The 144,179-nt window shown below is 35.0% G+C and overlaps 4 protein-coding genes across 6 annotated transcripts; 1 reads left to right on the forward strand and 3 right to left on the reverse strand.

The window, feature by feature from the left end:
• Positions 1 to 21,013: 21,013 nt before the first annotated feature.
• LOC123559977 (serine/arginine repetitive matrix protein 2-like) lies at positions 21,014 to 52,799 on the forward strand. The gene is made up of 6 exons (XM_053552222.1): positions 21,014 to 21,031; positions 21,474 to 21,567; positions 22,341 to 22,594; positions 28,678 to 28,830; positions 44,647 to 44,717; positions 48,535 to 52,799. Exons 1-6 carry the CDS (start codon positions 21,029 to 21,031, stop codon positions 52,352 to 52,354), a joined length of 4,395 nt encoding a protein of 1,464 aa, XP_053408197.1. The 5' UTR covers positions 21,014 to 21,028; the 3' UTR covers positions 52,355 to 52,799.
• A 15,006-nt stretch (positions 52,800 to 67,805) lies between these two features.
• On the reverse strand, positions 67,806 to 90,443 carry LOC123559978 (glycerol-3-phosphate dehydrogenase [NAD(+)], cytoplasmic-like). Of its 3 annotated transcripts, none has more exons than XM_045352161.2 (10): positions 90,324 to 90,443; positions 82,115 to 82,295; positions 80,758 to 80,898; positions 79,981 to 80,128; positions 79,106 to 79,218; positions 78,356 to 78,476; positions 77,059 to 77,168; positions 74,759 to 74,773; positions 69,699 to 69,805; positions 67,806 to 68,533 (listed from the first exon to the last, which is right to left on the reverse strand). In XM_045352161.2, the coding sequence occupies exons 1-10, from the start codon at positions 90,365 to 90,367 to the stop codon at positions 68,434 to 68,436; spliced, it is 1,080 nt and encodes a 359-aa protein (XP_045208096.2). In that variant the 5' UTR covers positions 90,368 to 90,443; the 3' UTR covers positions 67,806 to 68,433. The 3 variants fall into 3 exon arrangements, with proteins under 3 accessions (XP_045208096.2, XP_045208099.2, XP_045208098.2); XM_045352164.2 differs by lacking the exon at positions 90,324 to 90,443 and adding an exon at positions 90,041 to 90,181; XM_045352163.2 differs by lacking the exon at positions 74,759 to 74,773.
• Positions 90,444 to 96,241: 5,798 nt separating this feature from the next.
• Positions 96,242 to 108,841, reverse strand: LOC123559979 (glycerol-3-phosphate dehydrogenase [NAD(+)], cytoplasmic-like). Its single transcript, XM_045352165.2, has 9 exons — positions 108,684 to 108,841; positions 105,703 to 105,883; positions 104,123 to 104,263; positions 103,569 to 103,716; positions 102,677 to 102,789; positions 102,025 to 102,145; positions 101,339 to 101,448; positions 98,923 to 99,029; positions 96,242 to 98,123 (listed from the first exon to the last, which is right to left on the reverse strand). Exons 1-9 carry the CDS (start codon positions 108,728 to 108,730, stop codon positions 97,991 to 97,993), a joined length of 1,101 nt encoding a protein of 366 aa, XP_045208100.2. The 5' UTR covers positions 108,731 to 108,841; the 3' UTR covers positions 96,242 to 97,990.
• Positions 108,842 to 122,626: 13,785 nt separating this feature from the next.
• On the reverse strand, positions 122,627 to 140,309 carry LOC128559762 (fas apoptotic inhibitory molecule 1-like). Its single transcript, XM_053552227.1, has 5 exons — positions 140,261 to 140,309; positions 136,132 to 136,251; positions 133,933 to 134,164; positions 132,865 to 132,914; positions 122,627 to 123,395 (listed from the first exon to the last, which is right to left on the reverse strand). The coding sequence occupies exons 2-5, from the start codon at positions 136,243 to 136,245 to the stop codon at positions 123,219 to 123,221; spliced, it is 573 nt and encodes a 190-aa protein (XP_053408202.1). The 5' UTR covers positions 136,246 to 136,251; positions 140,261 to 140,309; the 3' UTR covers positions 122,627 to 123,218.
• Positions 140,310 to 144,179: the final 3,870 nt, after the last annotated feature.

A 144,179-nucleotide genomic window follows, 5' to 3' on the forward strand; every position in this document is an offset into this window, starting at 1 on the left:
AATCGAAGTGTCAAGCTGGTAATTTTCCGTTGCAGAAGCACGTGTGACCTAACTTACGTAATGGAAAAATAACATTTACACTTTGTTACTCTCTACGATCCGATTACTTCCATTTCCGTTTCATTAATTGAGTCATTGAAACAATTAGTGACGGGTTCTAATTGGAATATGTTGTCTTTTTGATAATTGTGTCGTAACTCGTGATTCGCAAGAGAGTGTATCTAACATGTCGTCTGCAAAATTTATGAAGTCATCGGAATTCATTACTAATGGAAAAATACAATGTTATTTTTAAAAGCTTATGAAAAAGTGCCATGAAAATTGTTTTATCATAATTTTCTATGTATATTTTATTTTGGGTTTAACTGAAATGCAGGTTAGAATGACATTTGAAACCTGTGAGATTCTTTAACAGTATGATGAATTTTATATAAATATACAATAACCCTTGTGCTTGACAGTTTTGTTAGTGACTTTAGATAAAGTCTGTGGAAGTTGCATTTAAAGCGGTATAGCTTCAACCGCTTGACCCCTGAAAAGCTGATCTTGACTCGTGAGAATCTGATTTTGACCCCTGAAAATTTAGGCTAAAGAGTCAATGAATCCTTTAAGAACCTACCGAACGTCTTGTTGTGTCTTGCAAGGGCCTAGACTAATAATTAATTTTATTATTAGTCTTGTCCCTTGCAAGACACACACAGTTGCCTGATCATGTCCAGTGTCTGCAGGCTCCAAGCCTGAGGAAAGACTTGTCCATAGGTCATATTTATACAGGATAACCGACCAGGCAGTTTGTTTAACTGTACTTGAATGTTTTGTCAGTGTTTGCCAGTTGCAGAATTTTCTTCTTCAAGATGGGACCCATAGTTTCCCTCTTGGGACCCATAGATTTGAAAGTTATGAGTACCTAAGGACTCACAATTTTTTTAGCTCGACTATTCGAAGAATAAGTAGAGCTATCCTACTCACCACGGCGTCGGCGTCACACCTTGGGTTAAGTTTTTCGTACAAGTCCACATTTTGACAAAGTCTTTTGAGATAAAGCTTTGAAACTTTCAACACTTGTTTACCATCATCATGGCCAGTTATAGGCAAGAGCACATAACTCCATCAAGGATTTTGGCTGAATTATGGCCCCTTTTGACTTAGAAATCATGGTTAAGTTTTTCGTACCAGTTCATATTTTGACAAAGTCTTTTGAGATAAAGCTTTGAAACTTTCAACACTTGTTTACCATCACCATGTCCAGTTATAGGCAAGAGCACATAACTCCATCAAGGATTTTGGCTGAATTATGGCCCTTTTTGACTTAGAAATCTGGGTTAATATTTCGTACCAGTCGACATCTTGACAAAGTCTTTTGAGATAAAGCTTTGAAACTTTCAACACTTGTTTACCATCACCATGTCCAGTTATAGGCAAGAGCACATAACTCCATCAAGGATTTTGACTGAATTATGGCCCCTTTTGACTTAGAAATCATGGTTAAGTTTTTCGTACCAGTTCATATTTTGACAAAGTCTTTTGAGATAAAGCTTTGAAACTTTCAACACTTGGTTACCATCACCATGTCCAGTTATAGGCAAGAGTACATAACTCCATCAAGGATTTTGGCTGAATTATGGCCCTTTTTGACTTAGAAATCTGGGTTAATATTTCGTACCAGTTCATATTTTGACAAAGTCTTTTGAGATAAAGCTTTGAAACTTTCAACATCTGTTTACCATCACCATGTCCAGTTATAGGCAAGAGTACATAACTCCATCAAGGATTTTGGCTGAATTATGGCCCTTTTTGACTGAGAAATCTTGGTTAAGTTTTTCGTACCAGTTCATATTTTTTGTAAAGTGTTTGACATATGGCTTTGAAACTTTTATCACTTGTTTAGTATAATAGTCTCTATCTGTAGGAAAGAGAACATAACTCTGTCATCTATTTTGGCTGAATTATGGCCCATTTTGGACTTTGAAATTGGTTCTGTTTCCATACAAGTCCATGTTTTGTCAAAACTATTTGACATATGGCTTTTAAACTTTGAACACTTGTTTATCATTATGTTTTCCATCTGTAGGCAAGAGTACATAACTATTTTGACTGAATTATGGCCCTTTTTGGACTTTGAAATTGGCTCATATATTGCCATTTAGTGCAAGACTTATCGAAATCAAAGTAATACAGGAACATTGTTTGTCTAATCTATTTATTTCTTTTGTCTGAATATCCGTGGAAATATTTTGACACCATTCTTCAATCAATTCTTCGAATAGTCGAGCGCGCTGTCATCAGACAGCTCTTGTTTTCTAAGATTATCACTGATACCGCGATATTTATATTCATGGTATTACTTAAAGGAAGCTTTTTTTGATACATACATAGGTACAAAAGACACAATGTAATGTGTAAAACATCTCTTAAGCACTGATAATAAAAAAAATTACATGCAATGCAGCAGCTAATGATAATATCAACTTATTTGCACTTATAATACATGTATCACTAGTCATTACCCTTCACATGTTCATTTTAAGTTTATTATGCATTTTTGAGTCCTGAAATGTTAATATTTAACTTTTCACTACTATTCAACTCTTTGTTGTATGTTATGCAAGCCTTCTTTGCTACATACAACTTTAATAGTTGTGGCACTTTAAGCACTATGTCTAAATTCGAAACTCCACTGAGAATTAAACCTGCACTCATATTTCCTTTGTGGGGAACAAGACTCCCCAGGTGAATTTTTTACATTTTGGCATGACAAACAATGAATGCAATTGTTAGAACTGTGGAAACAAAATATACAGAGTTACAAAGATCAAAAGCCGGATATCCAAAATTGAATAACTGGATACTGATACACTTCCATCATCGTTGTCAACCAGACTGTTAACACTCTAGAGGTCATAATTTTGGCCCAATTTTAATGAAACTTGGTCAGAATGTAACTCTCAATAAATCTTGGACGAGTGCAATATTGGGTCATCTGGGGTCAAAAAATAGGTCACCAGGTCAGATCAAAGGAAAAGCTTGTTAACACTCTAGAGGCCACATTTATGACTGTATCTTCATCAAACTTTGTCAAAATGTTAATTTTGAGGTCAAGTTCGAATCTGGGTCAGGTAGGATCAAAAACTAGGTCATCAGTTCAATTCAAAGGAAACGTTTGTTGACACTCTAGAGGCCACATTTATGATGTATCTTCATGGAACTTGGTCAGAATGTTAACTTTGAGGATCTTGAGGTTAAGTTCGAATCTGGGTCATGTGGAATGTGACCTGCTGACTTACTTTTTTGATTTTTAAGATACAGCCTTGAAATTTTGATGACATGTACAGTTTTGCACACCGATCTTAAAACTCACTTCAGTGACCAAAAACTGACCATGAATGTGACCTACTGACCTACTTTCTTCAGGTGAGGGATACAGTGCCTTCAGGGCCCTCTTGTTTGATTGTAGATGTCACTTTCAAATTTTAGGTTTATTTTAAGGTATCTCTACCTTGTAAGGAGTTTTATTATGGATAAAATATAGATGTCTTGTAGACTTATTTCCGATTGTTTCTACTATAAATAACTTATTTTTGAAACTTTTTAACCCAGTTGTTAGAATTGCATATGTCATTGTTACTGTCTACCAAACTTGTACAGAATATGTTTTACTGTAACATCTACATGACGGGCATATATTTTGACATTCTGGCACTTTTGTTTAAACAGTTTCAAGAATACATTTCATTGAAGATTGTGTATCTTTTCAGGTATTAAAGATGAACAGCAGGTGTACAGCCAAACTAATACATTAGAAATGTTTGGATCTACGTAAATAAGGTAATTCTTACTAATGTTTTTACCTAAGCATGCCACACAAAGGGAATATATGAGCCACGCCATGAGAAAACCAACATAGTGGCATTGCGACCAGCATGGATCAAGAGCAGCCTTCGCATTCGCGCAGTCTGGTCACCGTCAGGATCCATGCTGTTCGCTTTCAAAGCCTATTACAATTAGAGAAATTGTTAGCGAATTATGCACATTCACCACGGACCCCTTTTCCAGCCTTGCGGATGTGACCAGTCTTGTATCCGTCGGGATCATTGATTTCAACTCATTTAGATTTGAAGATTGAATACTGCTTAAGCCGGTGCTAGGGGGCGTTGGCAGTGTTGCATTTTCCATTACTGCTCATGAACAGACTCAATCAAACAGAGTCTGCAATTTTCACTGTTTGCCTTGTTTTCGGTGCTTCCGAGGGATCTACTTTTCAGATTTTGTAAACAGGCAATTGTTGATCGTTTTTTTGTCACAGTTACAGTAATACACTGTATTATGTTTGCTTTTGTTTCTACATGTAGATCATAAAAACACTTGCCTGAAATAAAGAATTATTGGCAGTTTAATGCATGTTTTAATGTTGAAAATCCAGACAAGTGAATTTTGACTGGGGGCAAGTGGATTTTGATTGTGGGCAAGTGGATTTTTATGCCTCCTTTGTCCGTGGACAGGTGAAAAATACTGGGATTTCCACACCCCTGCAGACTACATTGGTTTCATCCACTTTCTTGCAGTATTCATTACACTGTACATGTATATAAGTGTCGTCTGCAAAAAAATGTCAGACACCCAAAATTGCAGGACTAGTGAACTTTGTTGCAGGAGGAGTATCAATTGTTAAGTTGTCTCTGCAAAAAATTTTGTCCCCTGATGACTCTTACTTATAAATGTGACATCAGCACTGTTGTTGCTAATGTTGTTATATTCATGCATTGAACTTTTTTTCGTGACAAAGCTTTTGAATGATCAACTCTTGCTCTTTAACTCACTGTAAGGGTTCAACGCAATAAGGGCGTATCTACATATAATAATCATATGTAGATACGCCCTTATTGCGTTGAACCTTCGTGTTGCTTTTACTCTGGCATTTCTGACCAGATTGTAAACCATAGTAGTAAATATACTGAACAGGTCTTACGTCGTCTGAACAATGCCAGGTCTTAGTCTCCAAGCTGTTAGAAAGACAGAAAATATTATTTTTTTCCTTCTCCACCTCTTAATAAAGAGAGAAAGCATTTGTTATAAACATTAACAGTGTAGATCAGACAGTAAATAATAGTGGTCTTACCAGATGTTCAGTAAAACAAGGAGAAAAAAAGAGGGGGGTATTGGAGAATGATTTATTTTGCCTACAGTACATTCATGGCTCATGAATATTTTATTGCTTTTACACAATAAAGCACCATCTAATTGTGCAAGATAATTGATTAAAGGTTTTGAAAGCCTTGGTATTCTTTCCGTGGCTTGTAGATTTCTATCATTTTAATATTGACATTGTTAAGATATTATCATGAATAGTGTAATTATGATAAATAATTATGATATATAAATGTTCATTTAATATGCGAGAATGGAAATAAATTTGGTTCACATAAAGGGCTTTATATAGAGCAGCCAAACTTTGTTTTTCATGCCAGGCAATTTCAGTTCTCAGTAAACAAGTTCCCTCTCACTTGTTTTAGTGTCATGATTTCAGCCTGTATAGCTTCTGTGCATGGAACGTTAATTTGAGCCGCACCATGAGAAAACCAACATAGTGCATTTGCGACCAGCATGGATCCAGACCAGCCTGGGCATCTGCGCAGTCTGGTCAGGATCCATACTGTTCGCTTTCAAAGCTTATTGCAATTAGAGAAAATGTTAGCGAACAGCATGGATCCTGACAGATGCGCAGGCTGGTTCTGGATCCATGCTGGTCACAACTGAACTATGTTGGTTTTCTCATGGTGCAGCTCAATTTTGTTGAATATATTTTTCAAAGATGAAATGGGTAGTGATTTTATACTTTTAGTGGGGATTTCATTTTGCAGATTGACACACAGAGATCCACAATATATTATCTCCCATGAATGATAATGATTTTTCAGAATTTTAATTGTTGGATTGAAATACATTTAAAACATGCTCAGTATAATTGTATATGCATTGTGTATGGTAATTATGAACTAGATTAGATGCCAAGAAGGAAGCAATTTTGTCTTTCCTTTGTAGCCTATATTTCACTGGTATGTACAGTTCCTTAAGTTGTGTAAAATATTAACTGCTTGCATGCTTGTTGGTTGTAAAATATAAGATACAGACATAAACTTGTCGGTGTTGCCTCATTTCCCATTAGACGAAATGTTGAGAAATATTTTGCATTAGTGTATACTTCACATAGAATAATGATGCATTGTTATGCAGAAATGGCCAACATCTATCATTGCTGATTGTCTTTGGCGATCTTACAGGCTGTTTTTAGTGGGTATTATGAAAAGTAGACCAGTAAGTTAACATGCTATAACATCATCAAGGGAAGTGTAGAAAATGGAAATTATTTTTAACTGTTGTAAAGTACACAGTGTATGAAGTTCATGAAAATAATATGGTCTGTGGCAACACTTTTTGACTGGATATAATGCTACACTGACATGCATGTGTAAGAAAGGTATGATGACTTCAAAATAACCATTGTTGGAATAAGTAATCACTGTGAAAAAGGAAATTCTGAATATCACTGTACTGTTTATAGCTTCTTATGCTACTGTAAACGCACATATTTTCGTGGGGTCAAATTTCGCGAGTTTGAAATTTTGAGTATGTTCGCGAGGTTTAATATTCGCGAAATTGTAAAAATGGTATCCTGCTTGAATAAGTATTATACTTAGTCTAATGGTGAATATTTACGCGAGGATTAATTTTAGGGAGATGAAGGGCCTCTCGAATATAGCAAAAATTAAACCCTTGCGAAAATTTCTGCCTTTACAGTATTCATAGGAACCATTCTAGATTGGCAGGGAACTAGGATCTTTTTGTAAACAGAACCATGACATTTCAAGGTGAAGGTCATGAGATTAGATCAAAGGTCAAATGATCAGTATTCTTTGTCAGCATCATATGTTTTTAACCCTTTGATCAATATCAGTTATTGTTTAACTAGGGAAAATAGTTCAAACAATCCAGTTATTTGCTGAATGTAATTTTTGGGCCATATTAGTTCAAGGTCAAGGTCACTCGGTGAGAGCGAATGTTACATAGTAAGATTTTCTTGTCTGCTTTATCATATCTTTTTACTGTCTAGAATTTTTGTTTTAGTAAGTTGGCACAGGTGTTTGCTTCAAAGGATCTGCGGCACAAATGTTTTTCACAAGACAATGGACAGTTTGCATCTCCTAGCCATTGTCTGTTAAAAGTTCAAGGTCAGACATTGAGGTATATAATTGTATCCACATGGTATCTGCAGGGTAAATATTGAATCAGCACGATATTGAAATTTTCGTATAAATAACTAGATAATTATGCTTTGACAGAATAAAGACAATGGTTTAAAAGAGAAGTGATTCTGGAATTATTCCTTCCATTGTTCAGATATTTAAGACGAAAAGTGGCAAATGTTCTGATAGAAGTCTATAGGGAAACATTTTGTCTGCTGTAGATATGTTACATTGCATGCGGTGTAAGATGTTGCCCTAATATGGCTCTTAATTGGATGAGAAGCCAGCAAAGCTTCTGAATCTGTACAGAAATCAATTGAAATACAATAATAAGGACTTTTCATAATGAAATTTATTAATGTAGTATTCAAATTTGTGCAGATTTTTGGAGAAATGATCATAATTGCGATATGATTCTATAGATATTGTTACAAATCAGATTGTTCCAGAGGAATTTATAGCTTTGTAATTTGGAATATGTTTGAATAATTTCTTGTCCAGGAGAGAACATTAATAATGATGTAACATGGAATATATGGATAGTTGGAATAGTGACTGTGACTTTGCTGTTAAATTTTTTGTTTGTTATTCCAGTTATAAAAGAAAGACGTTTTTGAAACTCTGTTGTTTTTGCTTTACTTGTTTAATTTGCTGGAATGAGTGTGTTGACATTTTGCAGACATACATACAAGATTCATTGATATATGAATTTAGATAAATGCATTTTATTGAATTTGAGAGACACTTATCTTAATTCAAACTGAAAGTTATATGTACTTTTTCATAGAGAAGCATTTTTAACTGAAGATGGGTTCCTGGAATATTTGTGTAAACTATTTCTTCTTTTTAGTGTGCGGATTAATATAATGATCCAAGGAGTCGCAGCAAATACAATGGTCACTCAAGTTACGAGTCGTCCTCAAGTAAGTTATGATTGTGTGTTATACCAACATAGTAGAATGTGTAAATATTTCAACCAAAATGGTTGAAATTTAACGAGAACTTCATGTATGTATACAACTGAACTGTAAATGTGATTGAGGAATTAAAGTTGTAAAGAATTGTATTCAGATATATTCAGAAGGATAAATTCACATTTCGTTGCCTTTGGGTTTTTTATTTAAGATGAATTTTGAAAAAAATTACACCTATAGGCTGTTTGATTTGACAAATATTTTCCAACTTTTATATAATAAGAAATGCAAAAATACATAGTATTTGTGGGAGCAAAGATGTTCCACGTTGATTACTTTTCTGTATTTGGAAGAAGTAATTTCAGCATATAATATATTGGGAATAAAATAATTCCAGTCATTACCATAGTCTACTATTTCAAGGAAGATATAATCAGCACACAGCAGAAAACACCTGGCCATATTTATTTCTGTTGTAGCATTCACTTTTATAAATGCTTTGCCCCAGTATTGAAAGAATAAAGAATGCTGCAGTATTTGGAAGTTGCTTTACAAATACAATTGCTTTGAGGTTGAAGTTTTATGGCTCCACACTCATTTTCACTATAATTAAATTCTAACTGCTACACCTTTCATCATCAAAACTCACATGAGAATTTGCTTTGTTTTGGGTGCTCTGTGCTTCCAGGAAATCTACCCTTACTTTTTATTTTTTGGTAACAGAGTTGGTTGAGTGAGGTACAGTCAAATCTGCATTTGCGGTCACCTGTATACAGCATGGCCATGCTTAGAACAGTCTAGGTCTGACTGTTTGAATTCCTTATAAACTGAATCTTTATGTATTATGGCTCTATGTAATGCAGTCACCTGCTCAGTAAGAATTCATCTAAATATGAGCCATGCCATGGGAAAACCAACATAGTGGCTTTGCGACCAGCATGGATCTAGACCAGTCTGCACATCCGCGCAGTCTGGTCAGGATCCATGTTGTTCGCTAACGGTTTCTGTGATTGCTATAGGCTTTGAAAGCGAACAGCATGGATCCTGACCAGACTGCGTGGATGCGCAGGCTGGTCTGGATCCATGCTGGTCGCAAAGCCATTATGTGTGTTTTCTCATGGCGCGGCTTATATGCTTTAACGGTCACTAAATGTCTAACATAGTAAAATCACAGGATGTATTTTCCCTACATTACCCATGTAAAAACATTCTTGGATGATAATGCAGTCTAAAATACGGAAATGTGCAAAATAAAGATTTAATTTATTTGTAAATCTATACCTAGCCACTGACTGATTTGCTCAAAGCAGCACAAAATTTTAATATTTTGTTCACTGCAAACGACATATATGTTGTAAGAACCATCATTAAAACATTTCGGAAGTAACATTATAAGATAAGTGTTAGCCGTTATTAAAGGATTTAGAAGTTATTATTAGAATTTACAAGACAGTGAGTATTCGTGAAGAGATAGAAAAAACCATCGTTTGTTTTCGAAAGAGAAAAATTGCAACCATCTACAGTTGAGTTTGTGTTTCATCGTAATACTTTGTATAAGTTTCAAGAGGGTTTAGTTATGTGTTGAAATGTTACACGATTAGAAACTGTAAGCCTTGTGTACAAAAATTTATCTGCATAATGAAGTTTTGAAAAGATTTGATGCCCTACATCGACAACCTGAATAATGAGGTCACCAGTCTAAGAGACTGTTTTCAGTCTTTCCTGTAGTTGGCTGCAATAAACAAGATAGGTTGTTACTTGAAAGGTCAATGTCTTAAGGATTTAATGTTACAAGTAGTGTTTGGCAACATTGTCTGATAGATAGCAACTTTGCAACTACATTATAAGACTTCACATTGGAGCTGGCATTAGTGAGTGGGAAGATATTGTTTGATTTTTGGGCCCCAAAGAGCAAGATCACTTCAGATTACTCATCTGTTTAATTAATAAATGTTTTTGTCATTTTTCCACCTATCACTTTCCTTAAATTTCACTATTATTATAGGCCAGAAGGGACGTAATAAATAAAATAATAAAACTATGTTATGACGCCAGTGTACGTCCGTCTGTCTATTAACAATTTCATGTCCGCTCTGTAACTCTTAAATCCCTTGAAGGATTTTGAAGAAACTTGTCACAAATGTTCACCACATGTAGAGGATGTGCAGAGCACATGTTCTGGATGGCTCGCTTCAAGATCAGGGTTACACTTAGGGGTCAAAGGTCACATGACTGTTTCGTGTCCACTCAGTAACTCTTGAACTGTTTGAAGGATTTTAAAGAAACTTGGCACAAATGTTCACCACATGGAGACGATGTGCAGAGCGCATGTTTCAGATGGCTCACGTCAAGGTCACACTTAGGGGTCAAACGTCATCAAACTATGTTTCGTGTTTGCTCTGTTACTCTTGAACTGCTTGAAGGATTCTAAAGAAACTTGGCACAAATGTTCATCACGTTGAGATGACGTGCAGAGCGCATGTTTCGGATGGCTTGCTTCAAAGTTAAGGTCATACTTAGGGTCAAAGGTCATACCTTCGGGCGTATATTGTTTTTAGGTTTTCCCATACACCCCTTATTAATCCCCATTTCTTCCCTTTCCGATGCTATCCTAAAAACAAATTACTTGTATATTTGTTGGTCATTATATAGTTTTCTGTGTTTCCACTTAATATTTCTTAATTAGTACCATATCCGTTTCCCATTCCCCATTAGTCTTATCCCTCCACCATTCTTCCCTATCCCTCGGCCATGCCACCACTTCCTCCCATTTTGCCTCGATATACAAGCTGCTGTACTCTCTGTTTCCAAAAGCTTATGACTGAAAAATTGTTTGGAAAGACGCTGAACCAGTACACACACAAGCAGCAACTCTTGTTTCTTTTTGAATCAATGTATAGGTTGATTAACTAGACTAATAAACCTTTTTACAAAAATGGATAGTAGACTATGTTTGGAAATGCCTTGTCATTGATGAATGTCCAGTTTCGATGCTGGCAGGATGTCAGAGGAATTGAAAATCGAAAGACGAAAAATAATTACAGCATTTCTCGTCAGATTAGACAAGGGAATTCATCACCACCAGAAAGAGCCATAGATTCATTATCATATGAGCCTTGCCATGAGAAAACCAACATAGTGGGTATGCGACCAGCATGGATCCAGACCAGCCTGCGCATCTGCGCAGTCTGGTCAGGATCCATGCTGTTCGCTTTTAAAGCCTATTGGAATTGGAGAAACTATTAGCGAACAGCATGGATCCTGACCAGACTGCGCGGATGCGCAGGCTGGTCTGGATCCATGCTGGTCGCATACCCACTATGTTGGTTTTCCCATGGCACGGCTCATATGTAGACATTTCTGTTTTTATGAAGGAAGACTTTTTTGTCATTTAAGTTGATACATAACCTGAATAGTTAAATGTCAAATAACAAGACAGGATAATAAAACTTGTGCCAGTAGTTGTTAGTATTTGAAAAATGTAAAGAGTAAAATATAAAATATACAAGGTTAGCTCTGTATAAAGGTTAGTCAGCCGCCATTTATTATGCTTGTTACTGTTCAGCATATCTGAGACTGAAATGTCGGCAAAGTACAGATACTGGTATACCATCTGCCACTTACGCAAAAAGGAAACATCTTTCATTTAGATAGAGTCTCTTTGAGTTTATATTGCTACAGCTTGTTCCCAGCTTGCCAGTGCATTTGCAATTGCTCGCACAGAAAGGCGAGTAAAAACAGCCTCCATTGCATTCAAAGGCTTTGGTCTTTTTCGTTGTTTTTAATGAAAAATTATTATCGTAATACCGACCCGACGACTAGACGGGCAGGAACCAAATGGACAGTTTATCTTGATTGCTACTTGCAATTTTGAAATGGTCTCGTTTAGTTGGGAAGAAGTTGTTCTGACTTTCGGTAGACTGAATCTGACATAATGTCTTTTGTTTAGGTGATGACACTTTCCACCCAGAAATTACAATGCTATAGGAAATTGTCAGAAATGTTTTGGATTGATATGGCTCCAGATCCAAAGAGGCAACAGTAATTTCAAGCTCGGAGTGATCGTGTCATCAAGGGAGAGGGTGTCCTCAGGGGAGAGGGTGTCCTCAGACAAGTCTGATAAATTTCTGTCCTTACTAATTATTGAATAAAGTATTGCCATCTTCTAGATTCAGATATTTGAGCAATATGTAGGAAAGAAATGTTTTTTGTGCCTCAGACCATGTTTGTTTATATATAGAATGTGGAAATACTTTAATAATTCAGGATACAGAGACTGTCTGCGGGCTAATTAATCTTTTGTTATAACTGTATATTTTTGTTGTTTTAAATAGTATTTAGCGACTTTATTTTAAATAGTATTTACAGAGATTCATTTAACTCGTCTGTGCTATTTTGTATTTGGAGTTCCAAGACAAGAGTAATATTTTTAATGCAAGATGTTTGAGAAGTTTTCTCATTTGTTACATTCTAAGCATTGTTCATTTGTACAAGTGATTGTCTGGAGAAAGACTGAGAGAAAACCATTAATGTCTTCTACACATAATTATATGTAAATACATTAACCTGTAAAACTGCCTTTGATGAAAAAATCCATATTGAAATATTTTACCAATTGATTAATAGAAAGCCTGATTTTTATGCCCCCGAAGGGAGGCATATAGTTTTTGAACCGTCTGTCTGTTGGTCTGTCAGTCTGTCCGCAATTTTTGTGTCCGGTCCATATCTTTGTCATCGATGGATGGATTTTCAAATAACTTGGCTTGAATGTGTACCACAGTAAGACAACGTGTTGCGCGCAAGACCCAGGTCCGTAGCTCAAAGGTCAAGGTCACACTTAGACATTAAAGGATAGTGCATTGATGGGCGTGTCCGGTCCATATCTTTGTCATCGATGGATGGATTTTCAAATAACTTGGCATGAATTTGTACCACAGTAAGACGACGTGTCGCGCGCAAGACCCAGGTCCGTAGCTCAAAGGTCAAGGTCACACTTATACATTAAAGGATAGTGCATTGATGGGCGTGTCCGGTCCATATCTTTGTCATCAATGGATGGATTTTCAAATAACTTGGCATGAATTTGTACCACAGTTAAAGACGACTTGTCGCGCGAAAGACCCAGGTCCGTAGCTCAAAGGTCAAGGTCACACTTAGACGTTAAAGGATAGTGCATTGATGGGCGTGTCCGGTCCATATCTTTGTCATCGATGGATGGATTTTCAAATAACTTGGCATGAATGTGTACCGCAGTAAGACAACGTGTCGCGCGCAAGACCCAGGTCCGTAGCTCCAAGGTCAAGGTCAAACTTAGAAGTTAAAGGTCATTTTTCATGATAGTGCATTGATAGGCGTGTCGGGTCCATATCTTTGTCATTCATGCATGGATTTTAAAATATCTACGCATGAATGTGTGACACAGTAAGACGACGTGTCGTGCGCAAGACCCAGTTCCGTAGGTCAAAGGTCCTAAACTCTAACATCGGCCATAACTATATATTCATTCAAAGTGCCATCGGGGGCATGTGTCATCCTATGGAGACAGCTCTTGTTGTTTCTTTTTAATTTGCTTTCATGAAAGAGTACATCCATGATTTATTCAGCAGTTGAAGTAATTTTATTCCAGTCCGAATGGTTGTTTGATGGCTGATAATTGTATCAAACAAAACTATTTCGGAAGAGATTGGCAATCAATCATCTTTATGTAGGTTTCTCTCTGGATTTTACAGCAACATGGTTGCATGTCTAAGATGCTTGGAGCTTTGAAAAAGCTGCCTGTTGTGTCTTAATTTTTGAAGCAATCAATGCCAATGTGTCTTTAAGAAAAAAAAGACATGCCAGGAGACGATAAGAGCGATTGCAATTGGTAACTGTCATTTTGTTTTCCTCGCATTTTAATTATTATTGATCCATTGTGTTTGAAAATAATGTGTTTGAAGTGTTCGTACTTCATTAATTCATCATGGGGGAGTCTTGTCTCAACTTAAAAAGGTTTATCCTTTTTTGTCGAAGTTTCAAGAAAATGTAAGGCTGTTAGCTCAATGAACTATTCATGTAGGTTTAAGTCTTGTCTATTCTTCAAAGGAGATAATTAGGATCAGTGTGAAAAACAGATAAATATGGATGAAATTTTAGTTTTTAAGGATGAGGAGTTAGCGGTAAGGATAATTTATATTGTACAAGACAGAGTGCTAGATTAACAGTGTAAGTTTGAACCATCACTGTGTTTCAAGCAAATTTAGTTGATGGTGTTATAGTTAAGTGACATTCTAAAAATTGAAGTTTTTTTTTCTTAATTTCCACATTCAGGTTGCAAAGAATTACAAGTTCACAAGTTGACCCTGATGAAGGCTCTGTAAAAGCCGAAACGTTGGTCTAATAATAAAATTGTTAAACTTAACCTGCTCTGATTGTGTGGTTACATTACACTTTGGTGTCTTTTTAAAGTTCACAAGTTATATAATCATATTTTTTTCCAGCAGAACCACACAAGAATATATTTGAAGTCGATTGGAAGTGTTGAATGTCGGAAGATATTTTCTATTGTTTGAAATGATCAGTTGTGTAAGGACAGCTCGGTTAAGGCAATAATTTTCCCAAATTAAGTGCTGAAGTTGATATATTGAGTGGACTCAGAATAGTATATTACTTTCTCTTACAAATGATACAGTATGTTTAGTTGGTCATCTGCCAGCTTTCAATTTTGATACTATTAGAAATATGTTTCAGACATGTAGTATTATAGTTAATACTAGATATTTTGGGAATTTGGTACTTTAGAAATACATAGTTCTTTTGTGTTTTACTTATTGAACGAAGTTGCCAAAAAGTCTGCATTTGCTGTAGTCTTACTAGATGTCACACACACTAAGACATGACAGATATGTCTGACTTGTAATTAGGGCTGTCATTAATTCAGAAAGAATTTTCTCAAAATATTGATTGACAGACGTCTGTAATACATTGATACAGAAAATATTATATTAAATAGCAGTTTCAAAATTCTGCATTGCATGTACATCTTACTTAAGATAGACCTGTCGGACAGAAGGATCATTAAAACAGTGTTTGCTTTTCTTTTTGAAAGACCTTATGTTTGTTTATGTCGAAAATGGTCCTGCAAATAACTGCAAGATTAGGATAGTGTTCCTGGCATATTCGATTTTTGCAAAATTATCATTTAAATAGATAAGAAAGTAGGAACTCGAAAGAAATATGATGTGCAACAATTTTGTGTTTACACAAAGAAATTAGAAATGTTAATGTGACCTTTCATAATTTTGTTGATGCATTGAAAAATATGAAATACTATAAACTAGTCACGTAATAATATTTACTGCAGTAATTAAAATTTTTTAGGGAAATTGGTTGATTAATTGAAAAATAACAGAAAAATACATGGGTATATAACTAATTGGACTTGGTTCATATGCAAATTACTGTAAAAGCACATATTTTCGCTAGGTCAAAATTTCGAGAATTTGAAATTTTGAGAATGTTTGCGAGGTTTAATATTCACGAAATTGTAAAAATGGTTTCCTGCTTGAAATGAATTATACCAATAGTGAATATTTATGCGAGGGTTAATTTTTCGCGAGATGTAGATCCTTGCGAATATAGCGAAAATTAAACCCTCGCAAAAATTTCTGCTTTTACAGTAGCTTTGGTTTGAAAATCCAGCTGTATTACAAAAATGCAACTAAACCTAATATTGAAATTTGTAAAGATATCTTTATTAGTCTTACGTAACATATTAATATACCTGATATTCCTAGAGCACGTCAACGCTGTGGTTTCGATTGTGCTAAAAATAGTACATTCAGCCTCATTTCAATTGTAGTCGATATTAACACATTTTCAATATAATAATATGCTTCAAGTTATTTCCAGCAAGCGCTTGTATCTATAAGACGAATTGATACTTTCTAATAATTTATTCAAACTTTGACGTGTTGCTTTAAAATAATATGCATCATTACATATAGTATTGATAGCTGCAGAGCAAAAACTTTGAAAAATAAATGAGCCGCGCCATGGGAAAACCAACATAGTGGCTTTGCGACCAGCATAGATCCAGACCAGCCTGCGCATCCGCGCAGTCTGGTCAGGATCCATGCTGTTCGCTTTCAAAGTCTATAACAATTAGAGAAACAGTTAGCGAACAGCATGGATCCTGACCAGACTGCGCGGATGCGCAGGCTGGTCTGGATCCATGCTGGTCGTAAAGCCACTATGTTGGTTTTCCCATGACATGGCTCAAATGAGTTTTCTCCCCAAGTTTATCAAGCTGTAACTGTTACACATGGCATGTTTTGTGATGTAATTAAAAGTGGGATTCTGTGAAATAAAATGATATTAAGCTCCTGTGCGAGAGATGACTGCATGTAAATTTGGCGTTTTTAAGATCTTGTATTAGACAGGCTGTCACCACTGGCACCATTTTTGGTATTTTTATTGTCCTGTTTTGCAAATGGTTCTTCATAATCCATTGTCCTTGTATAAAATGGGTAGGCAAAAGATCTTTAGTAATAATGGCAGAAATGTTGGGTTTTTTCCCTCAAGCAAATGTATATATAGCTCTTCAGACAGAAAAAAAAGACAGTTGAGGGTGCCAAGTGTTGCATCAATGAATCTAAGTATCATCGGAAAGACTATAATTTATAACACATTGAGTAGTTCCCAATATTAGTACCAGTCAGCACATGGTCATTTAGTATTATCATGTTGAGGAGGTTGCCAACTCCTGTTGTAATAGTGCTGATAGTGGGGAATCTATCTTGACTTAATGTTGAAACTTCTTAATTACAGTGCCAAATATTGTGAAACTTTTGGAGTAAAATACACTCAAGGTTGATGCTTTTAAGGATGTAGTGACACAGTACATGGAATTCTTACGTAATAATGCTGTCTCGCTTCTTTCTTTTAAAATGGCTCAAAACAAAAGAGTAAGTAAGTATCTTGTTTTTGTGTAGAAGACAGTTCAGCTTGTATTTCCTCAGATCAGACGTTTTCCGTCAGTTTGATAATAATTGCTATAGACTGTTGCTAGAATTATGTGTCCGATATTTTACTTTGATGATTTAGACTGACATACTGCCAGTACAGAGCCAGTGCTCATTAGTTATACAAAATGTGAATAAAAGCCTTATAAACTGACTGTCACCACAGGAGTCTGAAATTCTATCAATAAGACCATAAAAGTCTATCTTTACAAAAAATACCCCCTATATACATAAAATAAACACCAGGAATGAAACGTCAAAAACCCAGGGTCCCCTGAAAATACGCACGGAACACAGGGTGATCGCAATTTAGCGAGCGTAGTTAAGAAATAACACTAAAATACACCTACCACTCGACAGCATTCAAATCTGATACACTTTACAAGAGTAATCAGATATTTTCTGAGGTTTTCTGAGATTTTCAGCTGTCGCCGAAGCCATTCGCTGACGTCACAACAACAACAACAATTACAGCGCCGAGATAAAGATAAAATACTTATTTTATCCTTTAAAATTTGTACATCGAGTAAATAAGTATTAGATATTTATATGTTTCCATCAGTCTATAATATCCCCTAGATTCCTTTTGCAATAAAAAGATATGTTACAAAATTTGATTGGGAAAACCCGTAAAGGGAGGTTACTCTTGGGATAATCCATTTTACGATGCAGCGGAATATCTAAATTTCAGTAGTAAAATTTGATACTTTGTGTACAATGACTTTTTTTATATGAATAGAGCAATATGAAAATGTCTGTTATGTAATTTGAAGGTAAGACAGTACGGGAATTGCTACTTTCTAATTTTATCCCGGCGCTGTAATTGTTGTTATTGTTGTGACGTCAGCGAATGGCTTCGGCGACAGCTGAAAATCTCAGAAAACCTCAGAAAATGTCTGATTACTCTTGTAAAGTGTATCAGATTTGAATGCTGTCGAGTGTGGTAGGTGTATTTTAGTGTTATTTCTTAACTACGCTCGCTAAATTGCGATCACCCTGTGTTCCGTGCGTATTTTCAGGGGACCCTGGGTTTTTGACGTTTCATTCCTGGTGTTTATTTTATGTATATAGGGGGTATTTTTTGTAAAGATAGACTTTTATGGTCTTATTGATAGAATTTCAGACTCCTGTGCTGTCACTGAAGAAACCTATATAGTAGTATTTATAAGAATATCATGGCCATATTTTGAAGTATACTGTAGAGCCTCTACCAAGATTGATTGCCACCAGGGGGCATCAACAATTTTCCAGGAAATTGAAAAAAATCTTGACAGTGGAAAATGATGGTCAGTTAAAACATAATTTCTGAATGTTTCCTCGGGACCGTCTGTCCCTACTTGCAATGTAACTTCTAACCTTTAACCTGCTGGCGGCAATCGGGTATGCCTTTGTGACCAGTGCAGACCATGATCAGCCAGAACATCCTTGCAGGCTGATCGTGGTCTGCACTATTCGCTGTTCAGTCTGTAAAATTTCAGCGAACACCTCTTTGAATAATTAGCGGTACTGCCAAAATTGAATGATGGACCAGTCCATTTTAGAAATTTAGCAGGGTAAGGGCTAAACCATCTTGAAATTGTCTGTCTCTATGACTGCCTCTGCTACCTGTTGGAGCTGTGCAACTCTGGTCTGAGTGGTGTTACCTGACGGTGTTATCTACAAGGTATAATGGCCCGTTTGTTATCGGTGGGGACCAAAATTTTGAAATATATAGAAATCTTTGAACCAGTGCAGGTGGTGACTTCCCATTGTAAAAAGTTACTGTCTAGAATTCTAGATGTATGAATAATTAAGCAGGTTAAGCTATGAAATTCTGTTTTGTTTTGTTTAATACATACAGTGTTAGTGTATTGATCAGAATTCAAAGATTATTTCAAAAATACCAGCTGATCGGTATAATCTTTAAAATACCATATATATTTGAAAATCTAAATGTGAAAAAAGAAACAGACCATGAAATTGTATACACAGTTAAATTGCCTATCTTAAAATGTAAAATACATTCATAATACCGTTTTATTACCTCTTGTTCAAATAATGTGGAGTCAGTTAATTTCATGAAGATAAGATCTGCGCTAACTTATAGGAAAAATACAATAAATGGGAATTATTAAACTCTTATCATGCTGGACACAATTTATTCTGCCTTTGCGACCAGTGCAGATCATGATCAGCCAGCACATCTGTGCAGTCTGATCATGACCTGCACTGTTTGCTATTCAGTCAGTATCTTTTTGGTATGCACCCCTTTAACAGTTAATGGTACTGTACTGTCCAAACTGAAAGATGGACAAGTTCATTATAGACCTATAAATTTAGCAGGGTATGGTTTAAAAATAAGCAACACAGCCTCAGTATAAATGCAAACAAGACCCAATTACTTTACAGTGTAGAATAAGACAGTTTGCTGTGTTTAGGTAACAATTACTGTTGTTACATAGTCATTTTCAACAAAAATTCTGTGGAAGTGAAAAGTAAGTAGGCACTTTTTAGCGACTGACCCACAAGTTTGTTAGAAACGTAGTAAAACAGATGTGCTTCAACCTGAAATGGAATAAAGGAGTCTAAATTTTTTAGTGCAGATTATTTTGAAACGTAATCAAATTTTGCTTTGACATTTATGAAGATTTGTTAGTAAGATAGATGTACTTGATCATCCTGGACTTCAATGTTTCAGATAATCTCTGACAGAAAATTTAGACTCAATCATAATCAAATATTTCATTTATGAAGAACTTGCTTCTATACAGGCTAGACTAAACTTTAGAATCCCTGTACAACTTTAATAATGCTGAATGAATTTTGATGATAGATGATTTTGATAATAGATATTACCTTGCCTATCTGTTGGACAGTATCCAAAGCATTTCTGGATTTGAGAATAGTTGATAACCACCATTTGCCAGAGTTAGACTCCGATCTGTGTGGCATACAATTCTAGAATGTTTGCCCGAGACCAACTGTTTTGTCTGGCATACAAGACTTACTTATTTTTTCTGAGTCAGACTGTTCTAACTGGCTTACAATACCTGTTGCAGTACAATAAAAACTTGGATCTTTTTTCTCCACCTCGGAGTTATCTGTTGCATGCTTAATTTTTCATAAAGCACAAAGCAATCAATATAAATGTACATAACTGACACTATCGGTTTTCACCGACATGATAGAGTGTACCCACTTTCTATATGATTGTCTGTTTAAATATTTATTTTTTCCTGGTATTGAACTGTATACAGCTTATGCAAGATGAGAGAGTTTTATTTGAAGAGGAATCTTTCATGTTTTGTAAAACTTCATTGACTCAGTGGTTGATGATTTGGTTTTCACTTGGGAATTTTCTTTGTGAGATAATTTAAGCAGGTAGTGTGTCCTTTTCATTGTTGAGAAAGGAATTTTGTAACTAATTTAAGACAATTATGTTAATATATTTAACAAAGGTGGTCATTTAGGATTTATCAGCTTTTACATCAGTATTTTGTCACACATGGATGATTCAGAAATGTTTCCATACAGTTTACAAATCCTACAATTTCAATAATGAGATGTACAGATGTACCTATTGTGTTGCGAAACTTAATTATCTCATGATTTGATCCATTTTAGTTCGAGGAAATCCACTTGGGGACAGACAAATAAAAATCAATTTAAGGAAATTAAAAATAGATATGGTTGAGTAAGTTCATATTAGATTGAATTGAAAATGCAGAAAATCTTCCCTACTGCTGTAACAGGAAGGAACATAAATAAAACTACAGGCTTTAATGAAATATATTTGTGAATTTATCCTTCTGACTCATCTCGAATGTTAAAGAAATGTGGAGAATAGCAAAACACTGCAAAATATAGGATACATTCAAAGAGACTGTGTTTTATGGTATGATAAAACATGTTTAACATTGTGACATGATTTTGTTTTAACATGTTCAAAGAGACTATGTTTTATAGTATGATAAAACATGTTTAACATTGTGAGATAATTTTGTTTTAACATGTTCAGAGAGGCTGTGTTTTATGGTATGATAAAACATGTTTAGCACAGTGAGATGATTCTGTTTTAACATGTTCAAAGAGACTGTGTTTTATGGTATGATAAAACATGTTTAACATTGTGAGATGATTTGGTTTTAAAATGTTCAAAGAGACTGCGTTTTATGGTATGATTTTGTTTTAACATCTTCAAAGAGACCGTATTTTATGGTATGATAAAACATGTTTAGGACCGTGACATGATTTTGTTTTAACATGTTCAAAGAGACCGTGTTTTATGGTATGATAAAACATGTTTAGGACCGTGACATGATTTTGTTTTATTTCAGAGTAATAATATTGTGTTGACTGCTGATAAGCCTGTGAGCGGGGGAGGTGGATGTTTAGAGGGTGGTCCACGCCCACGACCAGCTGCAAAAGAAGGTATAAAAAAAATTTTATATCAGTATTTTTTAACTTGCTGTAGAATACGTAACATTGTATAGAAAGATTCAGAACTGATGACTGTGTAACTCTGGTCCCTGATGCAGCAACGATTAAAGTCTGAAAACTAGATTTTAAAATACTGAAATTTCGTTTTGATTTGGCATTGTCAAATACGCACAGATTGCAAAAGATGTCTGCAGAAATCTTCTATTTTAAGCTAATGATGGTTAGGCAAAATTTCACAAACTTGTATGACTAGATACAGATTTGAATATTCACAGGTCTTGTCTATGTCTGAATTCAGACTTTAAACGTTTATGAATACGGGCCCTGCTCACGTCTAATGAACTGCTACAAGCTGTTGAGGAATAAATTATTCATATTCTACTACCTTCATAGAACAATCATTAGTCCAGTCCAGTTGGAAAAAAATCTGCTTTTGTAAGGAAGTACTTGCCCTTCATGCAGAGGTTATACTGCATAATAGATACATATTTTACTGAACAACCTTGTGTGTTACATGTCTAAAATTGCTAACAAGGAAGTTTACACTGTTAACATGCATTTAGATAACATATTGGAAAGTGATTAGGTTATCTGTAGTAGCAAATAATGCATGTGAAGGGAGTTTAGATATTTGCAAAAGGCAGACAAATATTCTAGGCCTAACTAAACATTAGAAACTGTTGTTCAAGGAAGATGTTTTTGCGCAAAATTAATCAGAATGTTTCCCATCATGATGTACCAAGATTTTTTTTTTTTTTTTTCAGAGCAACCTGGTCACACAACTTCACGTACACCGATAATCATTCCAATTAAAGGCAACAACAACAAAATGACCCTCTCCACTGCTGAGATACCTCTACCCTCGAACTCCGACATTCCCTTGCCAGAGGCTGGGGATATACCCCTCCCATCAACAGATATGGTAAATATACCCCTGCCCAGTGGTACTGTGCCATCAAGTAAACATGAAGATATACCTTTGCCATCGAATGAGAGCATTCCATTGCCTGCGGAGAGGGTATGTGCTTGTGTTAGTACTGAATTGTGCTCGTTCACATGTCCTTACAGTCCAGTTTGTTTGTATGGTTCAGTTGGATTTAAATTTATGAACAGAATTTGAGATAATTATATAAAGACAGTAACTTGTGATCAGTGTTCAAGGTCATGGACCAATAATGACAATCGGCAATTGCCGATACATTATGTATCTTCTGTGTGTGATTTCGGCATCTTTCGGCCATAACAGAAAATTGTTTTTCATAACAACCATAGAATATGGAAATCGCTTATGGAGAATATGTAAACGAGTGGAAATTACCGATTGTCATTACAGGCCTACTACCTTAACCTTTAGCCTGCTAAACTTCTAAAATGGACTGGTCCATCATTCATTTCAGGCAATACCATTTATCATTCGAAGGGGTTTTCACAGAAAATTTACTGACTGAATAGCGAACAGTGCACATCTGTGCAGGCTGATCTTGGTCTGCACTGGTCGCAAAGGCAAAGTCAGTTGCTGCAGCAGGCTAAAGGTTAACTTAGTAGGCAACTTGCTGTCAGGACATAGAGCTGGAGATGAATGACTTGAAACGCAAGTGTTTTGGTCAAAATTTCTCAAGTAGATATGAGATAATTGGGGTTCAGGCTTGATTGATCATGTAAATAACAAGCTGTGGGGACATCTGTTGCACAACTGGGGATGGGAGTTTGGTTATTAGACAGCTGTTTCTGTTAAAAAAATAATACCAACTCTAATTACTATAAAAAAAAATTTGTTTGGTCAAAACTTTCTAGAAAAAAAAAACAAACCAATATAATGGATATTTCTTGAAAGTTGTGTTGCAGAAAGTTGAAAGAATTTTTTGTGCATTACAAAGTAAGCAACACTGTCCAGGAATATGCCCAAACTGTGGTTTTATTTTAACAAGGTTGCATGTAAAGATGACACTGGAATTTTGATTGTATCTTGAAAGATGTAGAATCTTGTAGAGATGTTATCAGTGAGCTGCCAGGCACAGCCAGGGTATCTGGTGTATCAGTAGATGATCAGGGTACATCTGTATCAGCCAGGAGATACACACACCTTGCATACAGTGCTGCCAAGTTCTAAGTTATTAATTCATTTGACTCTTTTTATAATGAGATCTGTATTTGCCAGAATCTCTGAGGGGGCTTAGTTAAGAGAAGGTAAAAAGAGTTAAATATCCTTGATAAGCTTTCATCAGTTGAAAGGTGGATATATTTAATGGATGCAGTTACATTTTGTTCTATGCATATCCATAAAAACATTTGTGTCTTGTAACCCTTGTGGCCGAGTGGTTAAGGTCGCTGACTGAACCAACTTGCCCCTCACCGATGTGGGTTCGAGCCTCACTCTGGGCGTTGAATTCTTCATGTGAGGAAGCCATTCAGCTGGCTTACAGAAGGTGCCCGCTCGTGATGAAATAATGCACGGAGGGGCACCTGGGGTCTTCCTCCACCTTCAAACTGGAAAGTCGCCATATGGCCTAAAAATTGTGTCAGTGCGACATTTAACCCAACAAAACAAACAAAAACTTGTAACCCTTGCATTATAAATCCACTGAAAATCTTTGCACCACAACTTAATAGTGCTTTTATACTTGTCAGATCTTCTTCATTTGTTACATTGTCCGATATATAAAATGAACAATAGAACAGGAATATATTTTATAATGAAGTCATGGCAATAGAAATATTTATGATTTATAATAATTGTCAAGAGTTTATGAAGATGTTACATGACCTCTTGTCATTGTATTATCAGATTCAAGGAATGTAATTTATGTTTCCCGTTTGCTTTAATGTACCGTAGATACCCATGTATAATGCGCAGTTTTTTGACCCCCGGGACCACCCCCGAATCGTGGGTGCGCATAATACACAGGTATAGACAATTTTCCAACTTCAAAACAAGTTTGTTACCGATGTTTGCCATTTTGGTAAAGGGAAACTACTCCCCGCGCTTACTGTCTCCGCTAAAATCTAAGATTGCCGTTACGTTCCGTAAATGATCGAATTGTTTATTTTTCTTTCAAACAAAATTAATTTCATATAAATTTAAAAGTATTTTGACGAAAGAAATGTTTATAAATCACAAAAATTATGTTACTAATTAAAGATCGAGAATTATCTTTAACCGAGATCAAACTGTGAACAACATAATTGACACGAGGTGACACGTTGATTGCCGGTAATTACTGGCTTTATGATTGTGACAAAAAGACTATCACACCTTTTGTTATCAGTTTAAATTGAGAAGCTCATGTCATTTTGAAAGATACCATTCCGAAATATTGAATCAGCTGCTATTTATTTATTCAAAATAGTTAATTAAAAAAGGTAAAACAACAAATATAACAATAATTTACTGGTTTTATTTTCGAGAAAACAAAAATCGATAGTACCGTGAGACCGATGCTGCTCTCCGCCGTGGAGATAAAATTTATTACCGGTGTCGATGTAAACTCTACTTTCGTTTTCCATCCACCTCAAAATTGACCAAAAATTTTTTTTTTTTTTTTTTCCCAGGATTTTGGACTAAGATCGGGGGTGCGCATTATACACGGGTGCGCATTATACACGGGTATCTACGGTAGTCTCTGTGTATAGTACTGGCTGCTGATGAAGAAAAGTTTATAATACCAACATATTCATGTTACAAACGAATCGCTCAGTTTTTGTGACTTTCCAAATTGATACATTATGTATATGTTTTCGTGATTTTCATATGTCCGTGATTAATACAGTTGTATATGCAATGCATATGTTTCCGTGGCTTTTCTGCCTTCTTAATACAATTGTATATGTTTTAGTGACTTTCCAGATTGATAAAAATATATATGTTTTTATGATTTTCATATGTCCCTGATTGATTCAGTTGTGTATCTATCATAGCACGTTGTAAGGGCTTAAAGTTTTATAGAGGAATTGAAAAGGAAACAGAGAGAAGTTGTAAGGAAAGATGATATCTTTGTTATTATAGGAAAATAGACACTACACTGTGGCTTAATATCTGATTAATACACTGTGTTTTGCAGACAATTTGTCTAAACAATAGGCATTCATATTAAGTATTCAGGAACAGAGTTCCTATGAGTGTTTGGCAGGAAAGAGAATTGGCAGAAATGTATCCTGCAGGCACGGGGAGAGTGTTTGAAACTGCTAAATTGTTCTAACTTGCCAGACTATTAATTTCTGATGTATTTATAGAAGATTACAGTTTGAGCCACACTATGAGAAAACCAACATAGTGCATTTGCGACCAGCATGGATCCAGACCAGCCTGCGCATCCACACAGTCTGGTCAGGATCCATGCTGTTCGCTAACAGTTTCTCTAATTGCAGTAGGCTTTGAAAGCGAACAGCATGGATCCAGACCAGACTGCGCGGATGCGCAAGCTGGTCTGGATCCATGCTGGTCGCAATGCACTATGTTGGTTTTCTCATGATGCGGTTCAAATTGTTCTAACTTGCCAGACTACTAATTTCAAATGTAGTTATAGAAGATTACAGTTTACTGTCCTATTGTATAGACAGTTGTAGCATTGATAAAGATGGATTTAGGTAAGCTGTCTCAAAGCGGCTAGAGTGTAATATTGGGGATATAGAATATATAGTTATAGATTTCCACATTTACACTATTTTGGAAAGTAGTCACTTGTTAAATATTGGCCACTCCAGCTGAATGAATGACTGACCTGTTACTTAACTGATATACTGTTTGCAAGATAATGTACAAAATTCAATGAAGTCTGCAAAATTAATCAGAACTTTCATTGTCTGAAAGCTTAGGTATAAACATATTAACAAATTTAATTTGGAAAAAAAAAGTACATCTACAGGTAAAAAAAAAAGATTCGACTGAAATAAAGTATCTGGTTAAGATATGTACATTACTGTGAAATCATCTAATTTCGTGGGGCATGCAATTTCATGATTTTGGTCAGAACATCTGTTTCTTGGGGATATGAATTCACTGAGTTAAAGTTTTCAGTATAAAAGGAATGAGAGCTTTACTTGTTAGCTCACCTGTCACATAGTGACAAGATGAGCTTTTGTGATCACCCTTCGTCCGTCGTCCGTCCATGCGTGCGTCCGTCAACAATTTCTTGTCTGCACGATAGTGGTTTCATTCATAATTTTATTTTAACCAAACTTGCACACAACTTGTATCACCATAAGATCTCGGTTCCTTTCTTGAACAGGCCAGATCCCATTATGGGTTCCAGAGTTATGGCCCCTGAAAGGGCCAAAATCAGCTATTTTGACCTTGTCTGCACAATAGCAGCTTTATTTATGATTTGATTTTTACCAAACTGGCACACAATTTGTATCACCATAAGATCTTGGCTCCTTTCTTGAAATGGCCAGATTCCATTATGGGTTGCAGAGTTATGGCCCCTGAAAGGGCCAGAATTAGCTATTTTGACCTTGTCTGCACAATAGCAGCTTCATTTATGATTTTATTTTAATCAAACTTGCACACAACTTGTATCTCTATAAGACCTTTGTTCCTTTCTTGAACTGGCTAGATTCCATTATAGGTTCTAGAGTTATGGCCCCTGAAAGGGCCAGAATTAGCTATTTTGACCTTGTCTGCACAATAGCAGCTTCATTTATGATTTGAATTTAATCAGACCTGCACAAAACTTGTGTTGCCATAAGATCTCAGTTCCTTTGTTGAACCGGCCAGATCCCATAATGGGTTCTAGAGTTATGGCCCCTGAAAGGGCCAAAATTAGCTATTTTGGCTTTTGCAGCCATATAGAGACTTCATTTATGGTTTTATTTGATACAAACTTCCAAAATATCTTCAACAACAATAAATCTTGGAATCCATGACAAATCAGATCCAATTGTAGGTTCCAGAGTTATTTTATATCTGATTACCTCCCCTGATTGTAGTCAAAATGGATTTATATCAGTAAGTACTGATAGGACTTGTTTGAAATTTCATTATTGTCATTAGTTTGACTGAGCCAATTAGGGTAGATAACTATGGACTGATTTTATGTCAAATTACCACCCTTTATTTCAAATTAAAATGGGTATATCTCCGTAACTAATGAAGATACTGATCTGAAATTTCATTTATGTCAACAGATTTATTTGGCAGATCCTTCTTTTGTACATTTCTTTTTAATTACTTCCCTTTTATGTTACTATAAATAGCTTATTTTTAGTAACTTTTTTATTATTAGCCGTAGGGAAAAACCGAGACCACTTTTCTGTGGTACAACATGGACGATACCTCCAATTTTTAGGTGTATTTTGACATATCTGTACCTTGTAAGAATTTTTTTTTCTTTTTGGTTAAATTTTTTTCCTTTGTTGTTCCTGTCCTTTGGACTTAGATATTTTTTCTGAGGACCTTCCTGTCCTCAAGTGCAATGATAACAGGTGAGCGATATAGGGCCATCATAGCCCTCTTGTTTTATTAGAATGTTTTTTTATTGTGATTTTGAAGTCCATAAAAATTAGTCCCCAAGGAGTTTTAATGATCAGGCAATATCATCATTCTGCATGTGTTTTCACTGATAATTGATACAAGCTTTCACCTAAACAGCGGTGAGATTAATTAAGATAAGTGTCTTCACTTTATGTATGAACAAGGTGTTTTAAACCCATCAGCAATGAAAGTTTTAATGATAATAGAAAATTAGTTTCATAACAACCGTAGAATGTGGAAATTGCTTACTTACGAAGAAAATGAAAATGAAATAGGAAACAGTTATTTTATTGTCGTAATGTATTGAATTTGCATGTGCAGTGTAGCCTGCTTTGTATTTGTTACAGGGCACCAGAATTTGTTCATAAAGATATTATGATACCATTAATATTGATCTTGCTGAATTGTACTATCAGATATAGAAAAAAGTGCATTGCAGAAAAAAAATGTTTAACAGTAATTGATGAGACATTTTAGAAATGACAGGCAATGTTTTGTCAGGAAATTGAAAAAATTGATGTTTCGCTGATAACATCAATTTTTCATGTTTTTGAAAGGGGCCTGTGATTCTGTTCCCATGCCGTTCATGCTGTTTTATCAAGATATTAAAAAATGTCTTTGATTGGTTTTAGCATGCAGCCCCACAGACTGAAAGAAGACGTATTAAGGTTTCCCTGTCGCATCTTGAACCGAAGGGTGATGAATTGTTGTGTCGTTCGTGTGTGATGAAGTTTACGAAACAGATCGACTACGACACGCATTTGCAGTCAGAGGCCCATCAGCAGGTACGGTATAAGACCAGAGATCTGTTCCGCATTCAGGATAAGATTTTCTTAATACATTCTTTATTTTGCAAACTGCAGACGTTTGTTCCCTTCAGCGGATAGATTAATTGACAGTTTGGAATTGTAAAAAAAATAGAATGAGTAATTTTATATCTCCCGAACAGAAACTTAAATTTCTCCAGTTATTGTGACCATACTTTGTCCGTAGTTTAAATTTTCTCATGATTAATGGACATTGTTATTCATTTTACGAATAAAGAATTCTGCTAGGAAATACGTAATAGATTTGATATGAAGCTTTCAAAATTGATTTAGTACTTCGATTAAAGATGCGAACAGATTCTAGGTTGCTAATGTCTCTATTCGATTAGTAATTTATTCGTTTAAACAAGATTTTAGATGAATGAAAAAAAATGGAGTATCAGAAGTTTTTAAGTTAATTGTTTGAAAATTATATTTCTTATCTTATTCTATAGAAACTCAACATCTCTAAAATTTTACAGTGATAAAACTTAGAATAAATTTTGATTTATTGCTGGACACTGCAGTTAAATAGATTACAGTTTTAGGAATAATTTCATAGTAGCGTCAGGTGAGCTGTTCAGTCCATTTTGATTACAAAAGAATTTTTTTACAATCAGCGAACTTTTTTAGCTTTCTTTCCTTGGAGATTTAATTTTAAAATTCTTTTCAAATGTTCTCTACAGTTCTGAAAGTGGAAATACAGGTTTTAAAAGTTTTTCTGTAAGATTTGAGTTAAATTTCATATGTCAGATCATTGTTTCATTTTCGTCGTTCCAAACAAATAGAACTATAAAATCTTACTGTACTGTACCTACTTACCTACCTACAAAAAAAAGAAAAGGAAAAGATATGAAGATTGGATAAGTTATATTCTAATACGCTTTTCTCTGTTAAAACACTCTTATGCTACAATGACGTCACGTTAACGTGCGGTGACGTCAATGTTTTTGTTGCGATCAAGAAAGAGCGCTACTATATTTTATCTATTGTTTAAGATTAAGGGCATATTAGAATCGAAATAATTTATAGCAGAACTGTGTTTTAACACTATTTGTACACTTAGGTGGAAATACTTCGTACAAATAATTATAACGCTCGACATATAACCGCCCATCGTGCATAAATAGTGTTAAAACACTCTTTTGGTATAAATTATTTCTTAAATAAAGTTTTGAATTTTAACATTTTGGAGTTATATCTGAAATTCAGAAACTGACCGAAAGGCCAGTGAACAGAAGTGGCTTCTATTTCGATATTGTGGTCGGTTTTATTTGTTTGGAGCTCCATCAACTCATGTCATTATTTTATCTTATGAATTTAAGGAAGATGTCTGTTATGATTTTGATTTGAGTAGAATGTCCTCATTTTGCTTCGGCTTCTTCAAAATGATAATACCTAGAAATGTTTCTACTCAGAGAAAGGTTACTACTCTGAGAAAATATAAAAAAATAGTTTTTAATTTGTTGGATATGTGAGGTTTGTTACTTAGGCTGGAAAAGACAGTACTTAAAAGAGGTCAACAGTGTGAGTAGAAAAAAAAACAAAAAACTACGTTTTAAATGATGTACGCTGAACTGTACGCTATATTTGGTTATACAGTTTTATATAAGAATACATTCATCCATGCAAAATGCTTAATTTTATCAGGTTTTTTGATGGAATAACGAAGGTAAGACTGCTTGAACATTGTTAAAACCCTGCAGAATCAACGGAGGAGTTTATCTTATAAAACATATCTTGATACGTTATCATCTTCATCATGTCATCATCAGAACATTGCATTTTAGTATGTCGATAGATTTTCTTTAGTGGGTACAAATTCTACAGATTTTTTTTCTTGATATGAAAAAAAAAAAGAAAAGTAAAAAATGAGTGAGATACTATTGAATTAACACCCCTATGTAAAAGAACGTCCTATCTGCTGGCAGACTGTGTCCTGTTATTTGAAAATTTTTATTCTGTATTTAATGAGTTTAAGTTCTGTTATTTATCAGCTTTCTTTGGAACTATTTCGATAGAATAAGTTAATGGTACAAGTACGAAAGCTTGCGTTTATCTTTAGAGAAAAAAACGTAATTCTAAAAAAAGAGTCAAAATAACGGATGTTGTTGTTACGCAGATAGGACAAAAAACTAAAGGGCCAGGTTTGTATACATGCATTAATAATTCCAGCACTGTATTTTATTATACTGATATAATCTTATTAAATAAGTTTCAAATTTCAACATGTTCATTTGCATCATCGTACCATTAGACTCATCAGTCATCATTTCCATCATCATTGTTATCATCATCATCATCGTCATCATCATCATCATGAAGAATGTCACCAGCAAGAGTAGCATTATCATTACAATGCCCATCGAACATTTTCAGTGTACATGTCTCTGTTAATCAATATCCGTAACAAGTTTGACAATTTTTTTTTTTTTTTTTATCTTTCTTCCAAAACTGACTTTTCTGAATTAGGCCATTGTTGGTTTAATCTGTTACTTTCAAGTGTAGTTTTGTTGCAAGCTTATACAACTTAGTGAAGTTTTTTATGCAGAAACATTTGTAAATATGTATTTGAAAATCCTGCAAGTATTCCATATTTTTTTTGAAGTTAAAAGACATGTTTTTATGTGTTTATTTGTGTGTTTTTGTCATGCTGAATTGATATGTGTATTTTCTGTTATTTGGTATTTATGGCATAGACGTAGGCAACAAAAGCAGCAATGTATATTATATTACCTTTAAACCTACTATATTTCTTTATTGCAACCCTCCTGTTAGTATTTTACACTTTGATATCACTATAACCTCTTTTCTTTATTGAACTTTCTAACTCGTGTTTGGCAAAACTGTACAGTTGAGTAACTTTTAAACAAAACCCCTTTGTTATTCCTGCCGCATAATCTCTGCCAAGTTTATATTCTAGAGTTAACCTCAAAGCAGAGCTATAGTAGTAAAAAAAAAAAAAAAAATCCTACGCTTTTATTTTTGTACGTTAAGCAATAAAATGTAGTCAAATATTTAGCTTTTAAGTAAGATACGCTTTAGCAGACACTACTGTTTGTTCACATAGATGATAATGTTCACGTTTCCAGTTCAATGTTTTTACATTGTTGTTGTGGGTTATTCTCACATTGTATTTTGCTTATATTTTATATCCTCATAACACATGTATTTGCGATTATCACTCTTGCGTATGCAGCAACAGGAAGTGTTAATCTTGTCCCATAGTGCACATGTAGCATGATTTTCAATACTAAACCTCGGCGGGAACGTGCAAGTTACACATAACACTTTTACCCTCCTTTGCAACAGATCGAATTCACCAAAAAAAGAGTTGTAACTTGTAGATTGACTGGGCTAAACTGGTGTAGGGTTTACTGGTAAAGGGGAATTCATAAAATTTGAAACAAACTAACGTAAGAAAAAGTAATTTTAATTTTGCTTTTGGTAAGTCTTTCTCTGATTTTCCGATTTATAGCTTATTGGCTGTGTATAATGAGTTACACAAATATAAGTGGTATTTGGAGGCAGACAATCTTAAATGCTACTGATTTTGCAAAGTGAAAAATGGAATGGCTTTCATGGTTATAAAAGATACATTTTATTCCATTCCAAGACATCTGGTGAGCCATTAGTGAAGGAAGTATAGCTATATATTACAAAAAAAATGTATCTTTTATCACTACACGCCAGTGGTTCTTTAGTCAAGATTTTAAAAATCCACCTACATAATCTTGTAGTGAGTTTGTGTATTTAAAAAAGACTACTGGCAAAGTAGTTTTTTGTATGGGATATCTGAACATGAGTGACCTGTGATTACATTTGTATATACAAACATTTGCATGAAAGAAGTGTGGTATTGTTGTAGATTTAGATGACAAGATATTACTTATGTTTGAGCTCAGTAATCTTCTCTTCCTCTATCTTTCCCTTCCGATCCCCTCATACACACTGCCTTATTGTGGTTTAGGCTGTGCTTTCATATTTCAGATGTAATTTGCTAAGTGTGAACCAACTACCAACTGCATTCATGTTTTCGTCTTTCTCTTTTTCCTTACACATAAAAAAGTTGACCAAAAAAGCTCAACTTTTATCCCACCATTTTTGTGATCCAGTGTGGTAAGGTTTGCAACCATGTTATTTTGTTTTTTGGTGGCTGGTTCTGTACAAACAGACTGGTTGTGATGAAATAGGAACCAAACATTTAGACTGGAAACTTTTTATCACAATACAGACTGGTTTTTCAAGTTTGTTGAACTTTTACAAAGATTTCTTATATTTTCGAGTAAGCAAATGATGGGTGAATGTAAATAAAATTTAATCTCAAAATTAGAAATAATATAGATAGTAAAATGTTCAGATATTCCTTACCACATGGATTTTCAGAATATCATAGGTCAAGTAATTTTACTTGTAAACAAGGGCAGATAATCTCTACACTGTGTAATTTTATTACATCCAAGTAGATGTGTAGATAATATAACTCCTCTTCCAGAAATGAATGCATTTAGGTACAAGTAAACTATATAGTTATATTTGCAGATTGTTAATAGATTGTTGTTGTATGTGCATGCATTTTTTGTACTTCATATTTTGTATCTAGTCAGTGGCCTAACACTTCATTATATTATCCCAAGTAAATAGGTAGTGAATTATAAGAATTCTGTTACACACTTAGTAAAATTAAAGTAAAACTTGAGGAAATAGCAAAAGTTAATGTAAATTTTCGATGTGATTTTGAAAGCATTAATTTATAAAAGTGGTTTTCATGCTTGCTGAAACTTTGGTGATACAAATATTAATTATCGCATGCAGTCATGCATCGCTTATCTTTCATATGTTTTTCTTTGTGTTATGCAATTGGATTGGAATGTTTTATGGAAATGCGCTCACAGAGAATTTTACTCTTTTTCCAGGCATTCTTAACATAAAGGTGATAGACTTTACTATAGGAAATAACTAATGTGTTTTTTCTCTGTATATCCTGCACTGCTCTTAACTAATTGGTCTTAATTGGTCTTATCTTATATACAAAAACAGACCAGCATTTAGAAATTTCTTCAAAACATCTTTAGATTAGTAATATATAAACATCTCACATTTAGCTGTTTCTTAATTTTCGCCAAAAATGTAATAAATCTAAAAAGAAAATTGCTTTGTTCCTAATTAAAATTTTAATTTGATAAAGGCACTTTAGTTGGAAGCCAATAAATGTATAAAGGGCAAAAGGTATTCTTTAATATAATTGTATATTTTGAGCAATACGAATTAATGTCACTGCTTAAACTTGTTAAATCCACCATTTTATTTTCTGATTATATTACTTTCATTTTATAAAGCAGATGGAGTCATGGTAATTCTATTGTTGCACACCTATTTTAAGTTTTGCATTTATTTATAAACACACTAAAACGTTTCCCTGCCTAAGAAATCCTCCATTAGTTTCATTGTTTAAGTGGCCGGTAACCAGTTTCACACGTAACTGATACAGCAATAGCTGGAAAGAAAAAGAGAAAAAATGTGAGAATCTAGACATATTTTACGTTTTCAGTTCTTCTTTTATGAGAGCATATTTGCACAAGTTGTTACATTTAGTCTGTTTTGCAGCTGCTTTAGAATTTGCTGCAAAAAGAATTTCTCTGGTTGCAGGAGATAAATGTTTCTGTTGTACCGTATTTACTCGCTTATAAGGTGGATCGCTTATAAGACGGGGTCCCGAGTTTGCACCAAAATTGGCAGTATTTAACTAAGACCCTCTTAGATGGGTTCAATTTTTTTGAAATTTGTAATTCATCTAAAGTTAAACCATATGTGCATCTTTTGAAATACTTCTTACTCTGCACTAAAACTACACTGTATTATAGTTTTAATAACTATTTTAATAGTTATATCGTATTTATAAGTATAATTTTTTGTATACGAGGGATGTTCAAAATGTATTGTGTATTGTGGTCTATAACTGTAAAAACTGATTGAAACTTGCAATTTGTCATTTCATACCCTCAAAGTACTCCCCATGGTTAGAAATGCATGATTTGATCTATGGATCCGTTTCTGGAAAATGTTGTGGTAGGCTGACTTTGTTGTACTATGGAAGTACTACAAAAGCTTGTTGGGATCTATATCCACAACCAATTTTGGAAACAGCAATCGTATGCCAGGTCTGGGGAATAAGGAGGATGTGGTACAGTGTCCGACAAATTTATAATTTTACTGGTAGCCCAATAGGCTACCAGAATTTTTTTCTGGTAGCCCAGCATTTTTTTGTAATTGCCTAAAAATTTAAACCCCGAAAGTATAAAATTGCTCTATCCGAAACCGACTTACTGAGATGTGAGAATCAAAGGGGTCTGAAACAATGTTTGGTTAAAAATTTAAAAACATCAAAATAAACCTGTGTGTTTGTTTCCAGTTCCGCAGACACATTCCTGTCATATTAGTCTAGGTTTTTTTGGAAAAGAGCCCCTGGTCAAATTTGGAATTTTTTCACATGGTGAATTGTCAAAATTAATCATATTTTTTTAAAACTTTATTTTCAAGTTTTATGGTAAGCATTCAGATGCATTAAAAAATCTTAAGTATCCCGAGGTGAAATTTAGAGAATTTTTTCCAAGTTGCTGGTTCTAGACAGACCTTGCAAAAAATAACTACTACTTTGTCCTGTTCAAACTTTTGTTTACACTCAGTAAGTTTCCATGCAAATAACAACTTCATTTTCCAAACAGTAGAGTGACTTTGTGAATTGGAGGGGGAAAATCGGGTCGCGAAAATATGTGACATTTGATTTTAATGGTGTAAAAACTATCTGTCAACACGCTTTCGTTGCTTTATTCAATAAATGGTAATGTATTTATGTGTTTTGAGATGTTTTTACGTACCAAACATACAATTTTCTGGCAGAATCATGTATTTAATTTTTGCCGAGGTGCAGACGGTCATGTCGCTAAAAATAGAAACGAGTTGGTTTTTCCAGTATTTTTTTTGATTTCATTAGCGAACAAAACAATCAAAATTGGATATAAGTTGGGATTTATGGTCAGTTGTTGTTTATTGCAAGCTATAATCGAGGAAACAACCAGATGTTGATTTTGTAAAATATACAATGACCGGGCTGCTAAAGCTTTAAATTTATGGTTGCCCGGCGGGCTTACGTCGGGATTTTTTGGTAGCCTGACGAAAATTACTGGTAGCCCGCGGGCTCCGGGCAATGGATTTGTCGGACACTGATGTGGTATCACATTCACAGTAGCTTTCTCGGACATCAAAGCTTTTGTCGCGGTACTAGAGGTGTGTGCTGGAGCATTTTTCATGCAGCTGTCATGTTTGAAACCTTTGACTGGGCGACATTTCTTGGGCTTTTTAAAAGAATTTCAGTACAGTACCATGGTAGTACAAATCAGTCTTGAACCCCCCATTTTTTTACTACACTGCTGTGCATTCACTGGAGATGATTTTGGCATACAAAACCTTTGTGGCAAAAATCTTTCACAGAACAACCAAGCTTACTTCAAACTTTTATTGAGGATCAAATTTCTTCAGTGATGGCTATTGTTTTCCAACGGTTATTATGTAGATATGGGTTAGAGGTATTCAGTTGTCGTAACATCAACATAAAATTCCACATGGAAATTGCTTGTCATCACGGTATGCAATACATTTTGAACATCACTTGTACTTGGTTGGGTAAGAAATAAATAAGTCTCTTTGTAGATATTTATGTGTAAACAAAGTTATTGTGAAACTGGTTGCCATGTGATTGTTGTTCCATTATAACCCATCTTGTAATTGTAAGCAAACACCACTTGAAACAGGATGTGATACTTTTTAGTTGAAATTCAACTCTGCTGCCAATCCTTTAATTGAAGCATCTGTTTTCAGTTTGAATCTGTGAAAGGCAGAATTCTATATGAAAAAGTACTTTAAGGTGAAGAAAACTTTCAAAGTTTCAAAGTTTATTGGAAGTCAGGGCCCTTAGGGGCATCTAAAGATATAGTCTTTGAATTAGTATTATTTTTTCTAAGCCGTGTCTTGGGGTACATATACAGGTCTGTTTACTGATGTTAATTGTTTGGGGCGGAAAGTTGTCTGTCTTAAATACTTTCCACTTCTTTTGAGTATGGGAGCTTCTAGAATATGCTTTATATTGATTCACAATGGTGACAAAAGTAATCATTGATTTTGGAGCAAGCTTTCAATGCTTCAGTTTACTGTGGCATATTTCTTATTATCCTTGAGTTTAAGTGGTGATTGTTCTTTTCATCATTTCAAATGTTAATTGTCATGGTTTGCTATAATACACTCTAAAAGTGAATTCTGTTATACTACAGACTTTTCTCCCAGATGTACTAACTTCAGGTTCAGTGTAAGGCCATAGAAAATATAATTGTTTTTCATTTTCAGAATTACCAAGCAGAAACTCACATGACCCAGTTAGCCCCCTCCTTAAAAATCGCAAATAAATAACATGCTTACATGCTTACAAAAAATCCAACACCCAGTTGAGTTTGCAGTAACAGCTTTCATAGTAATTTCATTTTATTGTGAGAGAAAAAATCTTGGTTAGGTCTCTATGTGCTGTGCCAGGACTGTCTTGCTGGCCATTGTTTATAGTTTAGTCTGATCTTAACCAAACTTGGTAATGACAGGCATATTTCTTCATACCCTTGGACTTCCTTCTGATTCATTTTAAGGTTTAGGAGTATATCACCAAAACACAGAAATATTTTATAAACTAACAACATCGTTACCAATATTTTACCTGACTATTACATGTTCTGCCGTACTGTCCCGTACTGAAAATATTCTGAAAAAGTTGTCCCCCTTTGAAAATGAATGCCATTTGTAAAGAAATAAAAATAAAGTTATGTGAAATTTCAACACTCGCACGCTATTACAAATGCATCAAAACAAACATGTGTAACAGTTCCTTGAAAATGGTGAGTTTTTAAAAGCGCTTGACTGTCTGGAAGTGGGGCCTGTTTAAACAGTTCTTTTTTCGGAATTCAATGCTTATATCAGTATACTGACACTTGTTTTGTAGAGTAATATAAGTAATATACACGTTATCATTACAAAAACAACAAAACAAGTGTCAGTATACTAAAATAAACATTGAATTCCGAAAAAATGACTTCCTAAATGGGACCCACTTCCGGGCAGTCAAACGCCTTCAAAAACTCAATATTTTCAAAGAACTCTTACACATGTTAGTTTTGATTCATTTGCAAACGCATGCGAGTGTTGAAATTTTACATAATTAAGTGGAACACAGTTTTCAGCAATTGTTTATTTTTATTTCTTTACAAATGGCATTCATTTTCAAAGGGGGACAACTTTTTCAGAATATTTTCAGTACGGGACAGTACGGCAGAACATGTAATGGTTAAGTAAAATATTGGTAACGATGTTATTCGTTTATAAAATATTTCTGTGTTTTGGTGATATACTCCTAAACCTTAAACTGCGGAACTGAGCTTTCTGTTGGTTCTTAGAAGTTCATAATGATGGTATGATTAAAGACTTCACTTCTGTTTGAAAATGGCATGTTAAAACAATTAAAGAACGTTATTAGCCTAGACTTGTTTTGGAGCTCTTGCTAATGTACCAAATGAGAACTGACATTCTATTTTCCATGGCCTTAATTGAAGTCATTTGTATTTGTGGGAAAGAAATTTTTGAGGCAAGACAACAAAAATGAAATTAAACAAATGAAATGAATTTCAGTTGCGGTTTTGGCATTTTTTTTGTTTTTTTCAACTGAGCCTATTGCTGTTTTGATATTTGATAACTTTTAAATTTTATAAAAGATGCATAATGTGTCAAACAATTACACACAAAGAAAAATGATTTCAAAGTTTGGTTTTGTTAGTTCACGGACTTGCTAGGTATAATTCTTAATGCCTCAAGTGGTGGGTCTTTAAGTGAAAATGATATGAAAATATGCTGCATGTTTTAGCTTTAATAATAGTCAAATTGTTAAGCACTAAATATATTCATATATTTATGCAGAAATGGGCAAAGTATCGCATTTGTGTCTTCAATAGAAGACTTGTCAGTAAAGGTTATATTGCTTGCGATGGGCTAAAATCATGCTGTAATTGGGTGGCAGGTTTAAAATCTTTGTGAGAGGCTTGTTTAAAGGTCAGTTAACTAGATGTGTTTTTCACCCTGGAAATTTAAGGTGTTAATCTTAAAATTATGGGAATGGGCATTTAGATACTTGCTTTCCACCTTAAAAAAACACTTGAGTTTGATATGTTGGTATGGCTTCGATTTTTTTAAAATTCTGTATTTAGGCTTTACGTTGATACATCAAAATCAAGAAAAGACATCATTTTTAAGGCAGGCAGTTACATGTAGGCACATATTGTATGATTTTCTCTGATATAGCTTGTGCTGAATTACATGGGAATGACTGTCTTATTGTTTTGGTGCAGATGTCTAAAGCAAAATTGTGAATTCAAAAAAAAAAATATTAAAAAATGAGAATTTGAGATAGCCATTGGTGGCTGGATTGAGACAAATTATTCATTGCTGGCCTCTAAGTGTTTATTATGCATGGTTCATATTACTGCTAGTGTGTAATGCCTTGTTATGTGTTGACATTTCCATAATATGTCCAGATATATAAAAATGGAGCTCGTGTTGTTGTGTTTAAAACAAGCTGTTCTTTAAATTTTTGTGTGAAAAAAAAAGAGAGAAAAATAAATGATCAATTTAGTTTTACCAAAAAAAAAAAAAAAAAAAAAAAATCATAAAATATCAATAATTAGTATATTAATAAATTGTTGATCCAGTAAGAAATGTCTCTTTAATTTGTTAATTGTGTCAGAAACTGTTTGTTAGCTGAGCCATTGTTATGTATAAATTGTAACAAGATTTCTTGCCAGGGTGCCCTAGGTAATAAAAACAGTGGTATATTATTAATGTTGAGATTTAGCAGTTCCATGCATAACCTTTTACCTCCTCTATTATTTTGTTTTAAACATACATCATTATGCATTAGTTTATTAAAAATAGTACATCCAAATTTACAAGTTTATTGCCATATTACATCCAGATTTACCAGAATGTTACTATATTGCAGCCAAATTTATTAGTTTATTTGTGATATTACATCCAAATACATCAGAATTGCAAAATGATTGCCTTTTTACATCCAAATATATCAAAATTGCCAGTTAAATTGCCACATTACATCCAAATACGTCAAAATTGCCAGTTAAATTGCCAAATACGTCAAAATTGCAAGGTTATTGCCATATTACATCCTAATACATTAAAATTGCAAGTTTATTGCCATATATCATCCGAATACATTAAAATTATAAGTTTATTTCTATATTACATCCAGATTTACTGGTACTTGTTTACATTGATATAAATTCCAAATTTTATACTTTATTGGCAGAATACACCCACATTTGTCCATTTTTCTATCATTTATGAGAGAATCATCAATTTTTGTTCCGAGTTCAAAGCATAATGATGTATGTCTATTAGCATTCTTTGTATTGGTTTGCGTTATGTTGAAGGGATGTTTTAGTCACAAGAAAACAATGTTTATCCTTTTTGTTACACCAACTGCACTGAAAGGCTTTGATAATGGTATATTCCAATACAAATTTAGCTTAAAAGGACAGAAATATGACATTACTGTCACATTTTGATGACACTTGAAAGTTGTACTTTCCGTTAAATTAACTCTTAAGTGGTACTATGCTTTTTCTGGCTTAAGTATCTAGATATGGCCAGGTTTTAGTATTATGTGATCTGTTTGAAATATATCTGTTCCTAGTAGTTCCTCCAATTTTGCAAGTCTTCAGCCATATTGTGTTTCTTTAAATTTGGAATGAAAGTCGAAGTTCTTTGTAATTAAAAAAAAAAAATCTTTTATCAAAGCCTAGCTTTAGTTTTGGCGATTTAACCATTTGTGGAATAATCAAGAAAAAAAAGAAATTATATGATAGACTTTACATAAAATTGAGTTGTCCCAAATATTTATGATAAAAGAATAGATAAATGTTAACAAATCGTTTGTCTCATGGTTAGATTGCCAAGACGTTGGAAAATATTAACAGTAACAGCTTCTTGTTATTAAGCTTGATACAAGGTTTTTACGACCAAGGTAATTCTGTATTCAGTAAGGAGTATAGAATTCCTTTCCTGCATACACTGATAATGTTCTAAATTCACTGGTTTAAAAACTTACTGAACAAGTAAACTTGATTATTCTATGGTTGTGAAATATGGGGTTTTGAAACTAACAAACTTTAAAAATGATACTATTTCAGATATTGTACACTTTTAGCATGGTTGTGAAATCTGGGGCTTCTTTAGATATATTAGCGATGGACTTACAGAATTATTCTAAATTTTTTGCTTTGCTTCATTTTAAAGTACTACCAATTTTACTTGGAAAACATTAATACCAGTTCAGATTAATTACATTATTTAATATTTGAGCCGTGCCATGAGAAAACCAACATAGTGGGTTTGCGACCAGCATGGATCCAGACCAGCCTGCGCATCCGCGCAGTCTGGTCAGGATCCATGCTGTTCGCATTTAAAGCCTATTGGAATTGGAGAAACTGTTAGTGAACAGCATGGAGCCTGACCAGACTGCGCGGATGCGCAGGCTGGTCTGGATTCATGCTGGTCGCAAACCCACTATGTTGGTTTTCTCATGGCGCGGCTCATTTAATATTTATGCTTTTAGGAAATCCTTTTAATGTTTTATGAATTTTTCGTGAAGACACCATCACCATTCTTCATCAGTGTATGTAGAAAGACCTTGTTTTACTATTCCAGCAGTTTAGTTTGCTCATCTGAATAAAAAAGAGAAGTGCTCTTCAAATTTGATTTTGTACACATTTTATTTCATTGCACCTCAAACATGTGCATTTTTTCCTTTTGTGTAAATTCTAATACACTGACTGTAAGGTAGGGTTTTTGCATGCAAATAATCAGAGTGAAAGGGGATTTACTTATAGTGTTTAGATCTAGATCGCTTGGACACCACAGCTAAATACACTTCCATATTAGAGCAATTAACAAACCCTTCTTCGTAAAAGTGATCTGTAATTAAATGATAAAAATGTATGTGAAAGTACACAGTTTCCTCAGATATTTTTTTCTTATGATTGAAAAGGGGTTAAGATAATTGTAATAAATAGCTTAGTTTTCAGTCGCTCATACTCTTCAGTTAAATTAAAATAAACCTCTTGCTATTGAAACTGTATCTTTTCACATATTTTACCTTCGCGTCTTTGACATTGTAAAGTAGAAAAATACCAATGGATTTTAAAGGACTTGCTTCATAAAAAATAATTCTTTATGATATAAATTCCCTGAAGTGTGCAGTATTCTTGTGTTTCAAAGTATAAATAGATTTTGTTATAAACTGTTGTGTCTTCTGAACTCTTTATGGGAAACTAAGAAAGTAAATTGTATACAAGTAACTTAAAATGACAAGGAAAATTATATTTATTTCACCAGTAGAAAAGCTTTGTCCTCACTATTATTCTATTTCCATATAAACCACAAAACTCCAGTTTCATTGATGAGCTAGTGTCTTTTAATATTTGTAAAAGAATAAGTATTTTTGCCAGTGAAAGTAATCTCACTTTTTTGAGAAATAAAGTGCTGATAAATAATTGTCAAAGATTGTATTGTTATTTATCACATGATCATATTTTTCAACCAATCATAATTCACAGCTGTTGTAAAACTGCCATTCAATTGTGTTTCAGGAATGCCCTATAAAAATGGGAGCTGTCTAAAGCTGCGTAACTATATATAGTAATCACTGGTTATATTTCTAACCAAGATGTACGCTCGTGTTCTGCACGGCGTGCATTTGTTAGTACGGAATGCAGTTCTCGATATTTTTCTATCTTCTGCTATTATTGCCTGTTTAAAAGCGTAACAAGTGTAAATGGTCCTGCTTACTTGCTGTGTGTGTCGCTATCTGTTTATTATCACTGTTTGCATATTCATTGGTTTATTTATAGAAAGGGGCAGTCCAAATGTCTTGATTGACAGGTGGAAGAATACATTGATCTCTTTTAGAGAAGCAACACATTTCAAAGTTCTGACCAATCATTGCACAGTTAGAGCTAGATAAGTTAATCAGTTCACATTAAGAAATTAGAAGAAAAAATCAATCAGTTTAATAGAATGGCAAATTTCAAATTCTTATGATAGAAACCTTGTGTGCCTCAGTCATTTTCACGGAAAAAGTTTAGACACTTTGTGACGAAAGAGCAGTTAAGTATTTAGCTGTAAAATATGGAATATGCCATATCTTTCATATCAGGGTAGGAGTACTGTTAAAAACAAATGTGTAAACTTTTTGTTGCAGCTTTATTTGTTCTTCTAATGTATCTAAGATACAAACATTTGGCAAGAAAGTGTTTCGTAAGTAATGTAAAGACAAAAAGTTTGTAGAGGATTCAAGCAAGGATATCATATTTATGTATTTCAATATAAACTAAGGAAAAACCACAAACTTTGATAGATGTATTCCATATTTTTGTGCACAATACGTTGTTTCGTTATCCAATTTGAAACAAGTCTCGGTTCTATCTGAGGTTACTGTGTGTAGTAATGTCATTATAAGGGTTGACTTAACTGCTTTTTTGCCTTTTGTGAATAATATTCCCCATTATATAGCACAATATGTCAGAACTTTGCCAAGGCCATTATCAAACATTTCAAAATACCATTGGTGCTTTAACTTTGTATGCAAATAAGCAGAATATTCTAATAACCAGTATTCAAATAAGTGGAATCTGCTGTATACCACAGCATAGCCTTCAGATCTTACCCACTATTTAGTGAAAATATAATTATGTTCATCCATTTTATTTGCTCAGTTTTTGTGTTACATAAAAGCAAATAAAAAATTATTATGCAAATTCATGTTAAAGAAATTGTTTTCTTGAATTTAATAGAATTGCCTAATGTTTTGCTTCTCTGAGAGGGTATCACTGGTACAATCCATCCAAATTATATGCTTTGAATAAAAAAAGTCTTTGTGCCTTCTCGCATTCAGTATGTTAGAATTTTAAAGAAAAAACAAAAACAGTTGTCAATTTTCAATAACATCTGTAGTAAATTAGGCAATAAAAATAATTGTAAAACAGCTCTGCCTGTTGTAGAAGTCACTTAGTCAAACAGGAATTATAAGAAGCCACTATGCAGTTGGCTTATTAGCCTAGATGGCTCTTGAATTAAGTTCATAGCTATCGGTGATTATAGCTGAAACAGAAATCCAGAGTGGTGACTTCTATGGCAGGTTTAATCTATACAGGCAGTTTGGATTGCCCCAGTCAGTTTTAGAAGTTTTTGTACATCTTTGGTGCTGGTTTGTTGTAACCAAAATTTGATAGCCATGTTATAACAGAACATTAAACTGTATTTACTCTGTATCTAGTTGGCAGATAAAAATGGCGTGTTTTCGTCTTCTCATCACACATTTCATCTTGATTTTTTTACCTTTTTTTGCACTCAGTGACCATGTACTCCCATGACCTTTGACCTTGTTTTAAACAATCCCACATTTCCCTTACAGCTGCTGTTCTATAAATAGTCACTCATAATCAGTGTAAATAATCACTTGATCAGAGTAGAAGAAAATCCTGACTACAGATATTTTTTGTACTAATGCATGCTATTGGAAAGAACTTGCTTTCTTCTTGTTTATGTTTGTGGCAAGGAAGGTCCTTTAGCAGATTTATCATTTTTGCACAATAATTTAAGCAGACTGGTACAACATTTGTTTCTTTTTTTCAGGCTATAAAACAGTCAGACATACAGAGTCATGGTGCCAGTCTACTAACTAAAAGACTTGACAAGTCTCCGAGGTAATTTTTAAAAGTCTTAGTATTTTTGGAAAGGATTCCAAATGATCTAGTATTGAAACATTATTTATTGGAGACTAATTCTTCATTTGTTGCATTAGCCAGTAAAATTGAATACAATTCCCATGATTGTATACTATCTTCAAATAAATAAGAATGATCAAAGTCGTGATGTTGCTGACTTCAGATCACTTGCCGTCCACTACTATGAGTTCAAAACCTTGCTTTCTTTCATGTTGTAAGGAAGCCATCCAGTTACGGAAGGACTTTAGCTCTACCCAAGTGCCCAGCACATTCTTCCTCCACCTAGATATCTAAAGCTGGAAATACTACTTGGGTTGGTGTAGTGTTAACCAAACAAAACAGCTGAAGAACAAACAGTCTTTGTTCAGAATAGCAGTTCGGCTGAAACGCAGTATTTAAATCGGTCTGATCAGGTTAGAAGCATAGAAATACTTGTCAGAACAAGCTTCATGTTGCTTTTATTAGCTCACCTGTCACAAGGTGACAAGGTGAGCTTTTGTGATCGCGCAGCGTCCGTCCGTGCGTGCGTCAGTCCGTAAACTTTTGCTTGTGACCACTCTAGAGGTCACATTTTTCATGGGATCTTCATGAAAATTGGTCAGAATGTTCATCTTGATGATATCTAGGTCAAGTTCGAAACTGGGTCACGTGCCTTCAAAAACTAGGTCAGTAGGTCTAAAAATAGAAAAACTTTGTGACCTCTCTAGAGGCCATATATTTCACAAGATCTTCATGAAAATTGGTCAGAATGTTCACCTTGATGATATCTAGGTCAAGTTCGAAACTGGGTCACGTGCCGCCAAAAGCTAGGTCAGTAGATCTAAAAATAGAAAAACCTTGTGACCTCTCTAGAGGCCATATATTCAAAAGATCTTCATGAAAATTGGTCAGAACGTTCACCTTGATGATATCTAGGTCAAGTTCGAAACTGGGTCACGTGCCCTCAAAAACTAGGTTAGTAGGTCAAATAATAGAAAAACCTTGTGACCTCTCTAAAGGCCATATTTTTCATGGGATCTGTATGAAAGTTGGTCTGAATGTTCATCTTGATGATATCTAGGTCAAGTTCGAAACTGGGTCACGTGCCTTCAAAAACTAGGTCAGTAGGTCTAAAAATAGAAAAACCTTGTGACCTCTCTAGAGGTCATATATTTCATGAGATCTTCATGAAAATTAGTCAGAATGTTCACCTTGACGATATCTAGATCAAGTTCAAAAGTGGGTCACTTGCCTTTAAAAACTAGGTCAGTAGGTCAAATAATAGAAAAACCTTGTGACCTCTCAAGAGGCCATATTTTTCATCGGATCTGTATGAAAGTTGGTCTGAATGTTCATCTTGATGATATCTAGGTCAAGTTCGAAACTGGGTCACGCGCCCTCAAAAACTAGGCCAGTAGGTCAAATAATAGAAAAACCTTGTGACCTCTCTGCAGGCCATATTTTTCATGGGATCTGTATGAAAGTTGGTCTGAATGCTTATCTTGATGATATCTAGGTCAGGTTTGAAACAGGGTCATGTGCGGTCAAAAACTAGGTCAGTAGGTCTAAAAATAGAAAAACCTCTTGACTTCTCTAGAGGCCATACCCTTGAATGGATCTTCATGAAAATTGGCCAGAATGTTCACCTTGATGATATCTAGATCAGGTTTGAAACTGGGTCACGTGCCTTAAAAAACTAGGTCAGTAGGTCAAATAAAAAAACCTTGTGACCTCTCTAGAGGCCATACTTTTCATGGGATCTGTATGAAAGTTGGTCTGAATGTTCATCTTGATGATATCTAGGTCAAGATTGAAACTGGATCAGCTGCGGTCAAAAACTAGGTCAGTAGGTCTAAAATTAGAAAAAATCTTTTGACCTCTCTAGCATGAAAATTAGTGAGAATGTTCACCTTGATGATATCTAGATAAAATTCAAAACAGGGTCACGTACCTTCGAAAACTAGGTCAATAGGTCAAATAATAGAAAAACTTCGTGACCTCTCTAGAGACCATATTTTTCAATGGATCTTCATGAAAATTGGTCAGAATTTTTATCTTGATAATATCTAGGTCAGGTTCTGGGTCACATGAGCTCAAAAACTAGGTCACTATGTCAAATAATAGAAAAAATGACGTCATACTCAAAACTGGGTCATGTGGGAAGAGGTGAGCGATTCAGGACCATCATGGTCCTCTTGTTAGCTCACCTGAGCACAAAGTGTTTGTGATCGCCCTGTGTCTGTTGTCAGTCGTCCGTCCGTCGTCGTCAACAATTTGACTGTTAACACTCTAGAGGTCACAATTTTGGCCTAATCTTAATGAAACTTGGTCAAAATGTTACCCTCAATAAAATCTTGGACGAGTTCGATATTGGGTCATCTGGGGTCAAAAACTAGGTCACCAGGTCAAATCAAAGGGAAAGCTTGTTAACACTCGAGAGGTCACAATTTTGGTCCAATCTTAATGAAACTTGGTCAGAATGTTACCCTCAATAAAATGTTGGATGAGTTTGATATTGGGTTATCTAGGTTAAAAAACTAGGTCACCAGGTTAAATCAAAGGAAAAGCTTGTTAACACTCTAGAGATCCCAATTTTGGCCCAATCCTAATAAAACTTGGTTAGAATGTTACCCTCAATAAAATCTTGGACAAGTTTGATATTGGGTCATCTGGGGTCCAAAACTAGTCACCGGGTCAAATCAAAGGAAAAGCTTATTAACACTCTAGAGGTCACAATTTTGGCCCGATCTTAATGAAACTTGGTCAGAATGTTACTCTTAATAAAATCTTGCACGAGTTCGATTTTGGGTCATCTTGGGTCAAAAACAAGGTCTCCAGGTCAAATCAAAGGAAAAGCTTGTTAACACTGTAGAGGCCACATTCATGACTGTATCTTCAAGAATCTTGGTCAGAATGTTACTCATGATGATCTCTAAGTCCAGTTTGAATATGGGTCATGTAGGGTCAAAAACCAGGTCACAAGGTCAAATCAAAGGAAAAGCTAGTTAACACTCTAGAGGCCACATTTAAGACCATATCTTAATGAAACTCGGTCAGAATGTTAATCTTGATGATCTATAGGTCAAAATCAAATTTGGGTCAGGTGGGATCAAAAACTAGGTCACCGGGTCAAATGAAAGGAAAAGCTTGTTAACACTTTAGAGGCCACATTTATGACTATATCCTCATGAAACTTAGTCAGAATGTAAATCTTGATGATCTTTAGGTCAAGTTTGAATCTGGGTCATGTGGGGTCAAAAACTAGATCACTGGGCCAAATCAAAGGAAAAGCTAGTTAACACTTTAGAGGCCTAATCTATGACCATATCTTGATGAAACTATCTTGATGGTCCTTAGGTCAATAGGTCAGGTGAGCGATACAGGGCCTTCATGGCCCTCTTGTTGGTGGCAGTAGAATTTAGATTCCAACCACCCCTTGTATGATGTATTTATATCAAACTTCCAGCCATATTGTATGAAAAGGTAGCTTTTAAACAAAACTTATTCTGATTTATGGTTAAGGTTTTTGGAAAATAAGTTAAAGGATTCTGTAAACAAACTGCATTTAATTTAATTTAATTGAAATGCAGTCAAATTATTTATCCCACTGTCCTATGGAAGTTAGGTTGTTCTACCAAGGCATAAAGCAACATTTTTGATATTTGTCCACCGTTCAAGCTTAAAAGTTAGGATTTAACTTTTCCTGTTGGTGTTGTTTGAAAAGCCACACAAAAAAAACTTTAAAAAGTTTTCTTTGATGTGGCACATCTTGGTATTTTCTAACCCTATTTAATCTTCGTTTTCACTTGTATTTTAGTCATGATAACAAGTCTGGCCATGTGTCGTTCAGCTTTAAGAAGAACTATGGGTCAAGGATTGTAAATACGCAACCCTTTATACCAGTCCGTCGTGAGGAGAGGAGAGCTTCACCAGTGGAAATCAAACTGCTGAAACCGGAATCGGAGGAGAAGACGGAAGATGTTGTAGATGGAGCTACAGAGAAGATAGAAAATGGCAACCAGACAGAGAGTGTGGAGAGCAGTGAGAGAGAAGAGAGTAAAAGTGAGAGAGAGGATGAGAAAGATCCAGAAAACAAATTGTTAATGTTTGATTTTGTTAAGGTTCAAAGTAAAGATGATACTGGGAGAGTGCTTGATTGGCCAAAAGAAATGATTATGTACACTAAAACAGAGCCTAAACTCATGTTCAGTTGTAATCCTTTGTCTTTTGATTTTTCTCAATTGTTTTCAACAAAAAAGAGATCTGTAAGCAGTGCTGGTCAGGGTACAAGTATTGAGACAGCAGAGAAAGATTCTCAGCAGAAGGTAGCAGTAGAAAACGTACAGAAGGCAGAAGATTTGCAGAAGGCAGATAGTGAAAAGAGGAAATCACATAAAAAGAAGAAGAAGAAACATAAGCATAAGAAACATAAAGATAAGAGTGAAGTAAAAGAAACTGAAAACAATGAAAATACAAAGGTTGGAGAAGAAACAGGATCAAGTAGCAAAAAGAAGAAAAGGAAGCACAAAAGGAAACATGAAGATAAAGAGAATGATGCTAGTAAAGAAAATGTGGAGAATTCTGAAACAGTTGATGATAAAGAGAAGAAAAAACATAAGAAAAGTAAGAAAAAGAGTAAACAGTCAGAAGATGAAGGGGAAAAGTTGGGAGAGGATGAAAGAAAACATAAAAAGAAAAAGAAGAAAAAGTCAAAGAAAAGGAAGAAGAAGCACCATGGCGACAATGAAAATGAAAAATCTGATGGTGAAAAGGAAAATAAGGAGAAAGAAAAAGGTGATTCTGGTGAATCTGGAAAAGAATCTGATAGTGAAAAGAAAGACAAAGATAGTAAGAAAAAGAAAAAGAAAAGGAAGAAGCATAGGAGGAAAGAAAGTGGAAATAATGATAGTAGTGAAAGTGAAACAGAAAAAGCAGAGACAGTTAAGACAGAGGCAGCAGATAAAACAGATGTTGCTGCACCTGTGAAACGAAAATTCCCTGAAGCAGATTCGGATGGTGAAAGTGATAAAATTGTTGCTAAATTGCAAGCTTTGAGCAGAACAAAAACTGTACAGAAACCAACTGTTGTAAATAACCAGGCCTTGCAGAAAAAGATAAAGAAAGAACCAGTTGACAATGTAGAAAAGAAAACACCCTCAGATAGGAAAAGAGTGAATAGTGAGTCAAGTGTTAATGAGTCTACTCCAGTTAAAAAGACAAAAGTGACACCTAAAGCTTCTGGAATGAAAGATCATATTCAGATAGCAGCAGTTGCACAGACTGCAAACCTTAAAGTGGAAAAGGAAGAATCATGGAGTAAAATTGAAACTCAGACAAATGATAATGTGAAATCTAAGTGGGATACAAGTGATAGTGATATGGACAATGCTTTGGATGATACTTTGAAAAAAGAAAAGGTGTTGAAAAAACGTGCTTCTGCTAGAGGTGGTGTTAATAAGACAAATATTTTGAAGGACTTGAGAAGTCCTACAGCTAAAAGTGGAGCAAAGACTGATAATGAACATAAGAAAATTGTGAATCAGAGTTCATCTCAGAGGTCAAATAAGTCTAATTTATCTGCTGGCAGTGCTAAGTTATTAAATACAATAAATGACAAACCAGTTCGAAAATCAAGAAGAGTTTCAAGAAGCCCTGCATCTAGTCATAGTAGGTCCAGATCTCGAACTCACAGTCGACATAGGTCATATTCAAGATCAGGAAGTTCATCTTGCTCAAGAAGTAGGTCCTATAGCTCATCATCATATTACAGTGACGACTCTAGACATTCAAGACATCGAAGAGGTAGACGTTCAAGCTCTAGATCATACTCCAGATCTAGCAGTCGATCTCGTTCAAGATCCTATCGTAGACGTAGAGGTAGATCATCCAGCTATTCAGATTACAGTAGATCTCGCTCGTATTCTACAAGCAGATCAAGAAGCCGATCTCACAGAAGAAGAAAACGATCTTACACAAGAAGTAGATCCAGGTCATACAGTACCAGTTCCTACAGCAGCAGGTCAAGAAGCAGAACAAGATCATACAGAAAATCCAGACGAAAGAATCGAAGAAAAAAGACTTTGTCAAAGGATAGATCGTTGTCTGTTCCACCAGCTGAGAAAGACATTGTCACTAAAAAGAAAACTGAGAAGGAAGACAAAGAAAAAGTCAAAGAGGTGAAAGAAAAAGTTGACCCATCTGAGATACCTTTACCTGACTTGTCTGGAAAGAAAGATGATGAAAGAACAGAGGAAAAGCTTCAAAAATTAAAAGAGAAAAAACGTAGAACTGATGTAGGAGAGACTGTTGCTAAACTAGTTGAATCATTACCAGCAGATATACCTCTTCCATTCAGTGAAGGTGCTAGTAAAACTGTTTCCTCAGATTCTTTACCATCAGGTCCACCCACTGAGGCACCTAAAGAGACAGACAGCGGTTTTATAGGACCAAAGATGCCAGGCCCACCGCCACCACCACCAAATATGGGCCAAAGATTCCCACCGAATCATGGTCCCCCAGGGCCTCCAAGACCAGGCTATATGCATGGACAGTGGGATCATTGGGATGCTCCAGGTCCTTGGGACAGCCCCGGACCATGGGATGGACACCGGCCTCCTTTTAGAGGTATGAGACCACCATATGATCCCAGAATGTATGGTCCATATGATCCAAGACGTCGGGGTCCTCCTCCACATTATATGAACAGACCAAGAGGACCACCTCCATATATGGGCCCAAGATACCCAGGACCACCTGGTCATCATCCAGATTATGGCTACGACTATGGGGAGTACGACTACACTGAAGACGATACTCCTAAAAGTAGTTCTCCACCTCCATTACCTAAAGATCCTCCAAAAGAATCCTCACCAAAACCTCCACTGCCAAAGAAGAAAGGTAAAGACCAAACTGAGCCTGAGCAGAACCCTGACATTGTGATACCTCCAGAACAAGCTGAGCAGTACAAACATCTACAGAAGCAAGCTGCTAAGCATGCTCGAAGACAGCTAAGAAGGCAAGCGAAAAAAGAGTTAGGGGAACCAGATGAGGACTCCACTTCATCTGAGTCGGAACCGGAAGAGCAGCCAGAAGAGGTAGTGGAAGAAGCTGTAGTAGATGAGACTCAACCTCAACTGGTAGCTGTCCCTCAACAGGTGGTGCTTCAACCGCAGCCAGCAGGCAGCCCTTCAGGAGCATACATATTAGTTAGCGGAGGACAACAGTACATTGTTCAGAAGCCTCAGTTTGTACAAGCTGGTGTTCCTATACAAGCTGGACAACCAGTGGTGGCAGCATCTCAGGGTGCAATAATGGCAACAGCAGCAGCAGCTGCTGCAGGGGCACATCCTGCACACATAGTTCAACAAGTTCCTGTAGGCCCTCAGTTACTAGCAGCACCAGCTCAGTTAAGTGCAGGTGTACCGGTGCATATGGCGTCTGCTGCATCTATACAACATTTTCAGCAGGTGCAACAATTACAACAATTACAGCAGATCCAACAGATTCAGCAGATCCAACAAGCACAGGCAATTCAAGCCCACAATCAGGCCATGGCAGCCGCAGCAGTACAACAGGGACCCATCGTCTTTGGCAACCGTATACTTGTACCCACTCTAGGTGTACGACCAGGTATCTAATGTGGTAGTCAATTTTTATAATGTACTTGGCGTTTAGAATGCTTTGAATAAGATGTCATACATAAAGTAAAGGTGTAATAAGTAACAGAATGTGCTTGTAGAATATTTATAGAGCTGAATTGTATAGATGTAAGGAGCTTTAAAAGCTCAAAACTTTGTATTTTATTATGAATGCATGTTTAATGAATCTAAGGTGAAAATGTGTGAGTCTAAGGTGAAAATGTCAAATGTAAAATTTAATACTACTGCTTATAGGCTCAAGTATCATCAATAAAACGCAATCATGTCTTTTGAGTGTGCGAGTGATTGAATATACTGCAAGCAAATGTAATTCTAGAAATATTTGTGACATTTTATTTTTTTATGTCCGAGAACATAGTCTTTACCTCATTTGGGATTTAGGATTCATTTTATAATAGCATTCCTTTCAAAAGAACACCAGTTTTTAGCTCGACTATTCGAAGAATAGTCTAGCTATTCTACTCACCCTGGCGTCGGCGTCGGCGTCGGCGTCACACCTTGGTTAAGTTTTTGCATGCAAGTACATACAGCTATCATTTAAAGGCATATAGCTTTGAAACTTATTTATTCTTTTTCTAGGTCAATTACCAACCTCACTGGGTCAAGTTCCATAACTCTAACATGTATTTGAGCAAATTATGCCCCCTTTTGGACTTAGAAAATTCTGGTTAAAGTTTTACATGCAAGTTACTATCTCCAAAACTAATGCAGATATTGAATTGAAACTTCACATGTGTCTTCGGGGTTATAAAAACTAGTTGATAGCACCAAGTCCCATAACTCTGACCTTCATTTTGGCCAAATTATGCCCCCTTTTGGACTTAGAAAATTCTGGTTAAAGTTTTGCGTGCAAGTACATACAGCTATTACTAAAGGCATATAGATTGAAACTTATTTTTTCTTTTTCTAGATCAATTACCTACCTCACTGGGTCAAGTCCCATAACTCTGGCATGTATTTTGGCCAAATTATGCCCCCTTTTGGACTTAGAAAATTCTGGTTAAAGTTTTGCGTGCAAGTACATACAGCTATTACTAAAAGGCATATAGATTTGAAACTTATTTTTTCTTTTTCTAGATCAATTACCTACCTCACTGGGTCAAGTCCCATAACTCTGGCATGTATTTTGGCCAAATTATGCCCCCTTTTGGACTTAGAAAATTCTGGTTAAAGTTTTGCGTGCAAGTACATACAGCTATTACTAAAAGGCATATAGATTTGGAACTTATTTATTCTTTTTCTAGATCAATTACCTACCTCACTGGGTCAAGTTCCATAACTCTTAACATGTATTTTGAGCAAATTATGCCCCCTTTTGGACTTAGAAAATTCTGGTTAAAGTTTTACATGCAAGTTACTATCCCCAAAACTAATGCAGATATTGAATTGAAACTTAACATGTTTCTTCGGGGTTATAAAACTAGTTGATAGCATCAAGTCCCATAACTCTGATATGTCCCCTTTTGAACTTAAAACTCTTTTGATATTTAACATTTTGGGTAATAATTTCCAGCTTCTGTGACAATATTTCGAATAGTCGAGCTTGGCTGTCTTATGGACAGCTCTTGTTATTATCTTTTATTCAGTCAAGCTAGTTTTTAAGCTTCTTGGGGAAAACAGTGTTACAAATGTTTCTAGGAGTATATTTTTGATGATTTGCAAGTATTAGGATTATTTCCGTTATTGTCTTGATTTATGTGCTAATTTGCTAACTAGTCTAAAGTGTTTAACTACTTAGTATATGACAAGCCTTAGTCTGTTAATGAAATATCATGTAGGATTTAGATAGAAAAAATGATTATTAAATGACCAGTATGAAGTCTGATGTATATAAAAAATATTAGGGTGTTTTTTTTTTTTATCAAAGCAAGATCCATGCTTAAAGGTCCATTACTAAGGGAAAGGGAGTTGGCAATTTTTTTCATAGCCAGTGCATAGACTTCTGCAAGACACTAAATAATGAAGATTGGCAGGTCAAAATTTACAGAAGGTCTTTGGAACTCAAAGAAATGTATGTGTATTATGTTGAAATCTCAATGAATCGACAGAATGACCCCCCAGGTCTTTTTAACTTTCTTCATACTTCATAGAAAAATAATTGTACATAAACTGCGATTTATTTCTAATTTCTACATACAAACTTTCATTTTCCAATAAAATGAAATAGTTTCTGTGCTTTTTAAAAGAAATTAAAATGTTCAATTTCCTTAGTATTGGACCTTTAACCTTTAGCCTGCTGCTGACAAGTGATTCAGCCTTGACATCCGTGCAAGCTGATCATGGTCTGCACTTTTGCTTTTCAGTCAGTAAATTTTCAGTGAACACCCCTTTGAATTATAAATGGTACTGCCCAAATTGAAAGACAGACCAGTCCGTTTTAGAAATTTAGCAGGCTAAAGGTAAAGATCCATGTTTAGTATTTGTTGAATAATATCTACAGTGTGAAGAACACTGACTATTTCAATAGAGTGCTTCATTGTGAAAGGAATAGGGTCTCATTTTAGTTTTAAATCCTGCATGTCAAAATTTGCATTGTAATTCTTGTAGGAAAGGTTAGTTATAAAGTGTCATATTCTTGTAAATATCATTGTATATTGTATAGTTTCCTGTTTATAGATTAGGGGCTCAAGTGTTGTATTTGCTGATGTTGAAGCATCTCTTTTGGATTTCCATAATCAGGAAATCATTTTTTTTTTTATGATGGTAATTTCAGAATTAAAAAAAAAAAAAAACGATTTAGTGACATTTTGGCAGTATTTATTGAATAAACACTTGTATGTTGTGAAGAAAAGATGTAGCTGTTTGCCATTAGATATGTGTAAGATTGTATGATATTGATCAAACTTAATAGACAGTTCCAAAAAATATCAAGTTTTGGTATTCGTTTTCATAATAAATGAACATACTGCTTTTAAATTAAAGAAATTCTGTGTCAAGGTCAGTGTGAAGGGGTGCTGCATTAGTGTTGGCAGATACAGTACTTTCGCTCGAGTCTTTCATGTGATCTGTTATTGTCTGTGTTACTTTTCCAGCTTGCTCACATTTCATGTTTATTTATTGATGACAAACATTTAAATGGTCGCAGTTATCAACATTATCATACTGTAAATAAATAGCATCACACTCGTATCACAGACATTGTATTATATATCATTATCAGTGTTACATCTGAACTGATCAACACTTCTATCATTTATTTCCAAATGTGTACCTGACTTGACATGTAAGCTTGCTGATGACAGTGGTCCAGGGAGAGTTGTATGTAACTTTCTAACATTTTTAGATCTACACAAGTTTGTTTCTCAGTTTTGAAGAATAATGTTGGACTAGATTTTTCTGAAACAAACGATTGTTGACACTATACTAGGTTTTTAGTTTGTTTCTGCATTATTAGAATTGGTAATGTAATCTTCGTTCGACTAGTTTCTGTTTTCATTTTAAGATAAATGTGCTAAACAGTCAGATAGGTGTATTAATTAAAAATATAGATATTTCTTACCAGTTTTTGAGGTTGGCTTGGAAAGCGTCACTTATACTTTCTCAGCATTAGCCGCATTTGTTTGTTTTAATTGAAACACTGTGAAACAAAAAAACTGATGTGATGTGAAAGGTTTAAATATGTGATATGTAATCTCTATGTTTTAGAACGCAATGAATGTAACAAATAAGCTTGAGAAGGGTTTATTCTGTTCTGTTCTTTTTATTGATTTCAAAAGAAATTAATGAACTAAAAATTGTTTTAGAATTGACATTGTAGAAAGTTCATTCAATAGCTTAGTTACTAAGTTAACAGAACGAAATTTTATGACCTTTTTTAACTTGTATAAATTATTTATTTGGTGGATTTTTATACACTTAGAATAAATTTAAACTATGTATAATAGTGCACGAGTGATCTGCTTTCATGGCAAAGATTATTTGTTGATTGTAGATCTTTTAATTCCAGGTAAATGTCTCTCTATATAGAGAAGTAAAATGTATATGTATTTCCATTGTTTTAAACATTTCATTATTTAAGCAGGGATAAAACCCGTGCCTTGTTATATGTATCATGATTCATTGTTAACATGTGATAATTTTGACATGTTAAAGTAAATTGATGAAATCTGCTCTGAAGTTCTGTTGTTTTAGCTCATCTATTTGAAGAATGAGGAGAGCTATTGCACTTGTGTTGGTGAAGGTTGAATTTTCTATGAAGATATTCAATTAAAACTTGCTGTTATTTGTCATAGTGACAGTATTAATTAGTATGACAACTTGTGTGTATGACAAGTTGTATCTCTAAATGTAGTATTTCAGAATTCTGCCCCTTTTTATACGACCGAAGTGAGTATTGTGTTATGATGCCAGTGTCTGCTGTTAGCAATTTCGTGTCAGCTCTGTAACTCTTGGAAGAAACTGGACGCAAATGTTCACCACATCGAGACGACATGCATAGCGCATTTAAATGTTTTGTCAGCGCGCATGTTTTGGATGGCTCGCTTCAAAGTCAAGGTCACACTTAGGGGTCAAAGGTCATACGACTTTGTTTCGTGTCTGCTCTGTAACTCTTGGAAGGATTTTAAAGAAACTTGTCACAAATGTTTACCACATCGTGAGGACATGCAGAGCGCATGTTTCAGATGGCTCACATCAAGGTCAAGGACAAAGGGGTCAAAGGTCGTACCTTCAGGCGTATATTGCTCCGCATTGCGGTGCTCTTGTTAACTTTAGTTTTTTCAGGAATTCAGTACTATGTTTTAACTATTGTAGATACTACATTAAAACTTCACACAGTCTTTCAGGTAAAACAGGATATGGTATCAATTTCAGTAACTCACGAATTTTAACAAAATTGTTTTCCTGCTTTGATTTAAATTATGCAATGCCATGCAAATTGCTCTCTCCAAAGTCTGCAAAAATTGAATTGAACCACTATACAAGCTAATTTAGGTGAATAAAACCTGACAAAAGGTGCATGTCCCATAGCTCTGAATTGTATTTTGGCAAATTTATGCCCTATTTAGGACTTGGAAAATGTAGGTCAAATTTTGAATGGAAATTACAAAACTAAAGAAGGTACTTGTATGAACAAGATCACAGCATCAAATCCCAAAACTTGCATGAATATGGAAATTTACTTTTGATAGAAATTCCATTTTACTGACTTTCGTGATCGCGCAGTGTCCGTCGTCCGTCCGTCCGTGCGTAAACTTTTCCTTGTGACATCTCTAGAGGTCACATTTTTCATGGGATTTTTATGAAAATGGGTCAGAATGTTCATCTTGGTAAATTCTAAGTCAAGTTCGAAACTGGGTCACGTGCCGTCAAAAACTAAGTCAGTAGTTCTAAAAATAGAAAAACCTTGTGACCTCTCTAGAGGCCATAATTTTCAATGGATTTTCATGAAAGTTGGTCAGAACGTTCACCTTGATGATATCTAGGTCAAGTTTGAAACTGGGTCACGTGCCGTCAAAAAGTAGGTCAGTAGGTCAAATAATAGAAAAACCTTGTGACCTCTCTAGGGGCCATATTTTTCATGGGATCTGTATGAAAGTTGGTCTGAATGTTCATCTTGATGACATCTAGATCGAGTTCGAAACTGGGTCACGTGCCTTCAAAAACTAGGTCAGTAGGTCTAAAAAAAGAAAAACCTTGTGACCTCTCTAGAGGCCATATATTTCACAAGATGTTCATGAAAGTTGGTCAGAACGTTCACCTTGATGATATCTAGGTCAAGTTCGAAACTTGGTCACGTGCCATCAAAAACTAGGTCAGTAGGTCAAATAATAGAAAAACCTTGTGACCTATCTAAAGGCCATATTTTTCATGGGATCTGTATGAAAGTTGGTCTGAATGTTCATCTTGATGATATCTAGGTCAGGTTCGAAACTGGGTCACGTGCGGTCAAAAACTAGGTCAGTAGGTCTAAAAATAGAAAAACCTTGTGACCTTTCTAGAGGCCATATATTTCACAAGATCTTCATGAAAATTGGTCAGAACGTTCACCTTGATGATATCTAGGTCAGGTTCGAAAACTGGGTCACGTGCCATCAAAAACTAGGTCAGTAGGTCTAAAAATAGAAAAACCTTGTGACCTCTCTAGAGGCCATATATTTCATGAAATCTTCATGAAAATTGGTCAGAATGTTCACCTTGATGATATCTAAGTCAAGTTCGAAAGTGGGTCACATGCCTTCAAAAACAGGGTCAGTAGGTCAAATAATAGAAAAACCTTGTGACCTCTCTAGAGGCCATATTTTCCATGGGATCTGTATGAAATTTGGTCTGAATGTTCATCTTGATGATATCTAGGTCAAGTTTGAAAGTGGGTCACGTACCACCAAAAACTAGGTCAGTAGGTCAAATAATAGAAAAACCTTGTGACCTCTCTAAAGGCCATATTTTTCAATGGATCTTCATGAAAGTTGGTCTGAATGCTCATCTTGATGATATCTAGGTCAGGTTTGAAACAGGGTCATGTGCGGTCAAAAACTAGGTCAGTAGGTCTAAAAATAGAAAAACCTTGTGACCTCTCTAGAGGCCATACTTGTGAATGGATCTCCATAAAAATTGGTCAGAATGTTCATCTTGATGATATCTAGTTCAAGTTCGAAAGTTGGTCACGTGCCATCAAAAAGTAGGTCAGTAGGTCAAATAATGGAAAAACGTTGTGACCTCTCTAGAGTCCATATTTTTCATGGGATCTGTATGAAAGTTGGTCTGAATGTTTATCTTAATGATATCTAGGTCAAGTTTGAAACTGGGTCAACTGTGTTCAAAAACTAGGTCAGTAGGTCTTGAAATAGAAAAACCTTGTGACCTCTCTAGAGGCCATACCCTTGAATGGATCTTCATGAAAATTGGTCAGAATGTTCACCTTGATGATATCTAGGTAAAGTTTGAAACTGGGTCACGTGCCTTAAAAATCTAGGTCAATAGGTCAAATAATAGAAAAACCTTGTGACCTCTCTAGAGACCATATATTTCAATGGATCTTCATGAAAATTGGTCAGAATTTTTATCTTGATAATATCTAGGTCAAGTTCAAAACTGGGTCACATGAGCTCAAAAACTAGGTCACTATGTCAAATAACAGAAAAAACGATGTCTTACTCAAAACTGGATCATGTGGTAAGAGGTGAGCGATTCAGGACCATCATGGTCCTCTTGTTTATGACACTGCAGTGTCTATTTGTCTACATATATAAGTAAAAGTTTTCATGACCTAATCTTATACATTTTTAAATGACATCAGTTCTAAACGGGCAATTTCATTTCCAGAAAATATGTGCAAGTTCACTGGTAAAGCTTTTCAGTAAGTTTTGGCCAAAACCTTGAAAATTCATAGTGGCCATCCAGACAGATTTTGAAAGAGGCAGATAAGCAATACTGTTGCAGAAAATCCAGATCTTTCAAATATATCTCAGATTTTTGGATCAAAACATTCTGTACAAGTTCACAAATGAGGTGATCAACACATGATATCCAACTGAAAATCTGTGTCTCGCATCTGCAGTGTTGAAGGTATTGAAAATTTCAGTTTTGCAAATGTTAGGTAGTAATTTTTCTCAGGAATATGAATCACAAAATCTGGGAAAGTCTGAGATTTTAAATAAAGATGGGTTATACATTCGACCAACTTGTCTGTTGCTTTCTTGGTAACTGAGCGGGATACATGTGACAACAACAGGAGACATAAACAAGGAACACTTCATTCATGATATATACTTGTATATTTATTCACTCAATTTACACTGGATGGGTATAACACATAAATGGCACAAAAATAAAGAATAAAATAAAAGTAAATGCACCAACAGTAATGTATAACAAGAGGACCATAATGGTCCTGAATCGCTCACCTATCCCCACATGACCCAGTGTTGAACTGAGTATGACGTCGTTATTTCTATTATTTGACATAGTGACCTAGTTTTTGAGCACATGTGACCTAGATATCATCAAGATAAAAAATTCTGACCAATTTTCATGAAGATCCATTGAAAAATATGGCCTCTAGAGAGGTCACAAGGTTTTTCTATTATTTGACCTAATGACCTAGTTTTTGAAGGCACGTGACCCACTTTTAAACTTGACATAGATATCATCAAGGTGAACATTCTCAACAATTTTCATGAAGATCTCATGAAAAATATGGCCTCTAGAGAGGTCACAAGATTTTTCTATTTTTCAACCTACTGACCTAGTTTTTGACCGCACATGACCCAGTTACGAATCTGACCTAGATATCATCAAGCTGAACATTCTCACCAATTTTCATGAAGATCCGTTGAGAAATATGGCCTCTAGAGAGGTCACAAGGTTTTTTCTATTTTTAGACCTACTGACCTAGTTTTTGACCCCACATGACCCAATTTCGAACTTGACTTAGATATCATCAAGGTGAACATTCTGACCAATATTCATGAAGATCTCATGAAAAATATGGCCTCTAGAGAGGTCACAAGGTTTTTCTATTTTTAGATCTACTGACCTAGTTTTTAACCCCACGTGACCCAGTTTCGAACTTGACCTAGATATCTTCAAGGTAAACACTCTGACCAATTTTCATGAAGATCCATTGAAAAATATGGCCTCTAGAGAGGTCACAAGGTTTTCCTATTTTTAGACCTACTGACCTAGTTTTTGACCGCACATGACCCATTTTCGAACTTGACCTAGATATCATCAAGGTGAACATTCTGTCCAATTTCATGAAGATCCATTGAGAAATATGGCCTCTAGAGAGGTCACAAGGTTTTTCTATTTTAGATCTACTGACCTAGTTTTGACCCCACATGACCCAGTTTCGAACTTGACCTAGATATCATCAAGGTGAACATTCTGACCAATATTCATGAAGATCTCATGAAAAATATGGCCTCTAGAGAGGTCACAAGGTTTTTCTATTTTTAGATCTACTGACCTAGTTTTTAACCCCACGTGACCCAGTTTCGAACTTGACCTAGATATCATCAAGGTGAACATTCTGACCAATTTCATGAAGATCCATTGAGAAATATGGCCTCTAGAGAGGTCAAAAGGGTTTTTCTATTTTTAGACCTAATGACCTAGTTTTTGACCCTACGTGACCCAGTTTCGAACTTGACCTAGATATCATCAAGGTAAACATTCTGACCAATATTCATGAAGATCTCATGAAAAAATATGGTCTCTAGAGAGGTCACAAGGTTTTTCTATTTTTAGACCTACTGACCTAGTTTTTGAATCCACGTGACCCAGTTTCGAACTTGACCTAGAAATCATCAAGGTGAACATTCTGACCAATTTTCATGAAGATCTTATGAAATATATGGCCTCTAGAGAGGTCACAAGGTTTTTCTATTTTTAGACCTACTGACCTAGTTTTTGACGGCACGTGACCCAGTTTCGAACTTGACCTAGATATCATCAAGATGAACATTCTGACCAACTTTCATAAAGATCCCATGAAAAATGTGACCTCTAGAGTGGTCACAAGCAAAAGTTTACGGACGCACGGACGGACGACGGACGACGGACACCGCGCGATCACAAAAGCTCACCTTGTCACTTTGTGACAGGTGAGCTAAAAACAGTAGCCAGTATGAGGCACAGACAAAATGCACAGAAACATAAACATAATGCCTTACAGAAAACAAGAGGACCATGATGGTCCTGAATCGCTCACCTGTCCCCATGTGACCCAGTTTTGAACCGAGTAATACTCAGCGAGTATGATGTCGTTTTTTTCTATTATTTGACATAGTGACCTAGTTTTTGAGCTCATGTGACCCAGTTTTGAACTTGACCTAGATATCATCAAGATACAAATTCTGACCAATTTTCATGAAGATCAACTGAAAAATATGGCCTCCAGAGAGGTCACAAGGTTTTTCTATTTGACCTAATGACCTAGTTTTTGAAAGCACGTGACCCAGTTTTGAACACAACCTAGATAACATCAAGGTGAACATTCTCACAAATTTTCATGAAGATCTCATGAAAAATATGGCCTCTAGAGAGGTCACAAGGTTTTTCTATTATATGACCTAGTTTTTGACCAAACGTGAACCAGTTCCGAACCTGACCTAGATATCATCAAGGTGAACATTCAGACCAATTTTCATGAAGATCCATTGAAAAATATGGCCTCTAGAGAGGTCACAAGGTTTTTCTATTTTTAGATCTACTGACCTAGTTTTTTACCGCAGTTGACCCAGTTTCAAAACTGACCTAGATATCATCAAGATGAACATTCAGACCAAATTTCATACAGATCCCATGAAAAATATGGCCTCTAAAGAGGTCACGAAGTTTTTTTATTATTTGACCTACTGACTGAGTTTTTGATGGCATGTGGCCCAGTTTCGAACTTGACCTAGATATCATCAAGTTTAACATTCTGACCAATTTTCATGAGGATCCATTCAAAAGTATGGCCTCTAGAGAGGTCACAAGGAGGTCACAAGGATTTTCTATTTTTAGACCTACTGACCTAGTTTTTGATCGCAGTTGACCCAGTTCCGAACCTGACCTAGATATCACCAAGATGGACATTCAGACCAACTTTCATACAGATCCCATGAAAAGTATGGCCTCTAGAGAGGTCACAAGGTTTTTTAATTATTTGACCTACTGACCTAGTTTTAGAACGCACGTGACCCAGTTTCAAATTTGACCTAGATATTATCAAGGTGAACATTTAGACCAACTTTCATACAGATCCCATGAAAAATACCGTATTTTGGTGTGTATAGGTCGCGGTAATGTATAGTCCGCATCTAATTTTTGCTCTGGAAATGGTCAGAAAATTTAACTTCCAGCGTATTAGTCACAGTTAAATTTCGGATTTTTTCCCCAGCAATATTTAATATTTACCGGCAAAAAAGTTATGGCGGTGGCCATATTGATGCCGCGGACTGAATTATTATCAGAACCTGATTGGTGGAAATCGGACAGTGTTATTTTCATTCCCAACCGTTTCGTACCAACAGTAGTATTGGTAACAGACTACATCAAAGAAAAGCGGCTTTTTGACACTAATTGGCAGCAGACGGTTTGCGTTTACATTCTGTTATCATGCAAGTTTAAGTGTGAATTGTTTGCACAGCAATTATAACACCTTTCCGTGTCATGTAATTAACCGCGTTCTTTTGATTCTGAGTAAAAAGATTAACAAAATCTCACTGTTTGGCTACTTTTCTTTTATTTAAAAATCAAAAGTAAAAAATTATCTTTCAAATTTTTTAATACGCTAAGAATTAGTATAAACAATGTTTGGAATGGAGGACGGATCTGTCCGGATTTTATCCAACCCAGAGTACATGTCAATGGCGTCCAGTAAAACGAAAGTAGAAACAAATGTAATTCAGACTGCAAAAGCATCTTTGAATTAAAGTCATTCATAATTTTAATAGTCTGTATGGGTTATTTACGATATATTTTATTGAAAGTAACCGCTATTGGCTGAAAAGCCGCTGATATTGATATTTCTTATCCATTTTGTTCGTTCGTAACAGATGCACATAATTTTGCGAGAGCTACGGTCAGAAAATTGGCCCGAAAAAAAACAAACTGCTGGCAATGTTCTGTCATATAGGTCGCAGGAACTTTTTCAGGCAGCAAAATGGGTTGAAAAAGTGCGACCTATACACACCAAAATACGGTATAGCCTCTAGAGAGGTCACAAGGTTTTTTATTATTTGACCTACTGACCTAGTTTTTGATGGCACATGACCCAGTTTTGAACTTGACCTTGATATCATCAAGGTGAACATTCTGACTAATGTTCATGAAGATCCATTGAAAAGTATGGCCTCTAGAGAGGTCACAAGGTTTTTCTATTTTTAGACCTACTGACCTAGTTTTGGATCACACGTGATCCAGTTTCGAACTTGACCTAGATATCATCAAGATGAACAGTCTGACCAACTTTCATAAAGATCCCATGCAAAAAAGTGACCTCTAGAGTGGTCACAAGCAAAAGTTAACGCACGGACGACAGACGACGGACGCTGCGCGATCACAAAAGCTCACCTTGTCACTTTGTGACATGTTAGCTAAAAAAAATGATATCAATCGGTGAACAGGCAAATTGCTTTATATAGTCTGCTATAAACTGAACAGTTTTAACAATTTTTAATCAGATATCTTGCCAGTGTAGCCTTACAGATAAAGGTATAGTATGTCTCGCTATTATCAGGGGCCTCTGTGGCCGAGTGGGTAAGGTCGCTGACAGAATTACTTGCCCCTCACTGATGTTGGCTCAAGCCTGTCGGGGCACTGAATACTTTGTATGAGAAAGCCATCCAGCTGGCGTACTAAAGGTCGGTACTTCTACCCAGGTGCCTGTCCATGACAAACTAATGCGTAGAGGGGCACCTGGGGTCTTTCTCCACTGTCGAAAGCTGGAAAGACACTATATGACCTATAATTGTCAGTGTGATGTTAAACCCAACAGAAACTAAACAAAAACTAGCTATTATCTCCCATTTGGACGTAGAAAGAACACTTCAAAATTGGTGTATATTATGCACTAAGTATTTTTATTAAACAGCTCATGAATGCAATAAAATACTTTTCAACAAAATATATAGTGCAAACCTGTACATTAATAGTATGTAAAAGTTTCCATATAAATCCATAGTCATTGGGTTACAGATGAAGACAAAAATACCGTAAATTTTAGTCCATCCTTGGAAAAAAGCTCAGTTGGGTGCACCAATTATTTTTCACTTCTGTGAAACTGTTGCTTTGAAAACTTGTGTTATTATTTTTTTAATTTTATTTTAAGTCCGAGTTGTTGTAAGTCTGAGTGATGTCCTTGAAATCATACATAAACAAAGAGAATATTTAAATGTTATAGTTCGTGCCACACTTTTAATAAGGGTTTTTCAGACAGTTTCAAAACTGATCTAGTTTCTAGAAACAGTTTTCTTATATAATCAATTTTATTATATTATTTGGGTATTTATATATTAGGTAATTGAAAGATTTCTACAGCAAGTCATTTGTTCTGTTTCTTAAATGATTATCTTTCCCATACTGGAGGTAGGGTTAATTCCTTACTTACCAACAACATGAATTGGTTCATTTACTTAAGTTGTCTGCACTTTTTCTACATTAGTTGCATTGGACTATGAATTTTATCACGAGTGCACTGGTTGGCATTAACTCTCCCAGACTGAATACACATGCCCATTCAATATAAACTATCAAAACTTGGTTAAACCCAACCCTAACCTTCAGTCAGTATATTATACACTCGATTTGAGTGTACCGGTACATCCAACAGGTGTGAATTAATGTTGGCAGGAGTGCACATGAAGTTGAAAAATCTTTGTTTATGCAGTTACTCTCTAACAGATCAGTCAAATTATGTAAAATGAAACAAAATGTGGGCTCCCCCAAATGAACAAAATGAGTACATTCGTAAAAGATAAAAAAATACATCTTCATACACTGTCAGGTGGGTACACTGAAAATGTTTTTTCTGCAATAGTAAGGACTGTTTATATACCTCTTCCCACTAGAAAAAAAAAACTTTCAAATCACAAATGTTCCCCAAACATTTATGCTAAATCAGGAATCTTACTTCCCTTTGACTAAGTGAGGAGCGATTTCTTCATCCTCACTCCCCCCAATCCCTCTGACCCCCACCCCTAAAAACAGTGCAAGGGCAAGGCCTCTTTCCCCTTTAAGTACACCCCCCCATCTCACCTCTATTGTAAAGAACTTAATATGACTTGACTGCAGTGTAATGTTACACCAAAATTGAAAAATATTACCCTGATTTATTCTCCTTTCGTGTAAAACATTTTATCTTGACTATATTTTTAGTTCAAGCCAAATGCAAAAAATACATGTTACATTCAAAGTTACCTCTACATGTAAAGTATACATTTCCTTTACCTTATGAACGGGTGTAACAAAATGTTTTATTCAGGTATATGTCACTATTTCTAAATAGCATCGTTGGAAAAAACTGTTTACATCTCCAGCAAGTGTAAGAATAAATAACAAATTCTGCATACATCTATAAAATTTGTAACTCTTCATAAAGGTTAATAACAGCTATCCGAGGATAAAAACCCTGCTATTTAAAAAGTCCTTGTCACAATTTAAAATAAGAATGAAATAGAATAAAGTTGTAACAATTTTTAATTACAAGAACCTTCCTCCTCTATGGATGCTAAGGGTTAATTATTACATGACCAAAAAATTGCTATTAGTTAAAGGGGCATTTTGTCAAATAAAGTTAGGACATGGATATTGCTTGTCATTATCATCACCCATGAATAAATGTGTCGACGTTTCAATCCTTCATGCAAGTGGTTACCAGACACGAAGCTTCAGCAAGCATATTAACCAATTAGGCACCTACACCAAAGTGTGACTAATGGAACAGAAAATGTCTGTGGTCATAGTTTTCTACTCTTTTTTGAACAGAATGATCAGAGAAAAATTGAGTAGATTAAAAGATAACAAAAACCATCATGTGGGGAGGGATGAAATTTTTCCTTTCATTGCAATTGTAAGATTTTTATCTACATTTTTCCCACTAAAATTAAATAAACACTAATCTAAATATAATCCAAAGCTGTTATGCAAATCGATATCAACTCCTTGTCGCTGAATGAGGGAGCGATTCAACATAATCTCTGACTCCCACACTAAAAATGGGTTAGGATGCAAGGGCATTTTCCACCTAAGACCCAGACCAAATAATATGAATTTAATCCTTCAATAGTGGTTGACTGAGATGTATAAGCTTTACAAAGATTTGAAAAATTTCCCATTGAATGGCATATTTTTGTAAAATGCATTATTCGCATATATTGATCAGCATAATGTCAAAAATTACATGACGTAAACTGTTGTGAAGTGTCAATATACATTTCCTCCTTATGAGTGAGTAGATAACAACAAAACTTTATCAGTAATATTCTATTTGGGTGTTTTAAAAAATCGTGCAAAAAAGTTAGTGGACCATCTCGGCAGTGTCAAGAATATAACATTCTGATACAAGTTGTGAAGTTTAAATTTACCTTATAGTACTAATAACAGCTACGAGATAAAAACCTCGTTTTAACCAAATAAATTACAGATCATGAAAAAACATAATTGTAAAATTTAAACACAGAACTCCCTTTATGAACCTTCCATGTATCATTATACACGAAAATAATGCTAGTAGTAAAGTGTAACTTGTCAACCAAAAGTTTAACTGAGATACGCTTAATCAACTACCAATGAATATTTGTCAGGGTTAATTCCATTGAAATGGAACAAACACGAGTAAATGGAACCTGCCAATATCAGATACACAGTGATGATGTGGAAGTGTCAATATTCACAATGTTTTTGAATACAGTACAAAAAAACTTAAAAATCGGAAATCGGGGGAGCGGACTCCGACCATGGCAGTCATAGGCTTACTATTTTTTGAAATAAATCACTAAAAAAAAAAGAATTTGTTATCATATACCTTACTATAAATAGTAACAAAACTGCATACAACAGAATCCTGTAACTCGGGCCAAATGACAGGAAGCAGGCATTATAACCAAAAGCTGGCACAAAAAATTTGTAACTAGACCGCCAAGGATAACTGATGTCATTTTACCGAGTAGCTGAGATAAAAAATTCTTCAACGTTGATATTTTATATGATTAAATGATTCAAACAATTATATTTGTGCTTACCATAGGTTACTAAGGTATATATAATAAACAACTGGTTGGAAGGCAAATGATGTCCCTTACATGGATGTTAGCATCCCAAAACCTATATTGGCACTTGGGTTATACCCCCCTGCAAATACAGGTTAAGTCGTGGTTATAACCACTGCAGGCTCACCATTTAGCCAGTTAATAAGTGTATACTGATATTTTTCTTATATAAATACAAATACTGAAATTAACCAAAGTATATGCATTAAAATTTACTGTATTAAAAATATTCAACTATTTTTCAGTGTGAGATTTCTGTATCGGTATAAGCACTCAGAATAGCCAGTCTTAAAGTCTGTCTGACCCTATAAGCTCTAAGTACATTAATCTCTGCAGGGTTTGTTCTGTTCTATTCCATTCTAATCAATCCATATGTTCTGGATGACATCGTAGACAGTCAATAAATTCTTGTGGCGGCATTTCACGCTGACAGATCTTGTAAATGGCTTTGAACAATGGAAAACTGAAAACATACATTGACAAGAGTTAACAAGTAAAAAAGACATGATTATATTCACAAAGTAGAGGGCATTTTTAATTGTTAAAATGCATCTTACTCCCCACTTAAGTTCAAGTTTATCAAGTTAGTAAAATCATACAGCTCACACCTCAGTTCATATCTTCATTTTTGTTGAGCATGCTTGTTGAAGCAAAGACATAGTCGTCCAAACGGCTTTTCGGTGTATGTGTGTGCGTCCATCCATCAGGATTTCTTTGTCTGGACCATAACTTTGACATGCATGGAGCAATCCTGTTTATATTTGGCAGGAATGTTAACTTCAGCGAGACAGAGTGTCATGCACAAACCCCAGGTTCTTATCTCAAAGGTCAAGGTCAGTGTCAGGTCATTTTAGAGCTTGTCCAGACCATAACTTCGATAAGTATGGAGCAATCTTTTTTTCTTTGGCGTAAATGTTCACCTCTATGACAGGGAGTATTGTGCGCTAACCTTTGGTCCCTATCTTAAAGACCAAGGTCACATTTGGGGGTCAAAGGTCATTTTAGCGCTTGTCCAGGCTGTAACTTTGCCATGCATAAAGCAATCTTTTTTTTTATTTGGCTAAATGTTTGCCTCAAGGAGACAGAGTGTCGCGTCAACTCGCAGACCCCTACCTCAAAGGTCAAGGTCTTACTTAGAGGTCAAAGGTCAAAACTTGGTGCAGTTTTCCTTGTCCAGGCTGTAACTCAGCCAGATTAGGTTTTAACAACTGGACAAGTTGCCTCAATGAACTGACCTAAGTACTGAAAGTCAAGTCACACTTAGGCAAGGTCAAAACTGATGCGTCCTCTTGCGGCTGTAACTAGCCATGGATGAGATTTCTGCAAATTTGGGCAGAAATGTTTGCCGCAATCAGTTCTTTTAAATTAGTTCTTTTGACAGCTGGCTGGCTGGACATGTTGCCCGTGAGCATCTAGTTAAAAAGTAAATTTATATAATTTTTAACTGAATAGAAATTTTCTACAGAAAAAGAAAAATACAGTTGAATTCCCTAAAATATTTACACCTCAATTCTTTAATTTCCCCTTGCAGCAAATGAAAATGCTAATGCTTGCCCTTTTCTTCATGCAAATGAACCATTTGTATCACAAGATAGGGAACACATAGTAAAATGGCACCCCATACTTACTCGTCAACTTTACCCCTCTCCTGAAGAACTTCATGAATCTCTTTAGCAACTAAAGGCCCTTGGAAGCTCTGACCTCTCAGGATCTCTTTCTCTAACTCTCTAATTGTCTGAAATCATACACAAAATCTATTCAAGCATTTTCTAGACAAACTCAATCAAGAAAAGTTATCTGACACACATCTGCAAGTCAGTAAGAGCCAGGTAAAGCTGTTTCCTACTTGTACGTGTAATGGTATATGTAGGAATTCATTACAAGAATCTGGCAAAGAAAAGAGGTTTTTATATAAGCTTATAGCTTACTTCTCAAAGCTATAACAATATGTAGTGCATATTTGGAAAAAAATATTGTTTAACCTTTAGCCTGCTGGCAGCATGTGATGCTGCCTTTGCGAACAGTGCAGACCAAGATCAGCCTGCACATCCGTGCAGTCTGATCATGGTCTGCACTGTTCGCTATTCAGTCAGTAAATTTTCAGTGAACACCTCTTTGAATAATAAATGGTACTGCCCAAATTGAATGACGGACCAGTCCATTTTAGAAATTTAGCAGGCTAAGGGTTAAACCGTAAGAATCTGGCATGAAAAAGTTCATAACCTTGCTATTTCAAGGATATTTATTAGAGTGAAATAGAAAATCACTTGAAAACCTAGATCTAAAGTTTAAAACTAAAATTAATCATTTTGACTTTGTAAGATAACTCTTTATTAATCTGTCCTGTAAGTTTTATATGTTGAAATATTAGTCTTTTGCTATTTCCTTTCACATGAATAATAAACATTCAGTAAACTTGTCATACCTAATTATAACAATTAAGTTCTAGAACTATACGGCCAACTCTGTCGTAAAATAAATAAAGTCAAAATTCTAAACATTTTAAGTTGAAAATATGACAGTTTCAAACAGGATCTTGTTAAAATTACTTCACCAACAGTAATCAGGAACAACTGTTACCTTAAACACAAAATATTGATGTCCACTGCATAAACTCTTTTCAAATCACAAATGAATTCTTCATATGAAACAATGTGGCAATAAGAAGTTATTAACTGTAGGGGTAGTTTTTGTTTAGTTCTTGAAGTGTCTACTACTGCTGATGTGAAGAAAAGTAAGTGTAAAAGTGAACACCAAGTCGATGTTAGTATAGATGTTGAAAATGATAGGAAGTTTCTTACTTGCGTGTTTTTATAATATATTTGAATTTCAACAAATCATATAACATCTTATTTCATTGATCAAACTCTGACTTATTGAAAATTACCTTTATAAAATGTTAAATCGGATGAATCAGTAAAGTCTAATTTTAATATCGATGTTCATGTATGTGTAACACCCATCAAAACTAAATATTAACATACAGTCAAACTTGTTTATCTCAAACTCGATGAGAAGGGCCAAATTTGTTCAAGTGATCGGGAGTTCGAGCTATCAAACATTATAGATAATATAGGGGTTTGGTTGAGACCTGACGATGAGTTCACCATCAGGGGTGGTGTTGGAATTATCAAAGTTTGAGCAAACAATGTTCAACTGTATATTAACTGATTCTCAAAATGTTGAACAGCCGGAGTCCTGGCCTACACCCATCAAACACACCAAAACTGACAGCAAAATCTCCTAAAACATACATCATTAAATCAGCAATACTGCATACTTTACATAAGACAATATATGGGAAATGCCTTGTTGGCCTCGGGTTATTAACACTTCATATGACAATACACATGTACAAAGGACTTGCCCTGCTTTGTTGACTTTTAATTGACAATATTGTATTAATACACGGGACCTACTTTATTGGCCTTGGTTGACAATACTGTATCTGACAATATATGGTACCTAATTTGTTAGCCTTGCCGATAATACTGTATATGACAATATATGGAACCTGTTCTGTTGGCCTTTATAATACGACATTATATGGGACCTAATTTGTTCGTGTTGTATAACAACTGTATATGATTAATACACGGGACCTACTTTTTTGGCCTAAGCTGACAATACCATATATATGACAATGCATGGAACCTGCTTTGTTGGCCTTGGCGGATATACTGTTTATAACAATACACCATAACTGACTTTTTTGATGGCCTTGGTTGACTAATTTGTATACAATATGACAATATATGGGACATACTTAGTTAGCCTTGGCTGATGCAACTGTGTATCATTAGGTTATATACATATTCTGTACAATACAACAAAATATTTGGACTAGTATCCATTTGAGTAATACACTTGACAAGCAGGTAGGCATTTCCAATAAGTTTTTCTGATACATACAAGACAACGTTAAATAATATTCATTGATTATTTTCTGTGAAATTTTCAGTAAAAACTGGGTACAAGATGGATCAAATTCCATCTTTAAAATATATACAGAAACTTAAAAATGTTGATATTCCTTTGGATACTTTTGTCGAACCTGTTATATTAATCTTGGTTGGCAATACTGTATACAACAACAGACGGGACCATTTTGTTAGTATTGGTTGACAAATATTGTATATGACAATACATGGGACCTGCTAAGTTAGTTTTGGTTGGAAATAATGAATAGACCAATACATGGGACTTTCTTTTTATTAGTCTTGGCTGACAATATTTTATATGACAGTAAATGGGACCAGTCTGTTAGTCTTGGTGGAGGATATTGATTTGTGTAAAGGTTGAGCAGTATTTTCAAATTATGTACAAATTTTCTACATATAAAAACAGTTATAATTTTGCTAAAATGTAAGAGTTATGAAATTTTCAATTGACCTTGCATATGATACTAGAAATTGAAATCTATTAAAAGTCATTGGGGACTAATCTTATGAAGTTTCATATTGTGCCAATCAAAGAATTTAAAACAAATATATTTAATATTTATCTTTAAAACTTAAAATCTATGAATTTGTGTCCCCTTTAAGTAGCCATTTTTGACCAAATACTATGAAATTGTATGCCAACAAAAACTGAAAGCTTTCACATAATACGGAGTTTCATATAAATCTGCCTAGGGATTGCTTAAAAGTACACTACTGTGTATGCTAGCAAAAGGCTAATTGCTTTACTTATTTTCAAAGTACGTGAGTTTTAACGTTTAGCCTGCTGGCGGCAAGTGACTCTGCCTTTGCGACCAGTGCAGACCAAGATCAGCCTGCAGTCTGATCATGGTCTGCACTGTTCGCTATTCAGTATGTAATTTTCAGTGAACACCCCTTGGAATAACTACTGGTATTGCCCAAATTGAATGATGGACCAGTCCATTTCAGAAATCAGCAGGCTAAGAGTTCAGGAATAAAGATCAAATGAATGAAACTGACACACTTCAGAGAGTGACCATTTTTACATTCAATGGGAATGTGGCAAATCTTTCAAGAAGCTCACTTTATTTTTTACAACAGAAAAGTTAATTATCCGACACAATGAAGCATTTGTTTCAATGATTTGTATTTCTAACAATATGCATCTCATCACATAAACAGTAAACTTTTGATGTTCTTCAAAAACAAAAACAACAAGAGGACCATGATGGTCCTGAATCGCTCACCTGTCCCCACATGACCCAGTTTTAAACCGAGTATGATTTTTTCTATTATTTGACATTGTGACCTAGTTTTTGAGCTCATGTGACGCAGTGTTGAAACTGACTTAGATATCATCAAGATAAAATTCTAACCAATTTTTATGGAGATCCATTCACAAGTATGGCCTCTAGAGAGGTCAGAAGGTTTTTCTATTTTTAGACCTTCTGACCTAGTTTTTGACCGCACATGACCCTGTTTCGAACCTGACCTAGATATCATCAAGATGAGCATTCAGACCAAATTTCATATAGATCCCATGGAAAATATGGCCTCTAGAGAGGTAACAAGGCTTTTCTATTATTTGACCTACTGACCTTGTTTTTGAAGGCATGTGACCCTCTTTCGAACTTGACTTAGATATCATCAAGGTGAACATTCTGACCGATTTTCATGAAGATTTCATGAAATATATGGCCTCCAGAGAGGTCACAAGGTTTTTCTATTTTTAGACCTACTGACCCAGTTTTTGATGGCACGTGACCCAGTTTTCGAACTTGACCTAGATATCATCAAGGTGAACGTTCTGACCAATTTTCATGAAGATCTTGTGTAATGTATGGCCTCTAGAAAGGTCACAAGGTTTTTCTATTTTAAGACCTACTGACCTAGTTTTTGACCGCAGTTGAACCAGTTTCGAACTTGACCTAGATATCATCAAGATAAAAATTCTGACCAATTTTCATACAGATCCCATGAAAAATATGGCCTCTAGAGAGGTCACAAGGTTTTTTTGTTATTTGACCTACTGACCTAGTTATTGATGGCATGTGACCCAGTTTCGAACTTGACATAGATATCATCAAGGTGAACATTCTGACCAATTTTCATGAAGATCCATTCACAAGTATGGCCTCTAGAGAGGTCACAAGGTTTTTCTATTTTTAGACCTACTGACCTAGTTTTTGAACACAGTTGACCCAGTTTTGAACTTGACCTAGATATCATCAAGATGAACATTCTGACCAACTTTCATACAGATCCCATGAAAAATATGGCCTCTAGAGAGGTCACAAGGTTTTTTTATTATTTGACCTACTGACCTAGTTTTTGATGGCACGTAACCCAGTTTCGAATTTGACCTAGATATCATCAAGATGAACATTCTGAATAACTTTCATGAAGATCCACTGAAAAGTATGGCCTCTAGAGAGGTCACAAGGTTTTTCTATTTTTAGACCAACTGACCTAGTTTTTGATCGCAGTTGACCCAGTTTCTAACTTGACCTAGATATCATCAAGATAAACATTCTGACCAAATTTCATAAAGATCCCATAAAAAATGTGACCTCTAGAGTGGTCACAAGCAAAAGTTCACGCACGCATGGACGACGGACGCTGCGTGATCACAAAAGCTCACATTGTCACTTTGTGACATGTGAGCTAAAAATGAAAAATTTGCAAATAAAATGGCCACTCCTTGATATTAATCAAGAGAAAATTAATCAAACTTCAAAACAAGAGTATTGCAATAATATTTACTTTACCCAATTTGGATTCTCCTTTAAAAATTACAACAGAAACTTCAGTTCTTTAATTTCAAGTAAGTACTGTATTAAGTTCTTAGGGAGCCATTTCAGTGTTGATGATATTCAAAAGAATTTGCTTGCTTCTGAAATGGTTAAGCTAATGGGTTATGAAATTGAACACTGCAATCTGTTCCCTTTTAACACTGAGTAAAGTAAATCAATGAAAACTATATTCTACTCCAAGTAATTTAACTTACACTTTATGATTTAACACTTAATAATACTTTCTGCAAGTATCCTGGTAAGAATTTAAAACATTTACATATAAGCATGTATCAGAATTACAGAAGCCCTGCTGGATACTATATGTTACTGCTCGTAAGTCTCAGAACAAGCAAGCTACATGAAATGTGAGGATTTTTCTTTAAATCATTGCTAAGTTCTCACTGATATATCATCCAAATATTGATAAGTTGTCATTGGTATATCAGCCAAACATTGATCAATGTTTTCATTGGTATATCTGCAAATCAATGGTAAGTTCTCACCGGTATATCAGCCAATCATTGAAAAGTTCTCATAATTGGTATGTCAGCCAATCATTGATAAGTTCTCACTGGTATCTTAGCCAATCATGGGTAAGTTCTCATAATTATGTATATTAGGAAAGTAAGGTTAAACAACTTCTAAGAATGAAAACACTGGATACTTAATGAAGCCATACAGTTCAAGCTGCATAAAGACAGGGATTCTAATACAACAAAAAACAGAGTGATGCTGTAGCGAATAACGTGTCTGCCACTAAGTCCCAAAGACACTTGGGGTCTGGAACACTTGCCCTACCCCCTCCAGCCCCATCTACTACACACTTGTATATATTTCCATCATCATTATTGTATATCCAGATCCCAACACTAATCACACAAACAATATTAAACTTATTTAAACTACTTTTAAAAAATATAGAATCTCTCACTAGCATAAAAACTCGCGTATATTTAAGCCATTGAGAGATGACTTACTTTAAAACTAGCTTTGATTTTTTTTTACTTCTCTGTTGAATGATAAATGTCTGTGCCTGAATTTACATTGATGATGAAAAAATGTTACACAGGTGCGTAGTAGTGGGGTTGGGGGGACATGTGTTCCACACCCCAACTGTCTGTGCTAAGTCCTAGAATTGGAGGTTCAAACCCCAATGTGCCTACTTGGATTGACACAAATTTTAGCGATGGAAATACATGTGTTGACTTGTTGATTAATTCATGTTCTGGCTTCATGTTCACAGAACATTTTTCGGTCCCAACTGAGTTTGAAATTGAAATTGTAATTGCAAATTTTACTAGAACATCAAGATTAAATTCCAATTGAGACTGACAATCAGTATCAAATTGTCACTTAAAAATAGTTGGTAAATGAACATTTCATTTTGTGCATGCTATTTTGATGTAAATGACAAATGAAGTTTCATAATCAAACTCAGCTGAGACTGAAATTGTTTTGTGGACATGGTGCTAACACTACACTATGTTCAACACTACCGCACAGGGCAGAAAAACTAGAGTTTACTTATTCTCGACCTTATTGTGTGCAAAAAGCAGTCTAGGATCCAGTAAATTTTGCTGATAAATTTCTTTGGTTGCCTTGTAACATAGGAGGACTGCAAAACTTACAAAATCAACAACAGCTTATGGTCAGGCAATCCAAGTAGGCAGTACTGCAGTCCAGATTATACCTCCTCAGAAAACATCAATAATGACTTTACAATGAAGCAAACTCAAGAAATAATAAAATGCAATTAAGCCTTATTCAACATTAACCTGAAATAAATTAGTGTAGTACTGTGTACACAGTTTTCAACTAGTATATGCAAAATAATTTGAAGTGATGCCATATTATTAAACTAATCTAAACCGATATATATCTATGATACCTATATTTTCAGATTTACAATTATACTCTTTGTAATTAAGACAGTCGTACTGTTCACAGAATAGGTAAATTATGCCAAGTTATATACCATCTTCTAAAGTAAAAGTTGATCCAGTCCGTTCTACTTATTTGAATACTGGTTATTGGAATATTCCACTTATTTGAATACTGGTTATTGGAATATTCCACTTATGTGAATACTGGTTATTGGAATATTCCGCTTATTTGGATACAAAGTTAACTACAGCATTATTTTTAACTTAAATTCAAGTTTAGACAGACAGATCTAAAATTAAAATGTATTTACCATTTGGAGAGATACAATTCTCCAGAAAGCAACCATGTTAAAGCAGTATTACTTTAAATTATCCATTAAGTTAATTTACCTTTGTAGATTTAACTACGGCTTCACCTAACATTCTGTTACGTCCACCATGACATGTAGCAACAAGATCTGCCACTCCACAACTCTCGAAAAATGTCACCTCTTGGCTTCCTAAATATATACAAGTGTGTCAGACACTGACAAGCATGAAGTTGCATTCAATCAACGAGAATTGGACAACCTAATTTGTATGGCAAACAGACTGTACATTAAAAACCAGAAGACTGACTAGTTTTGATACAAATACATTAAAATGCATAAAATCTAGAAAGACTTACTCATTTTTTAATTTTACATAAAACTTGCTTCTATTTTTATCATACCAATGTTTCAACATGTAAAACTAGGGCTGTCATTGATTGGGTCTTAGGCATATCGACAATACCAATATATCAGAAGACAAATATCGACGATACATCGATTATTAAGTTAGATTAACAACCTTTTAGTTCATATGCATACTATATACCGTCCTGTAAATGCTATTTTTAGTTTTATTGCATACTTATCATATTACTGTTTGATTGTGTTGTATTTGTATTTATGAAATAAAAGAAATAAAAATTAATAAAATCTTTCATTTTCATTTTGCCTTCACTTCTCTTTTACATTTATCTAAATGTACAATTTTGTGAACTTAATTGTTTTTGAGGGTCTGGGTGTTTATCTGGATAGTTTTTTCTCTCAATAAAATATTGATTTTTGAAAATGGGAATCGATAATCGATCGACAAAAATATATCGTTGATACATCGATATCGTTTCTATCGATGACAGCCCTATGTAAAACTAGAGCTGATTAATTCCCTAATACCCCAGGTGTCATTTTCATACAGGGAAAGTACAAAGTTGTGATCATGGCCTATGACCTTCAAGTGTGACCTTGACATTAGACCTAGTTACCTGGGTTGTCAACTGCAAGATGATTTGACAAAGTTAATGACTGATGCTAATTTATGAAAATCCTTACTGTGGTTGAAAGACATGGAGCGGACATAAATTTAAGCCATCTGACCTCTGATCTCTAAAATGACATTGACCTTGGACTTCATGACATGGATAGTAAGCTCTGCATGTGGACTGGATGAGATTAACAATTGATGCTAGTTTTATGAAAATCTTTCCAGGAGTTTAGATGTTATACAATGGACATAAAGGTAAACTCTTTGACCACTGGCCTTCAAACATGAAGATATGGAGCAGGCAACATGGATGGACTGACAAACATGCGTGACTCCAGTATAGCCCCCTTTTATTTTGTGTTACCGGGTATAATTATGAATGAAGTTGGTATCTTACCGTCTATAAACATTTCTCCAAATTTGACCATTTCCATGAGACCAAGCCTTAACACTGCAGCTTTAGTATTATGTCCCAGTCCCATACCGTCTACAATACCAGCTCCTATACCCACCACATTCTGAAAGAAGAAATTTGTACCATATTAAATTTGTTCTTCTTTAGGATATAATCATTTTCCAGTAAAATGTCTGATAATTTTGCCCATGTGCCTTAATAACCATTCCTACAAGCAAGAGTTATAGAACATACATCATTCTCTCAGTTTTGTGGTGGGGAATTTTTTTTTTAGCCTTGATGAATAATGCAAGCTGATGCCAAGGAATCGGCTGTAGTAATTGCAAAGCTCAAAATTACTTGAATAATTCTCTTGAGTAACCAATGGAAAACATTTCTTTCAAATTCAAGTAATTTCTTTAAATAATACCATTAATGTCAATATATTTGTTGAAAAATCAGCTTTAGCATAATAAAAGTGGAAATTGAACAGTTTCTAAAATATGATAAAATCTATAAGATCCTTTGGAAGTACAGAAGGCTATCAAGCAAAATAATACCAGACTTGGTTTGTAGTCTATTAAGTCTGTTCATAAGAGGTAATGTCATGTGCAACATCTCTCACGCCCTCTAGCACTGGCTAAAGTGGAATTCTATCATATTAAAGTTGAATGCACTCCATGATCGCAAGAGACCAGAAGTCTTACAGACTGAAAGCAATTATGAATAAAATCCCTACGATATATACTCTACCTTTAAAGCACCACACATTTCAATAGTCTGTACATCCATACATATAGAGCACCTGAAGTACGGTTTCTCAAATAAATTCTTCAGTAGCTCACCGTCGGCTAAATTTTTACAACCTGTAACAAAAAACACAGACTTAAAAAAGCCTGGCTTACGACATGTTTGATGATTTTTCATATACGTTAAATATAGTTTCCCAAAGCAACTATGACAACAGAAAGATGGAAACTTCAATACTATGAATTTGTTTTATTTCATCTGAAATTAAATTTTGTGGTTTAGGCTGGAACATCTATTTCATCAGGTCTTAATACAAAATGTATTCATGGATTTTAAACTTAACTGAGACTTAAAAATAGTTACTTGACTTGTAGTAAGGATTTAATTTCCTGGATTGGCACTGAACTCCAAATCCATGAAAATGTGTTCCTCATAACTACCAGTGATTTTACAGTATTTTGATGGCAATGAAAACATGTTCATGTGGTAATCCAAAGATACATTTATTTGGTCTGGTGAAAATAGCTGGAGATGGCAACAAAACTGATGTTTAACCCATACCCTGCTAAATTTCTAAAATGGGACAAGTCCATGTTTCAATTTGGACAGTATCATTAACTGTTAATATTTTCACAGGTGGCACAGCCAAAAATGAAAGGTTAAGATATGGCATTCATGAGTGAAAGATATTTTGATCTTACTTGTGAAACAATCAAATTTCTATTTCTTTCAAATTTTAACTAAATTTTACTTATTTTATCCTTTCCTTCCAGCAAGAACATATTTACTTTGATATTTTTCACTGTGAAAATACCAGATAAATTTCTCTAATATTCCAATCATTCGCTGAGAAAAATGTAATAAAACATGTAATTTACCTATAGTAGCTTCACAGAACTGTTCTTCAGCAACTTCCGGAGCAAGATTAGCTCCCATCAACACTGCACAGTCAATACCGAGTATATCTTCTATCATACTGGAGATCATTGAAATACCAGGTTTACCTTCAGGAGCCTTGTCAAATCCCTGAAATGCACAAGAGTTGTCTCCCTTTGAAAACAGAAGGTGGCAGTTACTAATAAAACAGAAGAAGTGGAAACTCCGCAGGTCGCTCCACACGACAAAAATGAAAACATTGCCGGCTCGGTTTGACTAAGCCTGTTCATGGACGATAGTGGAAATGAATGCTGCCGTCCACGCTCTCTAACCCTGGGTTAATAAGATAGTTTTTTAACAATGCATGACAACACGATCATATGAGCAATAAATGCAAAACTGGGCAAAGCCAAATGCCCCTCAAGCAATAAGCCTATCAGGCTTGAGACCACCCATTTGAGCATTCTCATGTTACTGAGTGAAAAAAAATTGCTACTGGTAATAAATGTACATACAGATAGACAGGCACTTTATGCTATCCCATAATACGTCTGTCCCAGCAAATAGCAAACAAACTAGTGTCCATGGTCATTTTTTCAATTGTCAGAACAATGGACAATCTGAAAGCCAAGTCTTACCGGGTATATAATACTGGAAGCATTTTAGGACTCACGAATAGTCTTACTGGATAGACTCACCTACAGTTTGACTGGATAAACTCACCTATAGATCTTAAAAATGTTCTGTCAAAACATTTAAAAAAAAATTGTACAACATACCTTAATTAATGACACGGCTAGGGCCGAGTCTTTTATATGTTCCTGCATGACTTTACAGGTTCCTCTAACAAACTGATGCGGCATTACAAAGATCAGAATATCTGCATTCTTACTGGCGGCTATAAGGTCTGGCATGGCTACCTGTATAAAATACACAGAGTACTAACAAAAATACTGTATATTACTACATACATATACAAATTCTCTCAAAAATACAGGTTGCATTTCAGAAGGAATGGCAAACAGGCAGAAAAAATTCCATATTGTACTTTTTGTACTGTATGTTGCCTGACTCCTTTCATTTAATAAGCATGACCTGACACAGCTCTATTTATAGGAACATTCAGTTCTATTTTTAAATCAATAAACACTGATGATTTTGTTTGATAACAAAACAACAAACAAAAGGTTGAGGTATCAGGTATAAAAAGGTTCATTACAACAGTAGCTAGATCTGGGATTTTGTATTTGGCACTGGTGGATTCTGCCAGGATGGATCACACTGTGTGACTCTGCACTTGCGTGCCTCGTTTGATCCAACCTGGTAAAATCCAGCATCCCAGATCAAGCTACTATTATAATAACCATATTAGATTTATCTTTGTAATCAATTGTTTACAACTGTTTTTTTTTATATTCAGAGCAAGATATTTTACCAATACTGATGCCTTGTAACATTAAATCTGAACACATCTGTGATAAAACTTTTTCTGCATCACCCCATAAAAAAGTTGAGCACACATTAGCGGCCTGTCAGTTGAATTGGGGTCTTGTTCTATGCTAATACTATAATCAGGAACACATTTCGAACATACATGATATTCAATTATTTTTAACTTCTTAAGTCTACAACTTTTTGTTCATGTACATGCCCCTTTCAAACATGTCTTGTTCAATGTAAAATTTTTATAGAGTTTAATTCATGGTGTTCTGGCATTCATGTTTTTTGAATTTTGTATTTATGTATTTTACACCATATTCATGCTAGTGTACCAATAGTAATGTGAACAAATAAGATCTGACATAGGTAAATATTAGACATGGCCTTTTATTCAGACTTAATACTTACGTTTACTATGAGCCCATTATGTAGGCTATTAAATTGTTTTAGAGGGTGATGTGGTTTCCATTATGATTAGTTTTTCTTATTTAAATATACGATTTTTTTAAATGGGAATCGATAATCGATCGACCAAAAAATATCGTTGATGCATCGATATCACTTCTATCGATGACAGCCCTAGCACACATAGCAGAGAAATGAAACCACCAAAATTTCTATGTTAAAAAGGACAATAATTTTGAAGGGTGAGAACAATATAGTTCAATCTAGCTAAAATCTATAAATTCAGCATACCACATTTTCTGGTAATTTCACACCAGGTAGATATTTCACATTCTCATGTCTTTGGTTGACAACTTCTGTCAATTTTTGTCCCTCAAACTTTTCTTCGTACATGTACATGTTCACCCTCTCTTCAAACATGTCTGACTTCTCAACCACATTCTGTCCAACAATTTTTGCTATAGCAGATCCCCTAAAAAAATAATGCTATTCATGGTGATTAAATCAAACTGCAGACAGATATCAAAATTGTAAATCCTGAAAATTGGTGAAACCCTTATTAAGGGCACAGTGGATTTAAAGTACAATCATTTACAAACATACTTCAATCCTTTTAAAGTGTACCAAAATAAGATAAATGGTGAATACAAAACCTCAACTATCTGAACATGAGGTTTTTGTAAAATACTAATGACCCCCATAACGGCCTGTTTTAACCTTCAGTCCTTAGATCACTATGATCTTGCCTTTTGACCTACTGACCTCCAATATACCGTTAGACCTATTTACATTTCAAAATTTAATGGGGAAAAAAATGTTTAGGTTCCCAATTTATAATCATTAAAGTCATTTTCATTATATTTCTCAATATTACTACCATGAAAGTGTTAGGCTTTCACAGTAGACTGCTTTTGCATACCACAAAATGCATTTGAACAGTCCAGTTGCCTAAATCAAGTCACTTGAATCCAGTGTTCACGAAAGACCCTGAATATTCACAGGACAGTCGGTCTGGTAAACATGATTTTTTTACAGGACCGGATAATATTTTACCAGACCGAATTCTTTTTAATAAATTTGGTATCTGATCTTTAAAACTGGTATTTATACATAGTCTTAAACTATATAGACAGCATTACACGAATCTACATCCTTTTAGTTTATTTCCACATATTAACTGAAACAGATTTCAGACATTAAGTTTTCAGGCTGTAAAAAGTCTCCCTGTACTTGGATTCAGTGTTGTTATATTTTCTGGTCCTTTTGGACCATGGAATCCATTCAACATTTGTGTAATAGATTAAGAGTCCCGCTTAAGCCGTTGCTTGGGAGGCGTGAGAGATGTCCTCTCGCGAACAGACTCGGTCAAAACGAGTCTGCTGTTATTCTTCTTGGTTGCATTCTTTGCTTCCAAAGGATCTTTTTACAGATTTTATTCACAGGCACCAGTATCGGACCTGGGACAAAAATATGTTTGTTTTCATCCTAAATGAGTTAAAAATGAAAAATATGTAGTGAAATATGTAGTGAAATATGAGCCCCCATCAAAATATACATATGTCTACTGAAGGCCAGAATCTCGAGAATCGAGCCTGCGAGCAATGGGTTCACTTCCCGGGCCGTTGTGAAATAAATTCTCTAGACAATCAAACAAACTACCTATCAATATTTCACGTGTACATTTAGCTACAAAATGAGACCGACCCCAAGTCTCTAGCCCTTCCCGTTCATGAAATATCTAGCAGAAAACGAGTGCCTATCTGTTGAAAGTTCCAAGTAGATAGAAATGTGGCACAACGGAACGGTACGAAATCACGGACTAAAAGATGTTTGTCAGCCTAGCAAGGGTCAAATTCATTTGACATTAATAACAAGTATTACTAAATATGCAAATTACGGCCACTCACCACCGTCAGTATCATCTGCTACACGCGATATTTACTTTTTTATTTTTCCGTCGGTCTTTCAATTGTATTGTCCGCCATTGAAACCGATACGAAAATATCAGAGTAATTTTGTGCGAAACGATGCGGTTCTGTCGGAGGTGTGTCGCTATTGGCCAATCAGAAATTGCGTTTAAAAATACCTTACGAATTCTGTTCAATGGCGTAGCATTCAATTGAAAGACCGTGGAAAAATTTGAAACGCCAATATCGCGTGTTTGAGATGCTACTGACGATTGTGAGTGGTCCTAGTTTATGTATTTATTTATACTATTTAGTATTTTTTATTGAATTTGACCCTTGCTTGGCTGACAAACATATTTTAGTCCGTGATTTCGTACCGTTTCGTTGTGCCACATTTCTGTCTACCTGGAACTTTCAGCAGAAAGGCACAGGCACCAGTATCGGACCTGGGACAAAAATATGTTTGTTTTCATCCTAAATGAGTTAAAAATGAAAAATATGTAGTGAAATATGTAGTGAAATATGAGCCCCCATCAAAATATACATATGTCTACTGAAGGCCAGAATCTCGAGAATCGAGCCTGCGAGCAATGGGTTCACTTCCCGGGCCGTTGTGAAATAAATTCTCTAGACAATCAAACAAACTACCTATCAATATTTCACGTGTACATTTAGCTACAAAATGAGACCGACCCCAATCTCTAGCCCTTCCCGTTCATGAAATAATCTAGCAGAAAACGAGTGCCTATCTGTTGAAAGTTCCAGGTAATAGAAATGTGCACAACGGAACGGAAACGAAATCACGGACTAAAAGATGTTTGTCAAGCCTAGCAAGGGTCAAATTCATTTGACATTAATAACAAGTATTACTAAATATGCAAATTACGGCCACTCACCACCGTCAGTATCATCTGCAAACACGCGATATTTACTTTTTTATTTTTCCGTCGGTCTTTCAATTGTATTGTCCGCCATTGAAACCGATACGAAAATATCAGAGTAATTTTGTGCGAAACGATGCGGTTCTGTCGGAGGTGTGTCGCTATTGGCCAATCAGAAATTGCGTTTAAAAATACCTTACGAATTCTGTTCAATGGCGTAGCATTCAATTGAAAGACCGTGGAAAAATTTGAAACGCCAATATCGCGTGTTTTGAGATGCTACTGACGATTGTGAGTGGTCCTAGTTTAGTATTTATTTATACTATTAGTATTTTGATTGAATTTGACCCTTCGCTAGGCTGACAAACATATTTTAGTCCGTGATTTCGTACCGTTTCGTTGTGCCACATTTCTGTCTACCTGGAACTTTCAGCAGAAAGGCACTCGTTTTCTGATAGATATTTCATGAATGGGGAGGGCTAGAGACTTGGGGTCGGTCTCATTTTGTAGCTAAAGTACACTGAAATGGTGTAGGTAGTTTGTTTAATTGTCTAGAGAATTTATTTCACAACGGCCCGGGAAGTGAACCCATTGCTCGCAGGCTCGATTCTCGAGATTCTGGCCTTCAGTAGACATATGTATATTTTGATGGGGGCTCATATTTCACTACATATTTTTCATTTTTAACGCATTTAGGATGAAAACAAACATATTTTTGTCCCAGGTCCGATACTGGTGCCTGTGATTTTATTCATATTCATTTGCTATATCATCGCTGTCTTTTCCCCCACAAGTCTATTGTTTGCACCGAGTCACGTTGATGTTGACATATAAAGAGAAAGATGACCCGGAATTTCTGGAAATTCCCGTCTGGTTCCCGCGTACAAAAATCGAGTACCATCCGCGAGTAGTAAGCATCCAATGATAACGCGCGTTCTTAGAATTGTCGTGACGTCGTGAGGGGTTTCCACTGTTTCTATTTTTAGTACCAATGAAACAAGCGCTTACTAAAATATAGTTTGACATCAATTTCTCGGGATTCCATGTTACAATTTAATGATGAAAGTCAAACCACAGGCACCAGTATCGGACCTGGGACAAAAATATGTTTGTTTTCATCCTAAATGAGTTAAAAATGAAAAATATGTAGTGAAATATGTAGTGAAATATGAGCCCCCATCAAAATATACATATGTCTACTGAAGGCCAGAATCTCGAGAATCGAGCCTGCGAGCAATGGGTTCACTTCCCGGGCCGTTGTGAAATAAATTCTCTAGACAATCAAACAAACTACCTATCAATATTTCACATGTACATTTAGCTACAAAATGAGACCGACCCCAAGTCTCTAGCCCTTCCCGTTCATGAAATATCTAGCAGAAAACGAGTGCCTATCTGTTGAAAGTTCCAGGTAGATAGAAATGTGGCACAACGGAACGGTACGAAATCACGGACTAAAAGATGTTTGTCAGCCTAGCAAGGGTCAAATTCATTTGACATTAATAACAAGTATTACTAAATATGCAAATTACGGCCACTCACCACCGTCAGTATCATCTGCTACACGCGATATTTACTTTTTTATTTTTCCGTCGGTCTTTCAATTGTATTGTCCGCCATTGAAACCGATACGAAAATATCAGAGTAATTTTGTGCGAAACGATGCGGTTCTGTCGGAGGTGTGTCGCTATTGGCCAATCAGAAATTGCGTTTAAAAAAAACCTTACGAATTCTGTTCAATGGCGTAGCATTCAATTGAAAGACCGTGGAAAAATTTGAAACGCCATATCGCGTGTTGAGATGCTATGACGATTGTGAGTGGTCCTAGTTTATGTATTTATTTATAACTATTTAGTATTTTTTATTGAATTTGACCTTGCTAGGCTGACAAACATATTTTAGTCCGTGATTTCGTACCGTTTCGTTGTGCCACATTTTCTGATACCTGGAACTTTCAGCAGAAAGGCACTCGTTTTCTGATAGATATTTCATGAATGGGGAGGGCTAGAGACTTGGGGTCGGTCTCATTTTGTAGCTAAATGTACACGTGAAATGGTGATAGGTAGTTTGTTTAATTGTCTAGAGAATTTATTTCACAACGGCCCGGGAAGTGAACCCATTGCTCGCAGGCTCGATTCTCGAGATTCTGGCCTTCAGTAGACATATGCACGGGTGGTAAACGCGCAATCCAATTCCCACTGGGAATACGCTAAAAATGGGTTGCGCGGCTTCCGGTGCCGGTGTTGCGCATCAATATGTACAAAATCCAGGTAGGTGGGTTTTTGTTTATTGTAAATGATGACACATTTACAAATGTTTTCGAAAAAAGCAAAATGCTATTCGACACAAAAATGAATAAAGATCATATGTGTGAAATACCAACTTATAAATTTAAGAATCAGCTCTTTTATCACGAAAACTCTGCTGGCTCGAACTGTCAAAAAAGCATGAAATCATGAAAAATGCCAATTTTCTAACTCTTGTGCCTTCTTTCTGGAAATGTGACGCTTCTAATGATCAAACACGTGTAAAACAGTCATGAATATTACATACACTGAATGAAATGTTGCTTTTGGGGTAAAGATTGGCAAAAACATAATCGGGAATGGGGTTGCGCCCCGGGAATGGAGTTGCGTGTATACATTATATACATTATGATGTATACGAGCAACTCCATTCCCGGTGCGCAACCCCATTCCCGATTAATTTTTTGTCAATTATGTCCCCGTAAGCAGGATTTGAAGCAAATAATTTAGATATTCGTTACTTTATAACAGTTGAGTTATCATAAAAAGCATCAAATGTTCTCAGATTAGGCATATGAGGTCAAAAAAGTCCATTTTTGTTGATTTCATACTTTTTTCACGATTCTTGTCGCCTGAGTTTTCGTGATAATAGAGCCGAATCATAACTTACAAACCAGATATTTTACACATATGATGTATTATCATATTTGTGTCGAATAGCATTTTGCTTTTTCCGAGAAAATTCATTCTTGTCTCATACTAAGCAAAATCATAACTTCACATACCTCAATTTCGTCTTTTTATACGCGCAACACCAGCACCGGAAGTTGCGCAACCCATTTTAAGCGCATTCCCAGCGGGAATTGGATTGCGCGTTTACCACCCGTGATATGTATATTTTGATGGGGGCTCATATTTCACTACATATTTTTCATTTTTAACGCATTTAGGATGAAAACAAACATATTTTTGTCCCAGGTCCGATACTGGTGCCTGTGTTGCTGTATGCCTCCAGGGTGTTATGATATTTGGAAGTGTGACTGGTGGATGCATATTTAATACTGTTATTTGCGTGTCAGATGACAAAGGGATTAATGTCACTTTCATACTAAATGAACATTGACACTGATATCAACATACAAATATATACATATAAGAGCATTTGACAAACAAGAGTGGTCTGTAAGACAGCCAATGCTCAACTATTCAAATTGTTGTCCCAGAAGCAGGAATATTACCCTAAATGTTAAAATATCTAGAGATTCAATCCAGTATCTGCATTAATTTTGGAGATAGTAACTCACAAGCAAAACTTTAACCAAGATTTTCTTTGTTCAAAAAGGTGGCATAATTTGGCCAAAATGCATGTCAGAGTTATGGGACTTGATGCTATCTCCTAGTTTTATAACCCCAAAGACACAAGTGAAGTTTCAATTCAATACACGTATTAGTTTTGGAGATAGTAACTTGCATGTAAAACTTCAACCAGGATTTTCTGAGTCCAAATGGGGGCATAATTTGGCCAAAATGCCAGTGTACGAAATTCAGATTTGAATCCACTTGCCCGTTCAGGCTAACAGATAGGAAATTTTCCAAGCCCGACACCAATTTCACTAGCCCGAACTTTAACACCATAAAATACTTAATTTTTGCACCATATAACATTTTGTTTTACAGACATCTATGCATGTGTGAAGGAATAAAAAAAGACATATATGTTTGCCATGTCTTTGAACAATTTTAACTCTGAATACTCCAGTCCAGATCAGCATTGCTAGAGTCCAAAATCATCGGACATGACACTTCTTGCCAAACGAAATCTAACCTCTAACGCCCGATATTTTTAGATCGCCACTCGCTAATTACTGCTTCTTGAACTGTTGACAATTTGCAAGATGAATACACACACACATACACACGCTGATAGCATAAATTTAAGCTCCGCCTACTCTGGTACTTGCGAGATTTTTGCCAGAGGTGTGACAGCTAATCAAGTTATCTGTTACACTAGAGATGATTGTATTCAGCCAACTAGTGCTGCGGTTACGTCTTTCACACTTTGCGTTTACCGCAATCTGACTAAAGTACATCTCCTATATTACGCTACGCATAGGATCTGAAAACGACCTATTCATTGCCTCGTTCTGACGGCTCTTTCGCTAGCCAATCAGAGCCTAGCTTACAACATCTTGCAAATCTACATGTAGCATTGACTTTTGATATTTACAATTCTTATGCCGTAATGTATCAGATAGCCGGTTAGCTCAGTGGGTAGGCCACTTGCTTTGTAAGCGAGGGGTCCCGGGTTCGAGTCCTGGATTAACCGCATATTTTTCTTATCCTTTGACAATCGAACAAGTCGTCTGATTGGATAACATAAAAATAGCAATAATGGAAATCCAAAATATACAGAAGACGAATGTGAATGGGTCGTTCTCAGATCTTCGTTTAGAAGATCAAGTACTTTAGTCAGATTGCGTTTACCGTTAATTGTCAACATGTGCAAGCGCAAAAAAAAGAAAAATAATTCAGTAAGCGTTCCTCAGAATGGACGATGTGTGATGCATTGTTGAACAATAAGCGTTTATTAATGGAGATCATAATATTATGGAATCACAATGTTATACTCATTTAATTAGCAAGTTTTTTTTAATCACATTTGGAAAATTCAGTAGCCTGGCCAGGCTTGTATCTGCGGAAAAGTGGTAGCCCGAGCTGAAATTCGGTAGCCACAGGCTATCAGACTTCTGCGAATTTCGAACACTGAAATTTATGCATGTCACAGTAATGGGTCTTGATGCTATCACCTAGAGTTTTGAAATCCCAAAGACACAATGTGAAGTTTCAATTCAATATCTGTATTACGGTAGTTTTGGAGACAGTAACTTGCATGCAAAACTTTAAACAGGATTTTCTAAGTCCAAAAGGGGGCATCATTGGCCAAAGCACATGCCAGAGTTATGGGACTTGGCCCAGTGTGGTTGGTAATTGACCTAGAAAAAGAAAAAATAAGTTTTTTTTGAAAAAGTTCAAAAACATAACAACCCATACAACTATTTTAATTGCTACATGTCGCTAGGTTCTACTTTCACCTTTGCAATATAACACATTATTGGTTGCTACGGAAGTGTTGTCATGATGAGCTGATCAGTAACATATCTGCAGCTGCATTGTTTAGCTAACCTGTTGACAGCCCTGGTACACTGCGATGCATGTTAAATTTGCACTTTATTGACACACATATTGCATGGTACCAGTGTAAAACGCTGGCAGACCTGCAAAAAATCACATAAAACATAACGCTCATTGGCACGATTTCTGCCAGAAATTTTGGAACTATTCGGCTATATGCAGCATGTTCGGTCCAACCTTGGGAGCGACAAAGGTGAAGGTCAGAGGTTTTCTGATTAACTAAAGATAATCTGCTAGTTAACAACATATCTTTAAAAGTCAGTTCTGGTCTTACCAATTTCCTGAACCAACTATGCAAACTGAACTTTTTTCACCCATTTTGTGGAAAAAATTTCGTCTGTCAAAATGAACTTCCTGGTTTGGTTCCCACTTGTTTGGTTCCCGGCTCGGTACGCCTAAAGTGCGAAATGAACTTTAACTTGCGAAAGGAGTTTTCTCTTTTTTTTTCTCGAATATTTTTTACTGAATAATTTGCATTTTTCAACACAGTATGAATACTATGAGGAAATAACATACTTAAAGTGAAAAAAGTAAATTTTGATATCAAAGGAATAAACTGGTGCCACTTTAACCGTGATATGTAAAACTCCTTTTCACTTACAAAATGTAGATTCTACTTATATCAATACGTGTAAAATAAATCGCAAATTATACAAAATTACATGTTTAAAGAATTTGATTTTAAAGGAAATAATGTAAAGGACTTAGAATCTATACATTCTTCAAATTGATTAACATAAAACATTCACTGTAGATGAAATCACATGGGTACTGGTACTGATGATAAACCCGGACAGATGATAAAGTCGAACACCTTGGAAATATTCGATTGCAATCGGTTATTTATAAAATTGAACACACCATCTAATAGTTTCCACTTACAACACCAACTGGTGTAAACAAAAACAAAATTGGTAAATATTCTGTATAAATAAATGACTTACATAAATTTGTATAAAAAATATTTATCCAAAATTACTGGGGAAGAGGGTGTTTTTTTGAGCATGCTCACTGTTAAAACATGAAGACCTGACATTTGTTAACTTTTCATTACTTGATCAGGAATGACTGTTGCAGCTTTTTGGGGAAATTTCAATATAATAATACCAAGAAAATTTTGTAAATGACAAAGGGTTCGAAATTATCATCAGTCAGCGTTCATAAAGTCCCCTTTTTACATACCCCTTTCAGGCCCTCACTTTGTGTGAGTTTGCTTACTAAATATAAATTTGAATTATGTAAAGTTTTCAGCAAAGGTTAAGCTTTATTTTGATACCGACCATTGATTTCAATTTGCAGAAATAAAAAAGTTACAGGTAAAAAACCTCATTTTCTGTTCGGGTTTATCATCAGTACCAGTATAGGGAAAAAAATTCAGATGTTAAAGAAAAAACTTCAACCGACAAAAATCTAACACAACTGAACCAACAAATTAACCATATCTATAACATAAAACCAAGCAGTAGCTGCTCATTATTGTAAAAATACTGTTAAAAACTTCATTAAAACTATAGATAATGCTAAAAGACAGAATCGGGAAAAGCTGCTTACCAGTGAATTGATTAGCAACATTACTATTTTTGGGGATGCAGTAAAATGATAAACTATATAAATATATAATTAAATGACATTATTTACACAAAAAAAAGAAATGTTCTGCTACATAGCCTAGATTCACTACTATATAAGTGTCCCCCCCCCCCAATCCAATATACAACTGCCATCTTATCTGCTGCTTATCAGCGATTATGTAACAGTAACTGATTAGAGGGCAATTAGCACAGCAGGGACCCCAACTAGACCATGAAGATGTGTGCAGTGGAGTTGAAAGAAATTAATTTTTCTTCAGTGAATGTGGAATGATAATAATAATTATTATTATTTTGATATTATATAGATTATAATAACTATTACTTTAATGTTATAATAATAATAATAATAAAAATAATCATAATAATTATTATTATTATTATCATATTAATTATTATTATTACTATTATTATATTGCATATAGGATGATAAAAGATACAGTAATAATAATTCTTCCATTCAGCAATATAATTCTTTGTAACCCAACTAATAACGTGTGTTACAACAAATTGTTTAGAAACACAATTAGCAATAGAAACATCTGCCAAATTACATCGAACAAACGTTTGTTTAACTAAGAAAAACCAGTTTTTACCTGAACTTCCTGCTTGGAAGTTGCCAGCCAACGTAACGTCTTCTTTGAAGTAACAGGGCAAAATACTAAATGTCTATCAATTATATTTTTATGAGTTCTGTAGTTTGGTGAATGCTGTTCAATGTTGATATCCATATTTTAAAGGTTTAATGCGATTTTATTTTAAACTGATCAAAAAAATGTAATTAAATACTTTATAGTAATAAACAAATTAAATGCATGACTTTGGGGGACAGCAGCTTTATGTAACTATAACTTGTTGTTAAACAACACACCACTGAAAGTTAATAGTAGTGTTGGTCAATGTAAATAGATACATTGAACCAACAGTTCAAACACTATATGCTTCTTAGGTCTTAATAATTGGGTGAAAAAAAAAAAACACAGACAACTGGAGCAAGCTGTGGGTGTTTTGGAAGGTCTCTTTGTAATGATTGTAATTTTAGCTCTAGCGACCCTTAAATGGGACCAAGAGCCCCCCGTTTGCATGAAATTGGGTGAGGACCTTATAATGATGCTACCAAGTTTGACGAAGATGCATCCAGCAGTTCTTGAGAAGTTCATTAAACGTATTTCTATGTTTAGCTTCTTGTTTTGGGTTTGACACCATTTTCAACAGTATTTCAGTTATGCAACGACGGCAGTTATAACCTAACCAGTGTTCCTGCATTCTGTACCCGTACAAACCAGTTCTCCGCAAGTAATGCCAACTTCCCCACATGAACCAGAGGTGTAGGACGAACGATTTCAGATTTCAAATCGTCACAGAGAACATACGACCCGCCCAGGGATCGAACTCGCGATCCATAGATCTGCGCTCTTCCTATTTAGCTATATATTTAGCTCTAGTTAACCCTAAAAGGGGGCTAGGTGCCCCCTTTGAACCAATTTTTGAGAGGACCTTACAATGATGCTACACACAAAGTTTAGTGAAGATCCATCAAAAGGTCCACGAGAAGAAGTATTTTAAATCTCTTTCGATTTCTAGCTCTGGTGGCCCTTAAAAGCAGCCAAGTTCCACCATTTAAACTTTGGAGAGGCCCTTTTAATGATACTACAGGTCAAGTGCAATGAAGATCCGCCGAGAGGTTCACGAGAAGTTGTTTAAAGGTTTTTCTATTTTAGCAGCACTGTGACCTCTAAAGGGTGTCAAGTTCCCTTGTTTAATTCATTTGCATGTGCCTTAAAATCATGGTACAGATGAAATGTGATGAGGATTCATCAAGCGGTTCATTATAAGTCCTTTGAACTTTCAGCTCTAGCAGCCCCTAAAAGGGACCAAGTGCCACCATTTGAACAAAATTTCAAAATCCCTAGATGAATGGTACAGTTATGGAGTGAACAAGAAACAGACCCGGTTAAACTTTGACCTCAAAGTGTGACCTTGGCCTTGGAGCTAGGAATCAACAAGCTATCTTCATATGGGAAACATTTATGCCACATTATTTCAAAATTCTTGTAAGGATGGCAGAGTTATGGACTGGACATGAAATGTGGTGGAGGGACAGGAGGCAGCCTATTTCTATGTTCCCCTTATTTTCTTCAAAAATGGCAGGGGACAAAAAAAAAAGAAAAACACAAAATTTTGTGTAGAGATTTATTGTATCACTTTTGCAGTAAGGAAGTGTAAAATTAATAAATACAATAAACTAAATGCACCATAAACAGCATGACAAACTAGTATAAAACCTGTAGGATTGAAAATATACTTGCCAAAACAATAGGTTTGGACTAAAAATAAATTCCATAAAAATGAAAGCTTATAAGTTTCAAGATACTAAAATGTCAAACATCTGGGATTACGCCCTTAACTGTAAAACAAGCTTTTTTTTTCTTGTATATCAAATTATACAATAATTTTTTTTTACTAAATTATACTAGTTATACTAACACAATGTCATGCTCACTGTGCAATGCCGCACACAAAATAACAACATTGCAGTGGAAATAATAGAATTTTTTTTTTTAATTTGTTAGATTTCTTTTACGTATTAGTATAGTGTAGTCATAGCTTCTATTCCCTCTAAACAGCTGATTGCATGTACTGACATGCTGCCGTTTGACTGAGGCCCGATAGGGCTAGCCGAATTCAGAGCTCTATGTCTATAGGTCTAAGTATAGTGGAGCACATGTTTTTGTATTTTTGAAGGTATAAATATATCTATTAACTTGCCTATTTTGGGAAGAATTTCCAATTATTTATACTTCATATTCTTTGCATTTTACTTTCATATCGGTGAATAAAATAAAATCAAAATCCAACTGTTGAAACACTGAAAGTTTAAAAATATATAATCTACCATTACATCTCAATAAACTACAAAAAAAACATGGAATAATGGTATTTATACAAATAACATGATATAAAGTTACTTTAACTTCAAACAGACATTATATACAATGATTAACAAACTTTCACTCAATTTTGTCCATAGATCAACAATATAGGTTTGACAACTTTGAACTGAAATGGCTACCATTTTAATAAAAGATTTAAATGTTCGGAACATTTTCACCCTTAAGCCGATTTTGAAAATTCTTTCAATTCTTTAAATGATTTAAGAAATCTTAGCAGTTGGAATTAACACAAGAACAATGTTGCCTTTCCCGTTAATGTAAAGAAAGTTAAAGTTTTTTCAGACTTAATGCCAAACGAATGACAGGATAAGATCTGCAATTCCAGGAATTTAATATATTTGCATTAATAATTATATTTCCTTTCCATTTGTAAACAAGTTTTTCTATAAATTGCACATATTTTGTTGTAGTTAACAATGGAATTTGCTTCCCAGTCATTATGTTCACCAGACAGAACAACTGTGACACCATCTTGACTCTTCACCAGCATCGTCAGAATAGCCACATCTTATCACTAAGCAACCTTATTGTATTTTTGGTGCCTTTCCTTTTGAAATGAACATCATAAATTTCAGTGGAATGAATAGGGAGTGTGTAAATATATGTTATTTATTCAGTCTTAGATCAAATTATCTTTTAGAAAGGGAAATGCAGTGTTTATAATTATCACAAGTTTAACTGTAAATTCTTGCATTCATGAGGGAAAACAACTTAATCTTAAGGCAAAACAAACATTTTGTTTTGCTTCATGTCCCTTCAGAAGCTACCCATTTATCATACACAACAACACAATGTCGCTGCATTGATGTGGAAAAGAAAAAATATTTCTCTGCGTTCTGATACATTTATTGCTTGTTTACTAATAAAAAAACATTTAACAAGTACATGCAGTTACACAATGAACAGATCTAATTATTTTCATAAGTAATTTCTTATCATCAATGACCAGGACATTTTTCTCTTTTTTTTTTTTGTTGGATTTAACATCACACCAACACAGTTAAAGGTCATAATTGGCGACACTTTGCAGCTTTTGATGTTGGAGGAAGACACCAGGTGCCCCTACTGGCACCATGTTATTCTTAGTATACTGTCAATTTAAAGGCAGCAATGTAGAATCTATTACGTATCTGAATGAAGACCTAAAATGTAAGGATTTCTATAAATAAAAATCTAAATGAAACCTTTTAAGGCTAGTAAACAAATGCAAGTTGGAGACATACAACATTGTAAAAACAGCACATATATCACACTTGTATTAACAAGAAATGACAAAATAGAACAAAAAAAAATGACTATAAAAAAATCTGAAATTAGTACCTCTGTGGCAGATTTTTTAACATGACAAATTTCAACTTATTAAATGGTCTACCTTGCAAAATGTAGACAAAGAAAAAGCATTAACTTTTTTTTACCTACCTATACCACATAGTATTTTTCAATACTCAACAAAAATGAACAAGGCATTTCTTATGGTTTCACATCATGTGTCAAAATGTTGCCCCTATACATCTTGCAATGTTTATTTTATTTGCTTTTTATTACTTTTCAACTTCGTCAAGAAGTTTATCTTGATTTCTGTATAACAACTATTGCATTTATTGCTATAAATATGCAATAACAGTTTTTATGATATGTTTTTTCTTTAAAAAAAAAACAACTACGAAACAGTAGCAGAGATAAATGTATGCACATAATACTACAGTAATGTAACATCAACAACTTAAAATACGAGGCATCCTGTACGAAAAATATTGTATTTTTTTTATTTTGTTGGGTTTAACGTCGCACTGACACAATTATAGGTTATATGGCGAATTTCCAGCTTTGACGGTGAAGGAAGACCCCTTGTGCCCCTCCGTGCATTATTTCATCACGAGCAGGCAACTGGGTAGAACCACCGACCTCCCATAAGCCAGCTTGATAGCTTCCTCTTGTGAAAAATTCAAAGCCCACAGTGAGGCCTGAACCCACATTGATGAGGGGCAAGTGATCTGAAGTCGGCGACCGTAACCATTTGGCCACTGAAGCCCCTTAAAAAATACTTTAAGGATAAAATCAGCCAACACTAATATATCATACACTAGCAAGCCTGAAGTGGTTATAAGTATGACTAACCCTATATTGCACAGGGGCGGATCATGGGTGCCAATAATGGTATACGAGTTCAAATAACCAAGTAAAGAAGGTCATTGCCGCTCAGTGAGTTGTTTATGATATACCTAAACACATAACAATTATAACTTGATTGCTTGATAGAACATCGACATTGACCATTTTTATCACAACAAAAATGGGGTAAAATGACATCAAAAATGATTTCACCCATCCTTGCAAGCAACTTAACTGATTTTTTTTACTGATTTTCAGCAGTTCTTACCATTATAAATACATGTTTTCTGCACACATTCACATCTTGAAATCTCAAACTCTATTCTCTTTCTCTTTTAGTAGAGAACATCATGTCTGCATAGCGTTCACCAAAATGCTAAATTGCGTACCAAGTTTAAAACCATTGTCAAACAGGCAGCTACCTTTAAATAAATTCTGTGAAAAGATCCTTTAGAAGCATAGAATGCAACCGAGCATCATAACAGCAGACTTGGTTTGATTGAGTCTGTTCATAAGTTTTAAATTCAGTGGATGCATTTGGCAATACCTTAACTGCAGTCCTTACAAGTGTAAGTTAAAACTGTTTTGAGTATAATTCTTGAAATACAAGAGAAACAATATATACGGCATATATGGCACTAGAACGACACAATAAAAGTTCAACAGATATCAGGGCAACAATAAATTTAAACCCTATATATTCAAGACAAATCACAAGTTCCTTCATTTATTTAACCATAGATTTCATATGTTCGCAGCTTTCTACATCCATGCATATAAAAAGTCAAAATACCTTCGGTTAAGACTGAAATTAGTCGCATGTAAATTCAAGTTCTGATGATAAGACAGTTTCCAATAAGCAATTTTCATTAACAAATTTATAATCATTACATCAGAGATGTCACTCTTTGATGGAAACAAAAAATAAAACTTAATTTTAATGGCACTTTTGACGTATAAAATTTGTCTCCACTGTTTGAGAGCACTTTCTGTAATTTTGAAACAAGCATCAAATATCATTTTATGTAAATGTATTAAATGAAAAAGATTACAATATAGTTACTAGTTATATTATGGCTAAGTCCAAAAAATGGACATAACCCAAAAAATAATAACAGGGCATGAAAGTCTAGGATATGTGCGCATGTCCACTTCAAGTTGAAGATGAATACGAAGTTTCATTTGAATTAGATGAAAACTGTAGGAGGGACAGTTCAAACACTATATGCCACCTGGGTCTTTGACACAAAGGTCATTATGAATATACAGAATATAGGTCAACTATCTCAGTAGAAGAACATAGAAGGACGGGCTTTTCTAGAGAATTTATGCGCTGGATGACAACGTAGACAGTTTATAAATTCTGTAGGTTCCATTTCACGATTACAGATCTTGTAAATAGCTTCAAATAATGGAAACCTGAAATAGAAAATAATTTGTTTTTAACAGTTTTACTTATCAGCAACAAAGCTTTCTCTTTAAAATGGTAAAACAGATCTAGGTTACAATAGCTAAATAGATTCATGTAAAACTTCAATGAAATAAAACAAGCACTTCATTTCTGAGTAATTTTAAAAAGAAACGCATTAGTTACACAATAAAAACCCGACATAAAACAGTAGGGATTTTAGCTGTATTTCATGGATTATTGCAAAAATGTGGATTTAAAGAATAACGAAGACCCCAGGTGCCCCTCTGGGCATTGTTCTTGGCATGGGCTAGCACCTCAGTAGATCCACTGAACTTTTATAAGTCAGCTGAATGGCTCCCTCACATAAAAACATTTACAATAAGTAACCAGTCAAGCAATGCTTTGTCTGTATGAGCAAGTACAGCAAGTTTCAACTGAATATCTTCAATAAAGAAGAAGATATTGGCCTTTATAAAAACTTTAACCCAAATTTCTAAGTTAAAAAAGAGGCATAACTCTAAAATAATATGGGTAGAGTTACACATCTTGTCACACTAATGTACATTATCACTATAAGCAAATACTAATACAAGTTTCAATTGAATATTTTTAGTAATGAAGAAGATATTTGACTTCATAAAAAGCTTAAACCAACATGGATGCCAATGCAGGGGACAGCAAAATAGCCCCCCCCCTCTTCTTTCAATAGCTGATGTATAGAAATTGGGGGGCTTGAATGTTAGATATGAGAAAGGCCGGGAGCTCCAAAGCGACATTCAGCTAGACTCCTCCTATTAGTTTACTCACCTTTCAACTATATTTCTTTCAACAAGAATTTCATGGATCTCTTTTGCAACCAATGGTCCTTGAAAACTCTGACCACGTAATATATCTTTCTCCAACTGTTTTATAGGCTGAAATGACATACTTTTTGTACTAAGGTCATGTAGAAAGTACTAAAAATTCTCAAACCTTAATTGACTGAAATTACAAAATTAGTATAACTACAAATGTAGTTGATTAACAAGAGCTGTCCATAAGACAGCGTGCTCCACTATTCGGGGATTTGACAGTAAAATAAATATATGTCTGAATAAGAGACCTCCACTATAAGAGGAAGATACACCAAGGGGCATAATTCCATCAAATACACAAATTAGAGTTATTAGGATTGTTACAACAAATGCAGATGATGATGGTAAAGATACATTTTGAGTTTCAAGTCATTATCTTATATAGTACCAAAGTTATGTCCAGAAAACAAAGTTTGTTAAAAAAATTTTAAAAAAGGGACATAATTTGGTCAAAAATACAAATCAGAGTTATGGGGATTGTTACCACACATGCAGATGATGGTGATAAAAATACATTTTAAGTTTCAAGTCTTTATCTTATATTGCATTAAAGTAATATCCAGAAAGCGAAGATTGCAAAAAAAGTTTAAGTACAAAAGCGGCATAATTCTGTCAAAAATACAATTAGAGTTATGGGGTATGTAACCACACATGCAGATGATGATTATAAACAATTTTTTTTAATTGCAAGTCATTATCTTTTAAAGTACCAAAGATATGTCTATTAATAAAGCTTTCGAAAACATTTAACATGAAAATAATTCCAAGTATAACTCCTTTGTGACCTTGACCTTGGGTATAATGGGCCCAGCCCCTGCATATATTATGTTTGTATACTGGACAATGTTTATGAGAAATTACAGTAAGATATAAGCAAAAGTAACAAAGTTATGACAGAAAAACAAAAGTTGCAGAAAAACTTTAACCTTAAAAATAACCTAAGTATAAGACCCTGGTGACCTTGACCTTGGATAAAATGGGCCCAGTCCTTGTACATATATTGTTTGCATACTGGACAATGTTTATGTGAAGTACCAGTAAGATATAAGCAATAGTAAGAAAGATATGACAGAAAAACAAAGGTTGCCAAAAAACTTTAACCAAAAAGGGTCACGCCGATGCCTGGGCGAGTAGTATAGCCCCCCTATTCTCCGAATAGTGGAGCTAAAAATGAAGCAACTGTTGTGTGAACTTCTTTTCTTATACCCTTAAAAATTCAAGGAAATTCTAAAGAGCCTGTGTTGTGTGTGTTTTAAATGTATTGTTTATACAAAAGATCTTTCCCAATACTAACTATTATGACATGAGTCTTGCTGTTTTACTATCATTTCACAGCATTAAAAAAATAATAGCAAACATACTTTTGGGTGTAAACAAAGAAAAATTTACTGTTGGATACAAAGCTTACAAAAAATCTTGCTTAGTTGCAATCTTTATAGAGACTTATTTACATATCACACAAGCTGTCTTTAAGTTCCATATTGTTGCCATAAAACGCAGCCATGTACTTTAGCCTGCTGGCGGTAAGTGATTTTGCCTTTGCAACCAGTGCAGACCAAGATCATGGTCTGCACTGTTTGCTATTCAGTCAGTAAATTTTCAGTGAACACCCCTTTGAATAAGAAGTGGTACTGCCCAAATTGAATGATAGACAAGTCCATTTTATTAATTTAGCAGGTTAAAGGTTAAGTACTGTTTCTATTTCTGGTCCTTTGGGATTATAAAGATCTTCTGACAGGGTTTCCCGTACCCTAAGGGATAGTGCTGGCGAGGTTTTTTATCCATGCCGTCCCCGACGGTTGAGAAAACACCTTTCACAGGCAGACATGTAAGAACATCTTACTTTCCTATAAAGTTCTTGAAAAATAGATAGCTATTACAAATAGATTTAGGTATTTTCTGGTATTTCATGTACAGTTTATGACGTCATAATAGTGCTAGTACTATGTGATGTCACTTAATGGCATGCTATTTTAGACAAGGTTTTTTCCAAAGGGGAAATAAAAGAATATCTATCCTATTGTCTGATTGTATAATTCAATACTTTTCCCACTAGGAGTCTGTTCAATGCTTGTTTATGACAAGTTCAGTTTTTAACCCTTACCCTGCTAAATTTCTTAAATGTACTGGTCTTTCATTCAATTTGAGCAGTACCATTTATTATTTGAAGGGGTGTTCACTGAAAATTTACTGACTGAATAGCGAACAGTGCAGACCATGATCAGCCTGCATGGATGTGCAGGCTGATCTTGGTCTGCACTGGTCGCAAAGGCAGAAACACTAGCCGCCAGCAGGTTTAGGGTTAAGGACTTCTTGCAGTTGCACTTAGTAAGCCACCATGCCTTTGACTAGGCGATTCAAAACTTTACCTTATCTGACTTGACAACAGCTTCCCCTAATTGTCTATTCCGTCCACCATAACACGTTGCTACAAGGTCAGCCATTCCACAACTCTCAAAGAATGTGATCTTCTGGCAATCTGTAAGTAATCAAATGTTTCGCAGCCATTAAAAAAGGATATAATAAATGTCCTCTTTAAAGTAGCTTTACATCAATTCCACTCAAATTAACCATTACCCTGCTAAATTTCTATAATGAACTTGTCCATCTTTCAATTTGGACAGTACCATTAACTGTTAAAAGGGGTGCTTACCAAAAAGGTACTGACTGAATGGCAAACAGTGCAGATCATGATCAGACTGCATGGATGTGCAGGCTGATCATGATCTACACTGGTCGCAAAGGTAGAACCAGTCGTGTCCAGCATGATAAGGGTTAAACAAAAACAAATTGTTCACAATCTTAAATGTAACTTTATTATCCCCAACTGTATTGGTAAATAAAAACTTCTACCAAAGTATCTTCGTAATTCTTTTCCTGTAAAAGATGGATAACAGTGTTTCTCCATGAAGGTCCAAACATCTGACCACAGAAATGAGGTAACTGCAAATAACTTCTGCATATGAGACATCTATTTTTAACAAACTGACTGACCAGACGAGATGGATGGGCAGATAAACTAATTAGAGAGAGATATAGAAGAAAATAATAATACCCTGGATAAATAATTCTCCAAACTTCACCATCTCCATGAGACCAAGTCGTAGAACTGCCGCTTTTGTATTGTGACCTTGACCCATACCATCCACTATACCAACCCCTATGGCAATTACGTTCTGTAAAACATAAACCATGGTGACAATATAAAACTTGGACTGCAACTAATCCAGTGGAACTACCATACAGATAATGTCATAACTGTAACAACGGGCATATTTATTTCTTTCACAATTTTAGTGTGATCACAGGTATTGTGAGCAATAAAGCATAATATTTGAATCATTTTTTTTTTCAAAGTGAAATAACAAACATGAATATTTGCTATCTTTATTCAGCTGTTAACTATAACTCTTGAAGATGAAGACCATGTATTTGGCATTTTGTACACAAATGATATTTAGATATTTGTGCTAATTCTTAAACAAACCAGTGTTCCCACTGGCATTTAATGTTGGGGGGTTGGGGGCATGAAAACTGAGTTTTTCTTGTACTTTTGCAGCCCCTCACTAAGAGATATATAACAGCTGTCTCAAAAACGGGGGTTGCAAAGTACCATTCTGGGGGTGAAAACCCCCCCATTTGGGGGTTTCTGAGAACACTGACAAATAAGCATAATGGCAACAAGGTCATATCAAGTCAAGACTTACAATGAGAGCCCCACACATTTCCACTGTATCTATATCCATACATAGTGACACTCTTAAATATGGCTTCTCAAATATAGACTTCAGAAGATAACCCTGCTCTTTTGTCTTGCAACCTGTAATAAAATAACATACATCTAATAAGATCCACCAGAACTTTTAATTTAAAGAAAATTAAAACCCCAAACCCCACAATCTTCTCATCATTGTATATAGTCATTTATGCCAAGTTTAAAGTATGTACCTTGAATACTTTTTAACCCTTACCCTGCTAAATTTCTATAATGAACTTGTCCATCTTTCAATTTGGAGAGTACCATTGACTGTTAAAAGGGATGCTTACCAAAAACATGCTGACTGAATGGCGAACAGTGCAGATCATGATTTACACTGGTCACAAAGGCAGAATCAATCGTGTCCAGCATGATAAGGGTTAAGTTATGCTCTGGACACTAAATGCAAACACTAATGCAAGCATAATCATATGATTTTCCAAAATGGACATATAAAAACAATAGCATACAAGGACTGAATTTGGATTTGTAGTTTTTTTTATGGCTTGGAAAGGTTTACTGTCTGAACAGTTTAGGGAGATTTGACTGAGTATAAAGCAGTAAACCATTGAACAGAATAAAATTCTTAGAGTGGATAAGGTGGTCCAGTAACACTATCTGACTAAAATGACTAACATTCAAATAAATGTCTTGAGTAAAGGTACTTTACGCCTACAACACCAAGAACCAAGAAAGCCCCTGAATTTAGAGCATCTTCGACTGCTTGCAATAACCTCCAACTAAAATTACTAACAGCTTTCTAATAGAATAGCCCAAATATATATGGGTCATCGACTACCAAAAACTTAAAACATACAAATGTATGCATAATTTTTTTTTACCTATAGTAGTTTCACAAAACTGTTCTGCAGCTACCTCTGGTGCAACATTAGCTCCCATCAGTACACAACAATCTATCCCCAGAATGTCTTCTATCAGGTTTGAAATCATTGCGATTTTACCTTTTGTCTCCGGATGCAAATCAAAACCCTAAAATAAACAGTGAAACAGAAAAATGATCATAACATCAGTAGAATTAATTTACAAAAAATCAGTGCTGAATCTATTCATTTCCATAAAAAAACAACCTTTGGTATTGTAGATATGTTCTGTTTGGTTTTAAGGTGGTTCTGCACCTTTGACAAACCAGAAATAATGACGTAATATCATTTATCCAAATAACTAAGAATAAAGTCTACAACCAATTTTTCAAAAATAGAAATGTGTCCTCCTGCTGATCTTGGTCTGCACTGTTTGCAAAGGCAAAATCACTAGCCGCCAGCAGGCTAAGGACTAAACAGATAGATATGCTTTCCCCACCACTTTCAAAAAGTCTGATACTCTTTTTGTTTCCATACTCTTACTTTTCAATAAACAAATCTCAATAAAATATTACCTTAATCAATGAAACAGCTAACGCAGTATCTTTTACATGTTCTTTCATACGTTTACAAGTTTCCCTAACAAACTGGTGGGGCATCACAAAGATCAAAACATCTGCATTTTTACTGGCTTCAACAACATCTGGCACAGCAACCTACAGTCAGAAAATACACTAGAAAATTCAAGGCAAAACATACTCAGTCTGGTACTATATGAAAATATGAAACAAAGGGTGATAGACAGTGTTATTCTGACCTGGCAGATATAGATTATAATAATTACTCAGAGTATTCTTCTTGGACTTTTAGATTAATCATTTGTTAGACATGAGCAAAAAAATAAACATTTCAATTTCTAAATTTGTTAAGCAGGGCTTTTTTTCCTTCTATAATTGGAGTCGTTAATAGGCCCTTTCGCCTCAGAAAATTTCTTTTAAATCATGCAGTTTTCCACAAAAAATGACTTTTAAGTTACAAAAAAAAGAAGCCCCGGCCAGTATGCTACTTATGGATAATATTTATTCCAGTAACTATTTCTATATTATCTTATTTTAAACAAGGTAGGAAACATAAGGTTATTCTGTAAGTCACAGATAAAATTAAAACAAGAGCGCCGCCATGCGGGGCAATATACGCCCGAAGGCTTACATCATAGGATTGGAGCAAAATTTTAAGAACTTGACTGTTGTAGCCCCAAAGGACTGGAACAACAAAAGGAAAACTTCAAAAAACAAATCTAAGTCCACAAAAAAAAATAATCAAAGTCTGCAAAAAAATCCTTATCAGGTATAGGTATGTAAAAATACACCTTAAAATTGGAGGTACCATCCATGTTGTACCACAGAAAAGTGGTCTCGGTTTTTCGCTACGGCCAATAATAAAAAGTTTCAAAATAAGCTATTTATAGTAACATAAAAGGGAAGTAATTAAAAAAAAATTACTGTAAGTACAAAAAAGAGATCTGCCAAATAAAAACAAGACCACTGCAATGCAGAGCAATATACACAAAGCAAAGTCATATATGACCTTTGACCCTTAAGTGTGACCTTGACCTTGAAGTGAGTCACCCGGAACATGCGCTCTGCACATTGTTACAATGTGGTGAATATTTCTGCCAAGTTTCTTTGAAATCCTTCCAGCAGTTCAAGAGTTACAGAGCGGACACGAAACAAACTGATATGACTTTTGACCCCTAAGTGTGACCTTGACCTTGAAGCAAGTCATCCGGAACATGCGCTCTGCATGTCGTCTTGGTGTGGTGAACATTTGTGTCAAGTTTCTTTGAAATCCTTCAAGGGGTTCAAGAGTTACAGAGCGGACACGAAACAAACTGATATGACCTTTGACTCCTAAGTGTGACCTTGACCTTGAAGTGAGACATCCAAAACATGCGGTCTGCACATCGTCTCGGTGTGGTGAACATTTGTGTAAAGTTTCCTTGAAATCCTTCAAGGGGTTCAAGAGTTACAGAGCGGACACGAAATTGCTAACGGACAGACGGACGGACACCAGCGTCATAACATAATACGTCCCTTCGGGCGTATAAAAAAAAAGAAAAAAAAAAGAAAGAAAAATCACCAAGCCATCTTCTTACCACATTTTCTGGTAATTTCACACCAGGTAGATATTTCACATTTTCATGTTTTTGGTTGACAACTTCTGTGAGTTTCTGCCCTTCAAAATTTTCCTCATACATGTACATGTTAACTCTCTCCTCAAATTTGTCCGGTTGTGCCAATGCACTTTCGCCTGCTAATTTTGAAACAGCAGAGCCCCTTTAAAACAAACAAATTTAATGCATTAATTTTTACTTTATAGTAAATGTAACACTTTCGCAAACTTTATATGGTGCTAAAAAAATCTCATAATTTCCAGGGCTTTTTAATTAGTTTACAGTTCAAACAAATGACCTAGCTGATTTACCACCACTTTAAACCACTTATGACTTTAAACACAAGACCAATGTTCCATTTTGAATTTCCCCAAAACCAGAGTCATTGAAAAGATACCAAACATTTTTTTCATATTTAGCAAATCATTTTGCAGATGTAAATGAGAAAGACTTACATGCATAAGTCCTATTAAAATCGAATAAATCTGAAAATTCATTACCTCAATGTATGAACCAATGACAGCTTGTAGTATTAGTATACAACTGACCTGTTTTTAATTCTAAACAAGAGGGCCCTTAATCACTCCAGGGCAGGACAGCCACATTACCAGGTAGGTCGTTCCAGAGAGTGATACTATTATGGGGGAAAAGTGATCATAAATTTGTCATAATCAGATGAAACTTGAATTTATGTACAGTCAGGGGTGTAACTGTTTTAAGTTATGTAACCTATTTCAGTTACTTTTTCAAGCATTTTATAACCTGTATTAGTTATAAAATATAGTTAACTAAGGTAAGTTATTCAAAAAAAAGTCTTTTTGCTGTTCTCACAAAGTGACCTTTAAAGTGAAATTAGTAGCAAACTGTGGTTAATCAAGTTCTCTTTTAGTCTGATCATGGCCTGATAAGCATAATGGGATGTTAAGAGTTTTATAGCTTTAAAACTTTTGCGTAAACCTTTATCAGCCTTGCCTAAAAAATTTAACTACATAGCTGGAAAGATAAAAGTTCAAGGATTCAGGAAATAATTGCATTAGTCTCATTCAAAATGTGGAATTGGCACAGGAGGGCTTTGTAATATTTTATGATAACTGAAACAAGTTATGAAAGTATAAGCAATAACTCAAATGGGTTATAAACTGTGATAACTTGAAAACAGTTACACCCCTGACTGTGTAAGGCTAAGTTATAACACTCAGGGATGAATATATGTCTTACGAGTCTAGTGGGTGTCTTTACATAAGACAGAGGATTGATTGTTACAATACTGTGATATACTTGTATCTTAAAGATCATGGTAAGTCAAGATTCAAATCTTTCATTTCTTTGGTGTTCTAGAATCAGCCAAACCAAACTGTCTTGCGCCACTGTAACGCTTCTGAGTGGGAAATAGTCATGTTTAACCCATTTTGCCGCACCATATGCCAGTAAAAAAATCTTTTAACTTTTTATAAAGCCTAGTCTCTTAATTTATATAATTACTATAATGACATTAACTGTTACTCTTGATATGACAATTGTGACTGCTGTAAGAGAGATCCAAGCCCAAGTATTTTGCATGGGGAACAGCTTCAATAATTTGTCCACGCATGGAGAAAAATCAGTCATAGGACTTTTTTGAGTAAATTATTTGTCAAGACTGTATGAATTCACTGCCTGAAGTTTAATGTTTCTGAAAGTGGATAAGTCGCGAAGGAACCCTATGTTTGGCCTAATGGAACACACTAGCAAAACACGTAAAGAAAATAGTGGAGTGACACCAGCTGGGGTCATCAAAATCTCATCTAATATCAATTATCTCATTTATTCAAACGATGGCAGCAAATCTACCAGTTAATTAGTCCAACTAATTTGACGCGATCCTAGGAAATATTGAGTTATTGTTCTTATACAGGCAATATCTCCACTCGTGTCAAACACTCGAAAGACCAAAACAGTGGAGGATTGTCATCGCTGCCGATTTGGGTTTAAATGCTGATTCTGTTGAGAATACAAGATAAATTCAAATAAAACTTACATGAAACAAAAGGGGATTCCATTCATCATTGATTTATGTAAAGATTATAAAATAATTTCCAAAATTACGAATTTTCTGGTGATTTAAACCTATGTATGTACTGTACATGATTAACATTTACCGCGTCTACACAGCAAAACGCGCAATCGATAAAACCACTAACTTTACATGACGGTGTAATGTGATTTATCCCCCATTATTTTGGTCCTTCGAAGTTTTGATGGTTAGATTGCCCGTCACATGTATAAAACAATCGTTAATACTGGCGAAATATTTTGACTACCAGTTAATATGATCAGATGTAATAAAAAGTAGTTTTCAGAGAGGAGATCCCATTTGAACAGAATGCAAGTCATACAGTTACTTTTTTCTACTTTTCTGACAGAGAAGGTGACCCCAGTGCACTTTTGGACATAGTTTCAAGAATGGGCTGGCAGGTAGGCAGAACTCCTGGCCTTTTGTAAGCCAACTGGACAGTTTCCTCATATGAAGAATTTTACATCAAAGGGATATTTTGAACACAAATGAGCGAGGGGCATGTTTATTAAATTCAGCGGCCTTAACCATCCAGCCATTAAGCGTGCACCTAATGGCCCCATATTAAAAGTATATACTAGCAACCACAGCTAACATAATAATATTAATATACCCGTAACCCGGATATTAGGGGATTGAATTTGATATCAGTTTTTTAAGAGGAATTCTGTGAGGCAGCTTATATATTTGTTTGTTGGCATATGTCAAGAGATGTATGACAGAAACAGTTAAAATCATGATCACACTACTGGGCCTCATGCCAATAGCCCACTAACACAGATAATTTGTCCTTCATGCCAATGTGTCAAAAGGTGAAGGACGAATCCACTTGCTGCCATGCTTCTTCTTTGATTAAGGCTCTACCTAAAATTTGACAGTGACATTCAAAAGAAAATATACTAATACTCACCAGTTTCCAGATCCAATTATACATATAGTTTTTTTCTGGTCGCTCATTGTTTCTTTTCCAAAGTTCGTCTGTTAAAAACAAATTCACTTCCTGGTTTGGTTCCCTGCACTTGGACTTCCGGTACAAATTTGTACTCAATATAAATCGTACCTTCATATTCGCTGCAAAAATACAATTTGCACATTTTTCGGTTCCATAAAAAGCAAATATCTCTCATCGATGTTAATGATTTCTCAATTTTTTACGTCTCGTTTTTTTTTACTAACAACCGTCTTCTAAAGATCTTGGTATTATTTCATTTTCTAATCTTACAGAAATGAAGAACTTCGAGAAGCGGTAATATAAAAAAATCTAACAAATACTAGTATGAGAATCAGTGAAAGTATCAGAAAAACAAAAAAGGCCAAAAATCACCTTTAATTTATAAGTTTAAATCGGGCAACTCCAAAAAATTGCAAGTGGCGTTTTTTAAACAAGGGGAACTAACTCTTAAAGTTCATTACATATACTCAACAGTAGTTAGGCACACCAGCATTGATAAATAGCTCACTGAACTTATTTAATTACTCCAGTAACCATTGTATCCCTTGAGTGCTTAATACATGTTAGAATTTCACTGGAAGTATTTTTAAAATTTGTTTTTCCTATCCTGGGTGCCAACCAAGATTTCAGCATAAGCCACTGCCTAAGTATAAATTTAATTATTACATGACTGTATTCTATTGTTTCTCTGATTGGCTGAAGACGGTTCGAAAAGTAATGAGTACATATCATATCAACTTATCTTGGGTTATAAATAGTACGAAAATAAAAATAGATCAAAGTAGGTGCTTGGAAAACCAATATCAACCCGATTTGGTCTAAATTTATTCCTTATTTCTTTATTAAAGTTACAATTGTAATAACAAGACTGACTTTACATTTATTCATGTAATAAAACAATTATTGACTTTTTCATAGGTTGATATCGAGATTTATCAACCCTCAAAAAGTTATATTCACCTCGCCTTCGGCTCGGTGAATATAACTCTTCTTGTTGATAAATCCTGATATCAACCTATGAAAAAGTCGATAATTGTATAATAACATTTTTTTTCTGTGGGAATTATAGATATAAATATATGAACTATTACATTAAATTTGACAAATATTTGCATTGGCAAGTATATTTTTTGCCAAATTCATTAAAGATGCAAGTCTATAACCTTATTATTACCTCCCTTTGCCTATCTTAGTAGATTGAAAATAAAGACTGTGACTCAATGCAGACTTGGAGCGCCGGTATAAATTACAGACTCCGGTACATACCGGATTAACTAAATTTGAACGAAAATATCTTAAATGTATATATTTTGTAACCATGGTGATACTAACCCTAACCTTTAGTCAGTATTGTATGCATATTGTACACTAAATGCATGCGGACATGCAAAAATATGCATATTTTTGCCGTGCGCTACAACTGATAATCACTTTCAGGCATGCGCAGAAGACCGCTCCAAGTCTGCAATGAGTTGCATCGGAAAATAAAATCATTCCTGAGCAACAGGCCGTTTGCTTCAGGTAGTTGAAATATTCCAATATTTTTATTAAGGTATAAGATCACTAATAGAGAACCTACTTTCTGAAGAGTATTCAATTCCTACTTTTACTGCAATTCTTAGGGGTGCGTAGGTTCAAGCCCTACTGGGACCAAAATTTTTTTTCCTTATTTTCCTTTTTTCCTAGTAAGTCTTTACTTCTTTCAAGACTTATTATTGATTTCTTGTACAAAAATGGAAAAAGATGAATCTTATAATCGATTTCTTGGTGTTCAAAGTGAATTTACTACTTAAACAGAAGGGGTAGAGTTGCACATCTTTAAAAATATTGAGTTACACGCGGTGAAAGTTCTCTATTTTGCTTTCACCATTAGATTATATATTGTGGAAGAAATTTAGATAGGTTTTACGTCTGCCGTAAGGTTATTTTTAAATGGAGTAAGCAAAATTCAAAACAGAAACACAGCATTCGACCTTATTTTTTCAATGTTGAAGTATGAATTCTGTCTCATTAAATCCGCTTACTTGAGGCACCATAGAAAAAATGATATGTACATTTTTATTTTATGTTTTATAATTGTTTACCAATAGTGTGATGTTTCTTTTATTAAAATTAATGGTAAAATGAGTTCTCTGCAAACGTTTTGGATAGTGGCTATCACTTTGAAATTTGTCTCTACTTGAACTTGAGGAGATACCATAAGTTATACACAATTTATAAAAAACGGCACGGTAAAAGTTGTTTAAAAGTTGCAAAATAGTGCAAAACACGGTTACCTCTTAGAATATACCAAGCAAAGGCCATTTTGTAAACATTACTATTAGTGCTCTAATACCTTAAATACAAGTGTAAAACTTGAAACTATATTGAAATCAAAAGAAATAGACTGTCTTTAACATTCTTTTGTATTAAAGGGAAGTAATTACAAAATTTCATAAGAGTAACAAAATCTATTTTTCTAACAGGGATCTAACTCTGTGTAATGGGTATTTTTGGATTGTTTATTAATCGAAACACAATAACTTGAGCCTTTTTAAATCATTGATGGAGACATTGATTGCATGATCACTTTGACCACTATTGGAATAACTGTTGATAACTCTCTTAAATGTCTTCTGCATAGGCAAGAACTTGGCAATTATAACTTATTACAAATCAACATTCATTAGCAATGATGAAAGCTTGTATGCAAAACTTCAACCAAATGTTTTAAGTCAGACAAGTGCCTTGATTTGATTCAACCAAGAGTTGTCAAACTTAGTTATAAAATATGATTGATTAGAAAAATGTCTTTTGTGAAGTTTCAGTCTTGTTAGTGAGTAAAGCTTGAAAGTTGTACACAAAATTTATAATAAAATTTCTCTAAGTTGAAAAAGGTCTGTAATTTATATAAATTGCAACCAAAAGTTATCTTGCTTAGCCGAAGCTTTCTCCAATAACTGATCTGAAACCAGTTCCAATCCGAGTGTAACTGTAACCTTGACCCTGGGGTGCTGAAAATGCTTTCAGTCTGAAGATCATTATAACCTGGAGCTTGGGTCATCTAATGATCACAGGCAATCATCCTATGAAGTTTTGCAACTGTGAGCCAAAGCTTTCTGTAGTTATGCACCTGTCAATATTTTGCCCGCCCGGGGGAGCGGCGGGCATACATGGGACTTTAGACAGAAGACCATTCCCGACAGGCGGGAATTTGACAAACATTTGATGTACCAACCAGGCTCTAGGGTGGGATTTAGACAAAAAAGGTTGTCTCTGGGATGGGGATTTAGACAACAAAAGTTTTGAATTGTCAAATTCCCCTGGGTCAGCCTGTCCCCCCCCCCCCCCCGGACAGGCAAAATATTGACAGGACAGTGCATTATTCATCAGAAACTGAATGGTTTATTTTGGGTTTTGTGCAATTTTTCAACAGTTTTCCAGTAATGTAATGGCAGATAGTTAACCTTACCAATGTTCCTGGATTCTGTACCAATACTAAACTGTTCTCCTCATGAAACTGCCAACTTCTCCACATGTAGCAGATTTGGAGGACAAAGGATTTTCAACAGAAGGCCTTCTATCAGTTCGTCACAGAGAACATATATCTGGCTCAAAGACTGAATTTGTGACCAGTAGATCTGCTCTCAATCAGTGTGTGAGAAAATGGTCAACTGACAATCCGAACTACAGACATGAGCAAATCAGTATACCCTGGCATAACAAGCAAATTCGATAAATTGGTATCCCCCACCGAAAGGGTTTGTGGTAAGGAATGGCCAAAAAATATATCCGGCAAAAAGTTAAGGATGTTTACTAATGAAATTATTTTGAATGGAATATGTTAACTGTAATAAGCTTAGCTTTTAGAATTAAATGGAGTTATTTGAAATGTGAGCTTGAAGTGTAACTAGAATGAAATATTGTCTTCCAGTAGTTTGGCACCAAGTGTTGCTATTTAACATGAACATTTGAACTTAAAAGAACAGATGTCCTTAAGAGAGCACAATCAACTAAGATATCTTGATTCTTGAACATGGCTGGCTGCGGGGTGGGTGTGTTATGTTGAAGGTTTGAACATTTTTTAAAAGAAGGAAAGGAAATTTTTTAAAAAAAATTTTGGGGTGGGGGTACAAAACTTCACATTGATTATAAATATTGATGGAGAAAAAAAAATGGGGGCGGGGAATGCATGATCGGGGTGGTGGGCATGACTGGGTGGAGTAGTGAGTTGGGGGAACGCTAAAACTTTGCATGTTGATAAATATTCATGGAAGGTTTGAAAAAAAATTTTTTTTTGGGGCGGGAGGGGGGGTGGGAGGGTGAGGGTGTGTGACCAAGGCACAGAAGAAATGGAGGGCATCATCAATGTATGTTGGTTCATATTTATTTCAAGTTTCATAAAATTCTTCCAACTAATTACTTAGAAATGGCTGCGGACGTGGAATTTTCATTAAATCAAGGGCAATAACTCTAAGAAAAATTGACCAATTTAAAAAAAAAAAAAATGACGGGCATCATCGAAGTATGTTGGTTCATATTCATTTCAAGTTTCATGAAATTCTACCAGCTTGTTACTGAGAAATGGCTGCAGACATGGATTTTTCATTAGATCAAGGGCAATAACTCTAAGGGAAATTGACCAATCCCAAAAAAAACTTGACGGGCACCATCGCAGTATGTTGGTTCATGTTTATTTCAAGTTTTATGAAATTCTTCTTGCTTGTTACTGAGATATGGCTGCGGACAGACGGATGGATTTTTCATTAAATCAAGGGCAGTAACTCTAAGGGGAACTGACCTATCAAAAAAAAACTTGATGGGCATCATCGCAGTATGTTGGTTCATGTTTATTTCAAGTTTTATGAAATTCTACCTGCTAGTTATTGTGATATAGTTGCGGACGGATGCACGCACGGACAATGCCATTTCAATACCCACCTCCTGATTTCATCGGCGGGGGATAATAAAAATTTCAAAGGGAACTAAAAATCATACTGAAACAATTTATTACCTATGTGATGAACTAACTGTACTATTTTCAAGTGTCATTTGCTTCAATATCATGTGTATCAGCGTTGCTGTCACATGTATATAATAAACCTCGATGTAATGAAAAACTTGGAATGAAACTACTATTTCCAGATTTGGGATTTAAAGTGAAGTCTTCAGCATTTTAATAACTGAAATGAAGGAAAGCTAGTGAGGAAAGCCTGTATTTAACGCTCTTCCAAGCAAAGTGGCTGATATGGTCATGTTACAATCTCTAAGGCATAAATATCAAAACACTTTGAAAATGTCTGCCACGTGAGTAGTTGAAAATTATCAAATAATCATGGCCTTCAATTGGTTTGTCACTTAATTTAACACGGTTCACGATTTAATACAGTTCAGAGTTCAGATGTACAGGAATTGAATCACGAGGGCATTAGCCAGATTGTTTAAATATCCAAGCATCTGAACAATGAACCGTGGTAAATAAGACACTAAACCACAAAAAGGCCTCACTTATTTTCATTCTTACATGCTCATTGAAATATTTGATAGAAAATTATGCTGAACTTCCTTTATCCTAGATGTAATGAACCAGATGTCATGCGACATTTTGATGTCATAATCGACATCATGATTTGCTCTCTTACTGGTCTGTATGTCAACCGTAATTCATTGTAAAATATACATAGCTTGACCTTCTTCTTTATTGAACTTGCAATCAAATCGAGCCATGTTAGAAAGAATTAACACCAGAAAGGATTTATAAGTTACACAAAGAGACTTTTGTTTCCATTTTATTCTGATTTAAATACATAAACATCAACTGAGATATGGACGGACAAATAAAAGATCTTGGAGATAACAAATAACATAGATGAATAGATATAGAGAAAAACAAAAAAATAAATACCGTAATATACTGTAAAATCAGTTAACTTCGTGGGCATTCAATTTTGTGGTTTTTGGTTAAATTGGCTATTACGTGTGGATATGAATTTGTGGATTTCAAGTTTTGAACATAAACTGCATGGAATTTTGTTTGTTCGTATTTAATTTCGTGGAATGATGCAACAACGAAAACAACGAAAATTAGTCTCCCACAAATATAAATGATTTTACAGTATTAAGATATAAATAAACAACATAACAGACTCAATTAAGTTCAAAACTAGCTTAGACTGGAACATTAAACATTTTTGTACAAATATTTTTCCCCTTTTCTGCAGCATTTACCACTGGTGAACTTTCGCCCCTGGTGATGTATACAGTCTTAACTGTATTAAACAGCCAGCTGAGGGATAGACACAAGGTGGCTGCTAAAGGCAGTAGTCCAAAAAATAACAGGACGTTTTGGGACAGCATGTTAACTTTTTGACTAACCCTAACCTTAAGAGGGATGACAACTATAAAATATCAAATCATAAAATAAGTCATCCTGATAAGCCAAATGTGCAAGGCTACTAAATGCAGGTGACTACTCAAGTCTGGTGGAAATTTGAACACTGTCAATTTGGAAAGTTAGCTGACCAACTGCATAAGGCAAATGGCTGCTTAATATAGTTGACCGTTAAGGCAAGTTTGACTGGACAGAAATTTTATGCTTTCCACTTTATGAATGTTAAAGTCATGGAAAGCCATATCTTCTAATGACTATAAGCTGTAAAACTGAACGAAACTGTAAAATGTAAAACTGAACGAAACTGTAAAACTGAAGTAACTAACTTTGTGCAGCAACAAATAAATTGAAGGAATGTAACACATGAAGACACAATGAAACAGTACAAAGAACATTGTAACATGATATGTAATTGTGTTTAGAAATAGAACATTGTAACATGATATGTAATTGTGTATCATTTCTAAACAATCTGTATAAATAAAATAATGCATAAAGTACTTTAAAAATGAAATATACTTATCAGAAATAAGCAGAATGCATTTTACTATATTAATCTCTCGAGTGTTCTAAATTCTACATTGCTAGCAATATTCAAAACAGTTTATAATCACTGTTACACAAGACTTAACATGATTGATTCTAAGATTAGAAATGTATGATGCCCCTAATATATGATGTTAGGACACAGAAGTTTCAGTCCTGTATTAAAGGGCACTTTGACAATAAAACATGTTTAGGTACTGAAGTTAAGGACTGGAAAAGAAGTATGACCATACACATTTATTTCACCTTTGAATGATTAAATACTTATAAAACAATGTCCTGAAAGTTTGTAGAAAAGTTATTTGCATATCCTTCAATGCTTATACAATTTATAGACCAGAAAAGAAAAATGACAATGTCTTTGACCTCCAAGGGTTATTGTTTTTAACTAATTACAATATAAAGTTAGGTATTGAATAATTCCCCAGCCAAAAGTGTTTTGCTATATGACATCAGAAATAAAGTGTCATAGAATTTTTTTCAAGTTTTGAATTTAGTCCAGCAAAATTATGTTAGTTTGAGCTTAGACCAGTCAATAGCACCAATTACAGACTGACAATTTAGGTAAGGTTTCCTATAATATACATGTACATATAAATAACACTAGTTAACCAGGGTGACAAAACTGATAATACCCCAAGATGATAGCCAAGGGCTATATTTTTCGAAGGTTGGGCATATCCCATATCACTGAAGCAGATGCCCATGTCATTTTGTTTTATTATACCGGTACTGAAAATCACATTTCAGATATTTAACAACCAAAAATGTGATTGTTAAGAATTTTTAATAGCAGCATTGTATGTTTTCTTTGTAAAATATTTAACCTTTGGCCTGCTGGCAGCAAGTGAGTCTGCCTTTGCGAACAGTGCAGACCTGGATCTTGGTCTGCACTGTTCTCTGTTTAGTCAGTAAAATTTTCAGTGAACACCCGTTTGAGTAATTATATATAAGAAGTGGTACTGCCCAAATTGAATGATAGATCAGTTAATTTTAGAATCTTAGCAGGCTAAAGGTTAAACAGGCTGGTCTCATTAGGTAGGACTCACAGGAAAGCCTATCAGTACAGGGTCTGGAAACACCTGGTTTAGAAAAGAAATCATCCCGGTTGCTTGATCAAATTATTAGAAAGTTGGTCTGTACAGCGTTTTGTTAATGAATAACATGGGTGATATTCAAAACAATTATCACACCTTAAAAGTGTTCTGAATGTAGAATTCAAACTAAATCCCTGTTGGTCTATGGTAATTTTACTTGAGGTATAATGATATATCAATAACACAGTTCAGCACGGGTGATATGCAATACTATCAACCTGAGTCGATCAGTAAAAAGTCTCAAAGTGTCATAAAATATTTTTGGAAAAAAAAAAAAAATATTTACATTAGCAAAACATAATGACAAACAATAACAAAACTGGTTTCTGCTTAAGTAGGTAGAAGCAACATGAATTTTGCGGCTAACAAATTGAAATACAAAATAGATGGGACTTCCATTTCATTTGTTAATCAGGATTAAATTTCATGGATTGATGCAAACCACCAAAATCCATGAAATTTAGTCTGTCCATTAATGGTTTCCATAGTATTCACTGATAAATTTGATCTTAATTGCACTGAAACGCAAGACAATGTTAATAGTAACAGATAGTAAGGCATTATAATGTTCAACAAAAGCCATGTTAGACATGGCCAATCCCCCCCGCCGGGCATATTATAATAGAAGGCTAAAGTTCCTGGCAAGTTAGTGTCTGAAAGTATTCATTTTGGGAGAAGCTTTGAAAAACCGTTTAGTTGTGGTCCACATCAGGGGTTTTAAAGATGTTGTGAGGTGGTTTACTGCTAAATTTTATTAATTTTCATGAACAGTATAGCTGTATGATGTTTTTCTATATGGCTACTGTAAAAAGAAGGAATGGAAAGCTAACAGGGAACAAGAGTGCCAGAATGTCACAATATATTATGCCCGACACAGCAAATTTCTTTACTCTATAGCAGCTGTATTTGCAAATGGAATTTTAATTTTGTGGTTGTTTACTAATCATTGTAAGTCTTTTGTTTTTCTAAGTCCACAAAAAAACTCCTTACCAGGTAGAGATGTCTTAAAATACACCTAAAATTGGAAAGTAACATCCAGGTTGTACCACAGAAAAGTGGTCTTGTTTTTTCCCTGTGGTCAATTATTATTTATTTATAGTAACAACTAATGGAAGTTAATCTTTAAAAAAATAATAAAAAAATAAAAAATTGTAAGTCCACACAAAAATCTTTACTAGGTAGAGATTGGTCAAAATACACCTCAAAATTGGATGTAGCATGCATGTTGTACTACTGAAAAGTTGTCTCGATTTTTCCCTACGACTAGTAATGAAAAAGTTACAATAAAAGCTATTCAAAGTAACAACAAAGGGAAGTAATTCTAAAGAAGGGAACTGCGCACGACACTTCGTCTCATGATGGTGTATAATTGTGCCAAATTATATCAAAATCCCTCCATGCATGAAGAAGAAATGCTTCAAACAAAGTCATTCTTGTATCTGACCTTTGGCCTCTAAGTGTGACCTTGACCTTAGACCTAGGGACCTGGATCTTGCGCAGGACACTCTGTCTTGTGGTGGTGAACATTTGTGCTAAGTTATATCAAAATCCCTCTATGCATGAAGAAGAAGTGCTCCGGACAATGTTTTCATTCTTGTATCCTTTGACCTCTAAGTGTGACTTTGACCTTAGAACTAGGGACCTGGTTCTTGTGTATGACACTTCATCTCGTGGTGGTGAACATTTGTGCCAAGATATATCAAAATCCCTCCATGCATGAAAAAGATATGCTGCGGACAATTTTTTTAAAGAAAATATGATAAAGGGGAATAACTCAAAAAGTAGGCAGGGTAGAGTTATTGTTCTTGCACACTGCACTTCCTCCCAATGTGTTCTATCAGTGTATGAAGTTTGAAGAAAATCCCTCCAGTACTTTTGGAGTTATGCTCCAGACAAAGATCGTTGCGGACGGACGGAGAGCATTTCTAATATCCCCTTCGCCTTTGGCGGGGGGATAAACAAAAGGTACATATAAATTGGAGAGCTAGCTCTATGTTTGAACAAGTAAGTTACAGTTGAGGTTCAATATCTATCAATATACAAGGTAACAATAATATAATTAACATCCTGATATTAAGTTAACATAATTAACATTGTGATATGAAGTTAACAGCAAAAATGAATAGCTATAAATTAGTAACATGGAATGTCATTTATGAACCATACATAATATATCAACACAAACTGTTAGTAGATCTATGTCTGAATTACATTAGTATTATGAATAGTAGGTTGACAAAATAAACAAGATCACACAATGTACAATAATTAAACAATAAAAAGGCACATGGTACATGTATATACATCTTCAGTCTGGTACATGTATATACATTTTCAGTCTCCAACCGAATGGAAAATATACAATAATTTGAGATTTCATAACTATCACTTACATGTATATTTACCACTTAAATAACAGATGTAACTATTTTTAGAAATAGCTGTTGGAAGAACAGCACTTTCCTATATCAAAAACATTTATTATATTATATTATATTAGATGTGTGAGAAAGGTAACTTTAACTGCAACTTTATGACTTTCCCTCTCAAGACATTTATAAAACAGATATATTTCATTAGCTTTATCTGGTATTTACCTACAGACAGATAGATACTGTATTCCTTTACCTTCATACAAAGATGTGTATAGGTAAAAGTACTGAAACCTCAACTTCTACAACTCTACAAACTGACGTGTTTCAACTTTTCATTTTTGTTTTTAAGACATTTTTATTTAAGGCAGTGGATGCATAATGACAATTGGAAAAGTCTGTATGGTTACATAGTCTAGTTATTGTTTGTTTGTTTTGGGTTTAACACCATTTTTCAAAAGAATTTCAGTTATGCAACAGCGGGCAGTTAACTCAACCAGCGTTCCTGGATTCTGTACCAGTACAAACCTGTTCTCTGCAAGTAACTGCCAACGTCCCCACATGAATCAGAGGTGGAGGACAAATGATTTCAGACACAATGTCTTTTATCAAGCTGTCATGGAGAACATACGTCATGCCCGGGGATTGAACTCATGACCCCGTGATCTGTAGATGTGCGCTTTCCTATTGAGTTAAGTGGGCGAGCAAACACAATTCAGCACTCTACATTATGTAAATGTAGCTGAACATGCATACCACTCTCAGTAAAAACCGCAGAATGCCGAAACAGTGTAAGGAGAATATGTATACTGCCTTATGTCATTACATGTCCACTACATTAACTGAACTCAGTAGTAACATATTCATAATCTGAAAATATACTATCGATTTCAACAAAAAGTCTATATTTTCAACAAGAGCTGTTGGACGACAGCAAATACTCAATTCACTTAAAAAAATTAAAATAATGAAATCACAGATTTAAACAAGTACAAAGCGGCAACAAAAATAATCATAAATTTTCACACATGATACTTAATGATATAACAGATCACTAAAAATAAAATGCTAAGTCAAAAAAGGGGCATAATTTCATTAAATAGTAAATTAGAGTTATTGGATCTGTGTATTTCATGTCAATACGTTACAGTGAACAAGTTTGTCAAGTTTCAATCCATTCCCTCTAGTTGTTGCTGAGATACATGCTTACATACGAACACTATGTTGAACTAGAACTGTGTCCATGGGACACAGATGCCCCCACTACATGACAAAGGACACAGATCAACTTTGGGAAAACAATATGTTGCTATTTAAAAAAAAATGCAAAAAATAACCCTCATTTCTCTTCGTAATGACTGTAGGTAAAATATTTTCGGAGCTACGCACGACAAAACATTGAAATGACAATTATTTCATAGATCAGGGGCAATAACTCCTACAATACTGAATGAATCCGGACAACTGCACATGCTGACCAACATTCCTGTAAACTTTGGTGACTCTAGCTCAAATACTTTTGGAGCTATGCACGACACAACATTAAAATGACCAATCTTTAACTAAGTCAGGGGCCATAACTCCTACATGACTGAATGAATCCGGACGCAAAACCCCAGGTGCACAACTGCACATGCTGACCAACATTCCTGTAAACTTTGGTGACTCTAGGTCAAATACTTTTGGAGCTAGGCGCGACACAACATTAAAATTACCAACTTTTTACTAAGTCTGGGGCCATAACTCCTACATGACTGAAAGAATCCGGACGCGAAACACCAGGTGCACAACTACACATGCTGTCCAACATTCCTGTAAAGTTTTGTGACTCTACATCAAATACTTTTGGAGCTAGGTGCGACACAACACTAAAATGACCAATTTTTACAAAGTCAGGGGCCATAACTCCTACATGACTGAATGAATCCAGACGCGAAACCCCAGGTGCACAACTACACATGCTGACCAACATTCCTGTAAAGTTTTGTGACTCTACATCAAATCCTCTTGAAGCTAGGTGCGACACAACATTCACGGACGGACGGAAGGAAGGACAAGGGCAAATCTATATGCCCCCACAAAGTGCCATAAAAAGTTGAGAGTTATGAAACCTGTCCAGAGTACATCAAGTTATCACAGTAAACAAGTGTGCGAAATGACAAGCAAGCTTATATATAAAAACTTAAATCAGTATTCCGCTGCCGTGCACAGTCTTGAGATTATAATGACAAAGATCTTAGACATACCAACTCCAAAATTAGGGTCATCTACTCACTACCTATGGGCAATCATACTATCTTCAGTTGATCAGAAATAATTTTAAGTGACCTTACTTTGACATAGTGACCTATAAAACTATATGGAGCAGCTATTGAAAATAGGCAGTCATTTTGTAAAGTCTGACAGCATTAAGTCCAATGGTTCTCTACCTATTGTTCAGAAACTGTTTTCTGCCTAGAGTGCTCATAAACCTTGACTTTTTAGATGTAAGCTATAGGAGTTATCTACTTAATCATAAGCACCCATCAATCATTGGTCCAAGCATTCTCCAGTTATGGATTAGAAACTGTTCTTGAGGTCACTGTGGCCTTGACCTTTGACCTACTGACCTCCAAAACAACATGAGTCATCTACAGACCACAGGCAATAATCTTGTTAATGAAGTTTGACTTATGTAGACCCAAGCACACTAAATATATTGACAGAAAACCAAATGGTATACCAAAGGACCAATAAACCACTCTTCTTTAACATTTAGCTTGCTGGCAGCAAGTGATTTTGCCTTTGCGACCAGTGCAGACGAAGATCAGCCTGCATGTCATCCATGCAGGCTAATCATGGTCTGCACTGTTCACTATAATAATTCAGTCAGTAAATTTTTACTGAACACCTGAACACTTTAGATAACAAGTGGTACTGCCCAAATTGAATGACTGACCAGTCCATTTTAGACATTTAGCAGGGTAAAGGTTAACAGATGGAGGGGTGGGGTTTTGGGAGGCATAAAAACAATGACTAGGCTAGGTTATCACCCAAATGCTGTTATACAATGTGGAATATTTCAGGATCTGCTCTGGGTTTGTACAGAAATTATTAACATTTTTGATAAAACAGTTATTCTAAGGACAAATTATTTCTAATTTACAAATAGACAATCTTAAGTCTACCGGTAACATTTTAACAAACATACACATTACAAAAAGCAAGAGCTGTCTATAAGACATCTGGCTCACCTATTCGGCCATTTCTATGCAGAACAAGAGCAATAACTTCTAACAAAACATGAATTTTATTACTGGGATGGCAATGATTACATGCAAAACTTTTAACATATATGAGCCGCGCCATGAGAAAACCAACATAGTGGCTTTGTGACCAGCATGGATCCAGACCAGCCTGCGTGTCCGCTCAGTCTGGTCAGGATTCATGCTGTTCGCTAACTGTTTCTGTAATTGCAATAGGCTTTGAAAGCGAACAGCATGGATCCTGACCAGACTGCATGGATGCGCAGGCTGGTCTGGATCCATGCTGGTTGCAAAGCCACTAAGTTGATTTTCTCATGGCACGGTTCATATGTAAATTTATATTTGTTTTAACCAAGAGTTATCTAACTTGGTTATGTCAGTAGGGTTGATGACTGGGAAGCATTCTGTAAAGTTTCAATCTGATACATGTAGCAGTTTGAGAGTTAAAGTTGCATGTAAAACTTTAACCTAAATCTCCAAGTCAAAAAAGGACCATAACTGTCTTATATATTAAAGTAAACCAGCAGTTATCTTACTTTAATTAAGTAGACTTTAATGACTAAGAAGCTTTAAGTGAACTTTCAATCCAATACATGCAAATGATTACTGAGAAATGACCTTATTTGCAAAACTTTAACCAAGGAGTGATGCAAACTCCCATGCTCTGGTGAGTAGAACAGCTCTCGATATTCTCTGAATAGATCTAAAAACTGCCTAATTGGCAAATGAGAAGAGTAGGTGGTGTGACGATCTCAGCAAAATAGGTATTATGCAATAACTTATTTCTTAATCTGGGGAGGTCTAGAACCTAGGCAATAACTGTCCTTCCTAAAATAGTTTGAGTATAAAAAAATGTTGCAATGCTAATGAAATTCTTTTGCATGTGGAATTGGCTCGTCACTGCCCTCAATGAAAAGTTCATGTATCATACCATCCCGTTTTTTCCCACTACTTCTTGTCCTTATGCATGCTGGACGTCCTGTATCACCAAGAACAAAATTTATCTCTGCTCCAAAGTCTGTATTGTCAGAAAATGCTTCCTGATCAAAGAAAACAGATTTAAAAATAATTCAAAATCATATTATACATATTTTAAGATAATTCAAAATCATATACAAATATAAAGATAATTCATAAACATACACAGATTTAAAGATAGTTCAAAATCATATACAGATTTTAAGATAATTAAAAATCATATACAGATTTAAAAATAATTCAAAATCATATACAAATATAAAGATAATTCATAAACATACACAGATTTAAAGATATTTCAAAATCATATACACATTTAAAGATAATTCAAAATCATATACAGATTTAAAGATAATTCAAAATCATATACAAATATAAAGATAATTCATAAACATACACAGATTTAAAGATATTTCAAAATCATATACACATTTAAAGATAATTCAAAATCATATACAGATTTAAAGATAATTCAAAATCATATACAAATATAAAGATAATTCATAAACATACACAGATTTAAAGATATTTCAAAATCATATACACACACAGATATTTCAAAATCATATACACAAATAAAGGTAACTGAAAATCATATATACACATATAAATATAATTTAAAATCATATACAGATTTAATACAAATACAAATTGTTTATGGGAACTAAACATTTACTGATACATAGAACAGATTTTTCCAGGGCATACCAGTATACTGTCAGCAAACAGCATTAGCATACCATATTTGCAACCCAGAGCTACTTTCTGGTAGTATTAGCATTACATCAGCATACATAAGATGACTGATTTTTATATCATTAATAGTAACCAGTAACCCAGAGCTACTTTCTGATAGTATTAGCATTACATCAGCATACATAAGATGACTGATTTTTATATCATTAATAGTAACCAGTAACCCAGAGCTACTTTCTGATAGTATTAGCATTACATCAGCATACATAAGATGACTGATTTTTATATCATTAATAGTAACCGGTTCACAGTCGGGCTGCCGAAAATACCACCCATATCATTGATGTAAATATTTAAGAGTGTCGGCTCAGTCTGTCCCCTTGTATAACACCTTCAATGTTTGATCCCTAGTGTTACAATACATATATTTTATTAATCGGTAAAAATTACCGCCAATGCCAATATTTAGCATCTATTGAATAAGCCGGGTCTCTTAACAAGAGTCAAATGCTTTAGAAAAGTCAATTGATGCAGAAAAACTGTGTTTAACAGGCTTTTTATGTTTATGGAGGTATTTATTTAGAATTGTTTTAATTGTGTAATATGACCTGTTGTTCGGTAACCAGGTTTAGAATCAGCCTGCATATCTAAAAGTAACTGGTTGCTCTCAAGTTAACATGTCAGTCTTCTCTGTAGTGATAAAGTAAATAGTTTATTGAAACAGCTAATGCTGCTGTAATTTTTACTTCATTCATATTGCCAGATTTATAAATACTAGTTATGAAGGAAATATTCCACTGATTTGGGAACTGACCACTACTTAGTACATTGTTTTTATTTTAAACTATTGGCTATACCAGTGAATCTTTACCACTTTTGAATAGTTTAATTAAAATGAGGTCATTTCCTGGCTGCTAATAATTTTTTTATCTGTGTGATGTTATCTTTAATTTCTTTACAAGTAAATGGGTAGTCTAAAGTTTTGTTTGTGATGCTATTTATTATTTTCCAGGTAACTTATATTAAAGTCTGCTGATCAGTCATCTTTATGCAATTCCTTAAAGTAGCTTGTCCAATCAACAATGGGAATTGGCTTTGTATCATTTTTCTTCTCTTGAAGTGTATCCAATATTTTCTTAACTGTTTTGGATTTGTTTCATGTAAGGTGTTTAGTTGAGTTTCGATGCTTTCTATAAATTTAGATTTCATGTAACTTTGTAGGAGTTGGGGCGGCACCTGCCACCCCAATATTTCAAGGAGCGGCGAAATGCCAAACTCGTAATTTTTTTAAAAGGCTAGAAAACTTAATCGGAAAAAATACAGCGGTCTTCTCATGCCAATTGTCAATGTATCATGAAGTGCCTCAGCAAATGATATGTACACAGAATCTTGTATTGCTGACACCTTGTTAGATCACCATGGTGACAGTGTACTGTACCAAGGTATCTGTGTTTTCACACCCTGCAGACTCGGAATATAGGCGATACATTGATTACTGAACAGAACAGAATTAATTACTGAAAGTCAATCGTATTTAATTGCATACTGCCAAACATTATAGACACTTGCAATTAATGTTGTGTCTCTGTTGTGCCAATTGAGTAAAACACAAATGCAAATCGGCATCTTTAGATGTCTTTTCATAAAATATATCAAATTAAATATTTTGGACACTTAAACAATTTGTTTGAAATATCAAAGAAACCAGTCATAATGAATCAACGCATCAAAAGTAGAAAAATCCTCATAGATTTTACAGATCTAGTTAAATTAACAAGTAGGACAGCTTCAATGTAAAAATGGAAAAACATAATAAGCCTCGCAATTTTGCGTATCCAGTAAAAAGAACCCTGAACCCTGTTCATTCAACCCTCAGTGGTTTCAACGTATTTCCATGGATTCACTATAATGAGTCTTCTGCTCGATCCCTTACTTAGACTGTACTGGTTCTACCATGTCAAAACATTGTCTGTATCTAACATAGTACCGCCATTACAGTGTTTGAACACAGTAAACTGTATATAGGGGTGAAAACTCTAAAAGAAAACGGGTATGTTCAACAGCTACTGAGCAGTCCAAGAAGCCGCCAAATTGCACTATTTATTCTAGTAATATGCAAAATTTTCACGGGAACACCCTGGAGCCAGCTCATGGGAGGGAGATGGGAGTGGGTATCCCACCTCCGCAGTCCCAATGCTCAAATCGTCCCTACGCCCATTTTTGTATCGTCCTTTTAAATTATGAAAACTAAAGTCCTTTAATGTATGGGCATTGAAGCATACATTTACCTTATTGTCTAATTTCTCTATGCATTATTGAACAGTCATGGTCAAACCACCTGTTCTTTCCTTTAGCTGTACACACATTCTTTGAATAATGTTTGAAATTGACACTCTTGTTTACTACCATTATTATATCATTATTTATATTTAAAGATAATCATACACACATTTAAAGATAATTCAAAATCATATACATGTACACAACAAACAAGACTTGGTAACATCATTTAGCAAATTTCACTGTAGTAATAATAACACTTATGTATGATTTGTTAATACCGTGTAATTATATTGCCTCCCTTTTACGATATAATATGTATAATACTGATAATCTAACAAGAGCTGTTGGATGACAGCGCGCTCGACTATTCGAGAACTGATTTAAGTATGAGGTCAAAATATTACCACAGATTTTCAGACAAAAGAAAGAAAATAGATTAGACAGACAATGTTCCTGCATTTGTGGATTTCCATAAGTCCAAAAGAGCCATAATTCAGCCAAAATCCTTTATGGAGTTATGTACTCTTGCCTATAACTGGACATGGTAATAGTAAACAAGTGTTGAAAGTTTCAAAGCTTTATCTCAAAAGACTTTGTCAAAATATGAACTGGCACGAAAAACTTAACCAAGATTTCTAAATCAAAAGGGGCCATAATTCAGCCAACATCCTTGATGGAGTTATGTACTCTTGACTATGACTGGAAATGGTGATGGTAAACATGTGCAAAGTTTCAAGGGTTTATCTCAAAAAACTTTGTCAAAATGTGGACTGGTACAAAAAACTTAACCAAGGTGTGACGCAGACGCTGTGGTGAGTAGGATAGCTCTACTTATTCTTCAGATAGTCAAGCTAAAAATAGAAATTACAACCTATCTAAAGACAGATTAGACTTTTTAAGGGTCAATAACTTCAAGAAAATGAATTTCAACCCCAAAATACCAAAGATCTGACAAACAAGTGACCAAGTATTGCAGTGGCAATACAGAAAACTTTGATAGTGTCTGTTCCAATGTGGTTGTTGGCAAAAGTGTTAAGGACTAAAAATACTTCTGAAAGTGCCTAGTGGTACAAACTTTCTGACATAAGACTTTTGCATGATATTCTTATAAATATAAACAAAAATATTGTGCATAATGTAGTAAACCATTTTTGAAATATTGCATAAAAATTTACATTCTTACATTTTTACCAATATCTAACATTTATTTTCACACACTTTATCAATTTTCAGAGTCATGTATACATTCTATGCTCAACTTTGGGGAAATGAACATGCAGGTCTCTCGCACGTGGGCAACTTGAGCAAAATAGGCACTCTGGAACTTCAAACTTCGCTCAAAACTAACATCAAAGTGAAATGCAAGTCGCCCGATTTTCTGATATCCGCATTTGCTAATTACCGCTACCCGGACTGTTGACAATTTGCATGGTGTCAAAATGAGTACAGAGACACACGCTGATAGCATAATTTAAGCTCCGCCTACTTCAGGTACTTGCACGATTTTCCCGAGAAGTGTGAAAGCAAATCAAATTATCCAACACACCAGAGTCGGTTGTGTTTAGCCAATTAGCTCCATGGTTTCGTCTTTGACATTTTGTGTTTTATTGTCAACATGTTCGAGTGCAAAAAACAATGTTTTATAAATAAATTGCTGATTAACCATGCGATTAATTGGAATATTGTACACAATTATTTGTTATCTATAGTAAAAGAATGACATGTAATGTATTAACTACGTTAAATTGACTTCCATCGATGAATTGATTTGAATATGTATTTCTAGTTTGAACAGTTTACTTTCAGTTTAATTCAAGTGAGATATTTTTCACCAAGGTGATGACTCGGTGTTAATAATAAATACTTCATACAGATATCATCAAAAATCGGCGGGTTAAATTAACAGCATCGGCTCGAATTTTGAAAACGTCTGTTTTTCAGAATATTGTAATGAAACAATATTAAACCACTGTATGAGAAATGACCTCACTAAGAAAATGAATGGTCACTTCAATGTTTTTTAAATAGAAACAAGAAAATTACATCCACTTTTTGTATCACTTAACAGCACTGAGGTAGGAAAAATCTTCCCACGTTTCCCTAAAGTCTCCCCACTTCTCCCTAAATCAGCTGGAGCGAGAAGTGACTTCTCCAAAAACAAGAGCTGTCGGAGGACAGCAACGCTCGACTATTCAACAGCCTTGTCAATTGAATGAATACAAAAGTTGAAAAAGGGGCATAATTTTGTAAAATGCAAAGTAGAGGTATTGAACCTCTGTACTGCATGTCATATCATGATAGTGAATAAGTGTGTGAAGTTTCAATCCATTCCCACAAGTGGTTACTGAGTTACTAGCTTACATACAAAACCTTAACCAAAAATTTCTAAGTCGAAAAAGGGGCATAATTTTGTAAAAAAGCAAAATAGAGTTATGGAACCTGTGCAATGTAGATCAGTTCATCACAGTGAATAAGTGTGTGAAGTTTCAATCCATTCCCACAAGTGGTTACTGAGTTACCAGCTTACATACAAAACCTTAACCAAAAATTTCTAAGTCAAAAAAGGAGCATAATTTTGTAAAAAAGCAAAACAGAGTTATGGAACCTGTGCAATGTTAGTCAGTTTGTCACAGTGAATAAGTGTGTGAAGTTTCAATCCATTCCCACAAGTGGTTACTGAGATACCAGCTTACTGAAACTGGTTTATTTGCTTAAACGCCTTTTTCTACATTTAAAACATATTCAATGGCGTTTTACAATACAAGTTGAAATAAAATATTAAATATAAAATATTTTAAATAAGATTAATTAAAACGAATCAAAATAGCAATTATTAATTTAAAGTCAATGATAATACTATATTTTAAAATATTACTAACATACAATTATCACAGACAAACATTAAATTTCTATCACTGTCACTAGCATCACTGTTTTAAAACTCAGTCAAAACTTAGAATAATGCAAAGTAGTCTCTGAAGAAATGCGTTTTCAACTTTTTCCTAAAGCAGTCAATTGAAGAACTTTGTCTGATGTTCAACGGCAAATTATTCCACAACTTTGGCCCTATAGTACTAAAGCTTCTATCACTAAAAGTTTTTCGCTTGTTGAAAGGGACGATGTAACAGTCAACTGATGACTCCGAGGATCTGAGGGAGCGCTGGGGGATTTTCGGTGTTAAGAGTTCAATCAAATATGCAGGCGCATTTCCAACATGGCAATTGAACATGTACGTCAAGATCTTAAAGTTTATTCTGGCTTTGATCGGCAGCCAGTGCAAATCGTAGAGTGCCTGCTTAGAACTGTCTCTTCTTCTACGATTCAAAACTAACTTCGCACACATATTTTGAATGCGTTGCAGTTTTGCGATGTCACAATCAGAAATACCGTATAAAATAACATCACAGTAGTCTAAATGCGAAATAACCAGCGATAGCACTAAGGTTTCAGTTGCATCCTGAGTCAAATATTTGCGAATGTTTTTGATTCGGAAAAAATTCAACATTGCCGTTCTACACTTTATTTTTATATGCTCTTTGAAAGTTAAAGTTTCGTCCAAATAGGCCCCCAATATCTGATGTTACTCTGTCTCTTGATTTATCACCACAAATATCTATCTCGTGAATGTTTAACTTATTCAACTGAGGGCACTTCCAAAGGCAATATGTTCAGTTTTTGAGGAATTCATTTTTAGTTTGTTACTGTTCATCCACTCATTTGAATCTGTAGCAAACTCCTCTAGTTCACCAATGGATTTAGCCTCGATGGATGGTTCGGGCTTAAAACGTGTGCTTGCGTGTGTGGTCGTCGGCAAAGCCATAGACGGAAATGGACGGGGGAACAATGTCAAAAATCGTTCCTGCGTACGTGAGATAGAGCCACGGCCCTAAACAGCTTCCCTGGGGGACACTACACGTAAGCTCACGTGCTGATGACACTGTTTGATTCACACTCACCGGCAGCTCCGTGGCCTCAGATATGAGTTCAACCAGTCCAATGCAACACCAGAGACACCATACTGACATTTCAAAACGTCCAAAAGAATATCGTGGATCTACCGTATCAAAGCTGCACTAAGGTCTAATGCTATCAATGCAGTCACTTCTTGATGTTCCATAGCGTCCAAGATGTCATTGATAAGTCTCAATAAAGCCGATTCGCACGAATGATGTTGCCTGTATGCGGACTGATTTTTCGGAAGGAGATTATGTTCATTTACATGTTTATTAAGTAAATACAGTGCTGATTTCTCTATCAATTTGGACAAGAATGATAAGTTGCTCACTGGCCTATAGTTTGAGAATATAAGTTCGAGACCAGCTTTCTTTAACAGAGGTCTAACTATTGCCTGTTTCCACTGCACTGGGAAGACTCCTTGAGTCAATGAAAGATTCACTAGTCTAGTTATAATTGGGAGGAGCTCGTTTAAATATGACTTCAACACTTTTGTTGGAATAACATCAATTTCACACGACTTTGTTTGTAACTGGTTAATGAGTTTTCTAACTTCATCCTCACTAAGTTCATCAAATTTTCCAAATTCCGGCACATTTCTCATTGATGGTTTATAGTTTTCAAAATCTTTTAAGCTGTCCCGTATTTTCTGAATCTTTTCCATGAAAAAGTCAGCAAATTTGTCAGCTAGCGTATTTTCATTTTCAACAACAGGCATTGGATTCTCCGACTTGCCGCCGGTGAGATCTGTCACAAATTTGTAAAGTTTTTTGGAATCACCTTTGTATTCGAGCACTTTTTTGGCTAAGAGTTCTCTGTTTTTCTAGTTTCAGTTCATGGTGATATTTATTAAGAGCAGTTTTGAAAATTTCATAGTCCTGTGGATTTTGGTACCTCCTCCACAAACGTTCGGATTTGCGCAGAATTTGTTTTAAGTGGCGGATATCCTCATTAAACCACGGTTTCGGATTTCGACAAATAATAGTTTTCTCTTTAAAGGAGCGTGCTTGTCAATGATATTTTTCATTTCATCTTGGAAAATGTCAACATATGTCTCAATTGAATCACTTTCAATTTTCAAATCAGCAAGGTCACTAGCAAAATCTGAGTCATTTATGTCATTAAAGTTCCGGTAAGTAATAGACTTGCTGATGATGTTTTCCTTTTTCACTTTGTAATGACTTTTACTACACGATGGCCGGATAAGAAAGGACCGGTTCACATGAGATAAGTTCAACACCATTGCGACCTCTGTGATCACAAGATCAAGACTCTGACCGAACACTTGTGTTGGGAAATGTACATGTTGTTGCAACCCCATAGCACATAAACAACTGTTGAATTCAGAAATAGTGTTGGTGTCGTCATGTATATGTAGATTGAAATCTCCCATGATCATGAGATTGGGGTACTTGGAAATAACGTCTTCAAGAAATTCGAAAAAGTCTTTCACAAATTGCGTAGGTGTCGCCAAAGCTGGGGGTCTATAAATGCCTACACAATTAATGGTAATGTTTTTAAAGACCATTTGCCATACTCCGTACTCAAAACTTTCGGTGGTGCCAGATACCATTTTGCGCATTTGAACACTACTTTTACAAGTCAGAGCAATACCGCCACCCGTTTTGTTTCTACGATTCGCAACACTGAGTCTATAACCATCTTGATTTAAATCTGATGTTTCGAATTGGGATTGTTTTTCATCGGAATACCAGGTTTCCGTCAAAAGTGCAAAGTCAATGTTCTCGTCACGAAGCAATTGTCCGACTAGCACATCCTTTTTGACTACTGAATGACAGTTCAATGTTAGACAGGTGACATTCTCTGTATAGTTACTGAGTGTGTTTGATCGTTTTGGATATACAAGATTTGACACATTTACACCATATTGTTTCCTTTGTATTTTGTGACTTTTGTGTATTGCAGCTCCTGATCGGTAACTTCTAAAGTTTAATATCCCCAGACCTTTTAATCTTGTTGGTCAGGTAAAATCCATTGTCTGGGTATTGATCTATATTTCATTAGTTCACTTGCACTATAGGTTTTAACCAGGCCCTTAGGATAATCCATTATGTGATAATCCATTGTGTGCACTGAGATGGTGTTCACCCAGTTATGATAAAATCCTTTGTTAAAATCCAATTGTTTTGGACACAAATACTCCAAAAATGCAATTAGTAATCCAAAAACGAATGATATATTCATAAATGTCATATATTCATGTAACTCCAGAACAAAAATGAAGTTTCTACATAGTCATTTAATCACATAAAATCCCATTTATTTAGAGAGACACAATTTAGCAGCCTTTGACATTTGGCGCTCAAATGAATGCTTACATACAAAACCTTAACCAAAATCGGGACGCGGACGCGGACGCCGACGCATGGGCGAGTGCAATAGCTCACTATTCTATGAATAGTCGAGCTAAAAATGGACCTAGACCCCTGACATGAGGAAAAATTTTCACCCACAGTGTGGGCAAGAAGCTTTAAAGAATTATACAAAATATAATTATTCAGTTTGTGACAAATGTAATACTGCAGTATAATTAGAAATAAATGATTTAATTCAAAAATAGTTTTAACAAATACTTACGAACTGTTCCATTTTCTTTCCATTTACCCATACATCAAGTGTATTTTTTTCTGTAAAGTTAAAACAATTTTTTCTCAGTTTTACAGAGTAATAAAAAAACTGTTACTGATTATCTAAACAACAAAACATAAATGTTAGAAATTTATAATTTATTCATTAATGTTATTAGTTTAACCAACAAAAAGAATAAAATCTTTGACCTAGATTTTTGTCTCAATGTACCAGTTTCAAACAGTTCACACAGAAAACATTCTGAACAAGTTTCATGAAGATTAGGTAGAAAGTAAGGCATACATAGTGTTAACAATTTTATATAATTTGAACTAGTTTCTAACCCAAGATTTTAATACCCAATTTCTCACTTCACCTCACTTTTATTAACATTCAGACAGTTTCATGAAGTCTGTGTAGAAAATGTGGCAGTTAGATGATTCGCAATGCTTTTCAATACTTTGACCTAGTTGCCTAGGTTTTATCTAAAATAACATTCTTTTTTAACTGATACTGAATAAATCAATACAATAGTTGTGACGAGTTTTTATAAAGATAAGGGTAGAAAACATGATAGAGTGTTCACAAGGTTTCTCTTTCCTTTCACCAACTGACCTAAAGTTAATCTTTAACCCTTACCCTGCTATATTTCTATAATGGACTGGTCCATCTTTCAATTTGGACAGTACCACTTATTACTCAAAGGGGTTTTCACTGAAAATTTACTGACTGAATAGCGAACAGTGCAGACCATGATCAGACTGCACGGATGTGCAGGCTGATCTTGGTCTGCACTGGTAGCAAAGGCAGGATCATCTGCCGTCAGCAGGCTAAGGGTTAAAAATGGCCCAGTTTCAAACCTAAACTACACCGGAACTTTGATGATGTGCATCACTGAAACTTACAATGTCACTTCTGTTTATGAATGTTAATTTCCTGTATTTTGTTTAAATGCATTACTATTTGAAAGAGTACTACAAAGTAAGTGTTTCGTTTCACTCTATTTATTTTAAAATTTGTAACATACGATGTGCAAGAAAAATAATCTAGCAGTGGTTGTACTTAGTAAGACCTTACCTAAAACTACCCTAAATGGTGTACTGCTCTTTGATCCAAGTGTAAAACACCAACAGTTCATTATTTTACTCTGATTTTCACTGAACTTTTCCAGTGATTTGCCATTTACTGACAATGTGTATTCGTAGGCAAAGCCTGAACAAGCATCTATTGATATTGTACACTTTGCTTTTCCAACACTAAAGTGTTCTTTCCCAACGAGTTTAAACATCCAATCTTCTCTGTGAATTTCCTTAAAATAAACAAAAAACATATAGTAACACACTATTCTACGTGTACTTGATATTTTCAATTTTTTAGAGTTTTGGTAAAATTTTATAAAATATTTTGTACAAGACTCAGTGGTATTTGATATTAACTTTGTGACATGAGTTTTTTGCAATGCACAAAAACAATTACAAACTAGAGCTGCTTTTGAGAAAAGCGCATGTCTCTAGATGTACATGATAAAGTAAACTGTACCATTTAAAACATGGGACAATATGCTTTTAAATCATTTTCTTTCTTAGGGTAATATATTTATGAAAAATACTGCTTTTATCATGACGCAATTTTTCCCCTATATTAGTGGTTACGGCTCAATTTTCCCCTCCTTACGGAGTAAACTAGCTTTTCCTTTGATTTGACCTGGTGACCTAGTTTTTGACCCGACCTGACCCAGATTCGAACTTGTCCTATAGGTCATCAAGTTTAACATTCTGACTAAGTTTCATGAAGATACAGTCATAAATATGGCCTCCAGAGTGTTAACAAGCTTTTCCTTTGATTTGACCTGGTGACCTAGTTTTTGACCCCACCTAACCCAGATTCGAACTTGAGCTATAGATCATCAAGATTAACATTCTGACCAAGTTTCATTAAGATATGGTCATAAATGTGGCCTCTACAGTGTAAACTAGCTTTTCCTTTGATTTGACCGGGTGACCTAGTTTTTGATCCTACATGACCCAGATTCAAATTGGACCTTAAGATCATCAATATTAACATTCTGACCAAGTTTCATGAAGATACAGTCATAAATGTGGCCTTTACAGTGTTAACAAGCTTTTCCTTTGATTTGACCTGGTGACCTAGTTTTTGACCCAAGATGACCCAATATCAAACTCGTCCAAGACTTTATTGAGGATAACACTCTGATCAAGTTTCATTAAGATTGGGCCAAAATTGTGACCTCTAGAGTGTTAACAAGCTTTTCCTTTGATCTGACCTGGTGACCTAGTTTTTGATCCCAGATGACCCAATATTGAACTCGTCCAAGATTTTATTAAGGGTAACATTCTGACCAAGTTTCATTAAGATTGGGCCAAAAATGTGACCTCTAGAGTGTTAACAAGCTTTTCCTTTGATTTGACCTGGTGACCTAGTTTTTGACCCCAGATGACCCAATATCAAACTCGTCCAAGATTTTATTGTGGGTAACATTCTGACCAAGTTTCATTAAGATTGGGCCAAAATTTTCCTTTGATCTGACCTGGTGACCTAGTTTTTGACCCCAGATGACCCAATATCGAATTGTCCAAGATTTTATTGAGGGTAACATTCTGACCAAGTTTCATTAAGATTGGGCCAAAAATGTGACCTCTAGAGTGTTAACAGTCAAATTGTTGATGACGGACAGACAGACGGACGACAGACACAGGGCGATCACTAAAGCTCACCTTTGAGCACTTTGTGCTCAGGTGAGCTAAAAACACTATCATTTAAATTGCTGATAATGAGACAGATGAAAGAAGTTAGAAATCTTTGACAAAATTTACTTGTTATAAATGTTGGGCTCTTTAAGAACTGCTTGGAAGACTTCAAGAGGAGCAGAAATTCTTTACAAAGACTAGGACCTTTTATTTGTTTTACAAAGGAATAAAAGAACTGTTCATTGTAGAAAACTTGTCATAGAAATAGACATTTACAAGAACTCCTTGATTTGCAAATGTAAAGTAACCTTTTCAAACTTGGCAGATAGGACAACAATATATTAACCCTTACCCTGCTAAATTTCTAAAATGGTCCAGTCCATCATTCAATTTGGGCAATACCATTTATTATTTAAAGGGATTTTCACTGAAAATTTACTCTCTGAGTAGCAAACAGTGCACACCATGATCAGCCTGCAGGGATGTGCAGGCTGATCTTGATCTGCACTGGCCGCAAAGGCAGAATCACTTTCAGCCAGCAGACTAAAGGTTTTAAAAGAAAACTTACTTTGCCATCTACGATAATAACTCGTTTTCCAGAAGTGGTTCCGTGTTCAAACTCCACTTTGTGTTTACCATCAGGCAGACTCAGGTTCCAGGTTGCTACTAAGTCGGAGGACATCTTTACCTTAAATAACAAAATTGTACATCACAATGGAGGACATCTTTACCTTAAATAACAAAAATTGTACATCACAATGGAGGACATCTTTACCTTAAATAACAAAAATTGTACATCACAATGGAGGACATCTTTACCTTAAATAACAAAAATTGTACCTGACAATGAACATGTGAATATAACTTGAAAGAACATAGGAATATCTTCTAGTCAACTAAACTACAGTGAAACTTCGTTCGCCTGAACTCTGATAATCTGAACACCAACCTTTCTGCGAGCTCATCGTCAGGTCCCATAAAAAATTCTATGTTGTATATTGTTTTGGTGGCCTGAACTATCGATTACTGGAACAAATTTTGCAGGTTCCAGCAAGTTTAAGAGAATGCAGTTTGACTGTAAATGTTAACTGGTATTAGGTTCACTGCTGTTCACTAAGGCGATGCCTGATTTTTGTTTTTTCCTGCTTATATGTGTGTGCGTTTGTGTGCTTGTGCGTCTATGTGTCTTGGACGGTTTCAAATACTGGTACTAAAATATAGCCATTAGATATCTTCAAGTACTGATGTTACTATAGTTAGTACCAGTATTTTGAAGTACTACAGGAAAATGAGTCTAAGTGGATGTGAAGAAGCCTTCTGGGAAGGTGTTTTTTCTCATAAGACATTATCTGGATTGATTACATTTAATGTTAGCCCAATCCTTCCAGTAAGTAATGTGACCCTGCTCTGAAATGCCAATCATACGGATAACCACTATAATCACTGTGAAATTAAAATGTTTCTTGCAGAAACAGATATCAAGTGCAAGCTTCCACTGAAGTGCACATGTGTCATGCATATATTGCTAGGTCAATTAAAGTTGTATTGTACTTTTGTATGCTAAAACCTAGCAAATGACCTTAAAATCAATGAAGGTCATTCACTGACAACAGGCAACCTTTGTATGAAGTTTGACAGCCAAAGCGTTCTTTAACTTTACTCATTGATCAGAAACAGTTTTCAGTCTAGATGTCATTGTGACCTTGACTACTGACCTACTGAAAACCAAAACAATTGGTCTACTGACCACAGGCTAATGTCATATGAAGCATTGTTTAGCTATTCAGCGCAAATCCTTTTCAGTCTCAAGGTCACTGTGATTTGACCTTTGACTTGCAGTAAGGATCATCTACTGACCACAGGCAATCACACTCTGAAGTTAAAACCAAGGTTGGCCGAAGAGTGCGACCTTTTACTGACAGACTCCCAAAACAGAAATTGTCATCTAATGACCACAGGCAATCATCCTATGAAGTTTGACGACTGCAGTTCAAAGTGTTCTTTAGTTCTCTGAGTGGAAATCATTTTCAGTCTAGAGTCACTGTGGCCTTAACCTTTGACCTTCTGAATCCCAAAGCAATAGAGATCATCCACTGGCCCTAGACAATCATCTTATGAAGTTCGACGACTGTAGACCAAAGAGTTTTGTAGTAACTGAGCTGAAACTGTTTTCAGTTTCATTGTAACCTTGGCTTTTGATCTACTGACTCTAAAACACTAGGGGTGGTCTACTGATCACAGGAAATCATCATATGAAGCTCAAGGATTGTAGGCCTGTAGAAACTGAGCCGGAACCCTTTTCAGTGTCAAGATCACTGTAACCTTGACCTTCAACTAACTGACTCCCCAAACAATATCAGTCATCTAACCATAGGCAATCATCCTATGAAGTCTGACCACTGCTATTCTATGCATTCCCTCGAATACTCACGAAATTAATTTATGCAGATGAAAATTTCAAATTGAAAGTCAAAATTTTATGAGTCTTTCTTTTTTCTGGCAAGTTTTTTTGGGCCAAATGATCCATATTTTAATTGGCAATCTCTATCCTTGATCTTTCTTTGACAAATCACCATCATTTCAGTGATTTGCCTTTTTTCGAATACTTGGTGTAATAAATGAACAATTGCAAGTCTATTTTCCATTTAGTGAGCAGAGAAAAAATTACTTGAGGGATAAATTTAAATGCAAGCAGACTATCTGGATGACTTCAAAACTTGGGTTATTGATGATTAGCATGTAGGCTACTACTAGCTAAACAGTTCTGGCTACCATAACTTAACTGACGCTATTTTTATTTTCTGATGGCCGTGTCCATTAAGTTATGGGGTAACCCCCATTTGATTAATTAACCAGTGTTGAACTGCAACATCTTGCACAGTCTCTCGTGAGAAACTGATGATGTAATACGAAGTTCAGAGCACGTGGTTATTTTTGAAAATCAAGATCAACATTTTTGTATATTTATGAATTTATTGAATTACAAACATAATCATTTTCAACAAAGTTCATGCAAAACATTCCTTAGAAGGTTTAAGTTCACAGAAAAAGTCAATAAATAATGACTTTATACCCCCTATTTGTTTTCAGAATGAAGAGTACCCTGATCAGGTCACAACTGCAATGGCAGACAAAATATTGCAGACTGTGGTACCCATTTGAAACTTGTAAGTATAACTTGTGTTCAGATAATGTTGCATGGGCTATTTTATGTGAGATCAAAAGAAAAATGGATTAGAAACATTTTAAAGTAAAAGGTGAGCTCAGCGATCCGTAACAGCATAATAAACATCTCTAAGGCTGAATTTTTTTAGCTTAGTAGCTAAACGATCCACCGATGGACAGACACTCAGACAGGCCCACAGTCATTGCCATTGGTGGCAATGTCTAGTCCAACAAATTTGACGCGATCCTAGGAAATATTAGTTATTTTTTTTATGGGCAATATCTCCACTCCCGTCAAACACTCGAAAGACCAAAATAGTGGAGGAAATTTCCGTTGAAATTTTCATCGCTGCATGCCGACGCTTTACATGTATGCTATAGGTTTAAATGCCAATTATGTCACAAATTGGGCATAAATTCAAAATAAAACTTACATGTATCAAAAGGGGATCAATTCCTTATTGATTTATGTAAAAATTATCAAATAATTTCCAAAATTATGAATTTTCTGGTGATTTAAACCTACGTATGTACTGTACACGATTAACGTTTATCGCGTCTATACGCAATATGCGCAAGCGATAAAACCAATAACTTTACACAACTGTGTACTGTGATTTATCCTCCATTATTTTGGTCCTTCGAAGTTTTGACGTTTAGATTGCCCGTCACAAATATAAAACAATCTGAACGTCAAATTATATTGACTATGGCAATATATATATGATAATCATGAGCAAAACAATATGTATACCCTCATTTTTTTAAGGTGTGTGGTTGGGAGCATATAAATCATCACACATAATTTCATAACTTGATAATTAATACATTGGTTATGTAACAGTTAAACATTAAAATAGAGATAGAGAACAATAGGTTAGTGCCGTAGATGAGAAAGTTTATCTGGTGAGCCGAAGGCGAACTTGATAACGTCCGGAGCCGAGCCAGATAAACTTTCTCCATCTTAGGCATTAACCTATTATTCTATTTATCTTGTCATTACTTCATTTTCCGATATTTGGCAATTTATTTTACAAAAATAAGTGTGCGACAACCGCTTTAATGACGTCATATTCGTAATGACGTCACTTATATAATGACGTGTTTACCGGCAAAATCGCAATAACTTCTTCGTTTTTGAATAAAAACTCATTATTTGACCACTCATTTTCTTAGTTCGAACATTTCCAACACAATGATGATGGTTTCGCTGCAAAATTTCTTATGACAACAATATCGATCATAAGGTCACATGATCAACTGACCGTATATCACTGGTCACATGATCAACTGACGGTATATCAAGAAAGATATACGGCACCCTGATATCTGGTCGAAAATACTGCAAGTGACAGGATAAATTTCTTTACTGCCTTGGGTACGACCTTATTCGTGGACGAATAATTCCATTTCTGTCACATTTATCTTTGGATCCTAAAATGAACCAAAACTATCATATAATTTGCTAATCAATCATTTTTAAGGACAGTATATCATACGGAAACAAATCAAAATGTTAAAATAACACGAACCGAAGAAAAATAATTAAAATATTTAGCAGCAACGAGTTTGTTTACAATATCCGGGCAACCACGAAATATCTGAATAAGAAACGGAATGGAAAATAAAGTAACGGAATGGGTACTGTAAAGGTAAAGGTAAGCTTTACAATTAACGTCGCATATAATCCAACATACAACACGAGCTACAAAGCTCTTGTGCGACAAACTAGGTATCCAGTTACAGATACTGTACTTACCTGTGCTTATTTAACCGCCTGGTTCAAACCTTTCAATGCTGAGTGCCAAGCAAGGGAGCTACCATTTTTCGTATTTTAAAAAATAAAAGTCCATTTTGTATAAGATTCTGTATGAAAATGTACATTTCGTAGGCCGCGGTCTTGATAAATCGTACAATTTCTTTTATTCCCCCGGCCAATTTACCATCAAAAATAATCATCATGTAGGTGAAACTATCCTCTATCAGATTCATTTAAGAAAATACATATATATTTGAAATTTAAGCCGTATTTTAAATAATAAAAGTCCATTTCGTAGACGTAAAGTCCATTTCGCGAAATGGAGTCCATTTCGCACTCTATCCCTACCGCCATTTTTCAAAGCGGACACTCTACCAAGATACAAGAATCTTTATTTTGAGTCGGATGTTTTAACAATATAACATTAGCATTAGTAATAAGCTATTTGCCGACTATTGAACAAAGACATAAGAAGCAAATAAAAATAGAGAATAATAGGTTAGTGCCGTAGATGAGAAAGTTTATCTGGCGAGGTGGAGGAGGTTATCGGGTGAGCCGAAGGCGAACCTGATAACGTCCGGAGCCGAGCCAGATAAACTTTCTCCATCTTAGGCACTAACCTATTATTCTATTTATCTTGTCATTATTTCATTTTCCGATATCTGGCAATTTATTTTAAAAAATAAGTGTGCGACAGCCGTTTTTAATGACGTCATATTCGTAATGACGTCACTTATATTTTAACGTAATTACCGACAAAATCGCAATAACTTCTTTGTTTTTGAATAAAAACTCATTATTTGACCACTCATTTTCTTAGTTCGGACATTTCCAACACAGTGGTGATGGTTTTAATGCAAAATTTCTTATGACAACAATATCGATCATAAGGTCATATGATCAACTGACCGTATATCACTGGTCACATGATCAACTGACGGTATATCAAGAAAGATATACGGCACCCTGATATCGGGTCGAAAATACTGCAAGTGACAGGATAAATATAACAAACAGCCTGTAACTAAAAGATTAAGTTATGATTATAAAATACATATACATATATATTTAAAACATTACATATGGTTTAAAAAAACAAACAATGACAAGCAAAGTAAGGATCCAAAAGTAAGATAATATATTATTCAAATTAATCATTTTAGACACTATTTCCATATACATATCTACACGTACACACATACACATACATACGCATGCACATATACACATTACATAACATACATATACATATTTACGAGCATACATATATGTATGCACTTGCCCACACATATAATAAACATACACATATAATCTAAAAGCACATGAAATATAGCACATTTAAGCACATTTAAATTTAAAAATCTGTGGGAGAGCTGCTGATCCTGACCAATGGCCTAAAAACTGCTATAAAACTACATGTAAATAAGAAACTGAAATTGCAAAACCAGCACAAAAGTGCGACAGGAAAGAAAAATAGTCTTAAGAAATCAAATATCCCCTCAAATTAGATTTGTGAAGAACTGATCAGCAACTATCTCACAGAGAGTCAAGATACAGTATAGTCCAGCGGCATGCTAACTAGCTGACAAAAGCTGGAGCTAAAGACTGAATCATTATAAAACAAGGTTAAAAATACATAGTCTATTGGCATGCTGACTTGCTAACCAAAACTGGAACTGAAAATTGAAAAGATATAAAAATAAATAGCAACAAGAGGACTAAAAAGCAAGCAATAAGGAAGCATGCAATAGGGCATCAAGATGAAATGTAACTGAGGATGGGAAATGCTTTGGCAGACTGTTCCAGACCTGGGTCGCCTCAAACCGGAAAGATCTCTTACCGTAGGTAGTTGTTCTTTCGTTTGGAATTTCGACTGTGTCGCTGTACCTACATGAGTATTTAGAGTTTTTGAAAGTGACTAAATCATGTAGATATGGTGGTGAGAGGTTGTACAAACATTTAAAAGTTTCAATGGCTAAAGTTCTTTATTTTATGCTTTCCAGTGAATTATAGAGTTTTCTCAGTGAAATAAAAGTGATAATCCACAGTTTTGAAACAGTAGATTATCATTTTTATTTTCACTGTTTTTGCCGAACTTGTTCCGGTTCTCCGTCGCAGTTGAAGTCAAATTGTATACCGGGCGTAATGAATACCGGGAACCATAATGACGATGACGTCGATAAAATGACGTCATTTGTGTTATGCTTTCTGTTGATCTTTCCCGCGAATTTCGACATTTTTATAAATTACGCAACAAAAATAGAGTTTTACACATGAAATAAAAAGAAAATTTGTTTGTTTCAGTGAAATATCAATTTTATTTCACTCGTGAGCACCAAAAAAAAAAAAAAAGTCATTTTCACTCGTGGCTACGCCACTCGTGAAAATATCAGTTTTTGATGCTCACTTGTGAAATAAAATTGATATTTCACTGAAACAAACAAATATCCTCTATTAATCTGCCAAGGTGTAGTGTTGGCATATTCACTCTATTGAGGAGTTCACTGTATGATGAGTCAAAATCATTATAGACGATCCTTAAGGCTCTATGCTGTAATTTTTCTAATTTATCTGTATTTGTTTTACTGCAGAAGTGCCAGATAACTGGACAATAATTGAAAGTAGATCTTACAAAGGATTTGTATATAAGTAATTTGCATTCAAAGTTTAAGAATTTGCTTAGTCTTAGTATAACATTTAATTGGTTTGCGGCTTTTTGACACATTTTTTTTTATCTGCTGATCAAAATTTAGGCTAAAATCTTAATCAATACCTAGAAGTTTTACAGATTCTTCACATGTAATGTTGTTGCTTTCAATGGTAATAGTTGATAGTTTAGAATTTGTGTTTTTACCTATAGCTATGGCTTGGAATTTCTCTGGATTTGCTTGCATTTGGTTAAATTCAAACCATTTTATTAATTGTTCACTGTCTTGTTCTAAAGTAGTTTTTAAAATTTCTAGGTTCGGATGGTTGAAAGAAAGGGTATTGTCGTTGGCGTAATTATAAAGGTTTGATTTTTCAAACCACTAGGTTATTGAGGCGGCGGGTCTATCAAGTACATGGATGGTAGATGGTAGATGGTAGACCTTGAAGTAGAAATTCTACGATACAGTACATGGATGTGACAACTTTAGTCTGAAGTTGCTCGAAATAATCAAAGTTATTCACTATAAGGTAAAAAGGTACTATAAGATACTGTTTGATCCACATTTTCATGGAAAAATATGCTTTCTCCTTAACTAGTTTTTCTTGGTTTCTGTTTAAATAAATATAATTTCATTATCTGAGATATGCTTATACGTTTAACCAAGACATTATATATCATTCTAAGGTTGTTATAATAATGGTAACTTGATTTCGACTTTTTAGGTACAAAAATTAATGTATGTGCTTATATGACTTAAGGTATGACCCACCTAATGGTGAATATTCTAAATGTTCAAAACAATGTTACAGCAATATTCTGTACCCAGTGAGAGACTTGTATGGAAAATTTAAACAACTTTTACCATGCCGTTGTTTTAATATAAATTTTGTATAATTCATTATATTTCCCCAAGCTCAAGTAGAAACAAATTTCAAAGTGATGGCCACTGTCCAAAACGTATGCAGAGAATTCATTATACCATTAATTTTGATAAAAGAAACGTCAAAATATTGGTAAACAATCATAAAACACAAAATAAAAC

Source organism: Mercenaria mercenaria, chromosome 10 (assembly GCF_021730395.1).
Source record: "Mercenaria mercenaria strain notata chromosome 10, MADL_Memer_1, whole genome shotgun sequence".
Classification (NCBI taxonomy): Eukaryota; Metazoa; Mollusca; class Bivalvia; order Venerida; family Veneridae; genus Mercenaria; species Mercenaria mercenaria.

Excerpts from the sequence above, each read along its gene's own strand:
- LOC123559977 (XM_053552222.1), top strand. Across the intron at positions 22,595-28,677 it reads TTCCATTGCCTGCGGAGAGG|CATGCAGCCCCACAGACTGA; the intron begins GTATGTGCTTGT and ends GATTGGTTTTAG. Across the intron at positions 44,718-48,534 it reads AGACTTGACAAGTCTCCGAG|TCATGATAACAAGTCTGGCC; the intron begins GTAATTTTTAAA and ends CTTGTATTTTAG.
- LOC123559978 (XM_045352161.2), bottom strand. The coding sequence starts at position 90,367 with ATGGGTGAAAAAAGTTCAGTTTGCATAGTTGGTTCAGGAAATTG. Across the intron at positions 77,169-78,355 it reads TGGAGAAATGTTTATAGACG|GAAGCCAAGAGGTGACATTT; the intron begins GTAAGATACCAA and ends GTATATATTTAG. Across the intron at positions 68,534-69,698 it reads GAGAGGGGTAAAGTTGACGA|TTTTCCATTGTTCAAAGCCA; the intron begins GTAAGTATGGGG and ends GTATGTTTTCAG.
- LOC123559979 (XM_045352165.2), bottom strand. The coding sequence starts at position 108,730 with ATGAGCGACCAGAAAAAAACTATATGTATAATTGGATCTGGAAACTG. Across the intron at positions 103,717-104,122 it reads TAGCTGTTTCATTGATTAAG|GGTTTTGATTTGCATCCGGA; the intron begins GTAATATTTTAT and ends TGTTTATTTTAG. Across the intron at positions 98,124-98,922 it reads GAAAGAAATATAGTTGAAAG|GTTTCCATTATTTGAAGCTA; the intron begins GTGAGTAAACTA and ends TTTCTATTTCAG.
- LOC128559762 (XM_053552227.1), bottom strand. The coding sequence starts at position 136,245 with ATGTCCTCCGACTTAGTAGCAACCTGGAACCTGAGTCTGCCTGATGGT. Across the intron at positions 134,165-136,131 it reads TTATTATCGTAGATGGCAAA|GAAATTCACAGAGAAGATTG; the intron begins GTAAGTTTTCTT and ends GTTTATTTTAAG. Across the intron at positions 132,915-133,932 it reads ACCATTTAGGGTAGTTTTAG|AAAAAAATACACTTGATGTA; the intron begins GTAAGGTCTTAC and ends TTAACTTTACAG.